General features: G+C 48.4%; 1 protein-coding gene and 1 long non-coding RNA gene across 2 annotated transcripts; one reads left to right on the top strand and one right to left on the bottom strand.

Annotated features, from left to right (window-relative positions):
* The first annotated feature begins 10,963 nt into the window (after nucleotides 1–10,963).
* Nucleotides 10,964–88,598, top strand: GPR156 (G protein-coupled receptor 156). The gene is made up of 10 exons (XM_056554804.1): nucleotides 10,964–11,234; nucleotides 33,977–34,396; nucleotides 35,632–35,750; nucleotides 37,967–38,090; nucleotides 39,074–39,184; nucleotides 46,927–47,052; nucleotides 70,524–70,619; nucleotides 70,827–71,063; nucleotides 82,547–82,708; nucleotides 86,777–88,598. The coding sequence occupies exons 2-10, from the start codon at nucleotides 34,289–34,291 to the stop codon at nucleotides 88,013–88,015; spliced, it is 2,322 nt and encodes a 773-aa protein (XP_056410779.1). The 5' UTR covers nucleotides 10,964–11,234; nucleotides 33,977–34,288; the 3' UTR covers nucleotides 88,016–88,598.
* Nucleotides 88,599–89,749: 1,151 nt separating this feature from the next.
* LOC130348993 (uncharacterized) lies at nucleotides 89,750–95,641 on the bottom strand. The gene is made up of 3 exons (XR_008886434.1): nucleotides 95,199–95,641; nucleotides 93,407–93,479; nucleotides 89,750–90,299 (listed from the first exon to the last, which is right to left on the bottom strand). It is a non-coding gene; the product is annotated as an uncharacterized LOC130348993 (long non-coding RNA).
* Between the last annotated feature and the right edge of the window lie 48,538 nt (nucleotides 95,642–144,179).

A 144,179-nucleotide genomic window follows, 5' to 3' on the forward strand; every position in this document is an offset into this window, starting at 1 on the left:
TTACCAGAGGAGACGCTGTCACACATTGTATCAGACCCCCAGCACATTACCAGAGGAGGCGCTGTCACACATTATATCAGACCCCCAGTACATTACCAGAGGAGGCGCTGTCACACATTGTATCAGACCCCCAGTACATTACCAGAGGAGGCGCTGTCACACATTGTATCAGACCCCCAGTACATTACCAGAGGAGGCCGCTGTCACACATTGTATCAGACCCCCAGTACATTACCAGAGGAGGCGCTGTCACACATTAGTATCAGACCCCCAGCACATTACCAGAGGAGGCGCTGTCACACATTGTATCAGACCCCCAGTACATTACCAGAGGAGGCGCTGTCACACATTGTATCAGACCCCCAGCACATTACCAGAGGAGGCGCTGTCACACATTGTATCAGACCCCCAGCACATTACCAGAGGAGGCGCTGTCACACATTGTATCAGACCCCCAGCACATTACCAGAGGAGGCGCTGTCACACATTATATCAGACCCCCAGCACATTACCAGAGGAGGCGCTGTCACACATTATATCAGACCCAGCACATTACCAGAGGAGGCGCTGTCACACATTGTATCAGACCCCCAGTACATTACTAGAGGAGGCGCTGTCACACATTATCAGACCCCCAGCACATACCAGAGGAGTGCATGGCACACATTCACCCGCCAGCACATTACTCAGAGGAGGCACATTCAATGGGAGATAGGCCCCGCTGTCACACATTATATCAGACCCCCAGTACATTACCAGAGGGAGGCGCTGTCACACATTATATCAGACCCAGCACATTACCAGAGGAGGCGCTGTCACACATTGTATCAGACCCCCAGTACATTACTAGAGGAGGCGCTGTCACACATTATATCAGACCCAGCACATTACCAGAGGAGGCGCTGTCACACATTGTATCAGACCCCCAGTACATTACTAGAGGAGGCGCTGTCACACATTATATCAGACCCCCAGTACATTACCAGAGGAGGCGCTGTCACACATTGTATCAGACCCCCAGTACATTACCAGAGGAGGCGCTGTCACACATTATATCAGACCCCCAGTACATTACCAGAGGAGGCGCTGTCACACATTATATCAGGAACCCCCAGTACATTACCAGAGGAGGCGCTGTCACACATTGTATCAGACCCCCAGCACATTACCAGAGGAGGCGCTGTCACACATTATATCAGACCCCCAGCACATTACCAGAGGAGGCGCTGTCACACATTGTATCAGACCCAGCACATTACCAGAGGAGGCGCTGTCACACATTATATCAGACCCCCAGCACATTACCAGAGGAGACGCTTGTCACACATTATATCAGACCCCCCAGTACATTACCAGAGGAGGCGCTGTCACACATTGTATCAGACCCCCAGTACATTACCAGAGAAGGCGCTGTCACACATTGTATCAGACCCCCAGTACATTACCAGAGGAGGCGCTGTCACACATTGTATCAGACCCACAGCACATTACCAGAGGAGGCGCTGTCACACATTATATCAGACCCCCAGCACATTACCAGAGGAGGCGCTTGTCACACATTGTATCAGACCCCCAGCACATTACCAGAGGAGGCGCTGTCACACATTGTATCAGACCCCCAGTACATTACCAGAGGAGGCGCTGTCACACATTGTATCAGACCCCCAGCACATTACCAGAGGAGGCGCTGTCACACATTGTATCAGACCCCCAGCACATTACCAGAGGAGGCGCTGTCACACATTGTATCAGACCCACAGCACATTACCAGAGGAGGCGCTGTCACACATTGTATCAGACCCAGCACATTACCAGAGGAGGCGCTGTCACACATTATATCAGACCCCCAGTACATTACCAGAGGAGGCGCTGTCACACATTGTATCAGACCCCCAGTACATTACCAGAGGAGGCGCTGTCACACATTATATCAGACCCCAGTACATTACCAGAGGAGGCGCTGTCACACATTATATCAGACCCCCAGTACATTACCAGAGGAGGCGCTGTCACACATTGTATCAGACCCAGTACATTACCAGAGGAGGCGCTGTCACACATTGTATCAGACCCCCAGCACATTACCAGAGGAGGCGCTGTCACACATTATATCAGACCCCCAGCACATTACCAGAGGAGACGCTGTCACACATTATATCAGACCCCCAGTACATTACCAGAGGAGGCGCTGTCACACATTATATCAGACCCCCAGTACATTACCAGAGGAGGCGCTGTCACACATTATATCAGACCCCCAGTACATTACCAGAGGAGGCGCTGTCACACATTATATCAGACCCCCAGTACATTACCAGAGGAGACGCTGTCACACATTATATCAGACCCCCAGTACATTACCAGAGGAGACGCTGTCACACATTATATCAGACCCCCAGTACATTACCAGAGGAGGCGCTGTCACACATTATATCAGACCCCCAGCACATTACCAGAGGAGGCGCTGTCACACATTGTATCAGACCCCCAGCACATTACCAGAGGAGGCGCTGTCACACATTGTATCAGACCCCCAGCACATTACCAGAGGAGGCGCTGTCACACATTGTATCAGACCCACAGCACATTACCAGAGGAGGCGCTGTCACACATTATATCAGACCCAGTACATTACCAGAGGAGGCGCTGTCACACATTATATCAGACCCCCAGCACATTACCAGAGGAGGCGCTGTCACACATTATATCAGACCCCCCAGCACATTACCAGAGGAGGCGCTGTCACACATTGTATCAGACCCCCAGCACATTACCAGAGGAGGCGCTGTCACACATTGTATCAGACCCCCAGTACATTACCAGAGGAGGCGCTGTCACACATTGTATCAGACCCCCAGTACATTACCAGAGGAGGCGCTGTCACACATTGTATCAGACCCAGCACATTACCAGAGGAGGCGCTGTCACACATTGTATCAGACCCAGCACATTACCAGAGGAGACGCTGTCACACATTGTATCAGACCCCCAGTACATTACCAGAGGAGGCGCTGTCACACATTGTATCAGACCCCCAGCACATTACCAGAGGAGGCGCTGTCACACATTGTATCAGACCCAGCACATTACCAGAGGAGGCGCTGTCACACATTGTATCAGACCCCCAGTACATTACCAGAGGAGGCGCTGTCACACATTATATCAGACCCCCAGCACATTACCAGAGGAGGCGCTGTCACACATTGTATCAGACCCAGCACATTACCAGAGGAGGCGCTGTCACACATTGTATCAGACCCAGTACATTACCAGAGGAGGCGCTGTCACACATTATATCAGACCCCCAGTAACATTACCAGAGGAGGCGCTGTCACACATTGTATCAGACCCAGCACATTACCAGAGGAGGCGCTGTCACACATTGTATCAGACCCAGCACATTACCAGAGGAGGCGCTGTCACACATTGTATCAGACCCAAGCACATTACCAGAGGAGGCGCTGTCACACATTGTATCAGACCCACAGCACATTACCAGAGGAGGCGCTGTCACACATTGTACAGACCCACCATTACCAGAGGAGGCGCTGTCACACATTGTATCAGACCCCCAGCACATTACCAGAGGAGGCGCTGTCACACATTATATCAGACCCAGCACATTACCAGAGGAGGCGCTGTCACACATTATATCAGACCCAGCACATTACCAGAGGGAGGCGCTGTCACACATTGTATCAGACCCAGCACATTACCAGAGGAGGCGCTGTCACACATTGTATCAGACCCACCAGTACATTACCAGAGGAGGCGCTTGTCACACATTGTATCAGACCCCCAGTACATTACCAGAGGAGGCGCTGTCACACATTGTATCAGACCCCCAGTACATTACCAGAGGAGGCGCTGTCACACATTATATCAGACCCAGTACATTACCAGAGGAGGCGCTGTCACACATTGTATCAGACCCCCAGTACATTACCAGAGGAGGCGCTGTCACACATTGTATCAGACCTCCAGCACATTACCAGAGGAGACGCTGTCACACATTATATCAGACCCCCAGCACATTACCAGAGGAGGCGCTGTCACACATTGTATCAGACCCCCAGCACATTACCAGAGGAGGCGCTGTCACACATTATATCAGACCCCCAGCACATTTACCAGAGGAGGCGCTGTCACACATTGTATCAGAACCCCCAGCACATTACCAGAGGAGACGCTGTCACACATTGTATCAGACCCCCAGCACATTACCAGAGGAGGCGCTGTCACACATTGTATCAGACCCCCAGTACATTACCAGAGGAGGCGCTGTCACACATTGTATCAGACCCCCAGTACATTACCAGAGGAGGCGCTGTCACACATTGTATCAGACCCCCAGTACATTACCAGAGGAGACGCTGTCACACATTGTATCAGACCCCCAGTACATTACCAGAGGAGGCGCTGTCACACATTGTATCAGGACCCCAGTAACATTACCAGAGGAGGCGCTGTCACACATTGTATCAGACCCCCAGTACATTACCAGAGGAGGCGCTGTCACACATTGTATCAGACCCCCAGCACATTACCAGAGGAGACGCTGTCACACATTATATCAGACCCCAGCACATTACCAGAGGAGACGCTGTCACACATTGTATCAGACCCCCAGCACATTACCAGAGGAGGCGCTGTCACACATTGTATCAGACCCCCAGTACATTACCAGAGGAGACGCTGTCACACATTGTATCAGACCCCCAGTACATTACCAGAGGAGGCGCTGTCACACATTGTATCAGACCCCAGTACATTACCAGAGGAGGCGCTGTCACACATTGTATCAGACCCCCAGTACATTACCAGAGGAGGCGCTGTCACACATTGTATCAGACCCAGCACATTACCAGAGGAGGCGCTGTCACACATTGTATCAGACCCCCAGTACATTACCAGAGGAGACGCTGTCACACATTGTATCAGACCCCCAGTACATTACCAGATGAGGCACTGTCACACATTGTATCAGACCCCCAGCACATTACCAGAGGAGGCGCTGTCACACATTGTATCAGACCCCCAGTACATTACCAGAGGAGGCGCTGTCACACATTATATCAGACCCAGCACATTACCAGAGGAGGCGCTGTCACACATTGTATCAGACCCCCAGTACATTACCAGAGGAGGCGCTGTCACACATTGTATCAGACCCAGTACATTACCAGAGGAGGCGCTGTCACACATTATATCAGACCCAGCACATTACCAGAGGAGGCGCTGTCACACATTATATCAGACCCCCAGCACATTACCAGAGGAGGCGCTGTCACACATTGTATCAGACCCAGCACATTACCAGAGGAGGCGCTGTCACACATTGTATCAGACCCCCAGTACATTACCAGAGGAGGCGCTGTCACACATTGTATCAGACCCCCAGTACATTACCAGAGGAGGCGCTGTCACACATTATATCAGACCCCCAGCACATTACCAGAGGAGGCCCTGTCACACATTGTATCAGACCCCCAGTACATTACCAGAGGAGGCGCTGTCACACATTGTATCAGACCCCCCAGCACATTACCAGAGGAGGCGCTGTCACACATTGTATCAGACCCAGCACATTACCAGAGGAGGCGCTGTCACACATTGTATCAGACCCCCAGCACATTACCAGAGGAGGCGCTGTCACACATTGTATCAGACCCAGTACATTACCAGAGGAGGCGCTGTCACACATTATATCAGACCCCCAGTACATTACCAGAGGAGGCGCTGTCACACATTGTATCAGACCCCCAGCACATTACCAGAGGAGGCGCTGTCACACATTGTATCAGACCCCAGTACATTACCAGAGGAGGCGCTGTCACACATTATATCAGACCCCAGCACATTACCAGAGGAGGCGCTGTCACACATTATATCAGACCCCCAGTACATTACCAGAGGAGGCGCTGTCACACATTGTATCAGACCCCCAGCACATTACCAGAGGAGGCGCTGTCACACATATATCAGACCCCAGCACATTACCAGAGGAGGCGCTGTCACACATTATATCAGACCCAGCACATTACCAGAGGAGGCGCTGTCACACATTGTATCAGACCCAGTACATTACCAGAGGAGGCGCTGTCACACATTGTATCAGACCCAGTACATTACCAGAGGAGGCGCTGTCACACATTGTATCAGACCCAGTACATTACCAGAGGAGGCGCTGTCACACATTATATCAGACCCAGCACATTACCAGAGGAGGCGCTGTCACACATTATATCAGACCCCCAGCACATTACCAGAGGAGGCGCTGTCACACATTGTATCAGACCCAGCACATTACCAGAGGAGGCGCTGTCACACATTGTATCAGACCCCCAGTACATTACCAGAGGAGGCGCTGTCACACATTGTATCAGACCCCCAGTACATTACCAGAGGAGGCGCTGTCACACATTGTATCAGACCCAGTACATTACCAGAGGAGGCGCTGTCACACATTGTATCAGACCCAGTACATTACCAGAGGAGGCGCTGTCACACATTATATCAGACCCAGCACATTACCAGAGGAGGCGCTGTCACACATTGTATCAGACCCAGCACATTACCAGAGGAGGCGCTGTCACACATTGTATCAGACCCCCAGTACATTACCAAGAGGAGGCGCTGTCACACATTGTATCAGACCCCCAGTACATTACCAGAGGAGGCGCTGTCACACATTGTATCAGACCCAGCACATTACCAGAGGAGGCGCTGTCACACATTATATCAGACCCCCAGCACATTACCAGAGGAGGCGCCTGTCACACATTGTATCAGACCCCCAGTACATTACCAGAGGAGGCGCTGTCACACATTGTATCAGACCCCCAGTACATTACCAGAGGAGGCGCTGTCACACATTGTATCAGACCCAGCACATTACCAGAGGAGGCGCTGTCACACATTGTATCAGACCCCCAGCACATTACCAGAGGAGGCGCTGTCACACATTATATCAGACCCCCATACATTACCAGAGGAGGCGCTGTCACACATTGTATCAGACCCCCAGCACATTACCAAGAGGAGGCGCTGTCACACATTGTATCAGACCCCCAGCACATTACCAGAGGAGGCGCTGTCACACATTATATCAGACCCCCAGTACATTACCAGAGGAGGCGCTGTCACACATTGTATCAGACCCAGCACATTACCAGAGGAGGCGCTGTCACACATTGTATCAGACCCCCAGTACATTACCAGAGGAGGCGCTGTCAAACAATGTATCAGACCCCCAGTACATTACCAGAGGAGGCGCTGTCACACATTGTATCAGACCCAGCACATTACCAGAGGAGGCGCTGTCACACATTGTATCAGACCCCCAGTACAGAGGCGCTGTCACACATTGTATCAGACCCCCAGTACATTACCAGAGGAGGCGCTGTCACACATTATATCAGACCCCCAGCACATTACCAGAGGAGGCGCTGTCACACATTGATATCAGACCCCCCAGCACATTACCAGAGGAGGCGCTTGTCACACATTATATCAGACCCCCAGCACATTACCAGAGGAGGCGCTGTCACACATTGTATCAGACCCCCAGTACATTACCAGAGGAGGCGCTGTCACACAATGTATCAGACCCAGCACATTACCAGAGGAGGCGCTGTCACACATTGTATCAGACCCAGCACATTACCAGAGGAGGCGCTGTCACACATTGTATCAGACCCAGTACATTACCAGAGGAGGCGCTGTCACACATTGTATCAGACCCCCAGTACATTACCAGAGGAGGCGCTGTCACACATTGTATCAGACCCCCAGTACATTACCAGAGGAGGCGCTGTCACACATTATATCAGACCCCCAGTACATTACCAGAGGAGGCGCTGTCACACATTGTATCAGACCCCCAGTACATTACCAGAGGAGGCGCTGTCACACATTATATCAGACCCCCAGCACATTACCAGAGGAGACGCTGTCACACATTATATCAGACCCCCAGCACATTACCAGAGGAGGCGCTGTCACACATTGTATCAGACCCCCAGCACATTACCAGAGGAGGCGCTGTCACACATTGTATCAGACCCAGCACATTACCAGAGGAGGCGCTGTCACACATTATATCAGACCCCCAGCACATTACCAGAGGAGGCGCTGTCACACATTGTATCAGACCCCCAGTACATTACCAGAGGAGGCGCTGTCACACATTGTATCAGACCCCCAGTACATTACCAGAGGAGGCGCTGTCACACATTGTATCAGACCCCCAGCACATTACCAGAGGAGGCGCTGTCACACATTGTATCAGACCCAGCACATTACCAGAGGAGGCGCTGTCACACATTATATCAGACCCCCAGCACATTACCAGAGGAGGCGCTGTCACACATTGTATCAGACCCCCAGTACATTACCAGAGGAGGCGCTGTCACACATTGTATCAGACCCCCAGTACATTACCAGAGGAGGCGCTGTCACACATTGTATCAGACCCCCAGCACATTACCAGAGGAGGCGCTGTCACACATTGTATCAGACCCAGCACATTACCAGAGGAGACGCTGTCACACATTGTATCAGACCCAGCACATTACCAGAGGAGGCGCTGTCACACATTGTATCAGACCCCCAGTACATTACCAGAGGAGGCGCTGTCACACATTGTATCAGACCCCCAGTACATTACCAGAGGAGGCGCTGTCACACATTGTATCAGACCCCCAGCACATTACCAGAGGAGGCGCTGTCACACATTGTATCAGACCCCCAGTACATTACCAGAGGAGGCGCTGTCACACATTGTATCAGACCCCCAGCACATTACCAGAGGAGGCGCTGTCACACATTGTATCAGACCCCCAGTACATTACCAGAGGAGACGCAGTCACACATTGTATCAGACCCAGTACATTACCAGAGGAGGCGCTGTCACACATTGTATCAGACCCCCAGCACATTACCAGAGGAGGCGCTGTCAAACATTGTATCAGACCCAGTGCATTACCAGAGGAGGCGCTGTCACACATTGTATCAGACCCCCAGTACATTACCAGAGGAGGCGCTGTCACACATTGTATCAGACCCCCAGTACATTACCAGAGGAGGCGCTGTCACACATTGTATCACACCCAGTACATTACCAGAGGAGGCGCTGTCACACATTGTATCAGACCCAGCACATTACCAGAGGAGGCGCTGTCACACATTATATCAGACCCCCAGTACATTACCAGAGGAGGCGCTGTCACACATTATATCAGACCCAGCACATTACCAGAGGAGACGCTGTCACACATTGTATCAGACCCCCAGCACATTACCAGAGGAGGCGCTGTCACACATTGTATCAGACCCCCAGTACATTACCAGAGGAGGCGCTGTCACACATTGTATCAGACCCCCAGTACATTACCAGAGGAGGCGCTGTCACACATTGTATCAGACCCCCAGCACATTACCAGAGGAGGCGCTGTCACACATTGTATCAGACCCCCAGTACATTACCAGAGGAGGCGCTGTCACACATTGTATCAGACCCCCAGCACATTACCAGAGGAGGCGCTGTCACACATTATATCAGACCCCCAGTACATTACCAGAGGAGGCGCTGTCACTTATTGTATCAGACCCAGCACATTACCAGAGGAGGCGCTGTCACACATTGTATCAGACCCCCAGTACATTACCAGAGGAGGCGCTGTCACACATTGTATCAGACCCCCAGTACATTACCAGAGGAGGCGCTGTCACACATTGTACCAGACCCAGCACATTACCAGAGGAGGCGCTGTCACACATTGTATCAGACCCCCAGCACATTACCAGAGGAGGCGCTGTCACACATTGTATCAGACCCCCAGTACATTACCAGAGGAGGCGCTGTCACACATTGTATCAGACCCCCAGCACATTACCAGAGGAGACGCTGTCACACATTATATCAGACCCCCAGTACATTACCAGAGGAGGCGCTGTCACACATTGTATCAGACCCCCAGTACATTACCAGAGGAGGCGCTGTCACACATTGTATCAGACCCCCAGCACATTACCAGAGGAGGCGCTGTCACACATTGTATCAGACCCCCAGCACATTACCAGAGGAGACGCTGTCACACATTATATCAGACCCCCAGCACATTACCAGAGGAGGCGCTGTCACACATTGTATCAGACCCCTAGTACATTACCAGAGGAGGCGCTGTCACACATTATATCAGACCCCCAGCACATTACCAGAGGAGGCGCTGTCACACATTGTATCAGACCCCCAGCACATTACCAGAGGAGGCGCTGTCACACATTGTATCAGACCCCCAGTACATTACCAGAGGAGGCGCTGTCACACATTGTATCAGACCCCCAGCACATTACCAGAGGAGGCGCTGTCACACATTATATCAGACCCCCAGTACATTACCAGAGGAGGCGCTGTCACACATTGTATCAGACCCCCAGTACATTACCAGAGGAGGCGCTGTCACACATTATATCAGACCCCCAGCACATTACCAGAGGAGGCGCTGTCACACATTGTATCAGACCCCCAGCACATTACCAGAGGAGGCGCTGTCACACATTGTATCAGACCCCCAGCACATTACCAGAGGAGGCGCTGTCACACATTGTATCAGACCCCCAGCACATTACCAGAGGAGGCGCTGTCACACATTATATCAAACCCCCAGCACATTACCAGAGGAGGCGCTGTCACACATTGTATCAGACCCCCAGTACATTACCAGAGGAGGCGCTGTCACACATTGTATCAGACCCCCAGCACATTACCAGAGGAGGCGCTGTCACACATTGTATCAGACCCAGCACATGTTGTAGTCGGTGACAGTTTCATAAATGTCGCCCCCCCAGTGAGCAGATTATATAATGGAGCCGCGTCCATGTGTGGGGGGTCGTGAGTGTCCTGACATGTGACGCCGAGTCCCCTGCCAGGAATTATATGAGCACAAGTCAATCTCACAGACCCTCAGCACTGCTGCCCCCGACCCTCCATCCCAGTATTGTTACGGCGGCTCTGACTGGAGGGTGAGCGCTGCTGTGGAGGGGACCCTGGACTGAGAGCGCACAATGAAGCGGAGGTGACGGTCACATGTACGGTATATGTCAGGGGGCTCCCGTACCGCTCACACATCCCGTACACACCTCAGAGGAACGCAGCGATTGTTATTTATTCTGAGCCAAAACATTTTTACTCTTCTGTCCGTGTCGCTGTATGGGGGTTTGTTATTAACAGGGTGAGTTTGTGGAATTATATACTTAATTATTTTATTATCATTATTAATATCATTTTTTTCATTATTAATATTTTTTATTATTATTATTATATTGTTATTAATAGTATATATTACAATACTATTCTGTCATTTATTATTATTATTATTATTATGATCATCATTAAACTATTCTATTATTATCAATATTTTTATTGTCGGTATTATTATTATTATACAATTCCTTTTTTATCATAATTTTATTTTTTTATTTAATTATATGAATATTATACAATGCCGTCATTATGATTATAATTTAATTATGAATAATAATATTTTATTATTAATGAATGTATTATTATACCATTTTCACATTATTATTAATAATAATAATAATATTATACAATTCCATCATTATAATTTTATTTATTTTGAATAATATTTTATTAATAATGTATTATTATTATACAGTTCTCCCATTATTATAATTATTATTATACAATTTTGTCATTATTATTTTACTATTATTATTTTATTATTACTATTATGAAATTCTCCCATTATTATTATTATTACACAATTCTCCCATTATTATTATTATTATTATTATTATTATTACACAATTCTATCATTATTATTATTATTATAATTACACAATTCTATCATTATTATTAATTTATCATTATTATACAATTTCGTCAACATTATTTTACTATTTTATTATTATTAATATTATAACATTTTCACATTATTATTATTACACAATTCTCACATTATTATTATTATTATTACACAATTTTATCATTATTATTAATTTATCATTATTACACAATTCTCACATTATTATTTTACTATTATTTTATTATTATCATTATTATAACATTTTCACATTATTATCATTATTACACAATTCTCACATTATTTTACTATTATTTTATTATTATTAATATTATAACATTTTCACATTATTATTATTACACAATTCTCACATTATTATTATTATTACACAATTCTATCATTATTATTAATTTATCATTATTACACAATTCTCACATTATTTTACTATTATTTTATTATTATCATTATTAAAACATTTTCACATTATTATTATTACACAATTCTCACATTATTATTTTACTTTTCATTTCAATGTTGTTTACTGTACCATATAATTAATTATCATAACTTTATGCTGATTTGAGTTATACTTATGTCGCAGTTCACATTTGTTTTTAATCATTTGGGTTTTTATGGAGAAATTCTGAAAACTTTGGATGGTTTTGTGTATGAATATTGAACAATAATGATCTGTATTACTAGTAATATTTATTGACCCCTGATGGTGACTGCAGGGGCCCGGAGTGTTACCCTGTGGCAAGAAGCAGAGGGTTCGGCACTGTGTATAAGGGAGCCGGGTTCATTCTCTATGGCGGTGTTATCTGTGTTACTATATGGGCAAGAATAGCAATGGTGTGTGAGCACTGTAAAGGCAGCATGGTGATAATATGTACACAACAAGGAATATATGTTGGCACGGTATGACAGTATTATGTGGGTGCAGTATGGCAGCATTATGTTGGCACTGTATGACAGTATTAGGTGGGTGCAGTAAGGCAGCATTATGTTGGCACTGTATGACAGTATTATGTGGGTGCAGTATGGCAGCATTATGTTGGCACTGTATGACAGTATTATATGGGTGCAGTAAGGCAGCATTATGTTGGCACTGTATGACAGTATTATGTGGGTGCAGTATGGCAGCATTATGTTGGCACTGTATGACAGTATTATATGGGTGCAGTAAGGCAGCATTATGTTGGCACTGTATGACAGTATTATGTGGGTGCAGTATGGCAGCATTATGTTGGCAATGTATGACAGTATTATGTGGGTGCAGTATGGCAGCATTATGTTGGTACTGTATGACAGTATTATGTGGGTGCAGTATGGCAGCATTATGTTGGCAATGTATGACAGTATTATGTGGGTGCTGTATGGCAGCATTATGTTGGCACTGTATGACAGTATTATGTGGGTGCAGTATGGCAGCATTATGTTGGCAATGTATGACAGTATTATGTGGGTGCAGTATGGCAGCATTATGTTGGTACTGTATGACAGTATTATGTGGGTGCAGTAAGGCAGCATTATGTTGGTACTGTATGACAGTATTATGTGGGTGCAGTAAGGCAGCATTATGTTGGCACGGTATGACAGTATTATGTGGGTGCAGTATGGCAGCATTATGTTGGCACTGTATGACAGTATTATGTGGGTGCAGTATGGCAGCATTATGTTGGTACTGTATGACAGTATTATGTGGGTGCAGTAAGGCAGCATTATGTTGGCACTGTATGACAGTATTATGTGGGTGCAGTATGGCAGCATTATGTTATCACTGTATGACAGTATTATGTGGGTGCAGTATGGCAGCATTATGTTGGCAATGTATGACAGTATTATGTGGGTGCAGTATGGCAGCATTATGTTGGTACTGTATGACAGTATTATGTGGGTGCAGTAAGGCAGCATTATGTTGGCACTGTATGACATTATTATGTGGGTGCTGTATGGCATCATTATGTTGGCAATGTATGACAGTATTATGTGGGTGCAGTATGGCAGCATTATGTTGGTACTGTATGACAGTATTATGTGGGTGCAGTAAGGCAGCATTATGTTGGTACTGTATGACAGTATTATGTGGGTGCAGTAAGGCAGCATTATGTTGGCACGGTATGACAGTATTATGTGGGTGCAGTATGGCAGCATTATGTTGGCACTGTATGACAGTATTATGTGGGTGCAGTATGGCAGCATTATGTTGGTACTGTATAATAGTATTAGGTGGGTGCAGTATGGCAGCATTATGTTGGCACTGTATGACAGTATTATGTGGGTGCAGTAAGGCAGCATTATGTTGGCACTGTATGACAGTATTATGTGGGTGCAGTATGGCAGCATTATGTTATCACTGTATGACAGTATTATGTGGGTGCAGTATGGCAGCATTATGTTGGTACTGTATGACACTATTATGTGGGTGCAGTAAGGCAGCATTATGTTGGCACGGTATGACAGTATTATGTGGGTGCTGTATGGCAGCATTATGTTGGCACTGTATGACAGTATTATGTGGGTGCAGTATGGCAGCATTATGTTGGCACTGTATGACAGTATTATGTGGGTGCAGTATGGCAGCATTATGTTATCACTGTATGACAGTATTATGTGGGTGCAGTATGGCAGCATTATGTTGGTACTGTATGACAGTATTATGTGGGTGCAGTAAGGCAGCATTATGTTGGCACGGTATGACAGTATTATGTGGGTGCTGTATGGCAGCATTATGTTGGCACTGTATGACAGTATTATGTGGGTGCAGTATGGCAGCATTATGTTGGCACTGTATGACAGTATTATGTGGGTGCAGTATGGCAGCATTATGTTGGCACTGTATGACAGTATTATGTGGGTGCAGTATGGCAGCATTATGTTGGCACTGTATGACAGTATTATGTGGGTGCAGTATGGCAGCATTATGTTGGTACTGTATGACAGTATTATGTGGGTGCAGTAAGGCAGCATTATGTTGGCACTGTATGACAGTATTATGTGGGTGCTGTATGGCAGCATTATGTTGGCAATGTCTGACAGTATTATGTGGGTGCAGTATGGCAGCATTATGTTGGTACTGTATGACAGTATTATGTGGGTGCAGTAAGGCAGCATTATGTTGGCACGGTATGACAGTATTATGTGGGTGCTGTATGGCAGCATTATGTTGGCACTGTATGACAGTATTATGTGGGTGCAGTATGGCAGCATTATGTTGGCACTGTATGACAGTATTATGTGGGTGCAGTATGGCAGCATTATGTTGGCAATGTATGACAGTATTATGTGGGTGCAGTATGGCAGCATTATGTTGGTACTGTATGACAGTATTATGTGGGTGCAGTAAGGCAGCATTATGTTGGCACTGTATGACAGTATTATGTGGGTGCTGTATGGCAGCATTATGTTGGCAATGTATGACAGTATTATGTGGGTGCAATATGGCAGCATTATGTTGGCACTGTATGACAGTATTATGTGGGTGCAGTATGGCAGCATTATGTTGGCACTGTATGACAGTATTATGTGGGTGCAGTATGGCAGCATTATGTTGGCACTGTATGACAGTATTATGTGGGTGCAGTATGGCAGCATTATGTTGGCAATGTATGACAGTATTATGTGGGTGCAGTATGGCAGCATTATGTTGGCACTGTATGACAGTATTATGTGGGTGCAGTATGGCAGCATTATGTTGGCACTGTATGACAGTATTATGTGGGTGCAGTATGGCAGCATTATGTTGGCACTGTATGGCAGTATTATGTGGGTGCAGTAAGGCAGCTTTATGTTGGCACTGTATGACAGTATTAGGTGGGTGCAGTATGGCAGCATTATGTTAGCACTGTATGACAGTATTAGGTGGGTGCAGTATGGCAGCATTATGTTGGCACAGTATGACAGTATTATGTGGGTGCAATATGGCAGCATTATGTTGGCACTGTATGACAGTATTATGTGGGTGCAGTATGGCAGCATTATGTTGGCACTGTATGACAGTATTATATGGGTGCAGTATGGCAGCATTATGTTGGCACTGTATGACAGTATTATGTGGGTGCAGTAAGGCAGCATTATGTTGGCACTGTATGACAGTATTATGTGGGTGCAGTAAGGCAGCATTATGTTGGCACTGTATGACAGTATTATGTGGGTGCAGTAAGGCAGCATTATGTTGGCACTGTATGACAGTATTATGTGGGTGCAGTAAGGCAGCATTATGTTGGCACTGTATGACAGTATTATGTGGGTGCAGTAAGGCAGCATTTTGTTGGCACGGTATGACAGTATTATGTGGGTGCAATATGGCAGCATTATGTTGGCACTGTATGACAGTATTATGTGGGTGCAGTATGGCAGCATTATGTTGGCACTGTATGACAGTATTATGTGGGTGCAGTATGGCAGCATTATGTTGGCACAGTATGACAGTATTATGTGGGTGCAGTATGGCAGCATTATGTTGGCACAGTATGACAGTATTATGTGGGTGCAGTATGGCAGCATTATGTTGGCAATGTATGACAGTATTAGGTAGGTGCAGTATGGCAGCATTTTGTTGGCACTGTATGACAGTATTATGTGGGTGCAGTAAGGCAGCATTATGTTGGCACAGTATGACAGTATTATGTGGGTGCAGTATGGCAGCATTATGTTGGCACTGTATGACAGTATTATGTGGGTGCAGTAAGGCAGCATTATGTTGGCACTGTATGACAGTATTATGTGGGTGCAGTAAGGCAGCATTATGTTGGCACTGTATGACAGTATTATGTGGGTGCAGTAAGGCAGCATTATGTTGGCACAGTATGACAGTATTATGTGGGTGCTGTATGGCAGCATTATGTTGGCAATGTATGACAGTATTATGTGGGTGCAATATGGCAGCATTATGTTGGCACTGTATGACAGTATTATGTGGGTGCAGTATGGCAGCATTATGTTGGCACTGTATGACAGTATTATGTGGGTGCAGTATGGCAGCATTATGTTGGCACTGTATGACAGTATTATGTGGGTGCAGTATGGCAGCATTATGTTGGCAATGTATGACAGTATTATGTGGGTGCAGTATGGCAGCATTATGTTGGCACTGTATGACAGTATTATGTGGGTGCAGTATGGCAGCATTATGTTGGCACTGTATGACAGTATTATGTGGGTGCAGTATGGCAGCATTATGTTGGCACTGTATGGCAGTATTATGTGGGTGCAGTAAGGCAGCTTTATGTTGGCACTGTATGACAGTATTAGGTGGGTGCAGTATGGCAGCATTATGTTAGCACTGTATGACAGTATTAGGTGGGTGCAGTATGGCAGCATTATGTTGGCACAGTATGACAGTATTATGTGGGTGCAATATGGCAGCATTATGTTGGCACTGTATGACAGTATTATGTGGGTGCAGTATGGCAGCATTATGTTGGCACTGTATGACAGTATTATATGGGTGCAGTATGGCAGCATTATGTTGGCACTGTATGACAGTATTATGTGGGTGCAGTAAGGCAGCATTATGTTGGCACTGTATGACAGTATTATGTGGGTGCAGTAAGGCAGCATTATGTTGGCACTGTATGACAGTATTATGTGGGTGCAGTAAGGCAGCATTATGTTGGCACTGTATGACAGTATTATGTGGGTGCAGTAAGGCAGCATTATGTTGGCACTGTATGACAGTATTATGTGGGTGCAGTAAGGCAGCATTTTGTTGGCACGGTATGACAGTATTATGTGGGTGCAATATGGCAGCATTATGTTGGCACTGTATGACAGTATTATGTGGGTGCAGTATGGCAGCATTATGTTGGCACTGTATGACAGTATTATGTGGGTGCAGTATGGCAGCATTATGTTGGCACAGTATGACAGTATTATGTGGGTGCAGTATGGCAGCATTATGTTGGCACAGTATGACAGTATTATGTGGGTGCAGTATGGCAGCATTATGTTGGCAATGTATGACAGTATTAGGTAGGTGCAGTATGGCAGCATTTTGTTGGCACTGTATGACAGTATTATGTGGGTGCAGTAAGGCAGCATTATGTTGGCACAGTATGACAGTATTATGTGGGTGCAGTATGGCAGCATTATGTTGGCACTGTATGACAGTATTATGTGGGTGCAGTAAGGCAGCATTATGTTGGCACTGTATGACAGTATTATGTGGGTGCAGTAAGGCAGCATTCTGTTGGCACTGTATGACAGTATTAGGTGGGTGCAGTAACTCAGCATTATGTTGGCCCTGTATGACAGTATTATGTTGGTGCAGTATGGCAGCATTATGTTGGCACTGTATGACAGTATCAGGTGGGTGCAGTATGGCAGCATTATGTTGGCACTGTATGACAGTATTATGTGGGTGCCGTAAGGCAGTATTTTGTTGGCACTGTATGACAGTATTATGTGGGTGCAGTGAGGCAGCATTATGTTGGCACTGTGTGACAGTATTAGGTGGGTGCAGTATGGCAGCATTATGTTGGCACGGTATGACAGTATTATGTGGGTGCAGTATGGCAGCATTATGTTGGCACTGTATGACAGTATTATATAAGTGCAGTATGGCAGCATTATGTTGGCACTGTATGACAGTATTATGTGGGTGCAGTAAGGCAGCATTATGTTGGCACTGTATGACAGTATTATGTGGGTGCAGTAAGGCAGCATTATGTTGGCACTGTATGACAGTATTATGTGGGTGCAGTATGGCAGCATTATGTTGGCCCTGTATGACAGTATTATGTGGGTGCAGTAAGGCAGCATTATGTTGGCACTGTATGACAGTATTATGTGGGTGCAGTAAGGCAGCATTATGTTGGCACTGTATGACAGTATTATGTTGGCACTGTATGACAGTATTAGGTGGGTGCAGTAACTCAGCATTATGTTGGCACTGTATGACAGTATTATGTTGGTGCAGTATGGCAGCATTATGATGGCACTGTATGACAGTATCAGGTGGGTGCAGTATGGCAGCATTATGTTGGCACTGTATGACAGTATTATGTGGGTGCAGTAAGGCAGCATTATGTTGGCACTGTATGACAGTATTATATGGGTGCAGTATGGCAGCATTATGTTGGCACTGTATGACAGTATTATGTGGGTGCAGTATGGCAGCATTATGTTGGCACTGTGTGACAATATTAGGTGGGTGCAGTATGGCAGCATTATGTTGGCACTGTATGACAGTATTATATGGGTGCAGTATGGCAGCATTATGTTGGCACTGTATGACAGTATTATGTGGGTGCAGTAAGGCAGCATTATGTTGGCACTGTATGACAGTATTATGTGGGTGCAGTAAGGCAGCATTATGTTGGCACTGTATGACAGTATTATGTGGGTGCAGTATGGCAGCATTATGTTGGCACTGTATGACAGTATTAGGTGGGTGCAGTAACTCAGCATTATGTTGGCCCTGTATGACAGTATTATATGGGTGCAGTAAGGCAGCATTATGTTGGCACTGTATGACAGTATTAGGTGGGTGCAGTAACTCAGCATTATGTTGGCCCTGTATGACAGTATTATGTTGGTGCAGTATGGCAGCATTATGTTGGCACTGTATGACAGTATCAGGTGGGTGCAGTATGGCAGCATTTTGTTGGCACTGTATGACAGTATTATGTTGGTGCAGTGAGGCAGCATTATGTTGGCACTGTATGACAGTATTATGTGGGTGCAGTATGGCAGCATTATGTTGGCACTGTATGACAGTATTATGTGGGTGCAGTATGGCAGCATTATGTTGGCACTGTATGGCAGTATTATGTGGGTGCAGTAAGGCAGCTTTATGTTGGCACTGTATGACAGTATTAGGTGGGTGCAGTATGGCAGCATTATGTTAGCACTGTATGACAGTATTAGGTGGGTGCAGTATGGCAGCATTATGTTGGCACAGTATGACAGTATTATGTGGGTGCAATATGGCAGCATTATGTTGGCACTGTATGACAGTATTATGTGGGTGCAGTATGGCAGCATTATGTTGGCACTGTATGACAGTATTATATGGGTGCAGTATGGCAGCATTATGTTGGCACTGTATGACAGTATTATGTGGGTGCAGTAAGGCAGCATTATGTTGGCACTGTATGACAGTATTATGTGGGTGCAGTAAGGCAGCATTATGTTGGCACTGTATGACAGTATTATGTGGGTGCAGTAAGGCAGCATTATGTTGGCACTGTATGACAGTATTATGTGGGTGCAGTAAGGCAGCATTATGTTGGCACTGTATGACAGTATTATGTGGGTGCAGTAAGGCAGCATTTTGTTGGCACGGTATGACAGTATTATGTGGGTGCAATATGGCAGCATTATGTTGGCACTGTATGACAGTATTATGTGGGTGCAGTATGGCAGCATTATGTTGGCACTGTATGACAGTATTATGTGGGTGCAGTATGGCAGCATTATGTTGGCACAGTATGACAGTATTATGTGGGTGCAGTATGGCAGCATTATGTTGGCACAGTATGACAGTATTATGTGGGTGCAGTATGGCAGCATTATGTTGGCAATGTATGACAGTATTAGGTAGGTGCAGTATGGCAGCATTTTGTTGGCACTGTATGACAGTATTATGTGGGTGCAGTAAGGCAGCATTATGTTGGCACAGTATGACAGTATTATGTGGGTGCAGTATGGCAGCATTATGTTGGCACTGTATGACAGTATTATGTGGGTGCAGTAAGGCAGCATTATGTTGGCACTGTATGACAGTATTATGTGGGTGCAGTAAGGCAGCATTCTGTTGGCACTGTATGACAGTATTAGGTGGGTGCAGTAACTCAGCATTATGTTGGCCCTGTATGACAGTATTATGTTGGTGCAGTATGGCAGCATTATGTTGGCACTGTATGACAGTATCAGGTGGGTGCAGTATGGCAGCATTATGTTGGCACTGTATGACAGTATTATGTGGGTGCCGTAAGGCAGTATTTTGTTGGCACTGTATGACAGTATTATGTGGGTGCAGTGAGGCAGCATTATGTTGGCACTGTGTGACAGTATTAGGTGGGTGCAGTATGGCAGCATTATGTTGGCACGGTATGACAGTATTATGTGGGTGCAGTATGGCAGCATTATGTTGGCACTGTATGACAGTATTATATAAGTGCAGTATGGCAGCATTATGTTGGCACTGTATGACAGTATTATGTGGGTGCAGTAAGGCAGCATTATGTTGGCACTGTATGACAGTATTATGTGGGTGCAGTAAGGCAGCATTATGTTGGCACTGTATGACAGTATTATGTGGGTGCAGTATGGCAGCATTATGTTGGCCCTGTATGACAGTATTATGTGGGTGCAGTAAGGCAGCATTATGTTGGCACTGTATGACAGTATTATGTGGGTGCAGTAAGGCAGCATTATGTTGGCACTGTATGACAGTATTATGTTGGCACTGTATGACAGTATTAGGTGGGTGCAGTAACTCAGCATTATGTTGGCACTGTATGACAGTATTATGTTGGTGCAGTATGGCAGCATTATGATGGCACTGTATGACAGTATCAGGTGGGTGCAGTATGGCAGCATTATGTTGGCACTGTATGACAGTATTATGTGGGTGCAGTAAGGCAGCATTATGTTGGCACTGTATGACAGTATTATATGGGTGCAGTATGGCAGCATTATGTTGGCACTGTATGACAGTATTATGTGGGTGCAGTATGGCAGCATTATGTTGGCACTGTGTGACAATATTAGGTGGGTGCAGTATGGCAGCATTATGTTGGCACTGTATGACAGTATTATATGGGTGCAGTATGGCAGCATTATGTTGGCACTGTATGACAGTATTATGTGGGTGCAGTATGGCAGCATTATGTTGGCACTGTATGACAGTATTAGGTGGGTGCAGTAACTCAGCATTATGTTGGCCCTGTATGACAGTATTATATGGGTGCAGTAAGGCAGCATTATGTTGGCACTGTATGACAGTATTAGGTGGGTGCAGTAACTCAGCATTATGTTGGCCCTGTATGACAGTATTATGTTGGTGCAGTATGGCAGCATTATGTTGGCACTGTATGACAGTATCAGGTGGGTGCAGTATGGCAGCATTTTGTTGGCACTGTATGACAGTATTATGTTGGTGCAGTGAGGCAGCATTATGTTGGCACTGTATGACAGTATTATGTGGGTGCAGTATGGCAGCATTATGTTGGCACTGTATGACAGTATTATGTGGGTGCAGTATGGCAGCATTATGTTGTCACTGTGTGACAGTATTAGGTGGGTGCAGTAAAGCAGCATTATGTTGGCACGGTATGACAGTATTATGTGGGTGCAGTATGGCAGCATTATGTTGGCACTGTATGACAGTATTATGTGGGTGCAGTATGGCAGCATTATGTTGGCACTGTATGACAGTATTATATGGGTGCAGTATGGCAGCATTATGTTGGCACTGTATGACAGTATTATGTGGGTGCAGTAAGGCAGCATTATGTTGGCACTGTATGACAGTATTATGTTGGTGCAGTAAGGCAGCATTATGTTGGCACTGTATAACAGTATTATGTGGGTGCAGTATGGCAGCATTATGTTGGCACTGTATGACAGTATTATGTGGGTGCAGTAAGGCAGCATTATGTTGGCACGGTATGACAGTATTATGTGGGTGCAATATGGCAGCATTATGTTGGCACTGTATGACAGTATTATGTGGGTGCAGTATGGCAGCATTATGTTGGCACTGTATGACAGTATTATGTGGGTGCAGTATGGCAGCATTATGTTGGCACAGTATGACAGTATTATGTGGGTGCAGTATGGCAGCATTATGTTGGCAATGTATGACAGTATTAGGTAGGTGCAGTATGGCAGCATTTTGTTGGCACTGTATGACAGTATTATGTGGGTGCAGTAAGGCATCATTATGTTGGCACTGTATGACAGTATTATGTGGGTGCAGTATGGCAGCATTATGTTGGCACTGTATGACAGTATTATGTGGGTGCAGTAAGGCAGCATTATGTTGGCACTGTATGACAGTATTAGGTGGGTGCAGTAACTCAGCATTATGTTGGCACTGTATGACAGTATTATGTGGGTGCAGTAGGGCAGCATTATGTTGGCACTGTATGACAGTATTATGTGGGTGCAGTATGGCAGCATTATGTTGGTACTGTATGACAGTATTATGTGGGTGCAGTATGGCAGCATTATGTTGGCACTGTATGACAGTATTATGTTGGTGCAGTATGGCAGCATTATGTTGGCACTGTATGACAGTATCAGGTGGGTGCAGTATGGCAGCATTATGTTGGCACTGTATGACAGTATTATGTGGGTGCCGTAAGACAGCATTTTGTTGGCACTGTATGACAGTATTATGTTGGTGCAGTGAGGCAGCATTATGTTGGCACTGTGTGACAGTATTAGGTGGGTGCAGTAAGGCAGCATTATGTTGGCACTGTATGACAGTATTATGTGGGTGCAGTATGGCAGCATTATGTTGGCACTGTATGACAGTATTATGTGGGTGCAGTATGGCAGCATTATGTTGGCACTGTATGACAGTATTATATGGGTGCAGTATGGCAGCATTATGTTGGCACTGTATGACAGTATTATGTGGGTGCAGTATGGCAGCATTATGTTGGCACTGTATGACAGTATTATGAGGGTGCAGTATGGCAGCATTATGTTGGCACTGTATAACAGTATTATGTGCGTGCAGTAAGGCAGCATTATGTTGGCACTGTATGACAGTATTATGTGGGTGCAGTAAGGCAGCATTTTGTTGGCACGGTATGACAGTATTATGTGGGTGCAATATGGCAGCATTATGTTGGCACTGTATGACAGTATTATGTGGGTGCAGTATGGCAGCATTATGTTGGCAATGTATGACAGTATTATGTGGGTGCAGTATGGCAGCATTATGTTGGCACAGTATGACAGTATTATGTGGGTGCAGTATGGCAGCATTATGTTGGCAATGTATGACAGTATTAGGTAGGTGCAGTATGGCAGCAGTTTGTTGGCACTGTATGACAGTATTATGTGGGTGCAGTAAGGCAGCATTATGTTGGCACTGTATGACAGTATTATGTGAGTGCAGTATGGCAGTATTATGTTGGCACTGTATGACAGTATTATGTGGGTGCAGTATGGCAGCATTATGTTGGCACTGTATGACAGTATTATGTGAGTGCAGTAAGGCAGTATTATGTTGGCACTGTATGACAGTATTATGTGGGTGCAGTATGGCAGCATTATGTTGGCACTGTATGACAGTATTATGTGAGTGCAGTAAGGCAGCATTATGTTGGCACTGTATGACAGTGTTATGTGGGTGCAGTAAGGCAGCATTATGTTGGCACTGTATGACAGTATTATGTGGGTGCAGTATGGCAGCATTATGTTGGCACTGTATGATGGTATTATGTGGGTGAGGTGGCAGCATTATGTTGGCACTGTATGATATTATTATGTGGGTGCAGCATGGCAGCATTATGTTGGCACTGTATGACAGTATAATGTGGGTGCAGTAAAGCAGCATTATGTTGGCACTGTATGACAGTATTATGTGGGTGCAGTAAGGCAGCATTATGTTGGCACTGTATAATAGTATTATGTGGGTGCAGTAAGGCAGCATTATGTTGGCACTGTATGACAGTATTATGTGGGTGCAGTAAGGCAGCATTATGTTGGCACTTTATAACAGTATTATGTGGGTGCAGTATGGCAGCATTATGTTGGCACTGTTTGACAGTATTATGTGGGTGCAGTAAGGCAGCATTATGTTGGCACTGTATGACAGTATTATGTGGGTGCAGTATGGCAGCATTATGTTGGCACTGTATGACAGTATTATGTGGGTGCAGTAAGGCAGCATTATGTTGGCACTGTATAACAGTATTATGTGGGTGCAGTATGGCAGTATTATGTTGGCACTGTATGACAGTATTATGTGGGTGCAGTATGGCAGCATTATGTTGGCACTGTATGACAGTATTATGTGAGTGCAGTAAGGCAGTATTATGTTGGCACTGTATGACAGTATTATGTGGGTGCAGTATGGCAGCATTATGTTGGCACTGTATGACAGTATTATGTGGGTGCAGTATGGCAGCATTATGTTGGCACTGTATGACAGTATTATGTGGGTGCAGTATGGCAGCATTATGTTGGCCCTGTATGACAGTATTATATGGGTGCAGTAACTCAGCATTATGTTGGCACTGTATGATGGTATTATGTGGGTGAGGTGGCAGCATTATGTTGGCACTGTATGATATTATTATGTGGGTGCAGCATGGCAGCATTATGTTGGCACTGTATGACAGTATTATGTGGGTGCAGTAAAGCAGCATTATGTTGGCACTGTATGACAGTATTATGTGGGTGCAGTAAGGCAGCATTATGTTGGCACTGTATAATATTATTATGTGGGTGCAGTAAGGCAGCATTATGTTGGCACTGTATGACAGTATTATGTGGGTGCAGTAAGGCAGCATTATGTTGGCACTGTATAACAGTATTATGTGGGTGCAGTATGGCAGCATTATGTTGGCACTGTTTGACAGTATTATGTGGGTGCAGTAAGGCAGCATTATGTTGGCACTGTATGACAGTATTAGGTGGGTGCAGTTAGGCAGCATTATGTTGGCACTGTATGACAGTATTATGTGGGTGCAGTATGGCAGCATTATGTTGGCACTGTATGACAGTATTATGTGGGTGCAGTTAGGCAGCATTATGTTGGCACTGTATGACAGTATTATGTGGGTGCAGTATGGCAGCCTTATGTTGGCACTGTATGACAGTATTATGTGGGTGCAGTATGGCAGCATTATGTTGGTACTGTATAACAGTATTAGGTGGGTGCAGTATAGCAGCAGTATGTTGGCGCTGTATGACAGTATTATGTGGGTGCAGTATGGCAGCATTATGTTGGCACAGTATGACAGTATTATGTGGGTGCAGTATGGCAGCATTATGTTGGCACGGTATGACAGTATTATGTGGGTGCGGTATGGCAGCATTATGTTGGCACTGTATGACAGTATTATGTGGGTGCAGTATGGTAGCATTATGTTGGCACTGTATGACAGTATTATGTGGGTGCAGTATGGCAGCATTATGTTGGCACTGTATGACAGTATTAAGTGGGTGCAGTAAGGCAGCATTATGTTGGTACTGTATGACAGTATTAGGTGGGTGCAGTATAGCAGCATTATGTTGGCGCTGTATGACAGTATTATGTGGGTGCAGTATGGCAGCATTATGTTGGCGCTGTATGACAGTATTATGTGGGTGCAGTATGGCAGCATTATGTTATCACTGTATGACAGTATTATGTGGGTGCAGTATGGCAGCACTATGTTGGCACTGTATGACAGTATTATGTGGGTGCAGTAAGGCAGCATTATGTTGGCACTGTATGACAGTATTATATGGGTGCAGTAAGGCAGCATTATGTTGGCACTGTATGACAGTATTATGTGGGTGCAGTATGGCAGCATTATGTTGGCACTGTATGACAGTATTATGTGGGTGCAGTATGGCAGCATTATGTTGGCACTGTATGACAGTATTATGTGGGTGCAATATGGCAGAATTATGTTGGCACTGTATGACAGTATTATGTGGGTGCAGTATAGCAGCATTATGTTGGCACTGTATGACATTATTATGTGGGTGCAGTATAGCAGCATTATGTTGGCACTGTATGACAGTATTATGTGGGTGCAGTATGGCAGAATTATGTTGGTACTGTATGACAGTATTATGTGGGTGCAGTAAGGCAGCATTATGTTGGCACTGTATGACAGTATTATGTGGGTGCAATAAGGCAGCATTATGTTGGCACTGTATGACAGTATTATGTGGGTGCAGTATGGTAGCATTATGTTGGCACTGTATGATGGTATTATGTGGGTGCAGTATGGCAGCATTATGTTGGCACAGTATGACAGTATTATGTGGGTGCAGTAAGGCAGCATTATGTTGGCACTGTATAATAGTATTAGGTGGGTGCAGTATAGCAGCATTATGTTGGCGCTGTATGACAGTATTATGTGGGTGCAGTATGGCAGAATTATGTTGGCACTGTATGACAGTATTATGTGGGTGCAGTATGGCAGCATTATGTTGGCACAGTATGACAGTATTATGTGGGTGCAGTATGGCAGCATTATACTGGCACGGTATGACAGTATTATGTGGGTGCAGTATGGCAGCATTATGTTGGCACTGTATGACAGTATTATGTGGGTGCAGTATGGCAGCATTATGTTGGCACTGTATGACAGTATTATGTTGGTGCAGTATGGCAGCATTATGTTGGCACTGTATGACAGTATTATGTGGGTGCAGTATGGCAGCATTATGTTGGCACTGTATGACAGTATTATGTGGGTGCAGTATGGCAGCATTATGTTAGCACTGTATGACAGTATTATGTGGGTGCAGTAAGGCAGCATTATGTTGGCACTGTATGACAGTATTATGTTGGTGCAGTAGGGCAGCATTATGTTGGCACTGTATGACAGTATTATGTGGGTGCAGTATGGCAGCATTATGTTGGCACTGTATGACAGAATTATTTGGGTGCAGTATGGCAGCATTATGTTGGCACTGTATGACAGTATTATGTGGGTGCAGTATAGCAGCATTATGTTAGCACTGTATGACAGTATTATGTTGGTGCAGTAGGGCAGCATTATGTTGGCACTGTATGACAGTATTATGTTGGTGCAGTAGGGCAGCATTATGTTGGCACTGTATGACAGTATTATGTGGGTGCAGTATGGCAGCATTATGTTAGCACTGTATGACAGTATTATGTGGGTGCAGTATGGCAGCATTATGTTGGCACTGTATGACAGTATTATGTGGGTGCAGTATGGCAGCATTATGTTGGCACTGTATGATGGTATTATGTGGGTGCAGTATGGCAGCATTATGTTGGCACTGTATGATGGTATTATGTGGGTGCAGTATGCCAGCATTATGTTGGCACTGTATGACAGTATTAAGTGGGTGCAGTAAGGCAGCATTATGTTGGCACTGTATGACAGTATTAGGTGGGTGCAGTATAGCAGCATTATGTTGGCGCTGTATGACAGTATTATGTGGGTGCAGTATGGCAGCATTATGTTGGCGCTGTATGACAGTATTATGTGGGTGCAGTATGGCAGCATTATGTTATCACTGTATGACAGTATTATGTGGGTACAGTATGGCAGCATTATGTTGGTACTGTATGACAGTATTATGTGGGTGCAGTAAGGCAGCATTATGTTGGCACTGTATGACAGTATTATGTAGGTGCAGTAAGGCAGCATTATGTTGGCACTGTATGACATTATTATGTGGGTGCAGTATAGCAGCATTATGTTGGCACTGTATGACAGTATTATGTGGGTGCAGTATGGCAGAATTATGTTGGTACTGTATGACAGTATTATGTGGGTGCAGTATGGCAGCATTATGTTGGCACTGTATGACAGTATTATGTGGGTGCAGTATGGGAGAATTATGTTGGTACTGTATGACAGTATTATTTGGGTGCAGTAAGGCAGCATTATGTCGGCACTGTATGACAGTATTATGTGGGTGCAGTATGGCAGCATTATGTTGGCACTGTATGATGGTATTATGTGGGTGCAGTATGGCAGCATTATGTTGGCACAGTATGACAGTATTATGTGGGTGCAGTAAGGCAGCATTATGTTGGCACTGTATAATAGTATTAGGTCGGTGAAGTATAGCAGCATTATGTTGGCACTGTATGACAGTATTATGTGGGTGCAGTAAGGCAGCATTATGTTGGTACTGTATGACAGTATTATGTGGGTGCAGTATGGCAGCATTATGTTGGCACTGTATGACAGTATTATGTGGGTGCAATATGGCAGAATTATGTTGGCACTGTATGACAGTATTATGTGGGTGCAGTAAGGCAGCATTATGTTGGCACTGTATGACAGTATTATGTGGGTGCAGTAAGGCAGCATTTTGTTGGCACGGTATGACAGTATTATGTGGGTGCAGTATGGCAGCATTATGTTGGCACTGTATGACAGTATTATGTGGGTGCAGTATGGCAGCATTATGTTGGCACTGTATGACAGTATTATATGGGTGCAGTAGGGCAGCATTATGTTGGCACTGTATGACAGTATTATGTGGGTGCAGTATGGCAGCATTATGTTGGCACTGTATGACAGTATTATGTGGGTGGAGTGGCAGCATTATGTTGGCACTGTATGACAGTATTATGTGGGTGCAGTATAGCAGCATTATGTTGGCACTGTATGACAGTATTATGTGTGCGCAGTATGGCAGAATTATGTTAGTACTGTATGACAGTATTATGTGGGTGCAGTATGGCAGCATTATGTTGGCACTGTATGACAGTATTATGTGGGTGCAGTATGGCAGCATTATGTTGGCACTGTATGACAGTATTATGTGGGTGCAGTATAACAGTATTATGTTGCCGCTCTGTGACAGTATTATGTAGACACAGTATAGCAGTATTTTGCAGGTTCTATGACAACATTTTGTACAGCAATGTTTAGCAGTATAGCATAGGGACAGTGTAATGAAGGTACTCTGTGACACTATTATGTGGACACTATGGTACGATTATGTAGGGAGTATATAGCACAACTATGTAAATTTTGCAGTGATGTTCTCCATGGTACTTGTATTCAGCAGTTTGGGGTGATATTAGGCAGAATGTGGCACTGTTATTTGGGCTGCGTACTAGTAGTATTTCTTAGACACAATATGGCAGTATTATGATGGCACTGTATGATGATATTTCGGCAGAGATGTGGCAATATTGCCTAAGGAAAGTATAGTACTCCGTGTGGCAGTATTATGTAGACACAGTATAGCAGTATTTTGCAGGTTGTATGACAACATTTTGTGTGGCAGTATTATGTAGGTAGTCTACGGCAGCGTTTCCCAACCAGCGTGCCTCCAGCTGTTGTAAAACTACAACTCCCAGCATGCCCGGACAGCCTTTGGCTGTCCGGGCATGCTGGGAGTTGTTGTTTTGCAACAGCTGGAGGCACGCTGGTTGGGAAACGCTGGTCTACGGCTCTATTATGTGAACACTGTATAATATAGGGAGCGTATAGTACACTGCTATGTACTGTGTGGGTACTGTAAGGCAGTGTGGCACTATTTTTTTGGGCAGTGTAGTGGACACACAGTGTAGCGGTACAATAGTTTAAAGCTTTATTACAGTATGTTTTCACATCAGACTATTTGAGAATAATTTATCTGACCATTAAATGAAAATGATCTTTAGTTGCTGATTATACCTGATTCTAGGAAACTGGATTGTAATTAGGGTCGCCACAAAAAAGAAAAGAAAAATACCGGCCATGCTAATTTGCATAATTCATTATATATGCGTGACATCACAGGATACACATATGCGGGGGGAATTTTGTCTTATTCTGACCCTTATCATTTCTTTATTTCTCCTTATACCGTCCTGTATGAGGATCATTTGTTGCGCTCCGATCTGTAGCTTTTAACGGTACCATTTTTTTTTTATGTGATTTTTTGATCGCTTTTGTTTATTAAATGTGGGAGTTGCAGTTAGTTACTAACTACAACTCCCAGCATGCCCTAATACAGCCTGTGGCTCAGCAGCTGCCCCAAACGGAAACTACAACTCCCAGCATGTTGGACTATATAGTAGTATATAGTATAGAACAGTGTTTCCCAACCTGGGGTGCCTCCAGCTGTTGCAAAACTAAAACTCCCAGCATGTTGGACTATATAGTAGTATATAGTATAGGTCAGTGTTTCCCAACCTGAGGTGCCTCCAGCTGTTGCAAAACTACAACTCCCAGCATGTTGAACAATATAGTAGTATATAGTATAGGTCAGTGTTTCCCAACCAGGGGTGCCTCCAGCTGTTGCAAAACTACAACTCCCAGCATGTTGGACTATATAGTAGTGTATAGTATAGGTCAGTGTTTCCCAGCCAGGGGTGCCTCCAGCTGTTGCCAAACTACAACTCCCAGCATGTTGGACAATATAGTAGTATATAGTATAGGTCAGTGTTTCCCAACCAGGGGTGCCTCCAGCTGTTGCAAAACTACAACTCCCAGCATGTTGGACTATATAGTAGTATATAGTATAGGTCAGTGTTTTCCAGCCAGGGGTGGCTCCAGCTGTTGCCAAACTACAACTCCCAGCATGTTGGACTATATAGTAGTATATAGTATAGAACAGTGTTTCCCAACCTGGGGTGCCTCCAGCTGTTGCAAAACTACAACTCCCAGCATGTTGGACTATATAGTAGTATGTAGAATAGAACAGTGTTTCCCAACCTGGGGTGCCTCCAGCTGTTGCAAAACTACAACTCCCAGCATGTTGGACTATATAGTAGTATATAGTATAGGTCAGTGTTTCCCAGCCAGGGGTGCCTCCAGCTGTTGAAAAACTACAACTCCCAGCATGTTGGACAATATAGTAGTATATAGTATAGGTCAGTGTTTCCCAACCTGAGGTGCCTCCAGCTGTTGCAAAACTACAACTCCCAGCATGTTGGATTATATAGTAGTGTATAGTATAGGTCAGTGTTTTCCAGCCAGGGGTGCCTCCAGCTGTTGCAAAACTACAACTCCCAGCATGCCGGGACAGCCGTTGGCTGTCCGGGCATGCTTGGAGTTGTAGTTTTGCAACAGCTGGAGGCACTTTGGTTTGGAAACATTGGTATAGTATATGGTGCAACATTACGGGAGTTGGAGGATTGGTTGGATTAATACTGGCCATTACTTTAAAAATACAGGACAGGTGGCAGCCCTAATAGTAACCAATATGGCGGCTATGACCGATCCCCCCAGGTGGTCTCTCATTTTGTATGTATACACTTAGGGGGCTCAGCAGCTCCTGGAGATGATAGTATTGTGGGGGGCTGTTACCTGTAATTCCCAGAGGTGGGCGCTGCTGCTGCTGCGTACGGGGTCACCATGGATTCTTTCTTCCTATGATTAAATCTAGCAGCGGGAGTGGACGGGCGGAGGGGCTGGGGGGGGGGGATTTTAATTATTCTGAGATCAAAAGGAGCAAATATTTCCCTTGTGCTGGTGATAACCTGTTACTATGATGTGTAAAGTCACTGCTGAGACCCCGCAACACCACACACATACAGCAGCAAGATTTCCCTCTGGATAAGTGAGCGTGCATGTGTGTATGTAAAGAGCGTGCATGTGTGTATGTAAAGAGCATGCATGTATGTATGTAAAGAGTGTGCATGTGTGTATGTAAAGAGCATGCATGTATGTATGTAAAGAGCATGCATGTGTGTATGTAAAGAGCGTGCATGTGTGTATGTAAAGAGCGTGCATGTATGTATGTAAAGAGTGTGCATGTGTGTATGTAAAGAGTGTGCATGTGTGTATGTAAAGAGTGTGCATGTGTGTATGTAAAGAGTGTGCATGTGTGTATGTAAAGAGTGTGCATGTGTGTATGTAAAGAGTGTGCATGTGTGTATGTAGTAATACTGTGTATGTAGTGAGAGTGCATATGTGTATGTAAAGAGCATGCATGTGTGTATGTAGTCAGCAGGCATATAAGTATATAATGAGCATACATATGAGTATCTAGTGAGTGCGCATGTGCATGTCGTGAACGTGCATGTGTTCAGTGAGCACGCTTATAAATACACGCCACGATTCTGTATATGTAATCAAGTGCACGTATAATGTGTATAGACAGAGCATATAAATGGGCATTTACAATGTGTGGGTATTGATGAGGTACTGATTGGATACTGATGGGGTATTGATTGGATACTGATGAGGTACTGATTGGGTACTGATGGGGTATTGATGGTAGTACTGATGAGGTACTGATTGGGTACTGATGGGATATTGATGGTAGTACTGATGAGGTACTGATGGGGTATTGATGGTAGTACTGATGAGGTACTGTTTGGGTACTGATGGGATATTGATGGTAGTACTGATGGGGTATTGATGGTAGTACTGATGAGGTACTGATGGGATATTGATGGTGGTATTGATGGTAGTACTGATGGGGCATTGATGGTAGTACTGATGAGGTATTGATGGTAGTACTGATAGGGTATTGATGGTAGTACTAATGAGGTATTGATGGTAGTACTGATGGGGTATTGATGGTAGTACTGATAGGGTATTGATGGTAGTACTGATTGGGTATTGATGTTAGTACTGACAGGGTATTGAAGGTAGTACTGATTGGGTATTGATGGTAGTACTGATTGGGTATTGATGGTAGTACTGATTGGGTATGGATGGTGGTACTGATTGGGTATTGATGTTAGTACTGATAGGGTATTGAAGGTAGTACTGATTGGGTATTGATGGTAGTACTGATTGGGTATTGATGGTAGTACTGATTGGGTATGGATGGTGGTACTGATGGGGTATTAATGGTGGTACTGAAGGGGTATTAATGGTGGTACTTATGGGCTACTGATGAGTTATTAATGGTGGTACTGATGGGGTATTGATGGTAGTACTGATTGGGTATTGATGGTAGTACTGATTGGGTATTGATGGTAGTACTGATTGGGTATTGATGGTGGTACTGATGAGTTATTAATGGGGGTACTGATGGGGTATTGATGGTAGTACTGATTGGGTATTGATGGTAGTACTGACAGGGTATTGAAGGTAGTACTGATTGGGTATTGATGGTAGTACTGATTGGGTATTGATGGTAGTACTGATTGGGTATTGATGGTAGTACTGATTGGGTATGGATGGTGGTACTGATTGGGTATGGATGGTGGTACTGATGGGGTATTAATGGTGGTACTTATGGGGTCCTGATGGGGTATTGATGGTGGTACTGATGAGTTATTAATGGTGGTACTGATGGGGTATTGATGGTAGTACTGATTGGGTATTGATGGTAGTACTGATTGGGTATTGATGGTAGTACTGATTGGGTATTGATGGTAGTACTGATGAGGTATTGATGGTAGTACTGATTGGGTATTGATGGTGGTACTGATGAGTTATTAATGGGGGTACTGATGGGGTATTGATGGTAGTACTGATGGGGTATTGATGGGGTACTGATGACCCTGTACATGGTCTATACTGTGCACACACTGACCTTCCTGCATTATGTCACCTCATCTCTTCTAATTTTTGTTTCAGACCTGCAGGAGTTAATGTCCGTCCTCTACAGGAGCCTGTTCACCTGTATGTATATGGTGAAGGAGCTGTGCTGCCCTCCTGTGCTCACTCCTGGGTACTGCACCACCAGTCACTATTGTCCTGCAGGTTACTAAAGATCAACTGCAGCTCCTGCCCCGACCCATAGAGAGGCGCTATCACTGACCTTCTACGTGGAGTCCGGAGTGATGAGCAGGGACCCCCACAACAGTGCTGGGATCTGACACTTCAATGACTGGGAGACTGTGCCAGGTCCTGGATACCAGCGGGTGAGACTGGTACTGGGCGCAGGTAATGGAGCCCGCTGTGAACTGTAGTCTGCTGCCCCAGTGTCACCTGGACACCACACTGGACCCACCGGAGGCGCTGGGAGTGTTACAGGAGCTGTGCCGGATATCTAAGGTGAGAAGAAGAGAGTATCACACAATAGGATTAGATACAGAGGCTCAGCAGACAGTATCACACATGATAGGATTAGATACACCACTCAGCAGACAGTATCACACATGATAGGATTAGATACAGGGGCTCAGCAGACAGTATCACACAATAGGATTAGATACAGAGGCTCAGCAGACAGTATCACACATGATAGGATTAGATACACCACTCAGCAGACAGTATCACACATGATAGGATTAGATACAGGGGCTCAGCAGACAGTATCACACAATAGGATTAGATACAGAGGCTCAGCAGACAGTATCACACATCATAGGATTAGATACAGAGGATCAGTATACAGTATCACACATGATAGGATTACATACAGGGGCTCAGTATACAGTATCACACATGATAGGGTTAGATACAGGGGATAAGCAGACAGTATCACACATGACAGGATTAGATACAGGGGCTCAGTATACAGTATCACACATGACAGGATTAGATACAGAGGCTCAGCAGACAGTATCACACATGATAGGATTAGATACACCACTCAGCAGACAGTATCACACATGATAGGATTAGATACAGGGGATAAGCAGACAGTATCACACATGACAGGATTAGATACAGGGGCTCAGTATACAGTATCACACATGACAGGATTAGATACAGAGGCTCAGCAGACAGTATCACACATGACAGGATTAGATACACCACTCAGCAGACAGTATCACACATGATAGGATTAGATACAGAGGATCAGTATACAGTATCACACATGATAGGATTAGATACAGGGGCTCAGCAGACAGTATCACACATTATAGGATTAGATACAGCAGACAGTATCACACATGATAGGATTAGATACAGAGGCTCAGTATACAGTATCACACATGATAGGATTAGATACAGAGGCTCAGTATACAGTATCACACATGATAGTATTAGATACAGAGGCTCAGTATACAGTATCACACATGATAGGATTAGATACAGAGGCTCAGTATACAGTATCACACATGATAGTATTAGATACAGAGGCTCAGTATACAGTATCACACATGACAGGATTAGATACAGAGGCTCAGTATACAGTATCACACATGATAGGATTAGATACAGGGGCTCAGTATACAGTATAACACATGATAGGATTAGATACAGGGGCTCAGTATACAGTATCACACCTGATAGGATTAGATACACCCCTGGCGGTCCCTGACTGTTTGCTCCTCTGGCAGGCTCCAGACGTGGTGCACATCTCGGTGGCGGTGCAGGGGGTCCTGGGATCTCTTCTCACCTGTGGTCTTCTCTTATCCACCTTCTTCTTCATCTTCACCATTCGCTTCCGGAAAAACAGGTCAGTGTGAGGCAGAATGTGAGAGAATGAAGCTGCCGGACCCCACTGACCCCCGGGGCCCCTATACCTTTACAGTCTGTCCTCATGTATCCTCCAGTCACCTCCAGAGCTGCACTCACAGTTCTGCAGACTTACTGCCCCTATACCTTTACAGTCTGTCCTCTTGTATCCTCCAGTCACCTCCAGAGCTGCACTCACAGTTATGCAGGCTTACTGCCCCTAAACCTTTACAGTCTGTCCTCATATATCCTCCAGTCACCTCCAGAGCAGCACTCACAGTTATGCAGGCTTACTGCCCCTATACCTTTACAGTCTGTCCTCATGTATCCTCCAGTCACCTCCAGAGCTGCACTCACAGTTCTGCAGGCTTACTGCCCCTAAACCTTTACAGTCTGTCCTCATATATCCTCCAGTCACCTCCAGAGCTGCACTCACAGTTCTGCAGGCTTACTGCCCCTATACCTTTACAGTCTGTCCTCATATATCCTCCAGTCACCTCCAGAGCAGCACTCACAGTTCTGCAGACTTACTGCCCCTATACCTTTACAGTCTGTCCTCTTGTATCCTCCAGTCACCTCCAGAGCTGCACTCACAGTTCTGCAGGCTTACTGCCCTTATACCTTTACAGTCTGTCCTCATATATCCTCCAGTCACCTCCAGAGCAGCACTCACAGTTCTGCAGACTTACTGCCCCTATACCTTTGCAGTCTGTCCTCATGTATCCTCCAGTCACCTCCAGAGCTGCACTCACAGTTCTGCAGGCTTACTGCCCCTATACCTTTACAGTCTGTCCTCATGTATCCTCCAGTCACCTCCAGAGCTGCACTCACAGTTCTGCAGGCTTACTGCCCCTATACCTTTACAGTCTGTCCTCATATATCCTCCAGTCACCTCCAGAGCTGCACTCACAGTTCTGCAGGCTTACTGCCCCTATGCCTTTACAGTCTGTCCTCATATATCCTCCAGTCACCTCCAGAGCTGCACTCACAGTTCTGCAGGCTTACTGCCGCTAAACCTTTACAGTCTGTCCTCATATATCCTCCAGTCACCTCCAGAGCTGCACTCACAGTTCTGCAGGCTTACTGCCCCTATACCTTTACAGTCTGTCCTCATGTATCCTCCAGTCACCTCCAGAGCTGCACTCACAGTTCTGCAGGCTTACTGCCCCTATACCTTTACAGTCTGTCCTCATATATCCTCCAGTCATCTCCAGAGCTGCACTCACAGTTCTGCAGGCTTACTGCCCCTATGCCTTTACAGTCTGTCCTCATATATCCTCCAGTCACCTACAGAGCAGCACTCACAGTTCTGCAGACTTACTGCCCCTTTACCTTTGCAGTCTGTCCTCATGTATCCTCCAGTCACCTCCAGAGCTGCACTCACAGTTCTGCAGGCTTACTGCCCCTATACCTTTACAGTCTATCCTCATGTATCCTCCTGTCACCTCCAGAGCTGCACTCACAGTTCTGCAGGCTTACTGCCCCTATACCTTTACAGTCTGTCCTCATGTATCCTCCAGTCACCTCCAGAGCTGCACTCACAGTTCTGCAGGCTTACTGCCCCTATACCTTTACAGTCTGTCCTCATGTATCCTCCTGTCACCTCCAGAGCTGCACTCACAGTTCTGCAGGCTTACTGCCCTTATACCTTTACAGTCTGTCCTCATGTATCCTCCAGTCACCTCCAGAGCTGCACTCACAGTTCTGCAGGCTTACTGCCCCTATACCTTTACAGTCTGTCCTCATGTATCCTCCAGTCACCTCCAGAGCTGTGCTCACACTTCTGCAGGTTTCCTGACCTTTCCCTACTGCTCCTATACCTTTACAGCAGTGGTCTTCAACCTGCGGACCTCCATATGTTGCAAAACTACAACTCCCAGCATGCCCGGACAGCCGTTGGCTGTCCGGGCATGCTGGGAGTTGTAGTTTTGCAACATGTGGAGGTCCGCAGGTTGAAAACCACTGCTTTACAGTCTGTTTCATGTTTAGTAACAGATCAATCGCTTTACTTGTATTGTGCTCGTATATACTCCAGTCACCTCCAGAGCTGCGCTCACAATTCTGCAGGCTTCCTGCTAGAGCTCAAGGTACAGAAGCATTTCCCTTCTGCCCCAATGTCTTCTGCTGCAGTGGATTGGAGGAGATCCCACTATAACTGTTAATAGGATCCTTGCAGCTCTGGATGTGACTGGAGGATTGTGTTTGTCTCTGTATCAGGATAGTAAAGATGTCCAGTCCCAACCTGAACCTGGTCATCGCGCTGGGCAGCGTCTTCGCCTACATCAGCGCCTTCATGTTTGCAGCGCAAGGACCAGCGGTCTCCATGGAAACTGTAATTCAGGTGAGTGACAGCGCTGGCCCCGCCTTGTCTCCGCCTTCTACCCGAAATGTCGCCACTTTGCTGCAAAATCCTGAAAGATTGTCAACATTTAGGGAAATGTATAAGCAATATCCATTACATATATGGGTAACTAAGTAAAAAAACATTTACATTCTCTACTCTACTCACCTCCAGAGCTGCGCTCACTATTCTGCTGTTATGTCATATCTCATTCTCCAGTCTCCTCCAGAGCAACACTTAGTATTCTGCTGTTACATGATGTCTTATCCTCCACTTATCTTTATAGCTGCAATCACTATTCTGCTGTTAAATCATTTCATTTTCTCTAGTCTCCTCCAGAGCTGCGCTCACTACTCTGCTGTTAAATCATGTCTTATTCTCCAGATCTGCACCCACTATTCTGCTGTTACATCATATCTTATCCTCCAGAGCTGCACTCACTATTCTGCTGTTACATCCTATCTCATCCTCCAGAGCTGCACTCACTATTCTGCTGTTACATCCTGTCTTATCCTCCAGAGCTGCACTCACTATTCTGCTGTTAAATCATATCTTATCCTTCAGAGTTGCACTCACTATTCTGCTGTTACATCATATCTTATCCTCCAGAGCTGCACTCACTATTCTGCTGTTACATCCTGTCTTATCCTCCAAAGCTGCACTCACTATTCTGCTGTTACATCATATCTTATACTCCAGAGCTGCACTCACTATTCTGCTGTTACATCATATCTTATCCTCCAGAGCTGCACTCACTATTCTGCTGTTATATCATGTCTTATCCTCCAGTCACATCCAGAGCTGCACTCACAGTTCTGCAGGATATTATGTCTGCTCAGGTCATTGCTGTCTTGGATTTCGGAGATGTGAGATTTACTATTACTTAATAAAATATGAGGATTAACCCTGTATATTCTCCCGTCCCCACCATTACCCACAAGCCTCTGTATAAGCTGCTCTCATGTGTTTCCTTCTGCTCTCAGGCCCGGCTCAGTCTCCTGTATATCGGGCTCAGTCTTGTGTTTGGGCCTCTGCTGGGAAAGAGCTGGAGACTTTACCGAGTGTTCACTCATCGAGCGCCGCACAAACGAGTGGTGAGTAACACAGGGGGCGCTATACCTGCTACTGACTACATTACAGGCTTACATCCTGGATTATACTACAGAACTGCACTCACTATTCTGCTGGTGAGGTCACTGTGTATATACATTACATTACTTATCCTGTACTGATCCTGAGTTATATCCTGCATTATACTCCAGAGCTGTACTCACTATTCTGCTGGTGAGGTCACTGTGTACATACATTACATCACTTATCCTGAGTTATATTCTGTATTATACTCCAGAGCTGTACTCACTATTCTGCTGGTGAGGTCACTGTGTACATACATTACATTACTTATCTTGTACTGATGCTGAGTTATATCCTGTATTATACTCCAGAGCTGTACTCACTATTCTGCTGGTGAGGTCACTGTGTATATACATTACTTATCCTGTACTGATCCTGAGTTTTATCCTGTATTGTACTCCAGAGCTGTACTCACTATTCTGCTGGTGAGGTCACTGTGTACATACATTACATTACTTATCCTGTACTGATCCTGAGTTTTATCCTGTATTGTACTCCAGAGCTGTACTCACTATTCTGCTGGTGAGGTCACTGTGTACATACATTACATTACTTATCCTTTACTGATCCTGAGTTATATTCTGTATTATACCCCAGAGCTGCACTCACTATTCTGCTGGTGAGGTCACTGTGTACATTACATTACTTATCCTGTAATGACCCTGAGTTATATCCTGTATTCTACTCCAGAGCTGTACTCACTATTCTGCTGGTGAGGTCACTGTGTACATACATTACATTACTTATCCTGTACTGATCCTGAGTTATATCCTGTATTATACTCCAGAGCTGTACTCACTATTCTGCTGGTGAGGTCACTGTGTACATACATTACATTACTTATCCTGTACTGATCCTGAGTTATATCCTGTATTCTACTTCAGAGCTGTACTCACTATTCTGCTGGTGAGGTCACTGTGTACATACATTACATTACTTATTGTTACGCCGAGCGCTCCGGGTCCCCGATCCTCCCCAGAGCGCTCGCAGCGTTCTCTCATTCGCAGCGCCCCGGTCAGACCTGCTGACCGGATGCGCTGCGATATTACTCCCAGCCGGGATGCGATTCGCGATGCGGGACGCGCCCGCTCGCGATGCGCATCTCGGCTCCCGTACCTGACCCGTTCCCCGTCTGTGTTGTCCCGGCGCGCACGGCCCCGCTCCTTAGGGCGCGCGCGCGCCGGGTCTCTGCCATTTAAAGGGCCGCTGCGCCACTGATTGGCGCAGCAGGCCTAATCAGTATTCTCACCTGTGCACTCCCTACTTATACCTCACTTCCCCTGCACTCCCTCGCCGGATCTTGTTGCCATTGTGCCAGTGAAAGCGTTCCCTTGTGTGTTCCTAGCCTGTGTTCCAGACCTCCTGCCGTTGCCCCTGACTACGATCCTTGCTGCCTGCCCTGACCTTCTGCTACGTCCGACCTTGCTCTTGTCTACTCCCTTGTACCGCGCCTATCTTCAGCAGTCAGAGAGGTTGAGCCGTTGCTGGTGGATACGACCTGGTTGCTACCGCCGCTGCAAGACCATCCCGCTTTGCGGCGGGCTCTGGTGAATACCAGTAGCAACTTAGAACTGGTCCACCGACACGGTCCACGCCAATCCCTCTCTGGCACAGAGGATCCACCTCCAGCCAGCCGAATCGTGACAGTAGATCCGGCCATGGATCCCGCTGAAGTCCCACTGCCAGTTGTCGCCGACCTCACCACGGTGGTCGCCCAGCAGTCGCAACAGATAGCGCAACAAGGTCACCAGCTGTCTCAACTGACCGTGATGCTACAGCAGCTATTACCACAGCTCCAGCAACAATCTCCTCCGCCAGCTCCTGCACCTCCTCCGCAGCGAGTGGCCGCTTCCGGCTTACGATTATCCTTGCCGGATAAATTTGATGGGGACTCTAAGTTTTGCCGTGGCTTTCTTTCGCAATGTTCCCTGCACTTGGAGATGATGTCGGACCAGTTTCCTACTGAAAGGTCTAAGGTGGCTTTCGTAGTCAGCCTTCTGTCTGGGAAAGCTCTGTCATGGGCCACACCGCTCTGGGACCGCAATGACCCCGTCACTGCCTCTGTACACTCCTTCTTCACGGAGATTCGAAGTGTCTTTGAGGAACCTGCCCGAGCCTCTTTTGCTGAGACTGCCCTGCTGAACCTGGTCCAGGGTAATTCTTCTGTTGGCGAGTACGCCATCCAATTCCGTACTCTTGCCTCCGAATTATCCTGGAATAATGATGTGCTGGCCGCACGAGAAATTCCTGCTAACCTGCATGAACTTATTCATCTTGCCACCCGCATTGACATGCGTTTTTCCGAAAGGCGTCAGGAGCTCCGCCAGGATATGGACTTTGTTCACACGAGGCGGTTTCTCTCCCCGGCTCCTCTCTCCTCTGGTCCTCTGCAATCCGTTCCTGTGCCTCCCGCCGTGGGGGCTATGCAAGTTGACCGGTCTCGCTTGACACCTCAAGAGAGGACACGACGCCGCATGGAGAATCTGTGCCTGTACTGTGCCGGTACCGAACACTTCCTGAAGGATTGTCCTATCCGTCCTCCCCGCCTGGAAAGACGTACGCTGACTCCGCACAAAGATGAAACAGTTCTTGATGTCTACTCTGCTTCTCCACGCCTTACTGTGCTTGTGCGGATATCTTCCTCTACCTTCTCCTTCTCTGCTACGGCCTTCTTGGATTCCGGATCTGCAGGAAATTTTATTTTGGCCTCTCTCATCAACAGGTTCAACATCCCGGTGACCAGTCTCGCCAGACCCCTCTACATCAATTCTGTTAACAATTTACCGCACGGAACCTCTCCTAATGTGCATCGGACCTCATCACGAAAAAATTGAATTTTTGGTCCTCTCCAACTGCACTTCTGAAATTCTTCTTGGATTACCGTGGCTTCAACGCCATTCCCCAACCCTTGATTGGTCCACAGGAGAAATCAAGAACTGGGGTACTTCTTGTCACAAGGACTGTCTTAAATCGGTTCCCAGTACTCCTTGCCGTGACCCTGTGGTTCCCCCTGTATCCGGTCTTCCTAAGGCTTATATGGACTATTCTGACGTTTTTTGCAAAAAGTAAGCTGAGACTTTGCCTCCTCACAGGCCTTATGACTGTCCTATTGACCTCCTCCCGGGTACTACCCCACCCCGGGGCAGAATCTATCCTCTGTCTGCTCCAGAGACTCTTGCCATGTCGGAGTACATCCAGGAGAATTTAAAAAAGGGGTTTATCCGCAAATCCTCCTCTCCTGCCGGAGCTGGATTTTTTTTTGTGTCCAAAAAAGATGGCTCCCTACGTCCTTGTATTGATTACCGCGGACTTAATAAAATCACGGTAAAAAACCGCTACCCCTTACCTCTTATCTCGGAACTCTTTGATCGCTTACAAGGTGCCCACATCTTTACCAAACTGGACTTAAGAGGTGCTTATAATCTCATCCGCATCAGGGAGGGGGACGAATGGAAGACCGCATTTAACACCAGAGATGGACACTTTGAGTATCTGGTCATGCCCTTTGGCCTATGCAACGCCCCTGCCGTCTTCCAAGACTTTGTTAATGAAATTTTTCGTGATCTCCTATATTCCTGTGTTGTGGTTTACCTGGACGATATTCTGATTTTTTCTGCCAACTTAGAAGAACACCGCCAGCATGTCCGCATGGTTCTTCAGAGACTTCGTGACAATCAACTTTATGCCAAAATGGAGAAATGTCTCTTTGAATGTCAATCTCTTCCTTTCCTAGGATACTTGGTCTCTGGCCAGGGACTACAAATGGACCCAGATAAACTCTCTGCCGTCTTAGATTGGCCACGCCCCTCCGGACTCCGTGCTATCCAACGTTTTTTGGGGTTCGCCAATTATTACAGACAGTTTATTCCACACTTTTCCACTATTGTGGCTCCTATCGTGGCTTTAACCAAGAAAAATGCCAATCCCAAGTCCTGGTCTCCCCAAGCGGAAGACGCATTTAAACATCTCAAGTCTGCCTTTTCTTCCGCTCCCGTGCTCTCCAGACCTGACCCATCTAAACCCTTCCTATTGGAGGTAGATGCCTCCTCAGTGGGAGCTGGAGCTGTCCTTCTACAAAAAAAATCTTCCGGGCATGCTGTAACTTGTGGGTTTTTTTCTAGGACCTTCTCCCCGGCGGAGAGAAACTATTCCATCAGGGATCGAGAACTACTGGCCATTAAATTGGCGCTTGAGGAATGGAGGCACCTGCTGGAGGGATCAAAATTTCCAGTTATCATATACACTGATCACAAGAATCTCTCCTATCTCCAGTCTGCCCCACGACTGAACCCTCGCCAGGCTAGGTGGTCGTTGTTCTTTGCCCGTTTTAACTTTGAAATCCATTTTCGCCCTGCTGACAAGAACATTAGGGCCGATGCCCTCTCTCGTTCTTCTGATGCCTCTGAAGTAGAGGTCTCTCCGCAACACATCATTCCTCCGGACTGTCTGATCTCCACTTCTCCAGCTTCCATCAGGCAAACTCCTCCAGGGAAGACCTTCGTTTCTCCACGCCAGCGTCTCGGGATTCTCAAATGGGGACACTCCTCCCACCTCGCAGGCCATGTGGGTATCAAAAAATCCTTGCAACTCATCTCTCGATTTTATTGGTGGCCGACTCTGGAGACTGATGTTATTGATTTCGTGCGGGCCTGTACTGTCTGTGCCCGGGATAAGACTCCTCGCCAGAAGCCTGCTGGTCTCCTTCATCCTCTGCCTGTTCCTGAACAGCCTTGGTCACAGATTGGTATGGACTTTATTACGGACTTGCCCTCATCCCGTGGCAACACAGTTGTTTGGGTGGTCGTTGATCGATTTTCCAAGATGGCACATTTTATTCCTCTTCCTGGTCTTCCTTCAGCGCCTCAGTTGGCAAAGCAATTTTTTGTACACATTTTTCGCCTTCACGGTTTGCCCACGCATATCGTCTCAGATAGAGGCATCCAATTTGTGTCTAAATTCTGGAGGCCCCTCTGTAAACAGCTCAAGATCAAATTAAACTTCTCTTCTTCTTATTATCCCCAATCCAATGGGCAAGTAGAAAGAGTTAATCAGGTCCTGGGTGACTATTTACGGCATTTTGTTTCCTCCCGCCAGGATGACTGGGCAGATCTTCTACCATGGGCCGAATTCTCATACAACTTCAGAGTCTCCGAATCTTCTGCTAAATCCCCATTTTTCGTGGTGTACGGCCGTCACCCTCTTCCTCCCCTTCCTACTCCCTTGCCCTCTGGTTTGCCCGCTGTGGATGAAGTGACTCGTGATCTTTCCACCATATGGAAAGAGACCCAAAATTCTCTTTTACAGGCTTCATCCCGGATGAAAAGATTTGCTGATAAAAAAAGAAGAACTCCCCCCATTTTTGCTCCCGGAGACAAGGTATGGCTCTCCGCTAAATATGTCCGCTTTCGTGTCCCCAGTTATAAACTGGGACCACGCTATCTTGGTCCTTTCAAAATCAAGTGCCAGATCAACCCTGTCTCTTACAAACTCCTTCTTCCTCCTTCTCTCCGTATTCCCAATGCCTTCCATGTCTCTCTCCTTAAACCACTCATCCTTAACCGCTTCTCTCCCAAAGTTGTTTCTCCCACTCCAGTTTCCGGATCTTCTGACGTCTTTTCTGTGAACGAGATTCTAGCATCCAAGACGGTCAGAGGTAAAAGATTCTTCTTGGTCGACTGGGAGAATTGCGGCCCTGAGGAGAGATCCTGGGAACCTGAGGACAACATCCTGGACAAAAGTCTTGTCCTCAGGTTCTCAGGCTCCAAAAAGAGGGGGAGACCCAAGGGGGGGGTACTGTTACGCTGAGCGCTCCGGGTCCCCGCTCCTCCCCGGAGCGCTAGCAGCGTTCTCTCATTCGCAGCGCCCCGGTCAGACCTGCTGACCGGGTGCGCTGCGATATTACTCCCAGCCGGGATGCGATTCGCGATGCGGGACACGCCCGCTCGCGATGCGCATCTCGGCTCCCGTACCTGACCTGTTCCCCGTCTGTGTTGTCCCGGCACGCGCGGTCCCGCTCCTTAGGGCGCGCGCGCGCCGGGTCTCTGCCATTTAAAGGGCCGCTGCGCCACTGATTGGCGCAGCAGGCCTAATCAGTATTCTCACCTGTGCACTCCCTACTTATACCTCACTTCCCCTGCACTCCCTCGCCGGATCTTGTTGCCATTGTGCCAGTGAAAGCGTTCCCTTGTGTGTTCCTAGCCTGTGTTCCAGACCTCCTGCCGTTGCCCCTGACTACGATCCTTGCTGCCTGCCCTGACCTTCTGCTACGTCCGACCTTGCTCTTGTCTACTCCCTTGTACCGCGCTTATCTCAGCAGTCAGAGAGGTTGAGACGTTGCCGGTGGATACGACCTGGTTGCTACCGCCGCTGCAAGACCATCCCGCTTTGCGGTGGGCTCTGGTGAATACCAGTAGCAACTTAGAACCGGTCCATCAGCACGGTCCACGCCAATCCCTCTCTGGCACAGAGGATTCACCTCCTGCCAGCCGAATCGTGACACTTATCCTGTACTGATCCTGAGTTATATCCTGTATTATACTCCAGAGATGTACTCACTATTCTGCTGGTGAGGTCACTGTGTACATACAATACATTACTTATCCTGTACTGATCCTGAGTTATATCCTGTATTATACCCCAGAGCTGTACTCACTATTCTGCTGGTGAGATTACTGTGTATATATATTACATTACTTATCCTGTACTGATCCTGAGTCATATCCTGTATTATACCCCAGGGCTGTACTCACTATTCTGCTGGTGGAGTCAATGTGTACATACATTGCATTACTTATCATGTACTGAGCCTGAGTTATATCCTGTATTATACCCCAGAGCTGTACTCACTATTCTGCTGGTGAAGTCACTGTGTACATACATTACTTATCCTGTACTGATCCTGAGTTATATCCTGTATTATACTCCAGAGCTGTACTCACTATTCAGCTGGTGAGGTCACTGTGTACATACATTACATTACTTATCCTGTACTGATCCTGAGTTATATCCTGTATTATACTCCAGAGCTGTACTCACTATTCTGCTGGTGAGGTCATTGTGTACATACATTACATTACTTATCCTGTACTGATCCTGAGTTATATCCTGTATTATACTCCAGAGCTGTACTCACTATTCTGCTGGTGAGGTCACTGTGTACATACAATACATTGCATTACTTATCATGTACTGAGCCTGAGTTATATCCTGTATTATACTCCAGAGCTGTACTCACTATTCTGCTGGTGAGATCACTGTGTATATATATTACATTACTTATCCTGTACTGATCCTGAGTTATATCCTGTATTATACCCCAGAGCTGTACTCACTATTCTGCTGGTGGAGTCACTGTGTACATACATTGCATTACTTATCATGTACTGAGCCTGAGTTATATCCTGTATTATACTCCAGAGATGTACTCACTATTCAGCTGGTGAGGTCACTGTGTACATACAATACATTGCATTACTTATCATGTACTGAGCCGGAGTTATATCCTGTATTATACTCCAGAGCTGCACTCCCTGCTTGTTCAGTGTCTGCTTAAAATTTAGCTAAATGTTTTTAGCAACAAACAAGAAGATTGTGCAGCTTTGGAGGTTGTGGGGGGGGGACTATCCTCTTAGTCGGTGTGAGGTGCGGGGATGATCACAGGGATGTATGTGATCCTGACTCCGGATTCTTCTCTTCCCTACAGATTATAAAGGACATCACCCTGCTGGGGCTGGAGGCTGCGCTGCTCTTCCTGGATGCTCTGCTGCTCCTCTCCTGGGTGTTTTCTGACCCTGTGACCTGTGTCCTGAATGTGACCGCCGGCATCAAGGTGACCAGACCAGAGGGTGGACACTGTATAGGGTCACTGCTTGTAAAACAGACTGGATGATAAACAGTGAGGCATGAGGCCTGGCCTACAGTTCTGTATGAGGCCCGGTCTACAGTTCTGTATGAGATGAGGCCCGGTCTACAGTTCTGTATGAGATGAGGCCCGGTCTACAGTTCTGTATGAGAAGAGGCCCGGTCTACAGTTCCGTATGAGATGAGGCCTGGTCTACAGTTCTGTATGAGATGAGGCCCGGTCTACAGTTCTGTATGAGATGAGGCCCGGTCTACAGTTCTGTATGAGATGAGGCCCGGTCTACAGTTCTGTATGAGATGAGGCCCGGTCTACAGTTCTGTATGAGATGAGGCCCGGCCTACAGTTCTGTATCAGATGAGGCCTGGTCTACAGTTCCGTATGAGATGAGGCCCGGTCTACAGTTCCGTATGAGATGAGGCCTGGTCTACAGTTCTGTATGAGATGAGGCCTGGTCTACAGTTCTGTATGAGATGAGGCCTGGTCTACAGTTCTTTATCAGATGAGGCCCGGTCTACAGTTCTGTATGAGATGAGGCCTGGTCTACAGTTCTGTATGAGATGAGGCCTGGTCTACAGTTCTGTATGAGATGAGGCCTAGTCTACAGTTCTGTATGAGATGAGGCCCGGCCTACAGTTCTGTATGTGATGAGGCCTGGTCTACAGTTCTGTATCAGATGAGGCCCGGTCTACAGTTCTGTATCAGATGAGGCCTGGTCTACAGTTCTGTATGAGGTGAGGCCCGGCCTACAGTTCTGTATCAGATGAGGCCTGGTCTACAGTTCTGTATGTGATGAGGCCTGGTCTACAGTTCTGTAGGAGATGAGGCCCGATCTACAGTTCTGTATCAGATGAGGCCTGGTCTACAGTTCCGTATGAGATGAGGCCCGGTCTACAGTTCCGTATGAGATGAGGCCTGGTCTACAGTTCTGTATGAGATGAGGCCTGGTCTACAGTTCTGTATGAGATGAGGCCTGGTCTACAGTTCTGTATGAGATGAGGCCTAGTCTACAGTTCTGTATGAGATGAGGCCCGGCCTACAGTTCTGTATGTGATGAGGCCCGGTCTACAGTTCTGTATCAGATGAGGCCTGGTCTACAGTTCTGTATGAGGTGAGGCCTGGTCTACAGTTCTGTATGAGATGAGGCCTAGTCTACAGTTCGGTCTCAGATGAGGCCTGGTCTAAAGTTCCGTCTCAGATGAGGCCCGGTCTACAGTTCTGTATGAGATAAGGCCTGGTCTACAGTTCTGTATGAGATAAGGCCTGGTCTACAGTTCCGTCTCAGATGAGGCTTAGTCTACAGTTCTGTATGAGATGAGGCCTAGTGTACAGTTCTGTATGAGATGAGGCCTGGTCTACAGTTCTGTATGAGATAAGGCCTGGTGTACAGTTCTGTATGAGATGAGGCCTGGTGTACAGTTCTGTATTACATGAGGCCTGGTCTACAATTCTGTATGAGATGAGGCCTGGTCTACAGTTCTGTATGAGATGAGGCCTGGTCTACAGTTCTGTATGAGATGAAGCCCGGTCTACAGTTCTGTATGAGATGAGGCTTAGTCTACAGTTCTGTATGAGATGAGGCCTAGTGTACAGTTCTGTATGAGATGAGGCCTGGTCTACAGTTCTGCATCACATGAGGCCTGGTCTACAATTCTGTATGAGATGAGGCCTGGTCTACAGTTCTGTATGAGATGAGGCCCGGTCTACAGTTCTGTATGAGATGAGGCCCGGTCTACAGTTCTGTATGAGATGAGGCCTGGTCTACAGTTCTGTATGAGATGAGGCCTGGTCTACAGTTCTTTATGAGATGACGCCCGGTCTACAGTTCTGTATGAGATGAGGCCTGGTCTACAGTTCTGTATCAGAAGAGGCCCGGTCTACAGTTCTGTATCAGATGAGGCCCGGTCTACAGTTCTGTATGAGATGAGGCCTGGTCTACAGTTCCGTCTAAGATGAGGCCTGGTCTACAGTTCCGCCACAGATGAGGCCCGGTCTACAGTTCTGTATGAGATGAGGCCTGGTCTACAGTTCTGTATGAGATAAGGCCTGGTCTACAGTTCCGTCTCAGATGAGGCCCGCTCTGCAGTTCTGTATGAGATGAGGCCCGGTCTACAGTTCTGTATGAGATATGGCCTGGTGTACAGTTCTGTATGAGATGAGGCCTGGTCTACAGTTCTGTATCACATGAGGCCTGGTCTACAATTCTGTATGAGATGAGGCCTGGTCTACAGTTCTGTATGAGATGAGGCCTCGTCTACAGTTCTGTATGAGATGAGGCCCGGTCTACAGTTCTGTATGAGATGAGGCTTAGTCTACAGTTCTGTATGAGATGAGGCCTAGTGTACAGTTCTGTATGAGATGAGGCCTGGTCTACAGTTCTGTATGAGATGAGGCCTAGTCTACAGTTCTGTATGAGATAAGGCCTGGTCTACAGTTCCGTCTCAGATGAGGCCTGGTCTAAAGTTCCGTCTCAGATGAGGCCCGGTCTACAGTTCTGTATGAGATAAGGCCTGGTCTACAGTTCTGTATGAGATAAGGCCTGGTCTACAGTTCCGTCTCAGATGAGGCCCGCTCTACAGTTCTGTATGAGATGAGGCCTAGTGTACAGTTCTGTATGAGATGAGGCCTGGTCTACAGTTCTGTATGAGATAAGGCCTGGTGTACAGTTCTGTATGAGATGAGGTCTGGTCTACAGTTCTGTATGAGATAAGGCCTGGTCTACAATTCTGTATGAGATGAGGCCTGGTCTACAGTTCTGTATGACGGTCTACAGCTCTGTATGAGATGAGGCCCGGTCTACAGTTCTGTATGAGATGAGGCTTAGTCTACAGTTCTGTATGAGATGAGGCCTAGTGTACAGTTCTGTATGAGATGAGGCCTGGTCTACAGTTCTGTATGAGATGATGCCTGGTCTACTGTTCTGTATCACATGAGGCCTGGTCTACAATTCTGTATCAGATGAGGCCTGGTCTACAGTTCTGTATGAGATGAGGCCCGGTCTACAGTTCTGTATGAGATAAGGCCTGGTCTACAATTCTGTATGAGATGAGGCCTGGTCTACAGTTCTGTATGAGATGAGGCCTGGTCTACAGTTCTGTATGAGATGAGGCCCGGTCTACAGTTCTGCATCAGATGAGGCCCGGTCTACAGTTCTGTATGAGATGAGGCCTGGTCTACTGTTCTGTATGAGATGAGGCCTGGTCTACAGTTCTTTATGAGATGAGGCCCGGTCTACAGTTCTGTATGCGATGAGGCCTGGTCTACAGTTCTGTATCAGAAGAGGCCCGGTCTACAGTTCTGTATGAGATGAGGCCCGGTCTACAGTTCTGTATCAGATGAGGCCCGGTCTACAGTTCTGTATGAGATGAGGCCTGGTCTACAGTTCTTTATGAGATGAGGCCTGGTCTACAGTTCTGTATGAGATGAGGCCTAGTCTACAGTTCCGTCTCAGATGAGGCCTGGTCTACAGTTCCGTCTCAGATGAGGCCCGGTCTACAGTTCTGTATGAGATGAGGCCTGGTCTACAGTTCTGTATGAGATATGGCCTGGTGTACAGTTCTGTATGAGATGAGGCCTGGTGTACAGTTCTGTATCACATGAGGCCTGGTCTACAGTTCTGTATGAGATGAGGCCTGGTCTACAGTTCTGTATGAGATGAGGCCTAGTCTACAGTTCTGTATGAGATAAGGCCTGGTCTACAGTTCCGTCTCAGATGAGGCCTGGTCTAAAGTTCCGTCTCAGATGAGGCCCGGTCTACAGTTCTGTATGAGATAAGGCCTGGTCTACAGTTCTGTATGAGATAAGGCCTGGTCTACAGTTCCGTCTCAGATGAGGCCCGCTCTACAGTTCTGTATGAGATGAGGCCTAGTGTACAGTTCTGTATGAGATGAGGCCTGGTCTACAGTTCTGTATGAGATGAGGCCTGGTGTACAGAACTGTATGAGATGAGGCCTGGTCTACAGTTCTGTATCACATGAGGCCTGGTCTACAATTCTGTATGAGATGAGGCCTGGTCTACAGTTCTGTATGAGATGAGGCCCGGTCTACAGCTCTGTATGAGATGAGGCCCGGTCTACAGTTCTGTATGAGATGAGGCTTAGTCTACAGTTCTGTATGAGATGAGGCCTAGTGTACAGTTCTGTATGAGATGAGGCCTGGTCTACAGTTCTGTATGAGATGATGCCTGGTCTACAGTTCTGTATCACATGAGGCCTGGTCTACAATTCTGTATGAGATGAGGCCTGGTCTACAGTTCTGTATGAGATGAGGCCCGGTCTACAGTTCTGTATGAGATGAGGCTTAGTCTACAGTTCTGTATGAGATGAGGCCTAGTGTACAGTTCTGTATGAGATGAGGCCTGGTCTACAGTTCTGTATGAGATGATGCCTGGTCTACAGTTCTGTATCACATGAGGCCTGGTCTACAATTCTGTATCAGATGAGGCCTGGTCTACAGTTCTGTATGAGATGAGGCCCGGTCTACAGTTCTGTATGAGATAAGGCCTGGTCTACAATTCTGTATGAGATGAGGCCTGGTCTACAGTTCTGTATGAGATGAGGCCTGGTCTACAGTTCTGTATGAGATGAGGCCCGGTCTACAGTTCTGCATCAGATGAGGCCCGGTCTACAGTTCTGTATGAGATGAGGCCTGGTCTACTCTTCTGTATGAGATGAGGCCTGGTCTACAGTTCTTTATGAGATGAGGCCCGGTCTACAGTTCTGTATGCGATGAGGCCTGGTCTACAGTTCTGTATCAGAAGAGGCCCGGTCTACAGTTCTGTATGAGATGAGGCCCGGTCTACAGTTCTGTATCAGATGAGGCCCGGTCTACAGTTCTGTATGAGATGAGGCCTGGTCTACAGTTCTTTATGAGATGAGGCCTGGTCTACAGTTCTGTATGAGATGAGGCCTAGTCTACAGTTCCGTCTCAGATGAGGCCTGGTCTACAGTTCCGTCTCAGATGAGGCCCGGTCTACAGTTCTGTATGAGATGAGGCCTGGTCTACAGTTCTGTATGAGATATGGCCTGGTGTACAGTTCTGTATGAGATGAGGCCTGGTGTACAGTTCTGTATCACATGAGGCCTGGTCTACAGTTCTGTATGAGATGAGGCCTGGTCTACAGTTCTGTATGAGATGAGGCCTAGTCTACAGTTCTGTATGAGATAAGGCCTGGTCTACAGTTCCGTCTCAGATGAGGCCTGGTCTAAAGTTCCGTCTCAGATGAGGCCCGGTCTACAGTTCTGTATGAGATAAGGCCTGGTCTACAGTTCTGTATGAGATAAGGCCTGGTCTACAGTTCCGTCTCAGATGAGGCCCGCTCTACAGTTCTGTATGAGATGAGGCCTAGTGTACAGTTCTGTATGAGATGAGGCCTGGTCTACAGTTCTGTATGAGATGAGGCCTGGTGTACAGTTCTGTATGAGATGAGGCCTGGTCTACAGTTCTGTATCACATGAGGCCTGGTCTACAATTCTGTATGAGATGAGGCCTGGTCTACAGTTCTGTATGAGATGAGGCCCGGTCTACAGCTCTGTATGAGATGAGGCCCGGTCTACAGTTCTGTATGAGATGAGGCTTAGTCTACAGTTCTGTATGAGATGAGGCCTAGTGTACAGTTCTGTATGAGATGAGGCCTGGTCTACAGTTCTGTATGAGATGATGCCTGGTCTACAGTTCTGTATCACATGAGGCCTGGTCTACAATGCTGTATGAGATGAGGCTGGGTCTACAGTTCTGTATGAGATGAGGCCCGGTCTACAGTTCTGTATGAGATAAGGCCTGGTCTACAATTCTGTATGAGATGAGGCCTGGTCTACAGTTCTGTATGAGATGAGGCCTGGTCTACAGTTCTGTATGAGATGAGGCCCGGTCTACAGTTCTGCATCAGATGAGGCCCGGTCTACAGTTCTGTATGAGATGAGGCCTGGTCTACTGTTCTGTATGAGATGAGGCCTGGTCTACAGTTCTTTATAAGATGAGGCCCGGTCTACAGTTCTGTATGCGATGAGGCCTGGTCTACAGTTCTGTATCAGAAGAGGCCCGGTCTACAGTTCTGTATCAGATGAGGCCCGGTCTACAGTTCTGTATCAGATGAGGCCCGGTCTACAGTTCTGTATCAGATGAGGCCCGGTCTACAGTTCTGTATGAGATGAGGCCTGGTCTACAGTTCTTTATGAGATGAGGCCTGGTCTACAGTTCTGTATGAGATGAGGCCTAGTCTACAGTTCCGTCTCAGATGAGGCCTGGTCTACAGTTCCGTCTCAGATGAGGCCCGGTCTACAGTTCTGTATGAGATGAGGCCTGGTCTACAGTTCTGTATGAGATATGGCCTGGTGTACAGTTCTGTATGAGATGAGGCCTGGTGTACAGTTCTGTATCACATGAGGCCTGGTCTACAGTTCTGTATGAGATGAGGCCTGGTCTACAGTTCTGTATGAGATGAGGCCTAGTCTACAGTTCTGTATGAGATAAGGCCTGGTCTACAGTTCCGTCTCAGATGAGGCCTGGTCTAAAGTTCCGTCTCAGATGAGGCCCGGTCTACAGTTCTGTATGAGATAAGGCCTGGTCTACAGTTCCGTCTCAGATGAGGCCCGCTCTACAGTTCTGTATGAGATGAGGCCTAGTGTACAGTTCTGTATGAGATGAGGCCTGGTCTACAGTTCTGTATGAGATAAGGCCTGGTGTACAGTTCTGTATGAGATGAGGCCTGGTCTACAGTTCTGTATCACATGAGGCCTGGTCTACAATTCTGTATGAGATGAGGCCTGGTCTACAGTTCTGTATGAGATGAGGCCCGGTCTACAGCTCTGTATGAGATGAGGCCCGGTCTACAGTTCTGTATGAGATGAGGCTTAGTCTACAGTTCTGTATGAGATGAGGCCTAGTGTACAGTTCTGTATGAGATGAGGCCTGGTCTACAGTTCTGTAGGAGATGATGCCTGGTCTACAGTTCTGTATCACATGAGGCCTGGTCTACAATTCTGTATGAGATGAGGCCTGGTCTACAGTTCTGTATGAGATGAGGCCCGGTCTACAGTTCTGTATGAGATAAGGCCTGGTCTACAATTCTGTATGAGATGAGGCCTGGTCTACAGTTCTGTATGAGATGAGGCCTGGTCTACAGTTCTGTATGAGATGAGGCCCGGTCTACAGTTCTGCATCAGATGAGGCCCGGTCTACAGTTCTGTATGAGATGAGGCCTGGTCTACTGTTCTGTATGAGATGAGGCCTGGTCTACAGTTCTTTATGAGATGAGGCCCGGTCTACAGTTCTGTATGCGATGAGGCCTGGTCTACAGTTCTGTATCAGAAGAGGCCCGGTCTACAGTTCTGTATCAGAAGAGGCCCGGTCTACAGTTCTGTATCAGATGAGGCCCGGTCTACAGTTCTGTATCAGATGAGGCCCGGTCTACAGTTCTGTATGAGATGAGGCCCGGTCTACAGTTCTGTATGAGATGAGGCCTGGTCTACAGTTCTTTATGAGATGAGGCCTGGTCTACAGTTCTGTATGAGATGAGGCCTAGTCTACAGTTCCGTCTCAGATGAGGCCTGGTCTACAGTTCCGTCTCAGATGAGGCCCGGTCTACAGTTCTGTATGAGATGAGGCCTGGTCTACAGTTCCGTCTCAGATGAGGCCCGCTCTACAGTTCTGTATGAGATATGGCCTGGTGTACAGTTCTGTATGAGATGAGGCCTGGTCTACAGTTCTGTATCACATGAGGCCTGGTCTACAGTTCTGTATGAGATGAGGCCTGGTCTACAGTTCTGTATGAAATGAGGCCCGGTGTACAGTTCTGTATGAGATGAGGCTTAGTCTACAGTTCTGTATGAGATGAGGCCTAGTGTACAGTTCTGTATGAGATGAGGCCTGGTCTACAGTTCTGTATGAGATGAGGCCTGGTCTACAATTCTGTATGAGATGAGGCCTGGTCTACAGTTCTGTATGAGATGAGGCCCGGTCTACAGTTCTGTATGAGATGAGGCCCGGTCTACAGTTCTGTATGAGATGAGGCCCGGTCTACAGTTCTGTATGAGATGAGGCCTGGTCTACATTTCTGTATGAGATGAGGCCCAGTCTACAGTTCTGTATGAGATGAGGCCTGGTCTACAGTTCTGTATGAGATGAGGCCCAGTCTACAGTTCTGTATGAGATGAGGCCCGGTCTACAGTTCTGTATCAGATGAGGCCTGGTCTACAGTTCTGTATGAGATGAGGCCTTGTCTACAGTTCTGTATGAGATGAGGCCCGGTCTACAGTTCTGTATGAGATGAGGCCCGGTCTACAGTTCTGTATGAGATGAGGCCCGGTCTACAGTTCTGTATCAGATGATGCCTGGTCTACAGTTCTGTATGAGATGAGGCCCGGTCTACAGTTCTGTATGAGATGAGGCCCAGTCTACAGTTCTGTATGAGATGAGGCCCGGTCTACAGTTCTGTATGAGATGAGGCCCGGTCTACAGTTCTGTATCAGATGAGGCCTGGTCTACAGTTCTGTATGAGATGAGGCCTTGTCTACAGTTCTGTATGAGATGAGGCCCGGTCTACAGTTCTGTATGAGATGAGGCCTGATCTACAGTTCTGTATCAGATGAGGCCCGGTCTACAGTTCTGTATGAGATGAGGCCTGGTCTACAGATCTGTATGAGATGAGGCTCGGTCTACAGTTCTGTATCAGATGAGGCCTGGTCTACAGTTCTGTATGAGATGAGGCCTTGTCTACAGTTCTGTATGAGATGAGGCCCGGTCTACAGTTCTGTATGAGATGAGGCCTGGTCTACAGTTCTGTATCAGATGAGGCCCGGTCTACAGTTCTGTATGAGATGAGGCCCGGTCTACAGTTCTGTATGAGATGAGGCCTGGTCTACAGTTCTGTATGAGATGAGGCCTGGTCTACAGTTCTTTATGAGATGACGCCCGGTCTACAGTTCTGTATGAGATGAGGCCTGGTCTACAGTTCTGTATCAGAAGAGGCCCGGTCTACAGTTCTGTATCAGATGAGGCCCGGTCTACAGTTCTGTATGAGATGAGGCCTGGTCTACAGTTCCGTCTAAGATGAGGCCTGGTCTACAGTTCCGCCACAGATGAGGCCCGGTCTACAGTTCTGTATGAGATGAGGCCTGGTCTACAGTTCTGTATGAGATAAGGCCTGGTCTACAGTTCCGTCTCAGATGAGGCCCGCTCTGCAGTTCTGTATGAGATGAGGCCCGGTCTACAGTTCTGTATGAGATATGGCCTGGTGTACAGTTCTGTATGAGATGAGGCCTGGTCTACAGTTCTGTATCACATGAGGCCTGGTCTACAATTCTGTATGAGATGAGGCCTGGTCTACAGTTCTGTATGAGATGAGGCCTCGTCTACAGTTCTGTATGAGATGAGGCCCGGTCTACAGTTCTGTATGAGATGAGGCTTAGTCTACAGTTCTGTATGAGATGAGGCCTAGTGTACAGTTCTGTATGAGATGAGGCCCGGTCTACAGTTCTGTATGAGATAAGGCCTGGTCTACAATTCTGTATGAGATGAGGCCTGGTCTACAGTTCTGTATGAGATGAGGCCTGGTCTACAGTTCTGTATGAGATGAGGCCCGGTCTACAGTTCTGCATCAGATGAGGCCCGGTCTACAGTTCTGTATGAGATGAGGCCTGGTCTACTGTTCTGTATGAGATGAGGCCTGGTCTACAGTTCTTTATGAGATGAGGCCCGGTCTACAGTTCTGTATGCGATGAGGCCTGGTCTACAGTTCTGTATCAGAAGAGGCCCGGTCTACAGTTCTGTATGAGATGAGGCCCGGTCTACAGTTCTGTATCAGATGAGGCCCGGTCTACAGTTCTGTATGAGATGAGGCCTGGTCTACAGTTCTTTATGAGATGAGGCCTGGTCTACAGTTCTGTATGAGATGAGGCCTAGTCTACAGTTCCGTCTCAGATGAGGCCTGGTCTACAGTTCCGTCTCAGATGAGGCCCGGTCTACAGTTCTGTATGAGATGAGGCCTGGTCTACAGTTCTGTATGAGATATGGCCTGGTGTACAGTTCTGTATGAGATGAGGCCTGGTGTACAGTTCTGTATCACATGAGGCCTGGTCTACAGTTCTGTATGAGATGAGGCCTGGTCTACAGTTCTGTATGAGATGAGGCCTAGTCTACAGTTCTGTATGAGATAAGGCCTGGTCTACAGTTCCGTCTCAGATGAGGCCTGGTCTAAAGTTCCGTCTCAGATGAGGCCCGGTCTACAGTTCTGTATGAGATAAGGCCTGGTCTACAGTTCTGTATGAGATAAGGCCTGGTCTACAGTTCCGTCTCAGATGAGGCCCGCTCTACAGTTCTGTATGAGATGAGGCCTAGTGTACAGTTCTGTATGAGATGAGGCCTGGTCTACAGTTCTGTATGAGATGAGGCCTGGTGTACAGAACTGTATGAGATGAGGCCTGGTCTACAGTTCTGTATCACATGAGGCCTGGTCTACAATTCTGTATGAGATGAGGCCTGGTCTACAGTTCTGTATGAGATGAGGCCCGGTCTACAGCTCTGTATGAGATGAGGCCCGGTCTACAGTTCTGTATGAGATGAGGCTTAGTCTACAGTTCTGTATGAGATGAGGCCTAGTGTACAGTTCTGTATGAGATGAGGCCTGGTCTACAGTTCTGTATGAGATGATGCCTGGTCTACAGTTCTGTATCACATGAGGCCTGGTCTACAATTCTGTATGAGATGAGGCCTGGTCTACAGTTCTGTATGAGATGAGGCCCGGTCTACAGTTCTGTATGAGATGAGGCTTAGTCTACAGTTCTGTATGAGATGAGGCCTAGTGTACAGTTCTGTATGAGATGAGGCCTGGTCTACAGTTCTGTATGAGATGATGCCTGGTCTACAGTTCTGTATCACATGAGGCCTGGTCTACAATTCTGTATCAGATGAGGCCTGGTCTACAGTTCTGTATGAGATGAGGCCCGGTCTACAGTTCTGTATGAGATAAGGCCTGGTCTACAATTCTGTATGAGATGAGGCCTGGTCTACAGTTCTGTATGAGATGAGGCCTGGTCTACAGTTCTGTATGAGATGAGGCCCGGTCTACAGTTCTGCATCAGATGAGGCCCGGTCTACAGTTCTGTATGAGATGAGGCCTGGTCTACTCTTCTGTATGAGATGAGGCCTGGTCTACAGTTCTTTATGAGATGAGGCCCGGTCTACAGTTCTGTATGCGATGAGGCCTGGTCTACAGTTCTGTATCAGAAGAGGCCCGGTCTACAGTTCTGTATGAGATGAGGCCCGGTCTACAGTTCTGTATCAGATGAGGCCCGGTCTACAGTTCTGTATGAGATGAGGCCTGGTCTACAGTTCTTTATGAGATGAGGCCTGGTCTACAGTTCTGTATGAGATGAGGCCTAGTCTACAGTTCCGTCTCAGATGAGGCCTGGTCTACAGTTCCGTCTCAGATGAGGCCCGGTCTACAGTTCTGTATGAGATGAGGCCTGGTCTACAGTTCTGTATGAGATATGGCCTGGTGTACAGTTCTGTATGAGATGAGGCCTGGTGTACAGTTCTGTATCACATGAGGCCTGGTCTACAGTTCTGTATGAGATGAGGCCTGGTCTACAGTTCTGTATGAGATGAGGCCTAGTCTACAGTTCTGTATGAGATAAGGCCTGGTCTACAGTTCCGTCTCAGATGAGGCCTGGTCTAAAGTTCCGTCTCAGATGAGGCCCGGTCTACAGTTCTGTATGAGATAAGGCCTGGTCTACAGTTCTGTATGAGATAAGGCCTGGTCTACAGTTCCGTCTCAGATGAGGCCCGCTCTACAGTTCTGTATGAGATGAGGCCTAGTGTACAGTTCTGTATGAGATGAGGCCTGGTCTACAGTTCTGTATGAGATGAGGCCTGGTGTACAGTTCTGTATGAGATGAGGCCTGGTCTACAGTTCTGTATCACATGAGGCCTGGTCTACAATTCTGTATGAGATGAGGCCTGGTCTACAGTTCTGTATGAGATGAGGCCCGGTCTACAGCTCTGTATGAGATGAGGCCCGGTCTACAGTTCTGTATGAGATGAGGCTTAGTCTACAGTTCTGTATGAGATGAGGCCTAGTGTACAGTTCTGTATGAGATGAGGCCTGGTCTACAGTTCTGTATGAGATGATGCCTGGTCTACAGTTCTGTATCACATGAGGCCTGGTCTACAATGCTGTATGAGATGAGGCTGGGTCTACAGTTCTGTATGAGATGAGGCCCGGTCTACAGTTCTGTATGAGATAAGGCCTGGTCTACAATTCTGTATGAGATGAGGCCTGGTCTACAGTTCTGTATGAGATGAGGCCTGGTCTACAGTTCTGTATGAGATGAGGCCCGGTCTACAGTTCTGCATCAGATGAGGCCCGGTCTACAGTTCTGTATGAGATGAGGCCTGGTCTACTGTTCTGTATGAGATGAGGCCTGGTCTACAGTTCTTTATAAGATGAGGCCCGGTCTACAGTTCTGTATGCGATGAGGCCTGGTCTACAGTTCTGTATCAGAAGAGGCCCGGTCTACAGTTCTGTATCAGATGAGGCCCGGTCTACAGTTCTGTATCAGATGAGGCCCGGTCTACAGTTCTGTATCAGATGAGGCCCGGTCTACAGTTCTGTATGAGATGAGGCCTGGTCTACAGTTCTTTATGAGATGAGGCCTGGTCTACAGTTCTGTATGAGATGAGGCCTAGTCTACAGTTCCGTCTCAGATGAGGCCTGGTCTACAGTTCCGTCTCAGATGAGGCCCGGTCTACAGTTCTGTATGAGATGAGGCCTGGTCTACAGTTCTGTATGAGATATGGCCTGGTGTACAGTTCTGTATGAGATGAGGCCTGGTGTACAGTTCTGTATCACATGAGGCCTGGTCTACAGTTCTGTATGAGATGAGGCCTGGTCTACAGTTCTGTATGAGATGAGGCCTAGTCTACAGTTCTGTATGAGATAAGGCCTGGTCTACAGTTCCGTCTCAGATGAGGCCTGGTCTAAAGTTCCGTCTCAGATGAGGCCCGGTCTACAGTTCTGTATGAGATAAGGCCTGGTCTACAGTTCCGTCTCAGATGAGGCCCGCTCTACAGTTCTGTATGAGATGAGGCCTAGTGTACAGTTCTGTATGAGATGAGGCCTGGTCTACAGTTCTGTATGAGATAAGGCCTGGTGTACAGTTCTGTATGAGATGAGGCCTGGTCTACAGTTCTGTATCACATGAGGCCTGGTCTACAATTCTGTATGAGATGAGGCCTGGTCTACAGTTCTGTATGAGATGAGGCCCGGTCTACAGCTCTGTATGAGATGAGGCCCGGTCTACAGTTCTGTATGAGATGAGGCTTAGTCTACAGTTCTGTATGAGATGAGGCCTAGTGTACAGTTCTGTATGAGATGAGGCCTGGTCTACAGTTCTGTAGGAGATGATGCCTGGTCTACAGTTCTGTATCACATGAGGCCTGGTCTACAATTCTGTATGAGATGAGGCCTGGTCTACAGTTCTGTATGAGATGAGGCCCGGTCTACAGTTCTGTATGAGATAAGGCCTGGTCTACAATTCTGTATGAGATGAGGCCTGGTCTACAGTTCTGTATGAGATGAGGCCTGGTCTACAGTTCTGTATGAGATGAGGCCCGGTCTACAGTTCTGCATCAGATGAGGCCCGGTCTACAGTTCTGTATGAGATGAGGCCTGGTCTACTGTTCTGTATGAGATGAGGCCTGGTCTACAGTTCTTTATGAGATGAGGCCCGGTCTACAGTTCTGTATGCGATGAGGCCTGGTCTACAGTTCTGTATCAGAAGAGGCCCGGTCTACAGTTCTGTATCAGAAGAGGCCCGGTCTACAGTTCTGTATCAGATGAGGCCCGGTCTACAGTTCTGTATCAGATGAGGCCCGGTCTACAGTTCTGTATGAGATGAGGCCCGGTCTACAGTTCTGTATGAGATGAGGCCTGGTCTACAGTTCTTTATGAGATGAGGCCTGGTCTACAGTTCTGTATGAGATGAGGCCTAGTCTACAGTTCCGTCTCAGATGAGGCCTGGTCTACAGTTCCGTCTCAGATGAGGCCCGGTCTACAGTTCTGTATGAGATGAGGCCTGGTCTACAGTTCCGTCTCAGATGAGGCCCGCTCTACAGTTCTGTATGAGATATGGCCTGGTGTACAGTTCTGTATGAGATGAGGCCTGGTCTACAGTTCTGTATCACATGAGGCCTGGTCTACAGTTCTGTATGAGATGAGGCCTGGTCTACAGTTCTGTATGAAATGAGGCCCGGTGTACAGTTCTGTATGAGATGAGGCTTAGTCTACAGTTCTGTATGAGATGAGGCCTAGTGTACAGTTCTGTATGAGATGAGGCCTGGTCTACAGTTCTGTATGAGATGAGGCCTGGTCTACAATTCTGTATGAGATGAGGCCTGGTCTACAGTTCTGTATGAGATGAGGCCCGGTCTACAGTTCTGTATGAGATGAGGCCCGGTCTACAGTTCTGTATGAGATGAGGCCCGGTCTACAGTTCTGTATGAGATGAGGCCTGGTCTACATTTCTGTATGAGATGAGGCCCAGTCTACAGTTCTGTATGAGATGAGGCCTGGTCTACAGTTCTGTATGAGATGAGGCCCAGTCTACAGTTCTGTATGAGATGAGGCCCGGTCTACAGTTCTGTATCAGATGAGGCCTGGTCTACAGTTCTGTATGAGATGAGGCCTTGTCTACAGTTCTGTATGAGATGAGGCCCGGTCTACAGTTCTGTATGAGATGAGGCCCGGTCTACAGTTCTGTATGAGATGAGGCCCGGTCTACAGTTCTGTATCAGATGATGCCTGGTCTACAGTTCTGTATGAGATGAGGCCCGGTCTACAGTTCTGTATGAGATGAGGCCCAGTCTACAGTTCTGTATGAGATGAGGCCCGGTCTACAGTTCTGTATGAGATGAGGCCCGGTCTACAGTTCTGTATCAGATGAGGCCTGGTCTACAGTTCTGTATGAGATGAGGCCTTGTCTACAGTTCTGTATGAGATGAGGCCCGGTCTACAGTTCTGTATGAGATGAGGCCTGATCTACAGTTCTGTATCAGATGAGGCCCGGTCTACAGTTCTGTATGAGATGAGGCCTGGTCTACAGATCTGTATGAGATGAGGCTCGGTCTACAGTTCTGTATCAGATGAGGCCTGGTCTACAGTTCTGTATGAGATGAGGCCTTGTCTACAGTTCTGTATGAGATGAGGCCCGGTCTACAGTTCTGTATGAGATGAGGCCTGGTCTACAGTTCTGTATCAGATGAGGCCCGGTCTACAGTTCTGTATGAGATGAGGCCCGGTCTACAGTTCTGTATGAGATGAGGCCTGGTCTACAGTTCTGTATGAGATGAGGCCTGGTCTACAGTTCTTTATGAGATGACGCCCGGTCTACAGTTCTGTATGAGATGAGGCCTGGTCTACAGTTCTGTATCAGAAGAGGCCCGGTCTACAGTTCTGTATCAGATGAGGCCCGGTCTACAGTTCTGTATGAGATGAGGCCTGGTCTACAGTTCCGTCTAAGATGAGGCCTGGTCTACAGTTCCGCCACAGATGAGGCCCGGTCTACAGTTCTGTATGAGATGAGGCCTGGTCTACAGTTCTGTATGAGATAAGGCCTGGTCTACAGTTCCGTCTCAGATGAGGCCCGCTCTGCAGTTCTGTATGAGATGAGGCCCGGTCTACAGTTCTGTATGAGATATGGCCTGGTGTACAGTTCTGTATGAGATGAGGCCTGGTCTACAGTTCTGTATCACATGAGGCCTGGTCTACAATTCTGTATGAGATGAGGCCTGGTCTACAGTTCTGTATGAGATGAGGCCTCGTCTACAGTTCTGTATGAGATGAGGCCCGGTCTACAGTTCTGTATGAGATGAGGCTTAGTCTACAGTTCTGTATGAGATGAGGCCTAGTGTACAGTTCTGTATGAGATGAGGCCTGGTCTACAGTTCTGTATGAGATGAGGCCTAGTCTACAGTTCTGTATGAGATAAGGCCTGGTCTACAGTTCCGTCTCAGATGAGGCCTGGTCTAAAGTTCCGTCTCAGATGAGGCCCGGTCTACAGTTCTGTATGAGATAAGGCCTGGTCTACAGTTCTGTATGAGATAAGGCCTGGTCTACAGTTCCGTCTCAGATGAGGCCCGCTCTACAGTTCTGTATGAGATGAGGCCTAGTGTACAGTTCTGTATGAGATGAGGCCTGGTCTACAGTTCTGTATGAGATAAGGCCTGGTGTACAGTTCTGTATGAGATGAGGTCTGGTCTACAGTTCTGTATGAGATAAGGCCTGGTCTACAATTCTGTATGAGATGAGGCCTGGTCTACAGTTCTGTATGACGGTCTACAGCTCTGTATGAGATGAGGCCCGGTCTACAGTTCTGTATGAGATGAGGCTTAGTCTACAGTTCTGTATGAGATGAGGCCTAGTGTACAGTTCTGTATGAGATGAGGCCTGGTCTACAGTTCTGTATGAGATGATGCCTGGTCTACTGTTCTGTATCACATGAGGCCTGGTCTACAATTCTGTATCAGATGAGGCCTGGTCTACAGTTCTGTATGAGATGAGGCCCGGTCTACAGTTCTGTATGAGATAAGGCCTGGTCTACAATTCTGTATGAGATGAGGCCTGGTCTACAGTTCTGTATGAGATGAGGCCTGGTCTACAGTTCTGTATGAGATGAGGCCCGGTCTACAGTTCTGCATCAGATGAGGCCCGGTCTACAGTTCTGTATGAGATGAGGCCTGGTCTACTGTTCTGTATGAGATGAGGCCTGGTCTACAGTTCTTTATGAGATGAGGCCCGGTCTACAGTTCTGTATGCGATGAGGCCTGGTCTACAGTTCTGTATCAGAAGAGGCCCGGTCTACAGTTCTGTATGAGATGAGGCCCGGTCTACAGTTCTGTATCAGATGAGGCCCGGTCTACAGTTCTGTATGAGATGAGGCCTGGTCTACAGTTCTTTATGAGATGAGGCCTGGTCTACAGTTCTGTATGAGATGAGGCCTAGTCTACAGTTCCGTCTCAGATGAGGCCTGGTCTACAGTTCCGTCTCAGATGAGGCCCGGTCTACAGTTCTGTATGAGATGAGGCCTGGTCTACAGTTCTGTATGAGATATGGCCTGGTGTACAGTTCTGTATGAGATGAGGCCTGGTGTACAGTTCTGTATCACATGAGGCCTGGTCTACAGTTCTGTATGAGATGAGGCCTGGTCTACAGTTCTGTATGAGATGAGGCCTAGTCTACAGTTCTGTATGAGATAAGGCCTGGTCTACAGTTCCGTCTCAGATGAGGCCTGGTCTAAAGTTCCGTCTCAGATGAGGCCCGGTCTACAGTTCTGTATGAGATAAGGCCTGGTCTACAGTTCTGTATGAGATAAGGCCTGGTCTACAGTTCCGTCTCAGATGAGGCCCGCTCTACAGTTCTGTATGAGATGAGGCCTAGTGTACAGTTCTGTATGAGATGAGGCCTGGTCTACAGTTCTGTATGAGATGAGGCCTGGTGTACAGAACTGTATGAGATGAGGCCTGGTCTACAGTTCTGTATCACATGAGGCCTGGTCTACAATTCTGTATGAGATGAGGCCTGGTCTACAGTTCTGTATGAGATGAGGCCCGGTCTACAGCTCTGTATGAGATGAGGCCCGGTCTACAGTTCTGTATGAGATGAGGCTTAGTCTACAGTTCTGTATGAGATGAGGCCTAGTGTACAGTTCTGTATGAGATGAGGCCTGGTCTACAGTTCTGTATGAGATGATGCCTGGTCTACAGTTCTGTATCACATGAGGCCTGGTCTACAATTCTGTATGAGATGAGGCCTGGTCTACAGTTCTGTATGAGATGAGGCCCGGTCTACAGTTCTGTATGAGATGAGGCTTAGTCTACAGTTCTGTATGAGATGAGGCCTAGTGTACAGTTCTGTATGAGATGAGGCCTGGTCTACAGTTCTGTATGAGATGATGCCTGGTCTACAGTTCTGTATCACATGAGGCCTGGTCTACAATTCTGTATCAGATGAGGCCTGGTCTACAGTTCTGTATGAGATGAGGCCCGGTCTACAGTTCTGTATGAGATAAGGCCTGGTCTACAATTCTGTATGAGATGAGGCCTGGTCTACAGTTCTGTATGAGATGAGGCCTGGTCTACAGTTCTGTATGAGATGAGGCCCGGTCTACAGTTCTGCATCAGATGAGGCCCGGTCTACAGTTCTGTATGAGATGAGGCCTGGTCTACTCTTCTGTATGAGATGAGGCCTGGTCTACAGTTCTTTATGAGATGAGGCCCGGTCTACAGTTCTGTATGCGATGAGGCCTGGTCTACAGTTCTGTATCAGAAGAGGCCCGGTCTACAGTTCTGTATGAGATGAGGCCCGGTCTACAGTTCTGTATCAGATGAGGCCCGGTCTACAGTTCTGTATGAGATGAGGCCTGGTCTACAGTTCTTTATGAGATGAGGCCTGGTCTACAGTTCTGTATGAGATGAGGCCTAGTCTACAGTTCCGTCTCAGATGAGGCCTGGTCTACAGTTCCGTCTCAGATGAGGCCCGGTCTACAGTTCTGTATGAGATGAGGCCTGGTCTACAGTTCTGTATGAGATATGGCCTGGTGTACAGTTCTGTATGAGATGAGGCCTGGTGTACAGTTCTGTATCACATGAGGCCTGGTCTACAGTTCTGTATGAGATGAGGCCTGGTCTACAGTTCTGTATGAGATGAGGCCTAGTCTACAGTTCTGTATGAGATAAGGCCTGGTCTACAGTTCCGTCTCAGATGAGGCCTGGTCTAAAGTTCCGTCTCAGATGAGGCCCGGTCTACAGTTCTGTATGAGATAAGGCCTGGTCTACAGTTCTGTATGAGATAAGGCCTGGTCTACAGTTCCGTCTCAGATGAGGCCCGCTCTACAGTTCTGTATGAGATGAGGCCTAGTGTACAGTTCTGTATGAGATGAGGCCTGGTCTACAGTTCTGTATGAGATGAGGCCTGGTGTACAGTTCTGTATGAGATGAGGCCTGGTCTACAGTTCTGTATCACATGAGGCCTGGTCTACAATTCTGTATGAGATGAGGCCTGGTCTACAGTTCTGTATGAGATGAGGCCCGGTCTACAGCTCTGTATGAGATGAGGCCCGGTCTACAGTTCTGTATGAGATGAGGCTTAGTCTACAGTTCTGTATGAGATGAGGCCTAGTGTACAGTTCTGTATGAGATGAGGCCTGGTCTACAGTTCTGTATGAGATGATGCCTGGTCTACAGTTCTGTATCACATGAGGCCTGGTCTACAATGCTGTATGAGATGAGGCTGGGTCTACAGTTCTGTATGAGATGAGGCCCGGTCTACAGTTCTGTATGAGATAAGGCCTGGTCTACAATTCTGTATGAGATGAGGCCTGGTCTACAGTTCTGTATGAGATGAGGCCTGGTCTACAGTTCTGTATGAGATGAGGCCCGGTCTACAGTTCTGCATCAGATGAGGCCCGGTCTACAGTTCTGTATGAGATGAGGCCTGGTCTACTGTTCTGTATGAGATGAGGCCTGGTCTACAGTTCTTTATAAGATGAGGCCCGGTCTACAGTTCTGTATGCGATGAGGCCTGGTCTACAGTTCTGTATCAGAAGAGGCCCGGTCTACAGTTCTGTATCAGATGAGGCCCGGTCTACAGTTCTGTATCAGATGAGGCCCGGTCTACAGTTCTGTATCAGATGAGGCCCGGTCTACAGTTCTGTATGAGATGAGGCCTGGTCTACAGTTCTTTATGAGATGAGGCCTGGTCTACAGTTCTGTATGAGATGAGGCCTAGTCTACAGTTCCGTCTCAGATGAGGCCTGGTCTACAGTTCCGTCTCAGATGAGGCCCGGTCTACAGTTCTGTATGAGATGAGGCCTGGTCTACAGTTCTGTATGAGATATGGCCTGGTGTACAGTTCTGTATGAGATGAGGCCTGGTGTACAGTTCTGTATCACATGAGGCCTGGTCTACAGTTCTGTATGAGATGAGGCCTGGTCTACAGTTCTGTATGAGATGAGGCCTAGTCTACAGTTCTGTATGAGATAAGGCCTGGTCTACAGTTCCGTCTCAGATGAGGCCTGGTCTAAAGTTCCGTCTCAGATGAGGCCCGGTCTACAGTTCTGTATGAGATAAGGCCTGGTCTACAGTTCCGTCTCAGATGAGGCCCGCTCTACAGTTCTGTATGAGATGAGGCCTAGTGTACAGTTCTGTATGAGATGAGGCCTGGTCTACAGTTCTGTATGAGATAAGGCCTGGTGTACAGTTCTGTATGAGATGAGGCCTGGTCTACAGTTCTGTATCACATGAGGCCTGGTCTACAATTCTGTATGAGATGAGGCCTGGTCTACAGTTCTGTATGAGATGAGGCCCGGTCTACAGCTCTGTATGAGATGAGGCCCGGTCTACAGTTCTGTATGAGATGAGGCTTAGTCTACAGTTCTGTATGAGATGAGGCCTAGTGTACAGTTCTGTATGAGATGAGGCCTGGTCTACAGTTCTGTAGGAGATGATGCCTGGTCTACAGTTCTGTATCACATGAGGCCTGGTCTACAATTCTGTATGAGATGAGGCCTGGTCTACAGTTCTGTATGAGATGAGGCCCGGTCTACAGTTCTGTATGAGATAAGGCCTGGTCTACAATTCTGTATGAGATGAGGCCTGGTCTACAGTTCTGTATGAGATGAGGCCTGGTCTACAGTTCTGTATGAGATGAGGCCCGGTCTACAGTTCTGCATCAGATGAGGCCCGGTCTACAGTTCTGTATGAGATGAGGCCTGGTCTACTGTTCTGTATGAGATGAGGCCTGGTCTACAGTTCTTTATGAGATGAGGCCCGGTCTACAGTTCTGTATGCGATGAGGCCTGGTCTACAGTTCTGTATCAGAAGAGGCCCGGTCTACAGTTCTGTATCAGAAGAGGCCCGGTCTACAGTTCTGTATCAGATGAGGCCCGGTCTACAGTTCTGTATCAGATGAGGCCCGGTCTACAGTTCTGTATGAGATGAGGCCCGGTCTACAGTTCTGTATGAGATGAGGCCTGGTCTACAGTTCTTTATGAGATGAGGCCTGGTCTACAGTTCTGTATGAGATGAGGCCTAGTCTACAGTTCCGTCTCAGATGAGGCCTGGTCTACAGTTCCGTCTCAGATGAGGCCCGGTCTACAGTTCTGTATGAGATGAGGCCTGGTCTACAGTTCCGTCTCAGATGAGGCCCGCTCTACAGTTCTGTATGAGATATGGCCTGGTGTACAGTTCTGTATGAGATGAGGCCTGGTCTACAGTTCTGTATCACATGAGGCCTGGTCTACAGTTCTGTATGAGATGAGGCCTGGTCTACAGTTCTGTATGAAATGAGGCCCGGTGTACAGTTCTGTATGAGATGAGGCTTAGTCTACAGTTCTGTATGAGATGAGGCCTAGTGTACAGTTCTGTATGAGATGAGGCCTGGTCTACAGTTCTGTATGAGATGAGGCCTGGTCTACAATTCTGTATGAGATGAGGCCTGGTCTACAGTTCTGTATGAGATGAGGCCCGGTCTACAGTTCTGTATGAGATGAGGCCCGGTCTACAGTTCTGTATGAGATGAGGCCCGGTCTACAGTTCTGTATGAGATGAGGCCTGGTCTACATTTCTGTATGAGATGAGGCCCAGTCTACAGTTCTGTATGAGATGAGGCCTGGTCTACAGTTCTGTATGAGATGAGGCCCAGTCTACAGTTCTGTATGAGATGAGGCCCGGTCTACAGTTCTGTATCAGATGAGGCCTGGTCTACAGTTCTGTATGAGATGAGGCCTTGTCTACAGTTCTGTATGAGATGAGGCCCGGTCTACAGTTCTGTATGAGATGAGGCCCGGTCTACAGTTCTGTATGAGATGAGGCCCGGTCTACAGTTCTGTATCAGATGATGCCTGGTCTACAGTTCTGTATGAGATGAGGCCCGGTCTACAGTTCTGTATGAGATGAGGCCCAGTCTACAGTTCTGTATGAGATGAGGCCCGGTCTACAGTTCTGTATGAGATGAGGCCCGGTCTACAGTTCTGTATCAGATGAGGCCTGGTCTACAGTTCTGTATGAGATGAGGCCTTGTCTACAGTTCTGTATGAGATGAGGCCCGGTCTACAGTTCTGTATGAGATGAGGCCTGATCTACAGTTCTGTATCAGATGAGGCCCGGTCTACAGTTCTGTATGAGATGAGGCCTGGTCTACAGATCTGTATGAGATGAGGCTCGGTCTACAGTTCTGTATCAGATGAGGCCTGGTCTACAGTTCTGTATGAGATGAGGCCTTGTCTACAGTTCTGTATGAGATGAGGCCCGGTCTACAGTTCTGTATGAGATGAGGCCTGGTCTACAGTTCTGTATCAGATGAGGCCCGGTCTACAGTTCTGTATGAGATGAGGCCTGGTCTACAGTTCTTTATGAAATGAGGCCTGGTCTACAGTTCTGTATGAGATGAGGCCTAGTCTACAGTTCCGTCTCAGATGAGGCCTGGTCTACAGTTCCGTCTCAGATGAGGCCCGGTCTACAGTTCTGTATGAGATGAGGCCTGGTCTACAGTTCTGTATGAGATAAGGCCTGGTCTACAGTTCCGTCTCAGATGAGGCCCGGTCTACAGTTCTGTATGAGATGAGGCCCGGTCTACAGTTCTGTATGAGATATGGCCTGGTGTACAGTTCTGTATGAGATGAGGCCTGGTCTACAGTTCTGTATCACATGAGGCCTGGTCTACAGTTCTGTATCAGATGAGGCCTGGTCTACAGTTCTGTATGAGATGAGGCCCGGTCTACAGTTCTGTATGAGATGAGGCTTAGTCTACAGTTCTGTATGAGATGAGGCCTAGTGTACAGTTCTGTATGAGATGAGGCCTGGTCTACAGTTCTGTATGAGATGAGGCCTGGTCTACAGTTCTGTATCACATGAGGCCTGGTCTACAATTCTGTATGAGATGAGGCCCGGTCTACAGTTCTGTATGAGATGAGGCCCGGTCTACAGTTCTGTATGAGATGAGGCCTGGTCTACAGTTCTGTATGAGATGAGGCCCGGTCTACAGTTCTGTATGAGATGAGGCCCGGTCTACAGTTCTGTATGAGATGAGGCCCGGTCTACAGTTCTGTATGAGATGAGGCCTGGTCTACAGTTCTGTATGAGATGAGGCCTGGTCTACAGTTCTGTATGAGATGAGGCCCGGTCTACAGTTCTGTATTAGATGAGGCCTGGTCTACAGTTCTGTATGAGATAAGGCCTGGTCTACAGTTCTGTATCAGATGAGGCCTGGTCTACAGTTCTGTATGAGATGAGGCCTGGTCTACAGTTCTGTATGAGATGAGGCCTGGTCTACAGTTCCGTCTCAGATGAGGCCTAATCCACACTTATTTACTGCATACATAATAGTGACCATATGATATAATTTACAAATCTTACCATGTAATATTAATTACCTTTTCCGCTTCCCCCAGGCTGGAGATGGCGCCACATCCTGTGAAGTCACCAGGATGCACTTCTGCTCCTCTAAGCACACCGAATTCTGGGTCGCCCTTCTAATGGGGATCAAGGTATGAGCCGGGGTCATCTGTTCTATCCAGCCGTATCCGATTGATATATACTGTACTGGGTGTATATGCCTCAGTCTCCTCTGTAATTCTTGCATTCTATTCATGAAGATGCTGAGGATAGAAGAATCTGTAATAAGCCTTTTGTTTCTCATAAGTACCGGGGACTTGTATATTTTTTTGCGATTATTTTTGTTTTTTTCGTTGCAGGGCATGTTCCTGATTTACGGTAGTTACCTGGCCGGTCTGACCAAGAGTATCAGCACTCCTCCGGTTAACCAGTCTCTGGTTATCATGGTGGGCAGCAGCCTGGTGATCGTGGCCTCGGCGGTCTGCTTGGTAGTGTCACATGTCTTCTATACATGGCCCAGCCTGGTTTACGGGGTGACGGCCGGGAGCATCCTCCTGTGCACCACCACCATCACCTGCCTCGTCTTCATCCCACAGGTAAGTGCAGATTCACAAGCTGTTGCAAAACTAAAATTCCCATCATGCTGGGAGTTGTAGTTTTGCAACAGTTGGAGGTCCACACTTTGGAGGGTACTGCCCTATAGTAACCTGTCACAACAACATTGTCACCAATGGAAAAAATGTCCTCAGCGATCTGCCAGCAGAATGAAAAACAGACATAGGATCCTGCCCGGCATGCTTCCAGTAGGGGGCAGCGGAACACAGGATGCAGATCATCTCATGTACTGGGCGGCTGCGCTGACATCAGCGGCAAACATATTATAGAGAGGATAGGGCTCCTCCTCACCTGCAGTGTCCCCATACTGTCCCCAATACTAACATCCATATTACATGTACACTGCTCAAAAACATAAAGGGAACATAAACAACACAATGTAACTCCAAGTCACTGACACTTGTGTGAAATCCCACTGTCCACTCAGGAAGAACACTGATTGACAATCAATTTCACATGGAACAGACAACAGGTGGAAATTATAGGCAATTAGAAAGACACCCCCAATAAAGGAGTGGTTCTGCAAGTGGTATCCACAGACCACTTCTCTATTCCTGTGCTTCCTGGCTGATGTTTTGGTCACTTTTGATTCCTGGCGGTGCTTTTAGTCTAGTGGTAGCATTAGACGGAGTCTACAACCCACACAAGTGGCTCAGGTAGTGAAGCTCATCCAGGATGGCACATCAATGCGAGCTGTGGCAAGAAGGTTTGCTGTGTCTGTCAGCGTAGTGTCCAGAGCTTGGAGGCGCTACCAGGAGACAGGCCAGTACATAAAGAGACGTGAAGGAGGCAACAACCCAGCAGCAGGACCGCTACCTCCGCCTTTGTGCAAGGAGGAGCACTGCCAGAGCCCTGCAAAATGACCTCCAGCAGGAAACAAATGTGCATGTGTCAATCTCAAACAAACAGTCAGAAACAGACTCCATGAGGGGGGTATGAGGGCCCGACGTCCACAGGTGGGGGATGTGCTCACAGCCCAACAGCATGCAGGACATTTGGAATTTGCCAGAGAACACAAAGATTGGCAAATTCTCCACTGGCGCCCTGTGCTCTTCACAGATTAAAGCAGGTTCACACTGAGCACATGTGACAGAGTCTGGAGACGCCATGAATAACGTTCTGCTGCCTGCAACATCCTCCCACATGACCGGTTTGGCGATGGGTCAGTAATGGTGTTGGGTGGCATTTCTTTGGGGGTCCGCATAGCCCTCCATGTGCTTGCCAGAGGTAGCCTGACTGCCATTAGGTACCGAAATGAGACCCTCAGACCCCTTGTGAGACCATATGCTGGTGCGGTTGGCCCTGGGTTCCTCCTAATACAAGACAATGCTAGACGTCATGTGGCTGGAGTGTGTCAGCAGTTCCTACAAGAGGAAGGCATTGATGCCATGGACTGGGCGCCTGTTCCCCTGAATCCGATTGAGCACATCTGGGACGTCTCGCTCCATCCACCACAGACTGTCCATGAGTTGGCGAATGCTTTAGTCCAGGTCTGGGAGGACATCCCTCAGGAGACCATCCTCCACCTCATCAGGAGCATGCCCAGGCGTTGTAGGGAGGTCATATGGGCACGTGGAGGCCACACACACTACTGAGCCTCATTGGGACTTGTTTTAAGGACATTACATAAAGTTGGATCAGCCTGTAGTGTGGTTTTCCACTGTGATTTTGAGTGTGACTCCATATCCAGACCTCCATGGGTTGATACATTTGATTTCCATTGATCATTTTTGGTGATTTTGTTGTCAGCGCATTCAACTATGTAAAGAGGAAAGTATTTCATACGATTAGTTCTTCATTCAGATCTAGGATGTGTTATCTTAGTGTTCCTATGATAGGGGGAAAAGGGGCCATTTATAGTATCCAGGCTTAGAACAAAAGCTTCCTTCTATCAACAGCGCCACACTTGTCTACAGGCTGTGTGTGGTACTGCAGCTCAGTCCCATTCACCTAAATGGAGCTAAGCTGTAGTAGCCAGGTATGAGGCTGTTTCTGTAATGTGAAGGGGCAATGCAGAGAAGCTGGGACTGAGCTGGAAATACAAGGTACAGCCACTACCAAAAGCATGGCGCCCTGCCTAGTCAACGATTTAGAAGACATATCGCTCGCTCAATCGGCAGGACGTGCTGAGAATCGGACCTTCACCAATGTAATGCTGGTGGTCTATGCATCAGTGTTGTAGTCCATATGTGTTTGGGGGTCACTGAACGTAGACGTCCCCTACCTTTGTCATTGTCAGGAGGTCATGGGGCATCGTCAGCGCCTACAATGGAGGTCATCTTCTGGATGTTCTTCCTGGGGCTCCTGGTATAAGGAGAAAATCACACAGCACAGCTCTGACATCTGAAGAGCCTGCCCACGCAGCACAGCTCGCTCTGACATCACACCTGGAAGAACCAACCCACACAGCACAGCTATGACATCACACCCATAAAAGCCCACCCACACAGCACAGCTCTTACATCACACCCAGACAAGCCCGCCTACACAGCACAGCTCTGACATCACACCCGGAAGAGCCCGCCCACACAGCACAGCTCTGATATCACACCTGGAAGAACCAACCCACACAGCACAGCTATGACATCACACCCATAAAAGCCCGCCCACACAGCACAGCTCTGACATCACACCCAGAAGAGCCCGCCTACAAAGCACAGCTCTGACATCACACCCAGAAGATCCCGCCCACACAGCACAGCTCTGACATCACACCCAGAAGAGCCCGCCTACAAAGCACAGCTCTGACATCACACCCTGAAGATCCCACCTACACAGCACAGCTCTGACATCACACCCAGAAGAGCCCGCCTACACAGCAAAGCTCTGACATCACACCCTGAAGAGCCCGCCCACACAGCACAGCTCTGACATCACACCCAGAAGAGCCCGCATACACAGCACAGCTCTGACATCACACCCAGAATAGCCCACCCACACAGCACAGCTCTGACATCACACCCAGAAGAGCCCGCCCGCACAGCACAGCTCTGATATCCCACCCAGAAGAGCCCGCCCACACAGCACAGCTCTGACATCACACCCAGAAGAGCACGCCTACACAGCACAGCTCTGACATCACACCCAGAAGAGCCCGCATACACAGCACAGCTCTGACATCACACCCGGAAGAACCAACCCACACAGCACAGCTATGACATCACACCCATAAAAGCCCGCCCACACAGCACAGCTCTGACATCACACTCAGAAAAGCCTGCCTACACAGCACAGCTCTGACATCACACCCAGAAGAGCCTGCCTGCACAGCTCTGACATCACACCCAGAAGGGCCCACCTACACAGCACAGCTCTGACATCACACCCAGAATAGCCCACCCACACAGCACAGCTCTGACATCACACCCAGAAGAGCCCGCCCACACAGCACAGCTCTAACATCACACCCAGAAGAGCCCGCCCACACAGCACAGCTCTGACATCACACCCAGAAGAGCCCGCCTACACAGCACAGCTCTGACATCACACCCAGAAGAGCCCGCCTACACAGCACAGCTCTAACATAACACCCAGAAGAGCCCGCCTACACGGCACAGCTCTGACATCACACCCAGAATAGCCCACCCACACAGCACAGCTCTGACATCACACCCAGAATAGCCCACCCACACAGCACAGCTCTGACATCACACCCAGAAGAGTCCGCCCACACAGCACAGCTCTGACATCACACCCAGAAGAGCCCGCCTATACAGCACAGCTCTGACATAACACCCAGAAGAGCCCGCCTACACAGCAAAGCTCTGACATCACATCTGGAAAAGAAGGAAAGAAGGGGAAAGAGCTTGATTCTGCAATAATCTCCAGCATTTCTGACTGCAGTACATGTAATACACGTATACAGCTTCAGAAAGGGGGATTGGGAGTTTTTATTATTTAGGCTCTTTTATTTCTAATTTAAATGAAAATTAAAGGGGTACTTCGGTGGGAAAAAAAAAATTGGTGCCAGAAAGTTAAACAGATTTGTAAAAATCTTAATCCCGCCTGTACTTATCAGCTGCTGTAGACTCCACAGGAAGTTGTGTAGTTCTTTCCAGTCTGACCACAGTGCTCTCTGCTGACACCTCTGTCCATACTAGGAACTGTCCAGAGCAGGAGAGATTTTCTATGGGGATTTGCTCCTGCTCTGGATAGTTCCTGACATGAACAGAGGTGTCAGCAGAGAGCACTGTGGTCAGGCATAAAAGAACTACACAAAAAAAAAAATGTTTTCCACCGGGGTACCTCTTTAAGTCTGACTCCATGTCTAATTCAAAGATAAAGCTCTGCTGACTATCTACAACCGGATCACAAGTCCATTTCCTTCTCACACTCAACCTTAAGAAAAGCTAAATCCCTAATCCCAAAGCCTGTAACCCATGGATCATACCCAGAGAGTGCTGGTCAATGATTAGTACTCTGATTGGTCCCCGGTTATTAGTGGTGTACCCCAAGGTTCAGTACTGGGACCGCTGTTGTATAATTTATTTATCAATGATATAGAGGATGGCATTAACAGCTCTGTTTCTATCTTTGCAGATGACACCAAGCTTTGTAGCACGGTACAGTCTATAGAGGATGTGTATAGGTTACAAGATGACTTGGATAGACTAAGTGTCTGGGCATCCACTTGGCAAATGAGGTTCAATGTGGATAAATGTAAAGTTCTGCATCTGGGTACTAATGACCTGCAGCATCGTATGTCTTAGGGGGGATTAAACTGGCAGAGTCACTGGTAGAGAAGGATCTGGGTGTACTTGTAGATCACAGACTACAGAATAGCACAATGTCAGGCTGCTGCTTCCAAGGCCGGCAGGATATTGTCATGTATAAAAAGCGGCATGGACTCAAGGGACAGGGACATAATACTCCCCCTTTATAAAGCATTGGTACGGCCTCACCTGGAATATGCTGTTCAGTTTTGGTCACCAGTCCATAAAAGGGACACTGTGGAGCTGGAAAGGGTGCAGAGACGTGCGACTAAACTAATATGGGGCATGGAACATCTTAGCTATGAGGAGCGATTAAAGGAGTTACAATTGTTTAGTCTTGAGAAGAGACGTTTAAGGGGGGATATGATAAATGTATATAAGTATATAAATGGCCCATACAAAAAATATGGAGAAAAACTGTTCCAGGTTAAACCCCCCCAAAGGACGAGGGGGCACTCCCTCCGTCTGGAGAAGAAAAGGTTTAGTCTAAAGGGGCGACACGCCTTCTTTACCGTGAGGACTGTGAACTTATGGAACAGTCTACCTCAGGAACTGGTCACAGCAGGAACAATTAATAGCTTTAAAACAGGGTTAGATACATTGCTGGAACAAAATAACATTAATGCTTATGCAGAATTATAAAACAACATCCCTTCAATTCCCTGGTTGAACTTGATGGACGAATGTCTTTTTTCAACCATACTAACTATGTAACCCAACCCCAACCCGGCCAGCGCCAACCCAGAACTGCTATATCCTCCAGTCTGCTTCACCATCCAAACCAAACCCAGAATCCTTCCTCGTCCATGTGAACCACAAATCTAAATCTTAAACTAAAATCTAAATAAAAGCCAACACAAACTGCTCCACCTAAAACATTTCTCCTCAATATCTAAAATATTTGGCATGGGATGCCATAAATGCCTGACAGGTACAGTCCACCACGTGGCCTCAGCCTCATTAGCAAGGGCGTACGTGCATAGGCTGAAAGAAGTGGTGGCCCGGCACATGCAGAACTAGGGTAACTGAGTTACAAGCAGGAGAAAGGACTGGGGTCTCCCTAAATATAGTTGGGTCCCGGCGGTTGTCAGGCCCAAGGCCTGATTATTAAAATCCTATATGTGTATTATAATTATAACTGTGTGATGTATTATCCAAGCCATGGGTGAGAGGTTATTCAGACTGTGTTTTGTGTATTGCATTTTATTGGGGGGTCTGGCTGTTTGTTTGTATCTCCTTTGAAGTCAAGCACTCTGGTCACATCATATAATCAAAGAGATAAGGGGTCAGGAAGAGAGAAGACCCCCTGGTGGGATCAGAGGGGAGGGGGGAATGGAGTCTCCCTCCCAAGAGAGCAGATATGATATTTAAACAATGCTAGACTAAAAGTTGGGTGTTCAATGCTGTGCAACAAGCTGACAAGACCATCCTAAGAACAGCTGGACTCTCACTCACTCATGGACGGCTATATCATCATGCTGTAAGAACTTCATCTTTTGTTTTCTGAACTCGTCTTGCAAAACTCTTATATATTTTTGTACCTGTATGTCATTTGTTCCTGTATTTATATATATTTATCACTGTGATACCTTTTATCAGATTAAATGTTTAATTAATCAGCTCTGGTCTTTGATCTCTAAATGTATGAGCTCACCTTTCTGAAGGCAGCTCTGGTAAAACACGTTTATCTAAGGGTTAATTTGGTGACTTGCTGGGACTAGTAGTGGATACCCAGACGTCTGGCGGCTTTAACCCTTGCACCAGCACACTCTCTCTAATGTCTTAGCTGGACCGATAGGGTGTGATCGTGACAACTGGTGGCACCGTCGGGATATATTTAGAGATTTTTAGTGCTTGCTGGATTTTACCTGTAAAGAAATCTTAGCACTAAAAAGAAATTGCATACATATTCTTGTGTGTAAATTCCAAAGACATAGCTCAGTGCTGGTTTAAAAGACATACAAAAAGAGTGCAAGACAGTTCTGTCCTCCCCATCTCCTGTTTTACCTCCTCTGTCTCATCTCGGAAATATGGAGGCATATCGCAAGCAGTCCAAGCCTGCACTGGAGCTAATGTGCCAAGAAAAGGACATCCCTACTGCAGGAAAGAACAAGGAACAACTTATTGCTGATCTTGTGGAGTATGATGCCCGTGCAGAAGAGCTGAGTGACATGAGACAAAGTCCTACAGCTGGAACTGCCATCCAAGGACTGATATCTCCTGGGGAATACAACATTACTCCCCATCAGGACAGTACTCCACATGAGGCCTTGGACTCTTATATGCGGATGCCAATATGAAACTCAAAACTGCTTCTCCAGTAGCAAACTGCAGAGAGAGAGGCACGAGCGGCAGAGAGAGAGGCCCAGATACGAGCTGCAGAGAGAGAGGCACAGATACAAGCTGCAGAGAGAGAGGCGGCAGAAAGAGAGGCCCAGCGGAGACATGAACTGGAGGTTCTGAGGCTGAGAGGGGATGCTTCATCCGCACTGAGTGATGTGCAGGATCAAGGAGACCACAAACCCCGCTTGGAACATTTCCCCATGTTGGAGAAAGATGGTGATCTGGATGTGTTCCTGAGGGGATTTGAAAAGGTTTGCCGGCAGTTCCATCTACCTAAGGAACAATGGGGACGATATATAACCCCATGGTTGCGAGGAAAAGCTCTGGATGTGTTTGCTTCTCTTTCCATTGAGAGTGACCAGGACTATGAGGCAATAAAATCTGCCCTGCTAAAAAGTTTTAATCTGACTCCAGAGACTTATCGGAAAAAGTTTCGGACTTTGCAACAAAGTGCCACAGAAAGCTGCACTCAACATGCAGGTCAGCTAAGGACTGCATTCAGGCTATGGACTGGGGGCCTACAAGTCACTACCTATGAGGCCCTGGAGGACTTGATGGTCCTGGATCAGTTTCTCCAAACACAGAGCTTTGAAGCAAGAGAGTGGATTTTGGACCGCAAGCCCAAGACAGCACCGAAAGCAGCAGAACTAGGAGATGACTTTGCCAACAACCGGGCGCCAGCAGCAAAGCGTGGATCTGCACAAGCTGGAGCAAGTACCTGGAGGGGAGCCACACAACCACAAAGCACCACCAGGCCAGCCGGGAAATTCTTGCCATCATTCCCAAAAGCAACAGGAGCCACATTGGGTCAGGGGGACACCCGCCGATGTTACAGATGCAACAATATTGGGCACCTGAGTGCCACTTGCCCCAACAAAAAGAATTCTCCACCAGTAGCTGGAGGTCACACAGCCGTTCTTCTGGTGTCCGGAGCAGTGGAGAAAACAGCGGATAACCTGCAGAGTGTAACTGTGGGTGACCGGCTGACAGTGGGTTTGCGGGATTCTGGAGCCTCCTTTACCTTGGTGCGGCCTGAAGTGGTGGATACAGAGGTCATCATCCCTGGAAGAACCATGGCTTTAAAAGGAATTGGAGGTGTGCGGCCTGCTGTGCCCATGGCCCGTGTGTACCTAGATTGGGGTACAGGCCAAGGTTTGCGGGAGGTGGGGGTCTCTGAGGACATCCCTGTTAATGTTCTGCTGGGGAATGATTTGGGTCAGATGCTCTGTCATTATGCTCCAGAGGACACTACCTGCACACCTGATGGGCTAGGAGAGAGCCCTGTTCATTCTGAGGTACTGTGCGAGACTTTGGGAGACACTGCGAAATGTGGTAACTGGGAGGGAGTGCAGGGGATTGATAAATGTTTACCTGTGACTGAACCTGTAATGTTTTCCAAAAGTGGAATGGGGTGTATTGTGAAATGTGGTGACTGCATTGCCAATGCCAAAACCTAGTGGAGATGGGCTAGGGGGAGGGGTTGGTGTGCCCCTGGTGACATGTAAGGATGAGGGACCAGCAGTGAGTGATATGTCAAAATCCTGTGAGCCTAAGGAGGAGGATGGAAGGAGTGATAGCCCTGTGTATGATGCCTGTATTGTTATGTCTGGAACTGAGGGGGAGGAAGGTAAACCCCAGGGAGACATACCAATGGTGGCAGTGGTAACGCGTCAGCAGCATGCCAGGGCTGCAGCTTTAAAAGGAAGGGAGGATGGTGATGCAAGGGGCAAGCTGTGTGACTTGCAAGCCCCAGCAGAGGAAGGTGGAGATGCTAGTTCACCTGGGGGAAATGTGCTCCCTGATACCACGAGATGGGGAGGGAAACGAGCATTTCCGGGAAGCTCTGCGCAGTGACCCTTCCCTTGAAGGGCTGAGACAACGTGCTGAACATACAGGTGTTGACACAGATGGGCATCGGGTATATTGGGAAAATTATATCTTGTACTGGGAGTCCCTTTCCAAAGGCATGCTAGGGGCCCAGGAGAGAGAAAGGCCGTTAGTGGTTCCTAGGCAGTACAGGAAAGAGCTGCTGAGGTCGCCCATGAGACCCCCTGGCAGGACATTTGGGAGTGGCCTATGCGGTCATAGAGAAGGAATGTCTAGCTGTGGTCTGGGCTTTGCAAAAATTACAGCCATACCTGTACGGCAGGGATTTTACTGTCTGATCACAACCCTCTACATTGGTTGGACAGAGTGTCTGGTAACAATGGCGCCTTGAAACAAATGCTTAAAACATTTGTAGAATCGGAGGGCAGAGACTGGGAAAAGTATTTACCCCATCTGTTATTTGCTCACAGGGAGGTACCCCAAGAGTCTACAGGTTTCTCGCCCTTTGAGTTATTATATGGTCACAAAGTGCGGGGACCCCGAGATTTAGTTAAGGAACAATGGGAAGGGGGGCTACATGCCCCTGAGACTTCTGTGGGGGAGTATGTTCTGAGATTCAGGGACAGGATGCAGACACTGACTGGGCTGGTACAGGACAACCTCACAGCAGCACAGTCCAGGCAGAAGTACTGGTAGGATTGCAATGCAAGGGACCGGGTCTATGAAGTGGGACAGAAGGGAATGGTCCTGAACCTCATCAGGCAGAATAAGTTGCAGGCTGCCTGGGAGGGTCCCTTCCTCATTCTGCAGCGCCTAGAACCCACCACATATGTAGTTGCCCTTGATGAGAAAGGTCAGAGGCAGAGACAGTACCACATTAATATGGCATACTATGACCCTGAGGAGGTGGTACTCAGTGTATGTAGTGCACCAGAGGAAGGGCTGGTAGTGATCCCCTACTGGACCTAGTGGAGGAAGCTAAGAGCCAGGGATCCCTTCAGGATGTGGAGATCAATCCACAGCTCTCAGAGGAAAGGAGGAGGCAGCTTAATCAGGTACTAGGCCCCTTCAGTGCCATCTTTACTGGGAATGCAGGGCCTGTGGTGTCAAGAAGAGAAATAGAGGAGTAATGGAGACAGATCGATTAGCCTGGAGAAGCAAGATCTCTCTGTCCCCATCTTAAGGGGGAGGTGTCAGGCCCAAGGCCTGATTATTAAAATCATATATGTGTATTATAATTACAACTGTGTGATGTATTATCCAAGCCATGGGTGAGAGGTCATTCAGACTGTGTTTTGTGTATTGCATTTTATTGGGGGGTCTGGCTGTTTGTTTGTATCTCCTTTGAAGTCATGCACTCTGGTCACATCATATAATCAAAGAGATAAGGGGTCAGGAAGAGAGAAGACCCCCTGGTGGGATCAGAGGGGAGGGGGGAATGGAGTCTCCCTCCCAAGAGAGCAGATATGATATTTAAACAATGCTAGACTAAAAGTTGGGTGTTCAATGTTGTGCAACAAGCTGACAAGACCATCCTAAGAACAGCTGGACTCTCACTCACTCATGGACTGCTATATCATCATGCTGTAAGAACTTCATCTTTTGTTTTCTGAACTTGTCTTGCAAAACTCTTTTATATATTTTTGTACCTGTATGTCATTTGTTCCTGTATTTATATATATATTTAGAAACTGTGATACCTTTTATCAGATTAAATGTTTTATTAATCAGCTCTGGTCTTTGATCTCTAAATATATGAGCTCACCTTTCTGAAGGCAGCTCTGGTAAAACATGTTTATCTAAGGGTTAATTTGGTGACTTGCTGGGACTAGTAGTGGATGCCCAGAGGTCTGGTGGCTTTAACCCTTGCACCATCACACTCTCTCTAATGTCTTGGCTGGACCGATAGGGTGTGATCGTGACAGTGGTGCAACGTCCAAGGAGGCTTAAACAACTTTAAAGGTAAGAAAGAAATTAGATTGCACTCACCATCCAACGAAGTATGAAGGTGGCGGCGAAGGCAGGGGCAAACCGGGACAGGCTGTTTCACACTAGACTGCGCTTCTTCAAGCTGGTTTCAAGAAGCACAGTCTAGCGTGATACAGCCTGTCCCGGTTTGCCCCTTCATATGAACAAATAAAACTTTGTTGGATGGTGAGTGCAGTCTCAGTTCTTTCTTGCCTTTAAAGGCATACATACATACCACTGAGACCTGCAATGCAGCTGCAATGGGGCCCATTAGGAGAAGGGTTCAGCCCTGGTTGGTCCCATTTCTTTGCCAATAGTAGGAAGCTGTGTATGACTCTTCTCCCCAAGAAACTGCACAGTCAGCAGTTTATGTGGTGGGGTATTGGTGTGAGGGTCACAGGAAGCATGGAGGGGATAACAACAAACCTTTCTGACCAATGGGGCAAAATCAGACATCATAGTAGGAGGCCCATCATAATTCCAGTCAAGGGGCCCAGGTTTCTTCTGTGTTCGCACCATTTGCTGTATTCTCTCAGATAGTGTGCACCACTGCAGTCACACCCCCGGTGTCTAAATATATGATGTAATGGCCGCTATCTGCTCTGTCTCCTCAGCTTTTGCAGTGGAAGCATTTTGAAGACGAGCCAAGTCAGACCAACACTCAGATGGCCAAGTATTTCAACAGTCCGTGCAAGAGTATGAGGTCTATGTACAGCGAGGAGCAAATTTACCACCTGCTGGGGGAGAACACCTCCATGAGGCGGCTGCTGACCGAGGTGAATACACTAATATTTACTGCGTCTCCTCCCGATCATTGATTTGTCTTCTGCAGCTGAAATGTCTGAGCATCCACCACATCACAATGAGCTGCAGGCTACGGGGAGAGGAGCTGCTGCCAGACACTGTGCACCAGATCCGTCTGCACTAGGGAGACCATCAGGGGCCCCCACAAGCTTTATTTCATTTCCAGCTGTAGACTCACTCCTGTAATAGGCCTGGAGGGCATAGATAAAGGAAAGACCAGTAATAGGCTTGGGGGGGGGGGGGCCATATATAAAGGAGAGACCTGTAATAGGCCTGGGGGGGGGGCATATATAAAGGAGAGACCTGTAATAGGCCTGGAGGGCATAGATAAAGGAAAGACCAGTAATAGGCTTGGGGGGGGGGGCATATATAAAGGAGAGACCTGTAATAGGCCTGGGGGGGCATATATAAAGGAGAGACCTGTAATAGGCCTGGAGGGCATATATAAAGGTGAGACCTGTAATAGGCTTGTCGGGGGGCATATATAAATGAGAGACCTGTAATAGGCCTGGGGGGGCATATATAAAGGAGAGACCTGTAATAGGCCTGGGGGGGGGGCATATATAAAGGAGAGACCTGTAATAGGCTTGGGGGGGGGGGCATATATAAAGGAGAGACCTGTAATAGGCCTGGGGGCATATATAAAGGAGAGACCTGTAATAAGGCCTGGGGGAGCATATATAAAGGAGAGATCTGTAATAGGCTTGGGGGGGTGCAAAAAAGTGCAAAAATGTATTTAGTCGGCCATCAATTGTGCAAGTTCTCCCACTTATAAAGATGAGAGGCTGTAATTATCATCATAGGTTATAACCTCAACTATGAGAGACAGAATGAGAAAGAAATCCATAAAATCCCATTGTCTGATTTTTAAAGAATTTATTTGCAAATTATGGTGGAAAATAAGTATTTGGTCACCTACAAACAAGAAGATTTCTGCCTCTCACAGACCTTTAACTTCTTCGGTAAGAGTCTCCTCTGTCCTCCACGTCGTTACCTGTATTAATGGCTCCTGTTTGAGGTTGTGGACAGGTGTCTTTTATACTGATAACAAGTTCAAACAGTCACACTCCAAACTCCACTATGGCCAAGACAAAAGAGCTGGCGAAGGACACCAGAAACAAAATTGTAGACCTGCACCAGGCTGGGAAGACTGAATCTGCAATAGGTAAGAAGCTTGGTGTGAAGAAGTCAACTGTGGGAGCAATTATTAGAAAATGGAAGACATACAAGACCACTGATAATCTTCCTCGATCTGGGGCTCCATGCAAGATCTCACCCCGTGGTGTCAAAATGATCACAAGAAGGATGAGCAAAAATCCCAGAACCACACGGGGGGACCTAGTGAATGACCTGCAGAGAGCTGGGACCAAAGTAACAAAGGCTACCATCAGTAACACCCTACACCGCCAGGGACTCAAATCATGCAGTGCCAGACTTGTCCCCCTGCTTAAGCCAGTACATGTCCAGGCCCGTCTGAAGTTTGCTAGAGAGCCTTTGGATGATCCAGAAGAGGATTGGGAGAATGTAATATGGTCAGATGAAACCAAAGTAGAACTTTTTGGTAAAAACTCAACTCGTCGTGTTTGGAGGAGAAAGAATGCTGAGTTGCATCCAAAGAACACCATACCTACTGTGAAGCATGGGGGTGATAACATCATGCTTTGGGGCTGTTTTTCTGCTAAGGGACCAGGAGGACTGATCCGTGTATGAATGGGGCCATGTCTTGTGAGATTTTGAGTGGAAACCTTCTTCCATCAGCAAAGGCATTGGAGATGAAACGTGGATGGGTCTTTCAGCATGACAGTGATCCCAAACACACCGCCCGGGCAATGAAGGAGTGGCTTCGTAAGAAGCATTTCAAGGTCCTGGAGTGGCCTAGCTGGGTTCCAGATCTCAACCCCAAAGAAAACCTTTGGAGGGAGTTGAAAGTCCGTGTTGCCCAGCGCAGCCCCAAAACATCACTGCTCTAGAGGAGATCTGCATGGAGGAATGGGCCAAAATACCAACAACAGTGTGTGGAAACCTTGTGAAGACAGAAAACATGTGACCTCTGTCATTGCCAACAAAGGGGAGATAAAGTATTGAGATGAACTTTTGTTAGTGACCAAATACTTATTTTCCACCATAATTTGCAAATAAATTCTTTAATAATCAGACAATGTGATTTTATGGATTTTTTTCTCATTCTGTCTCTCATAGTTGAGGTTATAACCCATGATGGAAATTACAGCCTCTCATAAGGGGGAGAACTTGTACAATTGGTGGCTGACTAAATACTTTTTTACCCGACTGTATATATAAATGAGAGACATGTAATACCCTGTTTCCCCAAAAATAAACCCTACCCCGAAAGTAAGCCCTAGCAGGATTATAAGGGTGGGCTTCAAATATAAGCCCTACCCTGAAAATAAGACCTAGGCCAGGGGTAATGAACTGGTGGACCGCGGTCCACATCTGGACCGCAGCTGCCAGTAATGCCCGCAGACCAGACCCCCCAGTTCCCCTCACCTCCCCTCATCTCCTTTAGCCGTGCATACCGTAATTGTGCCGGGACAGGGACGCTGTCGCTTTAAAACGTCCGCACCTATGCCCCCGGCTGCTAAGCAACAGGCAACAGAAGGAGATCCCGTACGGTACAAGTTGCGGACTCTATGGTACGGACGAAGGTGGGGAAGTGCTGGTCTCCGCTAGGGATGAAATGTGTAAGATACCGTAGTTTATTATGGCAGAGGGGTGGGGGGCACAGTAGGAGTGTGGAGGACGGGGGAAGGGGAGGATGGGGGGGCTGTAGCAGTGTGGAGGATGGGGGGGCTGCAGCAGTGTGGAGGATGGGGGGCTGCAGCAGTGTGGAGGATGGGGGGCTGCAGCAGTGTGGAAGATGGGGGGGTGCGGCATCCTCCACACTGCTACAGCCCCCCATCCTCCACACTGCTACAGCCCCCCATCCTCCACACTCCTGCAGCTCCCCATAAATAAATAAGCCCTACCCTGAAAATAAGCCCTAGTGTGTTTTTTGGGACTAAAAGGAATATAAGACCCGGTCTTATTTTCGGAGAAACACGGTAGGCTTGGGGGGGCCATATAAATGAGAGACCCTATCTCTGATGAACAACATATAAACCTCCTCCACCTATAGGCAGCCATACACTGATGATCTTAGACGGCCGTACGGTCAATGATTGTCTCTACACAAGTATCCCAGCTCCACACTTCGCATAGAGAACATGCAATGGGCACAGCTGTCTCTACCTTAAAGGGGCTTCCCAAGATTAAAAGGTATCAACAGAATAGGTGATTATTAACTGATCCGTGGGTGTCTGACCATCAGGACCAACACTATTACGAGAATGGGGACCCACGTCCTCCAAAGAAATGAAGGAGCTATGCACAAGCTCAGCCTCCACCCCAGAGTACAGCACTAGAGAGAGTGAATGGAATGGGAGCCCCATTGGTCGGACCCTCAGCCTCCACTCTAGAGTACAGCACTAGAGAGAGTGAATGGAGTGGGAGCCCCATTGGTTGGACCCTCAGCCTCCCCTCCAGAGTACAGCACTAGAGAGTGAATGGAGTGGGAGCTCCATTGGTCGCACCCCTCAGCCTCCAGTCCAGAGTACAGCACTAGAGACAGTGAACCCTCAGCCTCCACTCCAGAGTACAGCACTATTGAGAGTGAATGGAGTGGAAGCCCCATTGGTCAGACCCTCAGCCTGCACTCCGGAGTCCAGCACTCGAGAGAGTGAACGGAGTGGGAGCCCCATTTGGTCGGACCCCCACTGATCTGCTAGATATCATCTGTCTTGTGCATAGGTGATAACCCCTTAAGCTGTCCATACACAATAGACTAAAGCCATCTGAATCTAATGTGTATGGAGATATCCCCACTCACTGCAGATGGCACAAGGCTCTTCAGCTGTTGAAGAACTACAACTCCCATCATGCCCTATTAGTAAATTGCAGACAGTTTCATGACCTATGAAAACGCCCTTTAAAGTCCCCCTGCGGTCTGATTGTAAATGCCTTTATCTGTGTTTGTTTTATAGAAGAACGCAGTGATTGAAAGTCTCCAGGAGCAGGTGACCAACGCCAAGGAGAAGCTGGTGGAGCTGCTGAGATCAGAATGTAGCATGGAGATCACCCAAGTCTCCGCCATTTCCAACTCCACGCTGACCATCAACCAGCTGAGGGTCACTACCGACGAGATTACTGCTGAGAGCAGGAGACCCTCCACCAACCAGAGACCTTCCACCGCTACTGTAGAGAGCAGGAGACCCTCCACCATTTATCCAGAGGGTAGACCACTCTCCACCGGGAATCTAGACGGGGACACTAACCAAAGTATGGTGGTCTACACTGCTGAGACAGAACAGGCTGAAGATGTGACGTCCCCTGATGAGGAAAGTGCTGATGTCCACAAAGTTGTGCTTCCCTCCCCAGAAGAAGAACAAGATCATGACCCGGCTACCATCTCCAGAAATGTCAGCTTTGTAGACAACAGTGCCAAATCTCCTAAGGAGTTCATTGAGAGATCAGTGGACGGGCCACAAGAGGCCTGGGAACAGCTGGCCAGAAAGGTGAACTATGTCAGCACTGAAAAGCTTCAGGAGATCCTCAGGGAGCTGAGCATGGAGACTCTGTCAGGATGTGGTCAGGGGTCCCCTCGGAGGCAGAGACGTTTCAGCCACAGCGTCCAGCGAGAGCCTGTACGGCACCCCTCCGAAGGGTTCACCAACGTCTGCATCAGCTTGTCCCCTTACATAGCACGGAGAAGACGAGGGTACGGCCGCAGGAGCATGCTTCCGTCCTCACAGAACTCCAGAGCCCCATTCCCTCCACCTCGTCTCATCGGGGCCAGAGATCGGTATTATGGGAAAGACGAGAGACTGAGAGACGAGACGGACGGAGCAAATCATACGTCTGTCCCGATGAAGAGCCTGGACTTATGTGGCCAAGAAAACACTGGCCTGTGGATAACTAAATTATCAGAGGAACCCGAATCTTTACAGGAATCATGTCCCATCACCCCATGGAGCCTCCAGGGAGCCGCGGCCCTCAGACCCCAGACCCTCTGCTCTGAGTCGGACTCCAGCAGCTCAGAGGAGATGTTCTGTTACTGTCACAGACCTTACTGTGAGATGTGCTCACCACAGACATGTGACTCTAGTGACAGCTGTAATACTGACACGGAGACCTCAGAACAGCTGCACGTGTGGCCGGGTCCTCACCGCACCAGGCGATCCCTCATAAACTTTAAAGACGACCTCACACCCACGTATGTCTGAAGGTGACACAAGGGTCTCTGATTCTCCCCAAAGACTGACAAGAGACAAAACCCGACTGATATAGAAATGTACTGGGTGATATTAATGTGAATTGTGTTCTGTGCAGGATCCATAAAACTGAAGCGACAACGACCCATTATGTGATCTGGTTGGTTTATTACCAGCAGCAGAAGGGACCCCAAAAACAAAGGGAACACACGGGGTCTACAATCTGTAATGTACCATGATCTCACACAATCTCACCAGTGATGTCATACAGGGGGCGGGGCTGTGATCACATGTCATTATATTACTATTATATTATATCAGTGATGTCATACAGGGGGCGGGGCTATGATCACATGTCATATTACTATTATATTATATCAGTGATGTCATACAGGGGGCGGGGCTGTGATCACATGTCATTATATTACTATTATATCAGTGATGTCATACAGGGGGCAGGGCTGTGATCACATGTCATTATATTACTATTATATCAGTGATGTCATACAGGGGGCGGGGCTATTATCACATGTCATTATATGACTATTATTTTATATCAGTGATGTCATACAGGGGGCGGGGCTGTGATAACATGTCATTATATTACTATTATATTATATCAGTGATGTCATACAGGGGGCGGGGCTATGATCACATGTCATATTACTATTATATTATATCAGTGATGTCATACAGGGGGCGGGCTGTAATCACATGTCATTATATTACTATTATATCAGTGATGTCATACAGGGGGCGGGGCTGTGATCACATGTCATTATATTACTATTATATCAGTAATGTTATACAGGGGGCGGGGCTGTGATCACATGTCATTATATTACTATTATATCAGTGATGTCATACAGGGGGCAGGGCTATGATCACATGTCATTATATGACTATTTTATATCAGTGATGTCATACAGGGGGCAGGGCTGTGATCACATGTCATTATATTACTATTATATTATATCAGTGATGTCATACAGGAGGCGGGGCTGTGATCACATGTCATTATATTACTATTATATTATATCAGTGATGTCATACAGGGGGCGGGGCTGTGATCACGTCATTATATTACTATTATATTATATCAGTGATGTCATACAGGGGCGGGGCTGTGATCACGTCATTATATTACTATTATATTATATCATTGAAGTCATACAGGGGGCGGGGCTGTGATCACGTCATTTTATTACTATTATTATATCAGTGATGTCATACAGGGGGCGGGGCTGTGATCACACGTCATTATATTACTATTAAATTATATCAGTGATGTCATACAGGGGGAGGGGCTATGATCACATGTCATTATATTACTATTATATTATATCAGTGATGTCATACAGGAGGCGGGGCTGTGATCACATGTCATTATATTATATCAGTATATCAGTGATGTCATACAGGGGGCGGGGCTGTGATCACATGTCATTATATTACTATTATATTATATCAGTGATGTCATACAGGGGGCGGGGCTGTGATCACATGTTATTATATTACTATTATATTATATCAGTGATGTCCTGCAGGGGGCGGGGCTGTGATCCCATGTTATTATATTACTATTATATTATATCAGTGATGTCATACAGAGGGCGGGGCTCTGATCACATGTCATTATATTACTATTATATAATTTCAGTGATGTCATACAGGGGGCGGGGCTGTGATCACATGTCATATTACTATTATATCAGTGATGTCATACAGAGGGCGGGGCTGTGATCACGTCATTATATTACTATTATATTATATTTTATCAATGATGTCATACAGGGGGCGGGGCTGTGATCACATGTCATATTACTATTATATCAGTGATGTCATACAGAGGGCGGGGCTGTGATCACATGTCATTATATTACTATTATATTATATCAATGATGTCATACAGGGGGCGGGGCTGTACAGATAAACCCGGGGATAACCATCCAGTAACAGGGGATGTTTGGTGGGGGAGATGTACTATATTCCCACCACAGATAGTTATAAGGAGAGTGCAGAGCACATCCCGGGGCTCCATTGCTCATCCTGTCAGGAATGTGGATGGTGAAATCTAATCCAAATCAATATGAGCTCCATGTGAAGACAAGTGCGGTCCTGTGGTGATGAATGAGCAGGTAGGTCTAGACACGTCTCACCCTGAGCTGCTCCAGGACATCATGGTCGCAGTCATCCGTGTATCCACAATCTGTGCAGAGCCGTGGGCCATGGATCAGGGATGTGTAGACAAAGCTGCAGTACCAGAAATCGCCTGTGGATAAGAGGGGAGCCGTTTCTGGAAAGAAAAATATAATCATTATGTCTATGCATAGGAGGATTTAACACAACCAGACCACTCGTCCCTGATGATAATGATAAAGATCTTCCACCATTTCTTATGGGGTTCTGCCACGCACAACCAAAATGCTGCAGATTCCCTCCAGCAGAAAATCTGCACCGAAATAGTGCAGATATGGAAAATACATAAAATAAATAAATAATCAAAGTATTATGTATCTACAGCATTTCTGCCATCAAAATCCGTTCTCCTTGCAAATCTGCCGCAGATCCAAAGCAAGTGACACGCTGAGAATTTAGAATTCGCACCGCATGGATTTTTGCGAAGGTTTTATCCGCTGCGTGCTCATGAGATTTCAGATTATCATCTAGAAAATCTGCAGCATTTCTGCAATGCAAGACTTTAGTGCAGTGTTTCCCAACCAGGATGCCTCCAGCTGTTGCAAAACTACAACTCCCAGCATGCCCGGACAGCCTTTGGCTGTCCGGGCATGCTGGGAGTTGTAGTTTTGCAACAGCTGGAGGCACCCTGGTTGGGAAACATTACACTAAATTAACCCTTTTGTAAACTTATTCTACTCAACCTCCCTTCAGAAGGATGACCAGAGCTGAATAATTAACCAAAGGACAGGGGATAAGTTTTATATTGCTGGGGGTCCGACAGCTGGGACCCGCCGGAATCTCCTACATGGCACCCAGCAGTCCCCAGGTACGAAGAGTGTCAAAAACCGCACAAAGAGGCGGCCAACACGCCCCTCCATGCATCTCTATGGAAGAGTCGGAAATACAGAGTTCGGCTATCTCCGGCTCTCCCATAGAGATACATGGAGGGGTCGACACGCTCCCTTCCTGGGGACTGCCGGGGTACTGTGCAGAGATTGCAGGGGGGTCCCAGCGGTCGGACCCCCAGTGATCTAAAACTTATCCCCTGTGGTTTGGATAGGGGATAAGTTTTACTTCACCGGAGTACCCTTTGCAACTTTTGAAGGGTTTTGTTTTCACGCTGTATACTTTACGGTAAAAATGACCGATTATAATGATCGCCATGGTTACACGCTTTATTATTATTGTACTGTTTTTTGTATGGCTTAAAAAAAAAAGTATGTTTAAATTTCTTCCTCTCGACCCCCATTACTTTCTCATTTTTCCGTATACGGGGCTGTATGAGGCTTCTTTTTTGCACCATGATCAGTATTTATTTATTTTTTCATTGGATTTTTAAACTTAAAGGGGTACTCCGGCGAAAAACATCTTATCCCCTACTAAAAGGATAGGGGATAAGATGTCTGATTGCGGGGGTCCAGCTGCTGGTCTTCTGTGTTCGGGACGTGTCACCACCGTCTATGGGTCGTAGCTGTCATGCGTCCTACCATAGACATGAATGGATGGGGCGTGGCGGCTGTAGTCGCCAGTCATCCGGCACGTAGCGGAGTTCACGCCGTGCATGTATGACCAGGGGGCCGCACTGGAGAGCGCGGGATCTCCAGCAATGGGACCCCCCCGTGATCAGACATCAGATAGGGGATAAGATGTTTTTCACCGGAGTACCCCTTTAACATAAAGTCTGACAATCACAAAAAAAAGTGCCATAACAAGAACAATAGAGACATAATGACATCATCTGTAGTTTTTATCGGTACCATTTTTGTTTTGATGGGACTTTTTGAAAAAAAATATTTTGACTTGATTACAAATTTAAATTTTTTAGTTTACGCCGCTTACTGTACATGATAATAACAATTATATTTTAATCGATCAGACAATTACATACGTGGCAATACCAGATATGTAGTCTTTTATTTTTATAAGATGGGAAAAAGGGGCGATTCATATTTGTATTTATTTTTATATTTTATTCAAGTTCTGCGGAATCTGCAGGCGCTATATAAATAAAAAAATTAATAAATAAACATTTTAAAAAAAATTATATATATATATATATATATATATATATATATATATATATATATGTATATATAGTAAATTTGAGTAGCCGTATTAGTCCAGTGATGCAGATGCAAATCATAAAATGTTGCAGTATCTTGTAATACATTTTTTATTGGACTAACAGCATTTTGTAGAGAAGCTTTCGGGATTCCTCACTTTATCATGTCCAAAGCAAATCTAAGCTCACAAGCAGAAGACACAGGTTACATCTCACAGATATGCAGGGATTTAAGACAATAGATGTGGAGAAGTCACACTAAGGCTGGGTTCACACTACGTTTTTGCCATATACTGTTTTCAATCCGTTTTTCTAAAGAAAACCGTATGGCAAAAAACGGATGGAACAGTATGGAAAAAAGTAAACCGTATGCGTTTTTAAACAGTATACTGTTTTTAAAAGTGCATACAGTTCCGTCAGTTTTTATAGAAAAAAAACCCATACGGTTTTGAAAATGTTGTCCATTTTTAATGAGAGGGGTCTTGGGTGGGGACTTTAGGATTCAAATGCGCATGTGCAAAGTAAAAACGTATACGTTTTTCCCGTATGGAACCGTATACATGTGCGTTTCCCATTGACATCCATGTTAAAAAAATACGTATGCGGTTGCAGTACGGTTTTTAAACCGGAGACAAAATCGTGGTCGTGGCATTTGAATCCTAAAGTCCCCACCCAAGACCCCTCCCATTAAAAATGGACAAAATTTTCAAAAACGTATGTTTTTTTTTCTATATCTGTGTTTGCTGTTGTCTGCCATTATCGGTGAGGATCCGGCTGCTGATAGCAGCTGAAGCTCACCTGCTATGTAGCGAGCGGAGTTCCTGCACTCACTTCATAGCCGCCTCATAAATGTACGGCACTGTGTGTGAAGTTACTCGCTGCAGAGCCATACATTTACAGCGTGTGTCCATAACCCCTTAAGGACACAGGGCGTACCTGTATACCCTGGTCCCGTTACTGGAGTTTAAACCATTCTCACGAGCTAAGCACTCTTCAAACCCGGTGGGTCCCGAATGCTATCAGCAGCCAGGACCCAGGGTTAATGCCGGGCCGGTCTGGCTATTGCCCGGCTTTAACCCTTTAGATGCCGCGATCAAAGCGGATTGCAGCGTCTAAAACTAAACTAAAATGATCCCTGCAGATCAGCTGAGAGCCCTTACCTGCCTTCTCACTGTCCGATCGCTGATCTGCTGCTCCAGGAGGCTTCAGCAATTAAAAGATCACATGGTATAGCTAAAAAAAATAAAATAAAAAATAAGTGTTAAAAAAAAAGTTAGTAAGTGAATTATCCCCTTCCTAATAAAAGTTTGAACCCCCCCTTTCCCATTTTTAAAATAATGTAATTACTTTTCTTTTTTATCATTTGTGGTACCACTGTGTGCATAAATGTCTGAACTATTAAAATATAAGGTTTGCTAAAACACACGGTCGATGGCGTACACATAAAAAAATACCAAAGTCCAAAATTGTGCATTTTTGGTCACTTCATGTACCATAAAATTATTAAGAAAAAGCAATAAAAAAGTCCTTTTAAAACAAAAATGGTACCGATATAAACTACAGACCACGGTGCAAAAAATAAGCCTTCATATGGCCCCGTACGTGGAAAAATAAAAAGTTTTAGGGGTCAGAAGGTGACAATTTTAGACATGCTAATTTTGGTAAGTAGTAAAATAAAATAAAACCTATATAAATTGGGTATCCTTGTAACCGTATGGACCTACAGAATAAAGATAAGGTGTAATTTTTTCGGAAAAGTGCACTGCGTAGAAACGGAAGCCACGAAATTTACAAAATGGTGTTTCATTTTTTAAATTTCATCCCACAAATAAGTTTGTTTTTGTTTTACCGCAGATTATGTTATGAAATAAGTGATGTCATTACAAAGTACAATTGGTGACGTGAAAAACAAGTCCCTATATGGGTCTGTGGGTGCAAAATTGAAAGCGTTATGATTTTTAAAAGGTGAAGAGGAAAAAATGAAGGTGCAAAAACAAAAATTTGCTGGGTCCTTAAAGGGGTACTCCATCCCTAGACATCTTATCCCCTATCCAAAGGATATCTAGGGGCAGTGTATGCCTTTATGGCCAAAATTAGTTCTTAAAGGGGTACTCCGGCCCTGAGACATCTTATCCCCTATTCAAAGGATATCTAGGGGCAGAGTATCCCTTTATGGCCAAAATTAGTTCTTAAAGGGGTACTCCGGACCTGAGACATCATATCCCCTATCCAAAGGATAGGGGATTACATGTTTCACCGTGGGGGTCCCGCTGCTGGGGACCCCCGCAATCTTGTATTCGCCACCCACCTGTTTGAGCTGCACGCCTCAGTGCCAGCTCACAAACCGCTGGGTGGCGACCACGGGGCCGGAGAATGGAGATGTCACGACTCAGCCCCCGTGTGACTTCACCCCCCCTGCCCCGCTATGCAAGTCTATGGGAGGGGGTGTGACGGCTGTCACGGCTCCTCCCATGGACTTGCATAGCGGGGTCGGGGGTGACATCACACGGGGGCTGAGTCGTGACTTCACGATTATCAGGTCCTGTGGTCGCCACCCGGCTGTTTGTGAGCTGGCACTGCGGCGTGCAGCTTAAACACGTGGGTGGCGAATACAAGATTGCGGGGGTCCCCAGCAGCAGGACCCCCACGGTGAAACATCTTATCCCCTATCCTTTGGATAGGGGATAAGATGTCTCAGCGCCGGAGTACCCCTTTAAGAACTAATTTTGGCCATAAAGGGATACACTGCCCCTAGATATCCTTTAGATAGGGGATAAGATGTCTCAGGGCCCAAGTACCCCTTTAAGGGGTTTAGGGTATAATCTAAAAAAAAGGTATCACAGCTATGTACAAAAATAATACAGAAACAAATGACATACGGTTTACAAAAAGGTAATAAAGAGAGCAACAAGACACTGATAAACAGGGATAAATGGGTAAGAAAGTCCTTACGTATCCATGTGAGGGATCCTTGATGGTATAATCCCATGAAGTTGGTTACAGAGATCACCTCAGGATCCATGCTACAAAGCTCCAGAGGGTCGGGCCTTCTTCCCCCTGGGTGGACCATCATACATTCTCCACAGTTCACTTCAAAAGGTCCAGACGTGGGATGACCTGGTTAGAGGATTTAGCCAGAGATGTCCTGTGTCTGGTCTTGGCTGAAGAGGTTACACAAAACCCTAGCAGAAATGTTGGGCCCCTTACACAGTGTGGAGTCGGACCCCCGCTTCCTGTGACACACGGTGGATTTTATCAGTTTCGAGTATAAAATAATAACGCCGCTCCAGGATAACATATTACTTATTACTTTTCCATTACTCCACTGGAAAATAGTTTTTTTTAAATCAACTGCTCCAGAAAGTTAAACAGATTTGTAAATTACTTCTATTTAAAAATCTTAATCCTTCCAGTACTTATGAGCTGCTGTATGCTTCACAGGAAGTTGTGTAGTTCTTTTCTGTCTGACCACAGTGATCTCTGCTGACACCTCTGTCCAGAACAGGAGCAAATCCCCATAGCAAACCGGACAGTTCCTGGCATGGACAGAGGTGGCAGCAGAGAGCACTGTGGTCAGACAGGAAAGAACTACACAACGTCCTGTGGAGCATACAGCAGCTCATAAGTACTGGAAGGATTAAGATTTTAAATAGAAGTCACTTACAAATGTAAATAGTAGTGAGACGGGAAAGGAGAGGGCACACAAAGAGGTTACTTCACCTTAATTATGGTGCAGCACGGTATCGGCAACCTAAATAGTCGTCTCCTGCCGGGTGCACATACGAGAAGTGAAGTATCAAATATAATACAAGGAAGAAAACATACGCGCACTCACCGCTCAGCGGAGACAATTCGGTGTAGTGTAGCTGGATCACAGCATTAGCGCAGGTGTAATGGTGCTCGGAGGCCTCGCAAGGCAAGAAGAAGCACGCATTCATGTGTGAAACTGCCGGCGTAGCCTCCGAGCGCCATTACACCTGCTAATACTGTATAGCAAGACGGAAATAAGCCACACTCACCCGGACTTCAGCTTCACCATTAGGAGTTTATTTCCAAAAATTTGGCTGCAAACATGTGGAAATATACAATTCCATGGCGGGGAGCGAGAGCCGGCAAGGCTCTCAGACGCGGGGCACACCACTGATGAGAAACTAGTAGCCTATCAGTGGTGTGCCCCGCATCTGAGAGCCTTGCCGGCTCTCGCTCCCCGCCATGGAATTGTATATTTCCACATGTTTGCAGTAGGGATCGACCGATTATCGGTTTGGCCGATAATCACGATTTTGGGCATTATTGGTATCGGCAATTACCTTGCCGATAATGCCCCGCGACCGCCCCCCCCCCCATCGCACCGGCCCCATTGCCTCCCCAATCCCCGGTTTTATAATTACCTGTTTCCGGGGCCCACGCTACTTCTGGCTCCTGCTGCGTCCTGCGTTACGCTGTGCGCAATGACGAGTGACGTGACGTGCGTGACCGTCAGTGCGCACAGTGACAGCTCAGGAGGACGCCACCGGATCCAGATGTAGAGTGGACCCCGGGAACAGGTTATTATAAAACCGGGGATGGGGGAGGCAATGGGGCAGGGGCAGTGGGGGTCCGACGCAGCAGTAGGGGGCGCGGCACGACGGTGGGGGGCATGACGGTGGGGGGAGCGGTGGCGGTAATAGGACTCAGGACCCCCGGACAGGCAGGGGGAGAGAAGCGGGTGGCTGCGGCCTATGGCCCCGCAAAAGTCACTGCAGTGAATTGATTTAAAGCGCCCGCTTTAAATCAATGATCTGCAGCGGTGTCGCGGGGGGGATAAATAGCCGATAACTTATACCAGAATATCGGTATAAGTTATCGGCTATCGGCCCTAACCTCCACTGATTATCAGTATCGGCCCTAAAAAAACAATATCGGTCAATCCCTAGTTTGCAGCCATCTTTTTGGAAATAAACTCCTAATGGTGAAGCTGAAGTCCGGGTGAGTGCGGCTTATTTCCGTCTTGCTATACAGGATTATCTGAAATTGTGCTTTACATGTCAGCACCCGAGGACACAGCCAGCTGCTACCTGCACCTATAGCCAGTTTCCCAAAGCTCAGAAGTCCATTGGAAATTGTTTTCCGATCGGTTACAGATGAATTTCGACTGAGTGTGAAGCGTGTACAGAACACTATCTGCGTCGCGATCACAGAACGGCTGTATTGGTAATAGGCGTAAACTACAAAGCCCTGATGTTCACCAACTTATGAAAACGGTAGAACCTAACCTACTGAATGAGACCTACGCCATCTTTCTACCCACACTACAGCCGATACAGTGCCTGCTCAAAGTATGGGAGATCTTTATGCCTCAGCCTGTATATACCACAAAATGGTGCCACTGAAAAATACACTGAAATAACACCCACCACCGATCACAACACCGGGGTCCTGTGTTATCTGCTGTGCTTGGCTGGAGCGGACATGCACACTTCTGACAGCACCTTATTCTGAGGAGGGGGCGCAGCACCACGTTATCCTGGTCGGTGGAACTACCACAGGTCGGACCCCCATGAATTCTACATTCCTCCCTCATCCTGCAGTAAAGATCACAAGATACAGATTGTGAGGATCATCCTATACGATTCTGATGTTTATTACAATTACTGTTCACGTCCTCTGTTCTGCTGTTCCTTTAGCTTGTGATGATGCGTTGTTGATGAGGTTTGGGGGTCTCTCCATAGGGGCCCCTGATCTGCACCAGCAGGAGCCATTGTTTTCAATACCACCTGTCGGACCTTTTAGTCATCGCAGGCCCCTCAGCACAGGTTGTGCTGGTTGTATGTGCAAGGTCTGGCTGGGCCTAGTCTCCTGCCCCCCATATGTCGCCCATTCTTTACTCTATGGGGGCATTTACTAAAGCATTTGTGCCTGTACACAGCACAAATGGCTAATGTAGACCGTAAATCTGTGATCTTCTCCAAGGAGAACAGGATATCCGGCTCCCAATAGAAATCGATAAAATCCAAATTTATTAGAATTCCTTAAAATGAAGTAGGTGAAACACACTCAAAACACAAACAAAACGCCAACGCGTTTCGACTCAATATTGAGTCTTAGTTATGGCATGTTATGGACATACACCTGCCGGTATATATATCCAAAAAAGCAACACATGTGACATGACATCACACGCCCCTTCCTTCCACCTGGGATATGTAAAACAAGGAGGAACACACCTGGAGTATAATGTCCTCATCACAAATTCTAATCATAATCTAGATATCAGGCATGTGCAAAAAAAACAATGTAATAAAGATAATAATACATATCATATACAAGCAATATAAACGAGTGAGCAAATTATTAAGTTAAACATATTTTCCAAGCGGCTTTCTATCAAGGAAAAAAAGGATAACGATGACATATCATCAGAACTGATAAAAAATTGTTCAAACTTATATTTTCTAGTAAAACTATAATAATACAGAGAAGCAAATTCTTAGTAAATGTATGAAAGATCATGTCTGTGATTAAGACCTGATGGCTACCGTGTTTAAAGATTTAATATCCAAAAAGCTTCTGGTTTGAATACGTTTGCCCCAATCTCCTCCTCTCCGAGGTGGGCGGACCTTTTCTATTCCCAATACAGTGATCCCTCAACTTACAATGGCCTCAACATACAATAGTTTCAACATACAATGGTCTTTTCTGGACCTTTGTAAGTTGAAACCAGACTCAACATACAATGTACAGACAGTCCAGATCTGTGAAATGTGTCAATGGCCGGAAGAATTGACCAATCAGAATGGGCAATTTACTGGTAAAATACCTGTATTACTGAAGTGCATGCACTGACTGGTGTCTGGTAGCGCCCCCTACTGTACAGGGTGGTACAACATGTTCTGTACACGTTACCTGTGTCAGGGTTACCTGCTCCTTTGGACACCAGGTGAGGACAACTCCATGTTACTTTTTTCTAGGACACTGTGTGTTCTGTACAGGACCCAGAAGAAACTCCTGTCCTCTACATAGACCCCTGTTTCCCAAGCAGGGTGCCCCCAGTTGTTGCAAAACTACAACTCCCAGCATGCCCGGACAGCCTTTGGCTGTCCGGGCATGCTAGGAGTTGTCGTTTTGCAAAAGCTGGAGGCTCCCTGCTTGGGAAACACTGACCTAGACAGTGATTACATCTCCCAGCAGATCTTACTTACTTTTATATATAAGGATTTGCTTTATCTATATTAGTTATCTACTTATTTTTCTTTAACTCTCACTTTTTCCTATTTTTGGATGACATTTTGGTGGCTTCAGAACCAATTACCAGGTTTCCATAGAGTTATAGTTTCAACATACAATGGTCGTCCTGGAACCAATATTGTAACTTGAGGGACCACTGTACTTGACATTTAGGTATATTGCCAGAGTGCCTTTCTACCACATGTTTGGTGAAGCCTGATAGGGATCTGTTCCCACTTCTTTCTGTATTTGGTATATACATGTGTTCTTGAATGCTAGATTTTAATTTTCTGGTTGTGCACCCTACATACTGTAGGTTTCATTCTAAGCATATAATAGTATACACCACATGTGATCCCTGCATTTACAATGTGACTTTGTGTAGGCGCACACTGATATTTGCACCAGGTTTATTTTTTAGGAAAAGTAGGCGCGACTTGCACAGCAAATCTTTTGGTGTCGGATTTATCATCTGCGGCTTAAGGGGGTACCCTGCCCCTAGACATCTTATCCCCTATCCAAAGAATAATGGATGAGATGTCTGATCGAGTGGATCCTGCCGCTGGGGACCCCCACAAACTTGGCAGCAGCACCTCAGACATCTGGAGCACGGAGCGAACTCTGCTCTGTGGCGGATAACTGGCGATGTGGGGCGGAGGCTTGTGACGTCGTGGCCATACCCCCTCAATGCAAGTCTATGGAAGGGGGCGTGATGGCCATTACATCCCCTCCCATAGACTTGCATTGAGGGGTTTGGCCGTGACGTCACAAGCCTTCGGCGCGGCTCTAAACGAACTCCAGGAGATCGCAGGGGATTTCACTCTGCACAATCCCCAGGAGCATTAGCTTTTAGAAAACATTGGGTCACAATGCTTACCACCCCCTATATGAATTCCTTGAGGGGTGCAGATTCTATGGGGTCGCTTCTCTAAGGGTTCCACTATTTTTATTTTTTTACCTCTTTGCCTCTGTATTACAAACACAATGCAGTAAATGTCACCAAAGTAGGCCCAACATTTGGGCTGGTGCTAGGTCTCTCCTGAGCCCTGCTGTCTGTCCACTCAGCAGATAACATGCCACATATGGGGGTACTGGCGCGTTCAAGAGACATTACGGAAGAAAATTTGGGTCCTTGTGAAAGTGAGAAAATTGATGCTAAAGGTGCAATTTAGAGTAAAGATGTAAAATATAATTTTCACGGCCTAGTGCTACAAAACATTGCTTCAACACTTGTGGGGTCCAAACGCTCGCTACCCCTAAATAAATTCCTTAAGTGTAGTTTCCAAAATGGGGTCACTTTTGGGATTTATTCTCTGCACTGGTACAAAGGTGGGCATAAATGGGGTGAGAAAATAAGATTCTGCAAAACCTTAATCCTTCTGAGCCCTGCTGTGCGCCCAGACAGCGGCCGATAAGCACATTTGTGTACAGGAAAAATTGAATTACAAAGTTTGGGGTGTTGTCTTCCCTGTGAAAACTTAGGCTGAAACTTAACCCCTAAATGACCACGGACATATTTACGTCCCTGGCCGGCTCCCGTTATGTGAAGCGCTGAGTGTGCTTCGTATCTGCTGGGTCCCGGTTGCTATCAGCAGTCAGGACCCGCGGCTAATACCGGACATCACCAATCGGGCTGATGTCCGGTATTAACCCTTTAGACACCGCGATCAAAGTTGATTGCACCGTCTAAAACGGGAGAGAATACTGTTGGTTAGCTCAGCGGAGCTTTACAATACTGCTGCGGTGAAATTGCTGCGTCCCCAACCACTGAAAGGACAGCGGGAGGCGCCTTACCTTGCTCCTCACTGTCCGATCTGCGTTTGATTGCTCCAAGATCCAGGCTGGGGCAATTGAGCCCAGATTACACGGATCAATGCTATGCTATGGCGCAGAACAGTGTATGCAATCAAAGAATTGCATGTAATAGTCCCCTATGGGAACTAAAAAAAATAAAAAAAGTGTAAAAATAGTTTTAAAAAAAAAAAAGGGAATAAGTTACTTATTTTGTGTCACTTTGTATACGCTAAAAAAAATAATTATAAAACGCTATCAAAAAGTCCCAAAAAAACAATCATGGTACAGATAAAAACTTCAGATCACGGTGCAAAAAAAATGAGCCCTCATAATGCCCCATATACGAAAAAATATAATAAGTTATAGGGGTCAGAAGATGACAATTTTAAACATACACATTTTTGTGCACGTAGTTAGAATTTAAGTAGTAAAATAAAAATAAACCTACATAAATTAGGTATCCTTGTAAGCGTATGGACCTACGGAATAAATATACCAAAAAGTGCCCTGCGTAGAATCAGAAGCCCCCAAAAGTTACAAAATAGCGTGGGTTGTTTTTTTTTCAATTTTTCTCCGGTTTCAATTTTTTTTCTGGTTTCGCTGGAATGATTGATGTCATTATATACGAACAATTGGTGGCGCCAAAAACAAACCCTCACGTGGTTCTGTAAGTGCACAATTTGTAGGTGAGGTGGAAAATACGAAAGTGCAAAAACGGAAAAAAAACTGTGGTCCTTAAGGGGTTAATATTATTGTGATTTTTTTCTTCAACATTTATGGCCTAATTAGAATAAATTCTATGAAACAACCATACGGGGGAAATGTCTATGACGTCAGAAGAAATCTTTACGGGATGTAATGGATTGTATGATGAGGTCATCCGCTCATCATGGCCGCCACCTCAGAGCCGGGCCCGGTAATCTATGGTTATAATACTGTGAGGCCAAATCTGGGCAGGAATAGGGCATCATGGCGGCCATCAATAGTAAGTGCCCATGTAACCCGCCGACACACTAGGGCGGCCCCCTATTCTGGCTCTTAGATGGGGGGTCCCCACTGTATGACGTCATGAGGTGAAGTCATGGGACAGGACGGCACGCAATGCGGTGGACCCGCCCGGGACACCTCCGCTGCTGTAACATCAACGTGTTTCCATAGCAACTAAACTTCAAGCGGCTAAAGACAAGTGAAAGGTCACGCTTCCGGTGTCTTAAAAGGTGCTGGCCACACCTACTTCCGTTTGTTCCCTTCAGTGGCAGCTGTTTTCCCCCCCTTAACCAATCAGCAGCCGCCTTACAACGTACGTTCGCTTCGCCTTTATTATAAAGCGTTAACGAAGATGGGCAGGGGAGTGACCAATCAGCGGCCAGCTTACAGCCACAGTGAGGCGAGTCTGTGTATTCTGGATTCCTTTTGGTTAGCACTCCCAATATGCTTAAATCTGGGCCAATCAACGTAGAGTATGGGCCGCACTGAGCTATGGAGGCGGAGCCTGGAGAGAGCGCAATGGGGAACCTGACGACGGCCGTCACTGGTCAGTACCGCTCACAGGTTCCGCCCACTTTTCACTGTCTTGCTGCGTGATTGGTGAGCAAACGCTGGCGAGTGACGTGGGCGGGGCGAGGGCTTGTGGGACGTCATGAAGGAACTGTCTGTACGCTTCCCCTCCCCTGCTCCTATTCTCCATCTTCGGCTGCGCAGTTTCTGTCACGTATCTCTGTTCTACGCTTCTTTACTTACGTCATTTGAGACAGAGGGAGGAGAGCATTGCAGGAAAAAAAAAAAAAAAAACCCGACAGGCAAATGCGGTCAGTCGGACGGAGAGTGACAAAGGGAAAGAGAGCGATCTGACGGCGGAGAAGGAAACGGGAGACGGCGCCGCACCCGAGGGACGGCCATTACCGGGGATCCAGCTGCTCTTATCTGCCGTGTATGACAGGAACCGAGCCCGGGGCTCATTGTCTGTGAGGAGCGGGGCCCCTGAGAGGAGCGGAGGCCGGGCCGCCATGACCGCTGTGTGTGCACTGCGCCCTGCGGTACCTCAGCTGTGAGAGCCCCCGGATTACCGATCGGCAGTGACCCCCCCCCCAAATTACCGATTGGAAGTGCCCCCCCAGATTACCGATTGGCAGTGCCCCCCCCCCCAGATTACTGATTGGCAGTGCCCCCCCCCAGATTACTGTTTGGCAGTGCCCCCCCCCCCACAGATTTCTGATCCAGTGTGACCCCCCCGATTACTGATCCACAGTGACCCCTAATATCCCCTCCAGTATACCTGATCCGTAAAGACATCAGTCCCCTGTCACCCCCCCATACTGACAGATCTGCCCCTGTCACCCCCCCATACTGACAGATCTGCCCCTGTCACCCCCCCCATACTGACAGATCTGCCCCTGTCACCCCCCCCATACTGACAGATCTGCCCCTGTCACCCCCCCCCATACTGACAGATCTGCCCCTGTCACCCCCCCCCCATACTGACAGATCTGCCCCTGTCACCCCCCCCCATACTGACAGATCTGCCCCTGTCACCCCCCCCATACTGACAGATCTGCCCCTGTAACTCCCCCCATACTGACAGATCTGCCCCTGTCACCCCCCCATACTGAGAGATCTGCCCCTGTCACCCCCCCCATACTGACAGATCTGCCCCTGTCACCCCCCCCATACTGACAGATCTGCCCCTGTCACCCCCCCCCCCATACTGACAGATCTGCCCCTGTCACCCCCCCCATACTGACAGATCTGCCCCTGTAACTCCCCCCATACTGACAGATCTGCCCCTGTCACCCCCCCCATACTGACAGATCTGCCCCTGTCACCCCCCCATACTGACAGATCTGCCCCTGTCACCCCCCCCATACTGACAGATCTGCCCCTGTCACCCCCCCCCATACTGAGAGATCTGCCCCTGTCACCCCCCCCCCATACTGAGAGATCTGCCCCTGTCACCCCCCCCCCATACTGAGAGATCTGCCCCTGTCACCCCCCCCATACTGAGAGATCTGCCCCTGTCACCCCCCCCATACTGAGAGATCTGCCCCTGTCACCCCCCCCCCCCATACTGAGAGATCTGCCCCTGTCACCCCCCCCCCATACTGAGAGATCTGCCCCTGTTCTATTACCCCTCAGACCCTGGTGTTGGGCTCCTACCATATGACTAGGGTCCCCCACCCCAATACACCCCTCTTCTCCCCCCTGCTAGGTTGATGCCCCCCGTTATTCCTGGCTGTGCCCCCCCATCCATGGGCCTGTGACCCCCCACCACCCGCTGCCATCTTGTGGGATGCTGGATACGGAGTGACCCGGCGGAGGATACGGTGACTGTACGCAGGGGTCGGTGCTGACAGCGGGGGGTGCGGGTGTGTGGCCGGGGGCTTCATGTGTTTGTCCTCCATCCGGTTATTATAAGAAGAGAAGAGACCACGGAGGACGCAACATGTCGGGGAGGCCGAGGACCACATCCTTCGCGGAGAGCTGCAAACCCGTCCAGCAGCCGTCATCGTTCGGCAGCATGAAAGTCAGCAGTGAGTACCCCGAAATATTCTACATCACCCCAATATATATATGTGAGAGTGCCCCAAATTACTCTACATCACCCCGATATATTATATGTGAGAGTGCCCTAAAATATTCTACATCACCCCAATATATTATATGTGAGAGTGCCCCAAATTACTCTACATCACCCCAATATATTATATGTGAGAGTGCCCCAAAATATTCTACATCACCCCAATATATTATATGTGAGAGTGCCCCAAAATATTCTACATCACCCCCAATATATTATATGTGAGAGTGCCCCAAAATATTCTACATCACCCCAATATATATATATATGTGAGAGTGCCCCAAAATATTCTACATCACCCCAATATATTATATGTGAGACTGCCCCGAAATATTCTACATCACCCCAATATATTATATGTGAGACTGCCCCAAATTATTCTAGATCACCCCAATATATATATGTGAGAGTGGCCTAAAATATTCTACATCACCCCAATATATATATGTGAGAGTGCCCCCAAAATATTCTACATCACCCCAATATATATATGTGAGACTGCCCCAAAATATTCTACATCACCCCAATATATATATGTGAGACTGCCCCAAAATATTCTACATCACCCCAATATATATATATGTGAGAGTGCCCCCAAATATTCTACATCACCCCAATATATATATGTGAGAGTGCCCCAAAATATTCTACGTCACCCCAATATATTATATGTGAGAGTGCCCCAAAATATTCTACATCACCCCAATATATATATGTGAGAGTGCCCCAAAATATTCTACATCACCCCAATATATTATATGTGAGAGTACCCCAAAATATTCTACATCACCCCAATATATATATGTGAGTGCCCCAAAATATTCTACATCACCCCAATATATATATATGTGAGAGTGCCCTAAAATATTCTACATCACCCCAATATATATATGTGAGACTGCCCCAAAATATTCTACATCACCCCAATATATATATGTGAGACTGCCCCAAAATATTATACATCACCCCAATATATATATGTGAGAGTGCCCTAAAATATTCTACATCACCCCAATATATATATATGAGTGCCCTAAAATATTCTACATCACCCCAATATATATATATGAGAGTGCCCTAAAATATTCTACATCACCCCAATATATATATATGTGAGAGTGCCCCAAATTATTCTACATCACCCCAATATATATATGTGAGACTGCCCCAAAATATTCTACATCACCCCAATATATATATGTGAGAGTGCCCCAAAATATTCTACATCACCCCAATATATTATATGTGAGAGTGCCCCAAATTATTCTACATCACCCCAATATATATATGTGAGAGTGCCCTAAAATATTCTACATCACCCCAATATATATATGTGAGAGTGCCCCAAAATATTCTACATCACCCCAATATATTATATGTGAGAGTGCCCCAAAATATTCTACATCACCCCAATATATATATGTGAGAGTGCCCTAAAATATTCTACATCACCCCAATATATTATATGTGAGAGTGCCCTAAAATATTCTACATCACCCCAATATATATATGTGAGAGTGCCCCAAAATATTCTACATCACCCCAATATATTATGTGAGAGTGCCCCAAATATTCTACATCACCCCAATATATATATGTGAGAGTGCCCTAAAATATTCTACATCACCCCAATATATATATGTGAGACTGCCCTAAAATATTCTACATCACCCCAATATATTATATGTGAGAGTGCCCCAAAATATTCTACATCACCCCAATATATATATGTGAGAGTGCCCCGAAATATTCTACATCACCCCAATATATATATATATGTGAGAGTGCCCCGAAATATTCTACATCACCCCAATATATATATGTGAGACTGCCCCAAATTATTCTAGATCACCCCAATATATATATGTGAGAGTGGCCTAAAATATTCTACATCACCCCAATATATTATATGTGAGAGTGCCCCGAAATATTCTACATCACCCCAATATATATATGTGAGAGTGCCCCAAAATATTCTACGTCACCCCGATATATTATATGTGAGAGTGCCCCGAAATATTCTACATCACCCCAATATATATATATGTGAGACTGCCCCAAAATATTCTACATCACCCCAATATATATATGTGAGACTGCCCCAAAATATTCTACATCACCCCAATATATATATATGTGAGAGTGCCCCCAAATATTCTACATCACCCCAATATATATATGTGAGACTGCCCCAAAATATTCTACATCACCCCAATATATATATGTGAGAGTGCCCCAAAATATTCTACATCACCCTAATATATTATATGTGAGAGTGCCCCAAAATATTCTACATTACCCCAATATATATATGTGAGAGTGCCCCAAATTATTCTACATCACCCCAATATATATATGTGAGAGTGCCCCAAAATATTCTACATCACCCCAATATATTATGTGAGACTGCCCCAAATTATTCTACATCACCCCAATATATATATGTGAGAGTGCCCCAAAATATTCTACATCACCCCAATATATTATGTGAGACTGCCCCAAAATATTCTACATCACCCCAATATATTATATGTGAGACTGCCCCAAAATATTCTACATCACCCCAATATATATATGTGAGACTGCCCCAAAATATTCTACATCACCCCAATATATTATATGTGAGAGTGCCCCAAAATATTCTACATCACCCCAATATATATATGTGAGAGTGCCCCAAAATATTCTACATCACCCCAATATATATATATGTGAGAGTGCCCCCAAATATTCTATATCACCCCAATATATTATATGTGAGAGTGCCCCAAAATATTCTACATCACCCCAATATATATATGTGAGAGTGCCCCAAAATATTCTACATCACCCCAATATATATGTGAGTGCCCCAAATTATTCTAGATCACCCCAATATATATGTGAGTGCCCCAAATTATTCTGTCACCCTAATATTATATGTGAGAGTGCCCCAAAATGTCACCCAATATGTTATGTGATTTCCCCAAAATATTCTACGTCACCCCAATATGTGTGAGCAGTACCCCACTGTATCCTGTGTGAATCCCCCCAATACCTTCTATGTGAGAGGAAATTCCCCCAAAAATTCTACATCCCCCGAATACATTCTATTTGGGGAGTACCCTGATATAGCCGGTGTGACCCCAATATATATATATAAATATATGTAAGGGAGTACCCCAATATATTATATGTGACGGAGTACCCCAATACATTCTACATCACCTCAATATATTAAATGTGAACGGTGTACCCCAAAATATTCTGCATCACCCCCAATACATTCTTTGTGAGAGGGTGTACCCCAAAATATTCTGCATCACCCCCAATACATTCTATGTGAGAGCTTGTACCCCAAAACAGTCTACCTCACTCCCAATACATTCTATGTGAGAGGGTGTACCCCAAAATTTTCTACATCACTTCCAATATATTATATGTGAGAGAGAGGACCCCAAATATATTCTATATGAGTACCCCAATATGCCGTGCGACCCAAATATATTCTATAAGAGTACCCCAATATACCCTGTGTGACCCCAAATATATTCTATATGAGAGTACCCCAATATATCCTGTGTGACCCCAGATATATTCTATATTAGAGTACCCCAATATATCCTGTGTGACCCCAAATATATTCTATATGAGAGTACCCCAATATATCCTGTGTGACCCCAGATATATTCTATATGAGCACCCCAATATATTCTGTATGACCCAAATATATTCTATAAGATTACCCCAATATATCCTGTGTGACCCCAAATATATTCTATAAGAGAGTACCCCAATATACCCTGTGTGACCCCAGATATATTCTATATGAGAGTACCCCAATATACCCTGTGTGACCCCAAATATATTCTATAAGTGAGTACCCCAATATATCCTGTGTGACCCCAAATATATTCTATATGAGAGTACCCCAATATACCCTGCGTGACCCCAAATATATTCTATAAGAGTACCCCAATATACCCTGCGTGACCCCAAATATATTCTATATGAGTACCCCAATATATCCTGTGACCCCAGATATATTCTATATGAGCACCCCAATATATTCTGTATGACCCAAATATATTCTATAAGAGTACCCCAATATACCCTGTGTGACCCCAGATATATTCTATATGAGAGTACCCCAATATACCCTGTGTGACCCCAAATATATTCTATATGAGTACCCCAATATATCCTGTGTGACCCCAGATATATTCTATATGAGAGTACCCCAATATACCCTGTGTGACCCCAAATATATTCTATAAGTGAGTACCCCAATATATCCTGTGTGACCCCAGATATATTCTATATGAGAGTACCCCAATATACCCTGCGTGACCCCAAATATATTCTATAAGAGTACCCCAATATATCCTGTGTGACCCCAAATATATTCTATATGAGTACCCCAATATATCCTGTGACCCCAGATATATTCTATATGAGCACCCCAATATATTCTGTATGACCCAAATATATTCTATAAGAGTACCCCAATATACCCTGTGTGACCCCAGATATATTCTATATGAGAGTACCCCAATATACCCTGTGTGACCCCAGATATATTCTATATGAGAGTACTCCAATATACCCTGCGTGACCCCAAATATATTCTATAAGATTACCCCAAAATATCCTGTGTGACCCCAAATATATTCTATATGAGTACCCCAATATATCCTGTGTGACCCCCCCGATATATTATGTGAGTACCCCAATTTATCCTGAGTGACCCTCAATATATTATATGTGAGTACCCCAATATATCCTGTGTGACCCAAATATATGTGAGACAGAGTACCCCAATGTATCCTATGTGACCCCCAATATATTGTGAGTACCCCAATTTATCCTGTGTGACCCTCAATATATTCTGAGAGTACCCCAATATACCCTGTGTGACCCCAATATATTCTATGAGAGTACCCCAATATATCCTGTGTGACCCCAATATATTCTATGAGAGTACCCCAATATATCCTGTGTGACCCCAATATATTCTATATGAGTACCCCAATATACCCTGTGTGACCCCAATATATTCTATAAGAGTACCCCAATATACCCTGTGTGACCCCAATATATTCTATGAGAGTACTCCAATATACCCTGTGTGACCCCAATATATTCTATGAGAGTACCCCAATATACCCTGTGTGACCCCAGATATATTCTATATGAGAGTACCCCAATATACCCTGTGTGACCCCAATATATTCTATGAGAGTACCCCAATATACCCTGTGTGACCCCAATATATTCTATGAGAGTACCCCAATATATCCTGTGACCCCAATATATTCTATATGAGTACCCCAATATACCCTGTGTGACCCCAATATATTCTATATGAGTACCGCAATATACCCTGTGTGACCCCAATATATTCTATAAGAGTACCCCAATATATCCTGTGTGACCCCAGATATATTCTATATGTGAGTACCCCAATATATCCTGTGTGACCCCAAATATATTCTATATGAGAGTACCCCAATATATCCTGTGTGACCCCAAATATATTCTATATGAGAGTACCCCAATATACCCTGCGTGACCCCAAATATATTCTATATGAGTACCCCAATATATCCTGTGTGACCCCCCCGATATATTATGTGAGTACCCCAATTTATCCTGTGTGACCCTCAATATATTATATGTGAGTACCCCAATATATCCTGTGTGACCCCAGATATATTCTATATGAGCACCCCAATATATCCTGTGTGACCCCAAATATATTCTATGAGTACCCCAATATACCCTGCGTGACCCCAAATATATTCTATATGAGTACCCCAATATATCCTGTGTGACCCCCCCGATATATTATGTGAGTACCCCAATTTATCCTGTGTGACCCTCAATATATTATATGTGAGTACCCCAATATATCCTGTGTGACCCCAGATATATTCTATATGAGCATCCCAATGTATCCTGTGTGACCCCAAATATATTCTATATGAGAGTACCCCAATATACCCTGTGTGACCCAAATATATTCTATATGAGCACCCCAATATATCCTGTGTGACCCCAGATATATTCTATAAGAGTACCCCAATATACCCTGTGTGACCCAAATATATTCTATATGAGCACCCCAATATATCCTGTGTGACCCCAAATATATGTGAGGGAGTATCCCAATATACCCTGTGTGACCCAAATATATTTTATATGAGAGTACTCCAATATATCCTGTGTGACCCCAAATATATTTTATATGAGAGTACCCCAATATATCCTGTGTGACCCCAGATATATTCTATATGAGAGTACCCCAATATATCCTGTGTGACCCCAAATATATTCTATATGAGTACCCCAATATATCCTGTGTGACCCCAGATATATTCTATATAAGAGTACCCCAATATACCCTGTGTGACCCCAAATATATTCTATATGAGAGTACCCCAATATACCCTGTGTGACCCCAAATATATTCTATATGAGTACCCCAATATACCCTGTGTTACCCCAGATATATTCTATATGAGAGTACCCCAATATACCCTGTGTGACCCCAAATATATTCTATATGAGCGTACCCCAATATATCCTGTGTGACCCCAGATATATTCTATATGTGAGTACCCCAATATATCCTGTGTGACCCCAGATATATTCTATATGTGAGTACCCCAATATATCCTGTGTGACCTCCAATATGTTATACGTGAGAGTGAGTACCCCAATATATTCTGTCACCCCAATATATTCTACATCACCACTAATATATTACCCCCTAAACTATCCTGTGTAGGGTGGCGGGCCCCTCTATAGCCCGTGTAGGGTGGCGTGCCCCTCTATAGCCTGTGTAGGGTGGCGTGCCCCTCTGTAGCCCGTGTAGGGTGGCGTGCCCCTCTGTAGCCCGTGTAGGGTGGCGTGCCCCTCTGTAGCCCGTGTAGGGTGGCGTGCCCCTCTGTAGCCCGTGTAGGGTGGCGTGCCCCTCTATAGCCCGTGTAGGGTGGCGGGCCCCTCTATAGCCCGTGTAGGGTGGCGGGCCCCTCTGTAGCCCGTGTAGGGTGGCGGGCCCCTCTATAGCCCGTGTAGGGTGGCGGGCCCCTCTATAGCCCGTGTAGGGTGGCGGGCCCCTCTATAGCCCGTGTAGGGTGGCGGGCCCCTCTATAGCCCGTGTAGGGTGGCGGGCCCCTCTATAGCCCGTGTAGGGTGGCGGGCCCCTCTATAGCCCGTGTAGGGTGGCGGGCCCCTCTATAGCCCGTGTAGGGTGGCGGGCCCCTCTATAGCCCGTGTAGGGTGGCGGGCCCCTCTATAGCCCGTGTAGGGTGGCGGGCCCCTCTATAGCCCGTGTAGGGTGGCGGGCCCCTCTATAGCCCGTGTAGGGTGGCGGGCCCCTCTATAGCCCGTGTAGGGTGGCGGGCCCCTCTATAGCCCGTGTAGGGTGGCGGGCCCCTCTATAGCCCGTGTAGGTTGGCGGGCCCCTCTATAGCCCGTGTAGGGTGGCGGGCCCCTCTATAGCCCGTGTAGGGTGGCGGGCCCCTCTATAGCCCGTGTAGGGTGGCGGGCCCCTCTATAGCCCGTGTAGGGTGGCGGGCCCCTCTATAGCCCGTGTAGGGTGGCGGGCCCCTCTATAGCCCGTGTAGGGTGGCGGGCCCCTCTATAGCCCGTGTAGGGTGGCGGGCCCCTCTATAGCCCGTGTAGGGTGGCGGGCCCCTCTATAGCCCGTGTAGGGTGGCGGGCCCCTCTATAGCCCGTGTAGGGTGGCGGGCCCCTCTATAGCCCGTGTAGGGTGGCGGGCCCCTCTATAGCCCGTGTAGGGTGGCGGGCCCCTCTATAGCCCGTGTAGGGTGGCGGGCCCCTCTATAGCCCGTGTAGGGTGGCGGGCCCCTCTATAGCCCGTGTAGGGTGGCGGGCCCCTCTATAGCCCGTGTAGGGTGGCGGGCCCCTCTATAGCCCGTGTAGGGTGGCGGGCCCCTCTATAGCCCGTGTAGGGTGGCGGGCCCCTCTATAGCCCGTGTAGGGTGGCGGGCCCCTCTATAGCCCGTGTAGGGTGGCGGGCCCCTCTATAGCCCGTGTAGGGTGGCGGGCCCCTCTATAGCCCGTGTAGGGTGGCGGGCCCCTCTATAGCCCGTGTAGGGTGGCGGGCCCCTCTATAGCCCGTGTAGGGTGGCGGGCCCCTCTATAGCCCGTGTAGGGTGGCGGGCCCCTCTATAGCCCGTGTAGGGTGGCGGGCCCCTCTATAGCCCGTGTAGGGTGGCGGGCCCCTCTATAGCCCGTGTAGGGTGGCGGGCCCCTCTATAGCCCGTGTAGGGTGGCGGGCCCCTCTATAGCCCGTGTAGGGTGGCGGGCCCCTCTATAGCCCGTGTAGGGTGGCGGGCCCCTCTATAGCCCGTGTAGGGTGGCGGGCCCCTCTATAGCCCGTGTAGGGTGGCGGGCCCCTCTATAGCCCGTGTAGGGTGGCGGGCCCCTCTATAGCCCCCAAAATACCCTCAAACTACTGCGTACTGGGTGGTACATCAATATATATTGTGTGACCCCAAAACTCTTCCAATATATCCTATAGGGGGCAGTCAGGTGTCAGTCCCCGTGTATCCTGTATAGGGGGCGGTCAGGTGTCAGTCCCCGTGTATCCTGTATAGGGGGCGGTCAGGTGTCAGTCCCCGTGTATCCTGTATAGGGGGCGGTCAGGTGTCAGTCCCCGTGTATCCTGTATAGGGGGCGGTCAGGTGTCAGTCCCCGTGTATCCTGTATAGGGGGCGGTCAGGTGTCAGTCCCCGTGTATCCTGTATAGGGGGCGGTCAGGTGTCAGTCCCCGTGTATCCTGTATAGGGGGGCGGTCAGGTGTCAGTCCCCGTGTATCCTGTATAGGGGGCGGTCAGGTGTCAGTCCCCGTGTATCCTGTATAGGGGGGCGGTCAGGTGTCAGTCCCCGTGTATCCTGTATAGGGGGCGGTCAGGTGTCAGTCCCCGTGTATCCTGTATAGGGGGCGGTCAGGTGTCAGTCCCCGTGTATCCTGTATAGGGGGCGGTCAGGTGTCAGTCCCCGTGTATCCTGTATAGGGGGCGGTCAGGTGTCAGTCCCCGTGTATCCTGTATAGGGGGCGGTCAGGTGTCAGTCCCCGTGTATCCTGTATAGGGGGCGGTCAGGTGTCAGTCCCCGTGTATACTGTATAGGGGGCGGTCAGGTGTCAGTCCTCGTGTATCCTGTATAGGGGGCGGTCAGGTGTCAGTCCTCGTGTATCCTGTATAGGGGGCGGTCAGGTGTCAGACCTCGTGTATCCTGTATAGGGGCGGTCAGGTGTCAGTCCTCGTGTATACTGTATAGGGGGCGGTCAGGTGTCAGACCTCGTGTATCCTGTATAGGGGGCGGTCAGGTGTCAGACCTCGTGTATACTGTATAGGGGCGGTCAGGTGTCAGTTCTCGTGTATACTGTATAGGGGGCGGTCAGGTGTCAGTCCTCGTGTATCCTGTATAGGGGGCGGTCAGGTGTCAGTCCTCGTGTATCCTGTATAGGGGGCGGTCAGGTGTCAGTCCTCGTGTATACTGTATAGGGGGCGGTCAGGTGTCAGTCCTCGTGTATACTGTATAGGGGGCGGTCAGGTGTCAGTCCTCGTGTATACTGTATAGGGGGGCGGTCAGGTGTCACTCCCCCATGTATCCTGTATAGGGGGCGGTCAGGTGTCAGTCCTCGTGTATACTGTATAGGGGGCGGTCAGGTGTCAGTCCTCATGTATCCTGTATAGGGGGCGGTCAGGTGTCAGTCCTCATGTATCCTGTATAAGGGGGCGGTCAGGTGTCAGTCCTCATGTATACTGTATAGGGGGCGGTCAGGTGTCAGTCCTCGTGTATACTGTATAGGGGGCGGTCAGGTGTCAGTCCTCGTGTATACTGTATAGGGGCGGTCAGGTGTCAGTCCTCGTGTATCCTGTATAGGGGGCGGTCAGGTGTCAGTCCTCATGTATCCTGTATAGGGGGCAGTCAGGTGTCAGTCCTCGTGTATACTGTATAGGGGGCGGTCAGGTGTCAGTCCTCGTGTATCCTGTATAGGGGGCGGTCAGGTGTCAGTCCTCGTGTATACTGTATAGGGGGCAGTCAGGTGTCACTCCCCCATGTATCCTGTATAGGGGGCGGTCAGGTGTCAGTCCTCATGTATACTGTATAGGGGGCAGTCAGGTGTCAGTCCTCGTGTATACTGTATAGGGGGCGGTCAGGTGTCAGTCCTCGTGTATCCTGTATAGGGGGCGGTCAGGTGTCAGTCCTCGTGTATACTGTATAGGGGGCGGTCAGGTGTCAGTCCTCGTGTATACTGTATAGGGGGCAGTCAGGTGTCACTCCCCCGTGTATCCTGTATAGGGGGCGGTCAGGTGTCAGTCCCCGTGTATCCTGTATAGGGGGCGGTCAGGTGTCAGTCCTCGTGTATACTGTATAGGGGGCGGTCAGGCGTCAGTCCTCGTGTATACTGTATAGGGGGCGGTCAGGCGTCAGTCCTCGTGTATACTGTATAGGGGGCAGTCAGGTGTCAGACCTCATGTATCCTGTATAGGGGGCAGTCAGGTGTCAGTCCTCGTGTATACTGTATAGGGGGCGGTCAGGTGTCAGTCCTCGTGTATACTGTATAGGGGGCGGTCAGGTGTCAGTCCTCATGTATCCTGTATAGGGGGCGGTCAGGTGTCAGTCCTCATGTATACTGTATAGGGGGCAGTCAGGTGTCAGTCCTCGTGTATACTGTATAGGGGGCGGTCAGGTGTCAGTCCTCGTGTATACTGTATAGGGGGCGGTCAGGTGTCAGTCCTCGTGTATACTGTATAGGGGGCGGTCAGGTGTCAGACCTCATGTATCCTGTATAGGGGGCAGTCAGGTGTCAGTCCTCGTGTATACTGTATAGGGGGCGGTCAGGTGTCAGTCCTCGTGTATACTGTATAGGGGGCGGTCAGGTGTCAGTCCTCATGTATCCTGTATAGGGGGCGGTCAGGTGTCAGTCCTCATGTATACTGTATAGGGGGCAGTCAGGTGTCAGTCCTCGTGTATACTGTATAGGGGGCGGTCAGGTGTCAGTCCTCGTGTATACTGTATAGGGGGCGGTCAGGTGTCAGTCCTCATGTATCCTGTATAGGGGGCGGTCAGGTGTCAGTCCTCATGTATACTGTATAGGGGGCAGTCAGGTGTCAGTCCTCGTGTATACTGTATAGGGGGCAGTCAGGTGTCAGTCCTCGTGTATACTGTATAGGGGGCAGTCAGGTGTCACTCCCCCATGTATCCTGGTTACATGAAGTCACCTGTCGGGGACCCCAGGACCCCTAATTCCCCATATGATGTGCCCGCTGCTGCTGTTACTATATTTAATTCGGTGCCCATATGACTGGGTCAGGCCGGTCCATTCAGGGTGGTCCGTACCATGTCACTTTGTGGAGGATGCAGTGTTGTAGAGCGTTTCCTGTGGGTGGCTCCTGCAGCACATTAACCCCTTGCTGCCCTGCTGGTCACACAATTGAGGCTGAGGTGGTCTGTGCTGACCGTGTCCCCTTCCCCCGGCAGGATCCGCCATTGCTGCAGAGTGGGCCGGGTGCATTGTGCAGCTGTCTCTCAGCAGACGGCTCCACCTTCCATGCAACACCCGATGCAGCGCGGCCCCCGTCATGGCGGTTGAGACCAGCAGCCCCCGCCCTTCATCACCTTCAATAGACGGAGAGAATAGTGACCCCCCCCCCCCCCCCCGGCTGCGGATCTGCCTCGCCCCTCATTCACTTCTCTCCTAGATCCCCTGTATCAGCCTTAAAGGGATCCTCCATGATGGCAGTGTCTGCACTTAAAGGCGCTGCGCTCATTCATTCTCTGTCACATGACAAATGAGGCCGGTGTTGCGTGCTGCGGGGATGTGAGCGGATAGATCATTACATAGTTACATAGTTAGTACGGTCGAAAATAAGACATATGGCCATCAAGTCCAACCAGGGAATTAAGGGTAGGGGTGCAGCGCGATATTGGGGAAGGGATGGGATTTTATATTTCTTCATAAGCATTCCTCATCACTTCTTAATGATTTGGGGTCTGCAGGTGCAGGGAGGGGGGCTCGGGCCTTCATATTCAGCCGCCTTGTACATCATGAAGGGACATCACCTCTGAAGTGACCCCTGAAAACTACAGTGAGATACGCAGTGGTGTATGGTGTGGATATATAGAGTCTGGTGCATGGTATATATAGGGTCTGGTGATTGGTGTGTGTGTATGTGTATATATATATATATATATATATATATATATATATATATATATATATGGTCTTGTGTAAATAGGGTCTGGCATATGGTTTATTTAGGGTCTGGTGCATGGTATATATAGGGTCTGGTGTATGGTATATATAGGGTCTGGTGTATGGTATATATAGGGTCTGGTGTAAATAGGGGCTGGCATATGGTGTGTATATATAGGGTCGGATGTATATAGGGTCTGGTGTATGGTATGAAGGGTCTGGTGTATGTGGGGTCTGGTATATGGTGTGTGGGGTCTGGTGTATGGTATGTGGGGTCTGGTGTATGGTGTGTGGGGTCTGGTGTATGTAGGGTCTGGTGTATGTGGGGTCTGGTGTATGGTATGTGGGGTATGGTGTGTGGGGTCTGGTGTATGGTGTGTGGGGTCTGGTGTATGGTGTGTGGGCTCTGGTGTATGGTATGTGGGGTCTGGTGTATGGTATGTGGGGTCTGGTGTATGGTGTGTGGGGTCTGGTGTATGGTGTGTGGGGTCTGGTGTATGGTATGTGGGGTCTGGTGTATGGTATGTGGGGTCTGGTGTATGGTATGTGGGGTCTGGTGTATGGTGTGTGGGGTCTGGTGTATGGTGTGTGGGGTCTGGTGTATGGTGTGTGGGGTCTGGTGTATGGTGTGTGGGGTCTGGTGTATGGTGTGTGGGGTCTGGTGTATGGTGTGTGGGGTCTGGTGTATGGTGTGTGGGGTCTGGTGTATGGTGTGTGGGGTCTGGTGTATGGTGTGTGGGGTCTGGTGTATGGTATGTGGGGTCTGGTGTATGGTATGTGAGGTCTGGTGTATGGTATGTGGGGTCTGGTGTATGGTATGTGGGGTCTGGTGTATGGTATGTGAGGTCTGGTGTATGGTGTGTGGGGTCTGGTGTATGGTATGTGAGGTCTGGTGTATGGTATGTGGGGTCTGGTGTATGGTGTGTGGGGTCTGGTGTATGGTATGTGAGGTCTGGTGTATGGTATGTGGGGTCTAGTGTATGGTATGTGGGGTCTGGTGTATGGTATGTGGGGTCTGTTGTATGGTATGTGAGGTCTGGTGTATGGTATGTGAGGTCTGGTGTATGGTATGTGGGGTCTGGTGTATGGTGTGTGGGGTCTGGTGTATGGTATGTGAGGTCTGGTGTATGGTATGTGGGGTCTGGTGTATGGTATGTGGGGTCTGGTGTATGGTGTGTGAGGTCTGGTGTGTGGGGTCTGGTGTATGGTGTGTGGGGTCTGGTGTATGGTGTGTAGGGTCTGGTGTATGGTATGTAGGGTCTGGTGTATGGTATGTGGGGTCTGGTGTATGGTATGTGGGGTCTGGTGTATGGTGTGTGAGGTCTGGTGTATGGTATGTGAGGTCTGGTGTATGGTATGTGGGGTCTGGTGTATGGTGTGTGGGGTCTGGTGTATGGTATGTGGGGTCTGGTGTATGGTATGTGGGGTCTGGTGTATGGTGTGTAGGGTCTGGTGTATGGTATGTGGGGTCTGGTGTATGGTATGTGGGGTCTGGTGTATGGTGTGTGAGGTCTGGTGTATGGTGTGTGGGGTCTGGTGTATGGTGTGTGGGGTCTGGTGTATGGTGTGTGGGGTCTGGTGTATGGTGTGTGGGGTCTGGTGTATGGTGTGTGGGGTCTGGTGTATGGTATGTGGGGTATGGTGTGTGGGGTCTGGTGTATGGTATGTGGGGTCTGGTGTATGTGGGGTCTGGTGTATGGTATGTGGGGTCTGGTGTATGGTGTGTGGGGTCTGGTGTATGGTGTGTGGGGTCTGGTGTATGGTATGTGGGGTCTGGTGTATGTGGGGTCTGGTGTATGGTGTGTATATATATAGGGTCTTGTGTAAATAGGGTCTGGCATATGGTTTATTTAGGGTCTGGTGCATGGTATATATAGGGTCTGGTGTATGGTATATATAGGGTCTGATGTAAATAGGGTCTGGCATATGGTGTATATATAGGGTCGGATGTATATAGGGTCTGGTGTATGTGGGGTCTGGTGTGTGGGGTCTGGTGTATGGTATGTGGGGTCTGGTGTATGGTATGTGGGGTCTGGTGTGTGGGGTCTGGTGTATGGTATGTGGGGTCTGGTGTATGGTATGTGGGGTCTGGTGTATGGTATGTGGGGTCTGGTGTATGGTGTGTAGGGTCTGGTGTATGGTATGTGGGGTCTGGTGTATGGTATGTGGGGTCTGGTGTATGGTATGTGGGGTCTGGTGTATGGTATGTGGGGTCTGGTGTATGGTGTGTGGGGTCTGGTGTATGGTATGTGGGGTCTGGTGTATGGTATGTGGGGTCTGGTGTATGGTATGTGGGGTCTGGTGTATGGTGTGTGGGGTCTGGTGTGTGGTGTGTGGGGTCTGGTGTGTGGGGTCTGGTGTATGGTGTGTAGGGTCTGGTGTATGGTGTGTGGGGTCTGGTGTATGGTGTGTGAGGTCTGGTGTATGGTGTGTGAGGTCTGGTGTATGGTGTGTGAGGTCTGGTGTATGGTATGTGAGGTCTGGTGTATGGTATGTGGGGTCTGGTGTATGGTATGTAGGGTCTGGTGTATGGTATGTGGGGTCTGGTGTATGGTATGTGGGGTCTGGTGTATGGTGTGTGGGGTCTGGTGTATGGTGTGTGGGGTCTGGTGTATGGTGTGTGGGGTCTGGTGTATGGTATGTGGGGTCTGGTGTATGGTGTGTGGGGTCTGGTGTATGGTGTGTGGGGTCTGGTGTATGGTGTGTGGGGTCTGGTGTATGGTGTGTGGGGTCTGGTGTATGGTGTGTGGGGTCTGGTGTATGGTGTGTGGGGTCTGGTGTATGGTGTGTGGGGTCTGGTGTATGGTGTGTGGGGTCTGGTGTATGGTATGTGGGGTCTGGTGTATGGTATGTGGGGTCTGGTGTATGGTGTGTGGGGTCTGGTGTATGGTGTGTGGGGTCTGGTGTATGGTGTGTGGGGTCTGGTGTATGGTATGTGGGGTCTGGTGTATGGTATGTGGGGTCTGGTGTATGGTATGTGAGGTCTGGTGTATGGTGTGTGGGGTCTGGTGTATGGTGTGTGGGGTCTGGTGTATGGTATGTGGGGTCTGGTGTATGGTGTGTGGGGTCTGGTGTATGGTGTGTGGGGTCTGGTGTATGGTGTGTGGGGTCTGGTGTATGGTATGTAGGGTCTGGTGTATGGTATGTGGGGTCTGGTGTATGGTATGTGGGGTCTGGTGTATGGTTTGTGGGGTCTGGTGTATGGGCTGTGGGGTCTGGTGTATGGTGTGTGGGGTCTGGTGTATGGTATGTGGGGTCTGGTGTATGGTGTGTGGGGTCTGGTGTATGGTGTGTGGGGTCTGGTGTATGGTATGTGGGGTCTGGTGTATGGTGTGTGGGGTCTGGTGTATGGTGTGTGGGCTCTGGTGTATGGTATGTGGGGTCTGGTGTATGGTGTGTGGGGTCTGGTGTATGGTGTGTGGGGTCTGGTGTATGGTATGTGGGGTCTGGTGTATGGTATGTGGGGTCTGGTGTGTGGGGTCTGGTGTATGGTGTGTGGGGTCTGGTGTATGGTATGTGGGGTCTGGTGTATGGTGTGTGGGGTCTGGTGTATGGTGTGTGGGGTCTGGTGTATGGTATGTGGGGTCTGGTGTATGGTATGTGAGGTCTGGTGTATGGTATGTGGGGTCTGGTGTATGGTGTGTGGGGTCTGGTGTGTGGGGTCTGGTGTATGGTGTGTAGGGTCTGGTGTATGGTGTGTGGGGTCTGGTGTATGGTGTGTGGGGTCTGGTGTATGGTGTGTGGGGTCTGGTGTATGGTGTGTGGGGTCTGGTGTATGGTATGTGGGGTCTGGTGTATGGTGTGTGGGGTCTGGTGTATGGTATGTAGGGTCTGGTGTATGTGGGGTCTGGTGTATGGTGTGTGAGGTCTGGTGTATGGTGTGTGGGGTCTGGTGTATGGTGTGTAGGGTCTGGTGTATGGTATGTGGGGTCTGGTGTATGGTGTGTGGGGTCTGGTGTATGGTGTGTGGGGTCTGGTGTATGGTGTGTGGGGTCTGGTGTGTGGGGTCTGGTGTATGGTGTGTGGGGTCTGGTGTATGGTGTGTGGGGTCTGGTGTATGGTGTGTGGGGTCTGGTGTATGGTGTGTGGGGTCTGGTGTATGGTGTGTGGGGTCTGGTGTATGGTGTGTGGGGTCTGGTGTATGGTGTGTGGGGTCTGGTGTATGGTGTGTAGGGTCTGGTGTGTGTAGGGTCTGGTGTATGGTATGTGGGGTCTGGTGTATGGTGTGTAGGGTCTGGTGTATGGTGTGTGGGGTCTGGTGTATGGTATGTGGGGTCTGGTGTATGGTATGTGGGGTCTGGTGTGTGGGGTCTGGTGTATGGTATGTGGGGTCTGGTGTATGGTATGTGAGGTCTGGTGTATGGTGTGTGGGGTCTGGTGTATGGTGTGTGGGGTCTGGTGTGTAGGGTCTGGTGTATGGTATGTGGGGTCTGGTGTATGGTGTGTAGGGTCTGGTGTATGGTGTGTAGGGTCTGGTGTATGGTATGTGAGGTCTGGTGTATGGTGTGTAGGGTCTGGTGTATGGTATGTGGGGTCTGGTGTATGGTGTGTAGGGTCTGGTGTATGGTGTGTGGGGTCTGGTGTATGGTATGTGGGGTCTGGTGTGTGGGGTCTGGTGTATGGTATGTGGGGTCTGGTGTATGGTATGTGGGGTCTGGTGTATGGTATGTGAGGTCTGGTGTATGGTGTGTGGGGTCTGGTGTATGGTGTGTGGGGTCTGGTGTATGGTGTGTGGGGTCTGGTGTATGGTGTGTAGGGTCTGGTGTATGGTATGTGGGGTCTGGTGTATGGTGTGTGGGGTCTGGTGTATGGTGTGTGAGGTCTGGTGTATGTGCGGTCTGGTGTATGGTATGTGGGGTCTGGTGTATGGTGTGTAGGGTCTGGTGTATGGTGTGTGGGGTCTGGTGTATGGTGTGTGGGGTCTGGTGTATGGTGTGTAGGGTCTGGTGTATGGTGTGTAGGGTCTGGTGTATGGTGTGTGAGGTCTGGTGTATGGTATGTGGGGTCTGGTGTATGGTGTGTGAGGTCTGGTGTATGGTGTGTGGGGTCTGGTGTATGGTGTGTAGGGTCTGGTGTATGGTATGTGGGGTCTGGTGTATGGTGTGTGGGGTCTGGTGTATGGTATGTGGGGTCTGGTTATTTACAGGGATTGGTGTATATTATAAAGGATCTGGTTTATGGTATAAGGGGTCTGGTACTGGTCATCTATATGGTGTCTAGTTTAGGGGCTCTAATGTACTGGTAATCTATAGGGGGTCTAGTATACTGGTCATCTATAGGGGGTCCAGTTTAGTGGTCGGATGAACTGGTCATATATAGGGGGTCTAGTATAGGGGTCAGATGTACTGGTCATATATAGGGGGTCTAGTATACTGGTCATCTATAGGGGTCTGGTACTGGTCATCTATAGGGGGTCTAGTATAGGGATCTGATGTACTGATCATCTATAGGGGGTTTAGTACACTGATCATCTATAGGGGTCTGGTACTGGTCATCTATAGGGGATCTAGTATTGGGGTCTGATGTACTGGTCATCTATAGGGGGTCTAGTATAGGGGTCTAATGTACTGGTCTTCTATAGGGGGTCTAGTATAGGGGTTTGATGTACTGGTCATCTATAGGGGTCTAGTATACTGGTCATCTATAGGGGGTCTAGTATAGTGGTCTGATGTACTGGTCATCTATAGGGGGTCTAGTATACTGGTCATCTATAGGGGTCTGGTACTGGTCATCTATAGAGGGTCTAGTTTAGTGGTCTGATGTACTGGTCATCTATTGGGGGTCTAGTATAGGGGTCTGATGTACTGGTCATCAAAAAGGGGTTTAGTATAGAGGTCAGATGTACTGGTCATCTATTGGGGTCTAGTATACTGGTCATCTATAGGGGGTCTAGTATAGGGGTCTGATGTACTGTAATCTATAGGGGGTCTAGTATAGGGGTCTGGTGTACTGGTCATCTATAGGGGGTCTAGTATAGGGGTCCGATGTACTGTCATCTATAGGGGTCTAGTATACTGGTCATCTATAGGGGGTCTAGTATAGGGGTCTGATGTACTGTAATCTATAGGGGGTCTAGTATAGGGGTCTGGTGTACTGGTCATCTATAGGGGGTCTAGTATAGGGGTCCGATGTACTGTCATCTATAGGGGTCTAGTATACTGGTCATCTATAGGGGGTCTAGTATAGGGGTCTGATGTGCTGTAATCTATAGGGGGTCTAGTATAGGGGTCTGATGTACTGGTCTTCTATAGGGGGTCTAGTATATGGGTCTGATGTACTGGTCATCAAAAAGGGGTTTAGTATAGAGGTCAGATGTACTGGTCATCTATTGGGGTCTAGTATACTGGTCATCTATAGGGGGTCTAGTATAGGGGTCTGATGTGCTGTAATCTATAGGGGTTCTAGTATAGGGGTCTGGTGTACTGGTCATCTATAGGGGATCTAGTATAGGGGTCTGATGTACTGGTCTTCTATAGGGGGTCTAGTATAGGGGTTTGATGTACTGGTCATCTATAGGGGTCTAGTATACTGGTCATCTATAGGGGGTCTAGTATAGTGGTCTGATGTACTGGTCATCTATAGGGGGTCTAGTATAGGGGTCTAATGTACTGGTCTTCTATAGGGGGTCTAGTATAGGGGTTTGATGTACTGGTCATCTATAGGGGTCTAGTATACTGGTCATCTATAGGGGATCTAGTATACTGGTCATCTATAGGGGTCTGGTACTGGTCATCTATAGAGGGTCTAGTTTAGTGGTCTGATGTACTGGTCATCTATTGGGGGTCTAGTATAGGGGTCTGATGTACTGGTCATCAAAAAGGGGTTTAGTATAGAGGTCAGATGTACTGGTCATCTATTGGGGTCTAGTATACTGGTCATCTATAGGGGGTCTAGTATAGGGGTCTGATGTACTGTAATCTATAGGGGGTCTAGTATAGGGGTCTGGTGTACCGGTCATCTATAGGGGGTCTAGTATAGGGGTCCGATGTACTGTCATCTATAGGGGTCTAGTATACTGGTCATCTATAGGGGGTCTAGTATAGGGGTCTGATGTACTGTAATCTATAGGGGGTCTAGTATAGGGGTCTGGTGTACTGGTCATCTATAGGGGGTCTAGTATAGGGGTCCGATGTACTGTCATCTATAGGGGTCTAGTATACTGGTCATCTATAGGGGGTCTAGTATAGGGGTCTGATGTGCTGTAATCTATAGGGGTTCTAGTATAGGGGTCTGGTGTACTGGTCATCTATAGGGGATCTAGTATAGGGGTCTGATGTACTGGTCTTCTATAGGGGGTCTAGTATAGGGGTTTGATGTACTGGTCATCTATAGGGGGTCTAGTATACTGGTCATCTATAGAGGGTCTAGTTTAGTGGTCTGATGTACTGGTCATATATTGGTGGTCTAGTATAGGGGTCTGATGTACTGTAATCTATAGGGGGTCTAGTATAGGGGTCTGGTGTACTGGTCTTCTATAGGGGGTCTAGTATAGGGGTTTGATGTACTGGTCATCTATAGGGGTCTAGTATACTGGTCATCTATAGGGGGTCTAGTATAGGGGTCTGATGTACTGGTCATCTATAGGGGATCTAGTATACTGGTCATCTATAGAGGGTCTAGTTTAGTGGTCTGGTGTACTGGTCATCTATAGGGGGTCTAGTATAGGGGTCTGATGTACTGGTCATCTATAGGGGGTCTAGTATAGGGGTCTGATGTACTGGTCACCTATAGAGGGTCTAGTATAGGGGTCTGGTGTACTGGTCATCTATAGGGGTCTGATGTACTGGTCATCTATAGGGGTCTAGTATACTGGTCATCTATAGGGGGTCTAGTATAGGGGTCTGATGTACTGTAATCTATAGGGGGTCTAGTATAGGGGTCTGGTGTACTGGTCATCTATAGGGGGTCTAGTATTGGGGTCTGATGTACTGGTCATCTATTGGGGTCTAGTATACTGGTCATCTATAGGGGGTCTAGTATAGGGGTCTGATGTACTGGTCATCTATAGGGGGTCTAGTATAGGGGTCTGATGTACTGGTCATCTATAGGGGATCTAGTATACTGGTCATCTATAGAGGGTCTAGTTTAGTGGTCTGGTGTACTGGTCATCTATAGGGGGTCTAGTATAGGGGTCTGATGTACTGGTCATCTATAGGGGGTCTAGTATAGGGGTCTGATGTACTGGTCACCTATAGAGGGTCTAGTATAGGGGTCTGGTGTACTGGTCATCTATATGGGTCTAATATAGGGGTCTGATGTACTGGTCATCTATAGGGGTCTAGTATACTGGTCATCTATAGGGGGTCTAGTATAGGGGTCTGATGTACTGTAATCTATAGGGGGTCTAGTATAGGGGTCTGGTGTACTGGTCATCTATAGGGGGTCTAGTATTGGGGTCTGATGTACTGGTCATCTATAGGGGGTCTAGTATTGGGGTCTGATGTACTGGTCATCTATAGGGGGTCTAGTATAGGGGTCTGATGTACTGGTCATCTATAGATGGTCTAGTGTAGTGGTCTGGTGTACTGGTCATCTATAGGGGGTCTAGTATAGGGGTCTGATGTACTGTAATCTATAGGGGGTCTAGTATAGGGGTCTGGTGTACTGGTCATCTATAGGGGTCTAGTATACTGGTCATCTATAGGGGTTCTATAGATGACCAGTACGCCACTCTCCTCTCCTTAATACCTTTAAGGGTCTCTGCGCTCTCCTTTCCTTTATACCTTTAGTGGTCTCTGTGCTCTCCTCTCCTTTATACCTTTTAGGGGTCTCTGCGCTCTCCTCTCCTTTATGCCTTTAGGGGTCTCTGCGCTCTCCTCTCCTTTATATCTTTAGAGGTCTCTGCGCTCTCCTCTCCTTTATACCTTTAGGGGTCTCTGCGCTCTCCTCTCCTTTATGCCTTTAGGGGTCTCTGTGCTCTCCTCTCCTTTATACCTTTAGGGGTCTCTGCTCTCCTCTCCTTTATACCTTTAGGGGTCTCTGCGCTCTCCTTTATACCTTTAGGGGTCTCTGCGCTCTCCTTTATACCTTTAGGGGTCTCTGTGCTCTCCTCTCCTTTATACCTTTAGGGGTCTCTGCGCTCTCCTTTATACCTTTAGGGGTCTCTGCGCTCTCCTTTATACCTTTAGGGGTCTCTGCGCTCTCCTCTCCTTTATACCTTTAGGGGTCTCTGCGCTCTCCTCTCCTTTATACCTTTAGGGGTCTCTGCGCTCTCCTTTTCTTTATACCTTTAGGGGTCTCTGCGCTCTCCTTTATACCTTTAGGGGTCTCTGCGCTCTCCTCTCCTTTATACCTTTTAGGGGTCTCTGCGCTCTCCTCTCCTTTATGCCTTTAGTGGTCTCTGCGCTCTCCTCTCCTTTATACCTTTTAGGGGTCTCTGCGCTCTCCTCTCCTTTATGCCTTTAGTGGTCTCTGCGCTCTCCTCTCCTTTATACCTTTTAGGGGTCTCTGCGCTCTCCTCTCCTTTATACCTTTAGGGGTCTCTGCGCTCTCCTCTCCTTTATACCTTTAGGGGTCTCTGCGCTCTCCTCTCCTTTATACCTTTAGGGGTCTCTGCGCTCTCCTCTCCTTTATACCTTTAGGGGTCTCTGCGCTCTCCTTTATACCTTTAGGGGTCTCTGCGCTCTCCTTTATACCTTTAGGGGTCTCTGCGCTCTCCTTTATACCTTTAGGGGTCTCTGCGCTCTCCTTTTATACCTTTAGGGGTCTCTGCGCTCTCCTTTATACATTTAGGGGTCTCTGCGCTCTCCTCTCCTTTATACCTTTAGGGGTCTCTGCGCTCTCCTCTCCTTTATACATTTAGGGGTCTCTGCGCTCTCCTTTCCTTTATACCTTTAGGGGTCTCTGCGCTCTCCTTTCCTTTATACCTTTAGGGGTCTCTGCGCTCTCCTCTCCTTTATACCTTTTAGGGGTCTCTGCGCTCTCCTCTCCTTTACGCCTTTAGGGGTCTCTGTGCTCTCCTCTACTTTATACCTTTAGGGGTCTCTGTGCTGTCCTCTCCTTTATACCTTTAGGGGTCTCTGCGCTCTCCTTTATACCTTTAGGGGTCTCTGCGCTCTCCTCTCCTTTATACCTTTAGTGGTCTCTGTGCTCTCCTCTCCTTTATGCCTTTAGGGGTCTCTGTGCTCTCCTCTCCTTTATGCCTTTAGGGGTCTCTGTGCTCTCCTCTCCTTTATACTTTTAGGGGTCTCTGCGCTCTCCTCTCCTTTATACCTTTAGGGGTCTCTGTGCTCTCCTCTCCTTTATGCCTTTAGTGGTCTCTGCGCTCTCCTCTCCTTTATACCTTTAGGGGTCTCTGCGCTCTCCTTTATACCTTTAGGGGTCTCTGCGCTCTCCTTTATACCTTTAGGGGTCTCTGTGCTCTCCTCTCCTTTATACCTTTAGGGGTCTCTGCGCTCTCCTTTATACCTTTAGGGGTCTCTGCGCTCTCCTTTATACCTTTAGGGGTCTCTGCGCTCTCCTCTCCTTTATACCTTTAGGGGTCTCTGCGCTCTCCTCTCCTTTATACCTTTAGGGGTCTCTGCGCTCTCCTCTCCTTTATACCTTTAGGGGTCTCTGCGCTCTCCTCTCCTTTATACCTTTTAGGGGTCTCTGCGCTCTCCTCTCCTTTATACCTTTAGTGGTCTCTGCGCTCTCCTCTCCTTTATACCTTTAGGGGTCTCTGCGCTCTCCTCTCCTTTATACCTTTAGGGGTCTCTGCGCTCTCCTCTCCTTTATACCTTTAGGGGTCTCTGCGCTCTCCTCTCCTTTATACCTTTTAGGGGTCTCTGCGCTCTCCTCTCCTTTATACCTTTAGGGGTCTCTGCGCTCTCCTCTCCTTTATGCCTTTAGTGGTCTCTGCGCTCTCCTCTCCTTTATACCTTTAGGGGTCTCTGCGCTCTCCTTTATACCTTTAGGGGTCTCTGCGCTCTCCTCTCCTTTATACCTTTAGGGGTCTCTGCGCTCTCCTCTCCTTTATGCCTTTAGGGGTCTCTGCGCTCTCCTCTTCTTTATATCTTTAGGTGTCTCTGTTCTCTCCTCTCCTTTATACCTTTAGGGGTCTCTGCGCTCTCCTCTTCTTTATGCCTTTAGGGGTCTCTGCGCTCTCCTCTCCTTTATACCTTTAGGGGTCCATGCGCTCTCTTCTCCTTTATACCTTTAGGGGTCTCTGCGCTCTCCTTTATACATTTAGGGGTCTCTGCACTCTCCTCTCCTTTATGCCTTTAGGGGTCTCTGCGCTCTCCTCTCCTTTATACCTTTAGGGGTCTCTGCGCTCTCCTCTCCTTTATACCTTTAGGGGTCTCTGCGCTCTCCTCTCCTTTATACCTTTAGGGGACTCTGCGCTCTCCTCTCCTTTATACCTTTAGGGGTCTCTGCGCTCTCCTCTCCTTTATACCTTTAGAGGTCTCTACGCTCTCCTCTCCTTTATACCTTTAGGGGTCTCTACGCTCGCCTCTCCTTTATACCTTTAGGGGTCTCTGCGCTCTCCTCTCCTTTATACCTTTAGGGGTCTCTGCGCTCTCCTCTCCTTTATATCTTTAGGTGTCTCTGTTCTCTCCTCTCCTTTATACATTTAGGGGTCTCTGCGCTCTCCTCTCCTTTATACCTTTAGGGGTCTCTGCGCTCTCCTTTATACCTTTAGGGGTCTCTGCGCTCTCCTTTATACCTTTAGGGGTCTCTGCGCTCTCCTCTCCTTTATACCTTTAGGGGTCTCTGCGCTCTCCTCTCCTTTATATCTTTAGGTGTCTCTGTTCTCTCCTCTCCTTTATACATTTAGGGGTCTCTGCGCTCTCCTCTCCTTTATACCTTTAGGGGTCTCTGCGCTCTCCTTTATACCTTTAGGGGTCTCTGCGCTCTCCTTTATACCTTTAGGGGTCTCTGCGCTCTCCTCTCCTTTATACCTTTAGGGGTCCATGCGCTCTTCTCTCCTTTATACCTTTAGGGGTCTCTGTGCTCTCCTTTATACCTTTAGTGGTCTCTGCGCTCTCCTCTCCTTTATACCTTTAGGGGTCTCTGCGCTCTCCTCTCCTTTATACCTTTAGGGGTCTCTGCGCTCTCCTCTCCTTTATATCTTTAGGTGTCTCTGTTCTCTCCTCTCCTTTATACATTTAGGGGTCTCTGCGCTCTCCTCTCCTTTATACCTTTAGGGGTCTCTGCGCTCTCCTTTATACCTTTAGGGGTCTCTGTGCTCTCCTTTATACCTTTAGGGGTCTCTGCGCTCTCCTCTCCTTTATACCTTTAGGGGTCTCTGCGCTCTCCTTTATACCTTTAGGGGTCTCTGCGCTCTCCTCTCCTTTATACCTTTAGGGGTCTCTGCGCTCTCCTCTCCTTTATACCTTTAGGGGTCTCTGCGCTCTCCTTTATACCTTTAGGGGTCTCTGCGCTCTCCTTTATACATTTAGGGGTCTCTGCGCTCTCCTCTCCTTTATACCTTTAGGGGTCTCTGCGCTCTCCTTTATACCTTTAGGGGTCTCTGCGCTCTCCTTTATACCTTTAGGGGTCTCTGCGCTCTCCTCTCCTTTATACCTTTAGGGGTCCATGCGCTCTTCTCTCCTTTATACCTTTAGGGGTCTCTGTGCTCTCCTTTATACCTTTAGGGGTCTCTGCGCTCTCCTCTCCTTTATACCTTTAGGGGTCCATGCGCTCTCCTCTCCTTTATACCTTTAGGGGTCTCCGCGCTCTCCTCTCCTTTATACCTTTAGGGGTCTCTGCGCTCTCCTCTCCTTTATACCTTTAGTGGTCTCTGCGCTCTCCTCTCCTTTATACCTTTAGGGGTCTCTGCGCTCTCCTTTCCTTTATGCCTTTAGGGGTCTCTGCGCTCTCCTCTCCTTTATACCTTTTAGGGGTCTCTGCGCTCTCCTCTTCTTTATGCCTTTAGGGGTCTCTGCGCTCTCCTCTCCTTTATACCTTTAGGGGTCCATGCGCTCTCCTCTCCTTTATACCTTTAGGGGTCTCTGCGCTCTCCTCTCCTTTATACCTTTAGGGGTCTCTGCACTCTCCTCTCCTTTATGCCTTTAGGGGTCTCTGCGCTCTCCTCTCCTTTATACCTTTAGGGGTCTCTGCGCTCTCCTCTCCTTTATACCTTTAGGGGTCTCTGCGCTCTCCTCTCCTTTATACCTTTAGGGGACTCTGCGCTCTCCTCTCCTTTATACCTTTAGGGGACTCTGCGCTCTCCTCTCCTTTATACCTTTAGGGGTCTCTGCGCTCTCCTCTCCTTTATACCTTTTAGGGGTCTCTACGCTCTCCTCTCCTTTATACCTTTAGGGGTCTCTACGCTCGCCTCTCCTTTATACCTTTAGGGGTCTCTGCGCTCTCCTCTCCTTTATACCTTTAGGGGTCTCTGCGCTCTCCTCTCCTTTATACCTTTAGGGGTCTCTGCGCTCTCCTCTCCTTTATACCTTTAGGGGTCTCTGCGCTCTCCTCTCCTTTATACATTTAGGGGTCTCTGCGCTCTCCTTTATACCTTTAGGGGTCTCTGCGCTCTCCTTTATACCTTTAGGGGTCTCTGCGCTCTCCTTTATACCTTTAGGGGTCTCTGCGCTCTCCTCTCCTTTATACCTTTAGGGGTCTCTGCGCTCTCCTCTCCTTTATATCTTTAGGTGTCTCTGTTCTCTCCTCTCCTTTATACCTTTAGGGGTCTCTGCGCTCTCCTCTCCTTTATACCTTTAGGGGTCTCTGCACTCTCCTCTCCTTTATACATTTAGGGGTCTCTGCGCTCTCCTCTCCTTTATACCTTTAGGGGTCTCTGTGCTCTCCTCTCCTTTATACCTTTAGGGGTCTTTGCGCTCTCCTCTCCTTTATGCCTTTAGGGGTCTCTGCGCTCTCCTCTCCTTTATACCTTTAGGGGTCTCTGCGCTCTCCTCTCCTTTATGCCTTTAGGGGTCTCTGCGCTCTCCTCTCCTTTATACCTTTAGGGGTCTCTGCGCTCTCCTCTCCTTTATACCTTTAGGGGTCTATGCGCTCTCCTCTCCTTTATGCCTTTAGGGGTCTCTGCGCTCTCCTCTCCTTTATGCCTTTAGGGGTCTCTGCGCTCTCCTCTCCTTTATATCTTTAGGGGTCCTTGCGCTCTCCTCTCCTTTATACTTTTAGGGGTCTCTGTGCTCTCCTCTCCTTTATACCTTTAGGGGTCTCTGCGCTCTCCTCTCCTTTATGCCTTTAGGGGTCTCTGCGCTCTCCTCTCCTTTATGCCTTTAGGGGTCTCTGCGCTCTCCTCTCCTTTATACCTTTAGGGGTCTCTGTGCTCTCCTCTCCTTTATACTTTTAGTGGTCTCTGCGCTCTCCTCTCCTTTATACCTTTTAGGGGTCTCTGTGCTCTCCTCTCCTTTATACCTTTAGGGGTCTCTGCGCTCTCCTCTCCTTTATGCCTTTAGGGGTCTCTGCGCTCTCCTCTCCTTTATGCCTTTAGGGGGTCTCTGCGCTCTCCTCTCCTTTATACCTTTAGGGGTCTCTGTGCTCTCCTCTCCTTTATACTTTTAGTGGTCTCTGCGCTCTCCTCTCCTTTATACCTTTTAGGGGTCTCTGCGCTCTCCTCTCCTTTATACATTTAGGGGTCTCTGCGCTCTCCTTTATACCTTTTAGGGGTCTCTGCGCTCTCCTCTCCTTTATACCTTTAGGGGTCTCTGCGCTCTCCTTTTATACCTTTAGGGGTCTCTGCGCTCTCCTTTATACATTTAGGGGTTTCTGCGCTCTCCTCTCCTTTATACCTTGAATTTACCTCTGTACCAAAATGTAGGTAACTGTGCTAATGTTTACGGCAAAGAAAGGAGACGCTGCGATCCAATATGATGTATAAGTGAATAAATCGTGTAGGTAACCAGAACGCAGTGTGAACCCGGCCTGAGGGGATGTATATGTGTAGGATGCTGTATAGTTGCTGGGGGTCACTGTGTAGGCCCATTCTTTGGGCTAAGGATGGGGGTCACTGTGTAGGCCCATTCTTTGGACTGAGGATGGGGGTCTGTGTGTAGGCCCATTCTTTGGGCTGAGGATGGGGGTCTGTGTGTAGGCCCATTCTTTGGGCTGAGGATGGGGGTCAGTGTGTAGGCCCATTCTTTGGGCTGAGGATGGGGGTCAGTGTGTAGGCCCATTCTTTGGGCTGAGGATGGGGGTCACTGTGTAGGCCCATTCTTTGGGCTGAGGATGGGGGTCACTGTGTAGGCCCATTCTTTGGGCTGAGGATGGGGGTCAGTGTGTAGGCCCATTCTTTGGACTGAGGATGGGGGTCAGTGTGTAGGCCCATTCTTTGGGCTGAGGATAGGGGTCTGTGTGTAGGCCCATTCTTTGGACTGAGGATGGGGGTCTGTGTGTAGGCCCATTCTTTGGGCTTAGGATGGGGTTCAGTGTGTAGGCCCATTTTTTGGGCTGAGGATGGGGGTCTGTGTGTAGGCCCATTCTTTGGACTGAGGATGGGGGTCTGTGTGTAGGCCCATTCTTTGGGCTGAGGATGGGGGTCAGTGTGTAGGCCCATTCTTTGGACTGAGGATGGGGGTCTGTGTGTAGGCCCATTCTTTGGACTGAGGATGGGGGTCAGTGTGTAGGCCCATTCTTTGGACTGAGGATGGGGGTCTGTGTGTAGGCCCATTCTTTGGGCTGAGGATGGGGGTCTGTGTGTAGGCCCATTCTTTGGGCTGAGGATGGGGGTCAGTGTGTAGGCCCATTCTTTTGGCTGAGGATGGGGGTCTGTGTGTAGGCCCATTTTTTGGGCTGAGGATGGGGGTCAGTGTGTAGGCCCATTTTTTGGGCTGAGGATGGGGGTCAGTGTGTAGGCCCATTCTTTGGACTGAGGATGGGGGTCTGTGTGTAGGCCCATTTTTTGGGCTGAGGATGGGGGTCAGTGTGTAGGCCCATTTTTTAGGCTGAGGATGGGGGTCAGTGTGTAGGCCTATTTTTTAGGCTGAGGATGGGGGTCAGTGTGTAGGCCTATTCTTTGGGCTGAAGATGGGGGTCTGTGTGTAGGCCCATTTTTTGGGCTGAGGATAGGGGTCTGTGTGTAGGCCCATTCTTTGGGCTGAGGATGGGGGTCTGTGTGTAGGCCCATTTTTTTGGGCTGAGGATGGGGGTATGTGTGTAGGCCCATTTTTTGGGCTGAGGATGGGGGTCTGTGTGTAGGCCCATTTTTTGGGCTGAGGATGGAGGTCTTTGTGTCGGACCACTTTTTGGGCTGAGGATGGGGGTCTTTGTGTAGGCCCATTTTTTGGGCTGAGGATGGGGGTCAGTGTGTAGGCTAGGGGTGTGAATCGCCAAGAATTTGTCGATTCGATTCGAATCGCGATACCAGTGTGGCGATTCGATATATCCCGATATATCGCGATACCGTCTAGGTGACGATACATCGCGATATATCCCGATACATCGCCCACCTGGGAGCACTCATAGATCCCAATAGACGCCGCTGTCAGCTTTGACAGCGGCGATCTAGTACTCCGGTGCTCACTTTTCTCATTTTATCCCGTCCGGGCTGCAAATAAAATAAAACGCGCTTTCTCTTACCTGCCAACGAGCCCCCGGAGCTCCGGTACAGGCGTTCGGTCCCCGGGCTGTATTCTTCTTACTTCCTGTTAGGCTGAAGCTCCATGTGACGTGCCGGGCTAACAGGAAGTAAGAAGAATACAGCCCGGGGACCCAACACCTGTACCGGAGCTCCGGGGGCGCGTTGGCAGGTAAGATAAAGTGCGTTTTCTTTTATTTTGCAGCCCGGACGGGATAAAATGAGAAAAGTGTGCACCGGAGTACTCCTTTAATAGCCAGCCGCGGCGATCGCCGCATGCTGGCTATTAGCGGTGGCCCCCGGCTACTGAAATCAGCCGGGGGTCGCATAGTACGGAGCGGGCACGAGTCGGAGCCCGCTCCGTACACCCAGAGCGACGCCGTGTCAGATCCGGCCTGCCCGGCTCCACAAATGTGGAGCTTGTATCTCCTGATGCCCAGGACATGCTGTTCCGGGCGTCAGGAGATAAAAATTCCACATCCCTAAAAGAATCGATTCAAAAATATTTTGAATCGATTCAGTACCGGCAAATGAAAAAATCGCGATTTTCGCGAGAAGCGATTTTTTCTTACATCCCTAGTGTAGGCCCATTTTTTAGGCTGAGGATGGGGGTCTGTGTGTAGGCCCATTCTTTGGGCTGAGGATGGGCGTCAGTGTGTAGGCCCATTTTTTGGGCTGAGGATGGGGGTCAGTGTGTAGGCCCATTTTTTGGGCTGAGGATGGGGGTCTTTGTGTAGGCCCATTTTTTGGGCTGAGGATGGGGGTCAGTGTGTAGGCCCATTCTTTGGGCTGAGGATGGGGGTCAGTGTGTAGGCCCATTTTTTAGGCTTAGGATGGGGGTCAGTGTGTAGGCCCATTTTTTAGGCTGAGGATGGGGGTCAGTATGTAGGCCCATTCTTTGGGCTGAGGATGGGGGTCAGTGTGTAGGCCCATTTTTTGGGCTGAGGATGGGGGTCAGTGTGTAGGCCCATTTTTTGGGCTGAGGATGGGGGTCTGTGTGTAGGCCCATTCTTTGGGCTAAGGATGGGGGTCAGTGTGTAGGCCCATTTTTTAGGCTGAGGATGGGGGTCAGTATGTAGGCCCATTCTTTGGGCTGAGGATGGGGGTCAGTGTGTAGGCCCATTTTTTGGGCTGAGGATGGGGGTCAGTGTGTAGGCCCATTTTTTGGGCTGAGGATGGGGGTCTGTGTGTAGGCCCATTCTTTGGGCTAAGGATGGGGGTCAGTGTGTAGGCCCATTTTTTGAGCTGAGGATGGGGGTAAGTGTGTAGGCCCATTTTTTGGGCTGAGGATGGGGGTCAGTGTGTAGGCCCCTTCTTTGGGCTGAGGATGGGGGCAAGTGTTTAGGCCCATTTTTTGAGCTGAGGTGGGGGTCAGTGTGTAGGCCCATTCTTTGGGCTAAGGATGGGGGTCAGTGTGTAGGCCCATTTTTTGGGCTGAGGATGGGGGTCAGTGTGTAGGCCCATTTTTTGAGCTGAGGATGGGGGTCAGTGTGTAGGCCCATTTTTCGGGCTGAGGATGGGGGTCTGTGGCGGATCTGTCGCTGTCTCTCCCCCTGTGATGTTTTCTCAGGTATCCTGTAGAAGACCATGGCAGTCGGCATCACGTGGACCCCACAGTTTAATTCGTCTCTGGTTCCTGAATATTGAACCAAAGTGCAAGAGATAAAAGGGAAAGATAACGCAGACACTGAACAGGCCGGGGGTGCTGGGGGATTATAAGGATGAGCATCTGATCGATGGGGGTCCGACTGCTTTTATTCCCACTACTGACAAGTCTATGGGGGTCCTGAGCATCCTCTGTGAATGGAGCAATGGTGGAGGATGTGCACAGCTGCTGTATGGGGCTATCCCAGTCAGTCCCATTGAGTGTGAGTGGAGTGTGAGTGTTCATTCTCAGCCCCGCCCCATTGACACCGGGCACTCAGGACCGCCGGAGGTCAGGCACATATCTGTCCTGTGGTTTGGTGACACTTGCAGACCCTCTGTCCTCGGGCCCTCTTGGCCATTGGGGGGGCGTCCTCAGATCTGGTCTCCGCTGTGGGGAGGGATTGAATAGTGATTCACGTGAAGCCCCCAATGGCCGGCAGGTTGTCCTGGTATCACTGGGAAGTTCACTGGTCCATAGAATACAATGAGAGGATCAGTACGGTGGTCTCTGATCCCTCCACGCCTGAGGGGGGATTCCTGCACGGTCTCTCCCATGACACCCCATATACTGGGATTCTATTCGACTGTGCATGTATTGTAGAGTAACCTGGGAGACTACAACTCCCAGCATGACCATTGTATGTACAATATCTTGTGACTGCATATTGGGGAACTACTACCTCCAGCAATCACTGACAGCTGTTAACACCTTAGGTGAAAGAGACATAGTGGCCCAGATTTATCAATCTGCCTAATTGTCTGTTTTTCCCATATTAACCAATGACAGCTCAGCTTTCACTTTACCAGAGCTCGTTAAGAGATGAAAGCTGAGCTGTGATTGGTTAATATGGGAACAACAGACAATTAGGGATTCAGGCTGATTGATCAGTATGTGGCTCTTGTGGCATGCTGGGGATTGTAGTTTCGGCAGAGGTATAGATGGTAGCGGATGGAGCTGCTTTTGTCTTTACACCCCAGGGCTGTGTCTCAATACTGAGCAGCGTCAGCGCGACCTCACTTGGTCGTCGCTCAGGATCAGCGCTGGTGTCAGACGCTCTGAGCTCACAGATCACTTACTGACTGGATCAGATCATCCTGAAGTGTCATCCATGAGTCACGTTTCCGCCTGTGTCTTGGACGCCCGCCACCTATATAATAGTCTCCGCTCCGCCCACTAAAGCTATTTTAGTCACCGCTCAGACGTTCATCACCCACACCGGATCCCTGGATAGAGGAGGGACCGAGGGGGGATCTGATTCCTGCTGCCAGTGTGGCGGGGTCACTGTATTGCGGGTCTGGCGGGGTCAGTGTATTGCGGGTCTGGCGGGGTCAGTGTATTGCGGGTCTGGCGGGGTCAGTGTATTGCGGGTCTGGTGGGGTCACTGCATTGTGGGTCTGGCGGGGTCAGTGTATAGGGAGTCTGGCGGGGTCACTGTATTGCGGGTCTGGTGGGGTCACTGTATTTCGGGTCTGGCGGGGTCACTGTATTTCGGGTCTGGCGGGGTCACTGTATTTCGGGTCTGGCGGGGTTACTGTATTGCGGGTCTGGCGGGGTCAGTGTATTGCGGGTCTGGCGGGGTCACTGTATTGTGGGTCTGGCGGGGTCAGTGTATAGGGAGTCTGGCGGGGTCACTGTATTGCGGGTCTGGTGGGGTCACTGTATTTCGGGTCTGGCGGGGTCACTGTATTTCGGGTCTGGCGGGGTCACTGTATTTCGGGTCTGGCGGGGTTACTGTATTGCGGGTCTGGCGGGGTCAGTGTATTGCGGGTCTGGCGGGGTCACTGTATTGGGGATCTGGCGGGGTCAGTGTATTGGGGATCTGGCAGGGTCAGTGTATTGCGGGTCTGGCGGGGTCACTGTATTTCGGGTCTGGCGGGGTCAGTGTATTGGGGATCTGGCAGGGTCAGTGTATTGCGGGTCTGGCGGGGTCACTGTATTGGGGGTCTGGCGGGGTCAGTGTATTGCGGGTCTGGCGGGGTCAGTGTATTGCGGGTCTGGCGGGGTCAGTGTATTGCGGGTCTGGCGGGGTCAGTGTATTGCGGGTCTGGCGGGGTCAGTGTATTGCGGGTCTGGCGGGGTCAGTGTATTGCGGGTCTGGCGGGGTCACTGTATTGGGGGTCTGACTGGGTCAGTGTATTGGGGGTCTGGCGGGGGTCAGTGTATTGGGGGTCTGGCGGGGTCAGTGTATTGCGGGTCTGGCGGGGTCAGTGTATTGCGGGTCTGGCGGGGTCAGTGTATTGCGGGTCTGGCGGGGTCAGTGTATTGCGGGTCTGGCGGGGTCAGTGTATTGCGGGTCTGGCGGGGTCAGTGTATTGCGGGTCTGGCGGGGTCAGTGTATTGCGGGTCTGGCGGGGTCAGTGTATTGCGGGTCTGGCGGGGTCAGTGTATTGCGGGTCTGGCGGGGTCAGTGTATTGCGGGTCTGGCGGGGTCACTGTATTGGGGATCTGGCGGGGTCAGTGTATTGGGGATCTGGCGGGGTCAGTGTATTGCGGGTCTGGCGGGGTCACTGTATTTCGGGTCTGGCGGGGTCAGTGTATTGGGGATCTGGCAGGGTCAGTGTATTGCGGGTCTGGCGGGGTCACTGTATTGGGGGTCTGGCGGGGTCAGTGTATTGCGGGTCTGGCGGGGTCAGTGTATTGCGGGTCTGGCGGGGTCAGTGTATTGCGGGTCTGGCGGGGTCAGTGTATTGCGGGTCTGGCGGGGTCAGTGTATTGCGGGTCTGGCGGGGTCAGTGTATTGCGGGTCTGGCGGGGTCACTGTATTGGGGGTCTGACTGGGTCAGTGTATTGGGGGTCTGGCGGGGGTCAGTGTATTGCGGGTCTGGCGGGGTCAGTGTATTGCGGGTCTGGCGGGGTCAGTGTATTGCGGGTCTGGCGGGGTCAGTGTGCCCGGTATTAGATAATGGTATCTGGTTGTAGACTCATCTCTCCGCACCACTGTTTTCTGTATTCGGGGACAGCTGATGGGAGTAGTAGTTTTCCGTGCCCTGTTGTGTATTTCCATATGATGCATTCCTTATGGTGCAGCCGTTGTACAGTCTGGACAGGCTCACTTTACTGCATGTTGAAATACATCAAACAAAGGACATAATCTGCAATAACAGGAATGAAAACAGGGGCGTGGCTAAGCTCTCCGTCGTGGTCATGTGACATCTGGTGTAATTCAGGTGTAGTTGTGGTGTGGGCTTTGTGCGGAGTGGAGCACATAAAGGGTTAATAGTAATCTCTGCTGATCATCTGCCGCCCTGTGAATGGATTTCCTGTTGTTCACTATGGTCTTGTGTGTTACATGGGGAGGAGTCACCACTTGGTGCATCTTGGGGGGCGCCGGGGCAGGGTCAATGGTGGGGTTTGGGGCACTGTCTAGATCAAATGTTTGGAGGGGCAGGCCGTCCAGCATACCCTACAGAGGGAGGAGGGGGCCGTCCAGCATACCCTACAGAGGGAGGAGGGGGCCGTCCAGCATACCCTACAGAGGGAGGAGGGGGCCGTCCAGCATACCCTACAGAGGGAGGAGGGGGCCGTCCAGCATACCCTACAGAGGGAGGAGGGGGCCGTCCAGCATACCCTACAGAGGGAGGAGGGGGCCGTCCAGCATACCCTACAGAGGGAGGAGGGGGCCGTCCAGCATACCCTACAGAGGGAGGAGGGGGCCGTCCAGCATACCCTACAGAGGGAGGAGGGGGGCCGTCCAGCATACCCTACAGAGGGAGGAGGGGGCCGTCCAGCATACCCTACAGAGGGAGGAGGGGGCCGTCCAGCATACCCTACAGAGGGAGGAGGGGGCCGTCCAGCATACCCTACAGAGGGAGGAGGGGGCCGTCCAGCATACCCTACAGAGGGAGGAGGGGGCCGTCCAGCATACCCTACAGAGGGAGGAGGGGGCCGTCCAGCATACCCTACAGAGGGAGGAGGGGGGCCGTCCAGCATACCCTACAGAGGGAGGAGGGGGCCGTCCAGCATACCCTACAGAGGGGGCCGTCCAGCATACCCTACAGAGGGGGCCGTCCAGCATACCCTACAGAGGGAGGAGGGGGCCGTCCAGCATACCCTACAGAGGGAGGAGGGGGCCGTCCAGCATACCCTACAGAGGGAGGAGGGGGCCGTCCAGCATACCCTACAGAGGGAGGAGGGGGCCGTCCAGCATACCCTACAGAGGGAGGAGGGGGCCGTCCAGCATACCCTACAGAGGGAGGAGGGGGCCGTCCAGCATACCCTACAGAGGGAGGAGGGGGCCGTCCAGCATACCCTACAGAGGGAGGAGGGGGCCGTCCAGCATACCCTACAGAGGGAGGAGGGGGCCGTCCAGCATACCCTACAGAGGGAGGAGGGGGGCCGTCCAGCATACCCTACAGAGGGAGGAGGGGGCCGTCCAGCATACCCTACAGAGGGAGGAGGGGGCCGTCCAGCATACCCTACAGAGGGAGGAGGGGGCCGTCCAGCATACCCTACAGAGGGAGGAGGGGGCCGTCCAGCATACCCTACAGAGGGAGGAGGGGGCCGTCCAGCATACCCTACAGAGGGAGGAGGGGGCCGTCCAGCATACCCTACAGAGGGGGGAGGGGGCCGTCCAGCATACCCTACAGAGGGAGGAGGGGGCCGTCCAGCATACCCTACAGAGGGAGGAGGGGGCCGTCCAGCATACCCTACAGAGGGAGGAGGGGGCCGTCCAGCATACCCTACAGAGGGAGGAGGGGGCCGTCCAGCATACCCTACAGAGGGGGGAGGGGGCCGTCCAGCATACCCTACAGAGGGAGGAGGGGGCCGTCCAGCATACCCTACAGAGGGAGGAGGGGGCCGTCCAGCATACCCTACAGAGGGAGGAGGGGGGCCGTCCAGCATACCCTACAGAGGGAGGAGGGGGCCGTCCAGCATACCCTACAGAGGGAGGAGGGGGCCGTCCAGCATACCCTACAGAGGGAGGAGGGGGCCGTCCAGCATACCCTACAGAGGGAGGAGGGGGCCGTCCAGCATACCCTACAGAGGGACGAGGGGGCCGTCCAGCATACCCTACAGAGGGACGAGGGGGCCGTCCAGCATACCCTACAGAGGGACGAGGGGGCCGTCCAGCATACCCTACAGAGGGACGAGGGGGCCGTCCAGCATACCCTACAGAGGGAGGAGGGGGCCGTCCAGCATACCCTACAGAGGGAGGAGGGGGCCGTCCAGCATACCCTACAGAGGGAGGAGGGGGCCGTCCAGCATACCCTACAGAGGGAGGAGGGGGCCGTCCAGCATACCCTACAGAGGGGGCCGTCCAGCATACCCTACAGAGGGGGGCCGTCCAGCATACCCTACAGAGGGGGGAGGGGGCCGTCCAGCATACCCTACAGAGGGAGGAGGGGGCCGTCCAGCATACCCTACAGAGGGAGGAGGGGGCCGTCCAGCATACCCTACAGAGGGAGGAGGGGGCCGTCCAGCATACCCTACAGAGGGAGGAGGGGGCCGTCCAGCATACCCTACAGAGGGAGGAGGGGGCCGTCCAGCATACCCTACAGAGGGAGGAGGGGGCCCGTCCAGCATACCCTACAGAGGGAGGAGGGGGCCGTCCAGCATACCCTACAGAGGGAGGAGGGGGCCGTCCAGCATACCCTACAGAGGGTGGAGGGGGCCGTCCAGCATACCCTACAGAGGGGGGAGGGGGCCGTCCAGCATACCCTACAGAGGGGGCCGTCCAGCATACCCTACAGAGGGGGCCGTCCAGCATACCCTACAGAGGGGGCCGTCCAGCATACCCTACAGAGGGGGCCGTCCAGCATACCCTACAGAGGGGGGAGGGGGCCGTCCAGCATACCCTACAGAGGGGGGAGGGGGCCGTCCAGCATACCCTACAGAGGGGGGAGGGGGCCGTCCAGCATACCCTACTGAGGGGGGAGGGGGCCGTCCAGCATACCCTACTGAGGGGGGAGGGGGCCGTCCAGCATACCCTACAGAGGGGGGAGGGGGCCGTCCAGCATACCCTACAGAGGGAGGAGGGGGCCGTCCAGCATACCCTACAGAGGGAGGAGGGGGCCGTCCAGCATACCCTACAGAGAGAGGAGGGAAGGAGGCCGCTCTGTAGGATATACTGCTGCGGGAGGGATGGAGGCCGCTCTGTAGGATATACTGCTGCGGGAGGGATGGAGGCCGCTCTGTAGGATACACTGCTGCGGGAGGGAAGGAGGCCGCTCTGTAGGATATACTGCTGCGGGAGGGAAGGAGGCCGCTCTGTAGGATATACTGCTGCGGGAGGGAAGGAGGCCGCTCTGTAGGATATACTGCTGCGGGAGGGATGGAGGCCGCTCTGTAGGATACACTGCTGCGGGAGGGATGGAGGCCGCTCTGTAGGATACACTGCTGCGGGAGGGAAGGAGGCCGCTCTGTAGGATACTTCTGCAGGAGGGATGGAGGCCGCTCTGTAGGATACACTGCTGCAGGAGGGAAGGAGGCCGCTCTGTAGGATACACTGCTGCAGGAGGGAAGGAGGCCGCTCTGTAGGATACTTCTGCAGGAGGGATGGAGGCCGCTCTGTAGGATACACTGCTGCAGGAGGGAAGGAGGCCGCTCTGTAGGATACACTGCTGCGGGAGGGATGGAGGCCGCTCTGTAGGATATACTGCTGCAGGAGGGATGGAGGCCGCTCTGTAGGATATACTGCTGCAGGAGGGAAGGAGGCCGCTCTGTAGGATATACTGCTGCGGGAGGGAAGGAGGCCGCTCTGTAGGATACACTGCTGCGGGAGGGAAGGAGGCCGCTCTGTAGGATATACTGCTGCAGGAGGGAAGGAGGCCGCTCTGTAGGATATACTGCTGCAGGAGGGAAGGAGGCCGCTCTGTAGGATATACTGCTGCAGGAGGGAAGGAGGCCGCTCTGTAGGATATAGTGCTGCAGGAGGAAGGAGGCCGCTCTGTAGGATATACTGCTGCAGGAGGGAAGGAGGCCGCTCTGTAGGATACACTGCTGCAGGAGGGAAGGAGGCCGCTCTGTAGTATATACTGCTGCAGGAGGGAAGGAGGCCGCTCTGTAGGATACACTGCTGCAGGAGGGAAGGAGGCCGCTCTGTAGTATATACTGCTGCAGGAGGAAGGAGGCCGCTCTGTAGTATATACTGCTGCAGGAGGGAAGGAGGCCGCTCATGGTGTGGAGGAGACAGAAGTGTTGCTGTTCACCTGGTCACGGCTGTGCATAGTGCTACAGGGCAGGACTGACACCTGAGCCGACTGACACATGTCTGCACACAGGGACCAGGCGGGGACTTCACCTGAGATGATCCAGGTCACCCACGTGTGCAGCATCGAGTCTCCAAGCGACTAGTCAGGGATCGTTGTAATATGGCCTCCAGTCTGTGGTACGTTGTGTCCTGCACTGATTCTGAGGCCAGAATGGTTCCTGCGTCCCTGGTATCAGGTGCCAGAATGGTTCCTGCGTCCCTGGTATCAGGTGCCAGAATGGTTCCTGCGTCCCTGGTATCAGGTGCCAGAATGGTTCCTGCGTCCCTGGTATCCGGTGCCAGAATGGTTCCTGCGTCCCTGGTATCCGGTGCCAGAATGGTTCCTGCGTCCCTGGTATCCGGTGCCAGAATGGTTCCTGCGTCCCTGGTATCCGGTGCCAGAATGGTTCCTGCGTCCCTGGTATCAGGTGCCAGAATGGTTCCTGCGTCCCTGGTATCAGGTGCCAGAATGGTTCCTGCGTCCCTGGTATCAGGTGCCAGAATGGTTCCTGCGTCCCTGGTATCAGGTGCCAGAATGGTTCCTGCGTCCCTGGTATCCGGTGCCAGAATGGTTCCTGCGTCCCTGGTATCCGGTGCCAGAATGGTTCCTGCGTCCCTGGTATCCGGTGCCAGAATGGTTCCTGCGTCCCTGGTATCCGGTGCCAGAATGGTTCCTGCGTCCCTGGTATCCGGTGCCAGAATGGTTCCTGCGTCCCTGGTATCCGGTGCCAGAATGGTTCCTGCGTCCCTGGTATCCGGTGCCTTCAGGCTGGGGGGGGGGGGGGGGGCTTTATAGTCCCAGAACTTTACAGCATAGAAATGATTTGGACAGCTGAATTGTGCAATAGTTGGGGCATCATCGAGTGTTGTCCTTGTCCCACCTGGCAGCCGCACATGTGCAGATGGTGACTGTGTGGGACCTCTGTATCCAGGGTCATTGGGGCCCAAGGATCGTTATTGTGTGTGGGGGGTGATTGCCCTTCTAGTCCTATCCTGCTGTAGAGCAAACTGCTTAAAAACCTCCTGCTGTCTATAATAGAAAGGAGTTAGATGAGGCCCCGTAGACCAGTCAGATCACACAGGACATCACAGCTGTGTATGGGGCCTGCAGACCAGTCAGATCACACAGGACATCACAGCTGTGTATGGTGCCTGCAGACCGGTCAGATCACACAGGACATCACAGCTGTGTATGGGGCCCCGTAGACCAGTCAGATCACACAGGACATCACAGCTGTGTATGGGGCCCCGCAGACCGGTCAGATCACACAGGACATCACAGCTGTGTATGGGGCCCCGTAGACCAGTCAGATCACACAGGACATCACAGCTGTGTATGGGGCCCCGTAGACCAGTCAGATCACACAGGACATCACAGCTGTGTATGGGGTCCGCAGACCGGTCAGATCACACAGGACATCACAGCTGTGTATGGGGCCCCGTAGACCAGTCAGATCACACAGGACATCACAGCTGTGTATGGGGCCCCGTAGACCAGTCAGATCACACAGGACATCACAGCTGTGTATGGGGTCCGCAGACCGGTCAGATCACACAGGACATCACAGCTGTGTATGGTGCCCCGTAGACCGGTCAGATCACACAGGACATCACAGCTCACACAGGACATCACAGCTGTGTATGGGGCCCTGCAGACCAGTCAGATCACACAGGACATCACAGCTGTGTATGGGGCCCCACAGACCAGTCAGATCACACAGGACATCACAGCTGTGTAAGGGGCCCCGCAGACCGGTCAGATCACACAGGACATCACAGCTGTGTATGGGGCCCTGCAGACCAGTCAGATCACACAGGACATCACAGCTGTGTATGGGGC

This window comes from Hyla sarda, unplaced genomic scaffold (assembly GCF_029499605.1).
Source record: "Hyla sarda isolate aHylSar1 unplaced genomic scaffold, aHylSar1.hap1 scaffold_903, whole genome shotgun sequence".
Classification (NCBI taxonomy): domain Eukaryota; kingdom Metazoa; phylum Chordata; class Amphibia; order Anura; family Hylidae; genus Hyla; species Hyla sarda.

Coding starts and splice junctions, on each gene's coding strand:
- GPR156 (XM_056554804.1), top strand. CDS start 34,289: ATGGAGCCCGCTGTGAACTGTAGTCTGCTGCCCCAGTGTCACCTGGAC. Junction 38,091..39,073: donor CCATGGAAACTGTAATTCAG/GTGAGTGACAGC, acceptor TTCTGCTCTCAG/GCCCGGCTCAGTCTCCTGTA. Junction 39,185..46,926: donor GAGCGCCGCACAAACGAGTG/GTGAGTAACACA, acceptor TCTTCCCTACAG/ATTATAAAGGACATCACCCT.